Source organism: Phaenicophaeus curvirostris, chromosome Z, assembly GCF_032191515.1.
Source record: "Phaenicophaeus curvirostris isolate KB17595 chromosome Z, BPBGC_Pcur_1.0, whole genome shotgun sequence".
NCBI classification, from domain to species: Eukaryota; Metazoa; Chordata; class Aves; order Cuculiformes; family Cuculidae; genus Phaenicophaeus; species Phaenicophaeus curvirostris.
In genome coordinates, this window is record NC_091431.1 from 7,981,116 (window position 1) to 8,125,294 (window position 144,179).

Below are 144,179 nucleotides of genomic sequence, written 5' to 3' on the forward strand. Positions count from 1 at the left end.
TCCTTTTATATGGGAGGGGATCATGGGCCATGCCCTGTCTCCACAGATAAAAAATATTCCTGGCGGTAATAGAAGGGGAGTATTGCTAGACTTGGACAAATTTGTTGCTGTATAATTACACCAAATAGTAGCGTTTTTAAAGACGGGGTGGACAGGGGAAACGTCCCATACCTTGGACTGATTTTTCCCTGTATAATTAAACCTGACACAAAAATCCATTTTTACTGATCCGAGGAGTTCAATCTCCTGTGGCTCTAGGGTGGCTAGTGGGAGATGTGGAGTCCACAAGTTCCAGCAATCGGTGACATTCCTGGATCTGCTATTTTGAAAGAGGGTTCCCAGGAGATTCTTGGGTATTGGCCACTCATCTAGCGGCAATCCCACAAGACACGTAGAGAATGGATTATTAGGAGAGGCAGTGGCAAGACACAACGTATCTTGTCCTGTGAGATTTGCTAGTGTCACCCATATATTGACCTTGGGTAGTGCAGGCAGGAATGGGTAATTTTGCGTGTTCCCTGCCATAATCATGATAAAAACTACTAATCGAGGAACAACTTTTTGCCCCTTTCTAGCTTCCAAGCAAACCGTCTTTTGCATCTTTCTTTCGTTTGATTCCAGTCTTGTTTAAGGACGGCCCATATGGCGGGTACTAGGTTTGTCCTGCTACACTCTAAATTACAGATTACAGTCTCTCGTGCCCTCTTTCCCACTAGATTAGCCCAATTTATATACTCACATAGATATCGGTCATTCCTTAATGATTCATGCCCTGTAACAAGTAAAAGTTTTACCACATCAATCTCCTTTTCTAAACAGTCTTCACACCATCGCCTGGCAAGAGTTGCTCGGCGCCACCACTCCTTTTCACATGTATAACATTTGCACAAAACTCAAGGTTCACAAGATTTACATAAAGCACATTGTGATTCCAACGACAAGTGTTTCTCTGCCCTGATTCATGCAGTTTTTTCGCATTCAGTCTCTGTTATCCCGATCTTCCTTGGAAATTCATCAAGTTGTTGTCCGGGAGACTGGTCCTGAGGGTGATTGAGGTTTTCACCAGATGATTGTTGTAAGGATTCACGGAAAGGCCGCACATTCTTTGCCGGGATCCATCGGGGACCTTTCTCTGTGGAGACACAAGCATAGCCTCTGCCCCATGTAACAAGAGGATATGGTCCCATGACCTTACCTGTTTCTGGGTCGCGAACCAATACCGGGGCTTTGACTCGCGCCTCGAGTGACACAACTGTATTAAAATGTTGAACAATTGGAGGGTTGTTATCTATCAAAAAACAATTTAAAAAATTAAAAACATACAAGGCTTTCTGTAAAAACACTCATCCGGAGTGACGGTTCCTATTCCCCCTTTTTTGTTGTTGCATCAGACGTTTCAGTGATTGGTGAGAACGCTCAATCAAAGATTGACCTGTGGAGGAATGAGGGATACCAGTAATATGGGTTATGCTCCAAGAGTCAAAGAACTCTTTCGTTGCAGTTGAGATATATGCAGGGCCATTATCCGTTTTTATCTGAGAGGGTATACCCAAAGTGGCAAAGGCAGGCATAAAATGTTTACGGACGTCACGTGCTTTTTCTCCTGTGTGACAAGAAGCAAATAAGGCGCCGGAAAAGGTGTCTATAAAAGAGTGAAAATATTTCAGTTTGCCAAACTCCGGAAAGTGAGTTACATCCGTTTGCCATAACTGTAAGCTTTGTAGTCCTCTGGGATTAACTCCTCCTGCTATTGATGGAAAAGAATGTTTTTGGCAGTCAGGGCATTCAGCAATAATATTAGATGCTTGCTGAGAGGTGAGGCCAAAGTGTCGTTTGAGACCTCCAGCATTCTGGTGAAAAAAGGAATGGCTAAGTCTAGCCTGTGCTATGCGATCAGGCAATACCTGTACTGGTAATGTCAATAAATCGGCCCGTCGATTTCCTTCTGCAATAAAGCCAGGTACAGAAGTGTGTGACCTAACACGCATAACAAAAATAGGGGCGCGGGCAAGAGTCCAAAAGAGAAATAAGCTCCTGTAACAAGGAGTCAGCTAGTGCCATAACAAAGCCATTGAAATATCAGGGCATGAAGCTGTCGAGCGGGATTTAAAATGATCAGGTAAAAAGGTAACTCGGGAGCCCACTGATGTGCTTGTTTAAAGCTGATTGCCGTAGCAACCTTTTGTAAGGAGTTAATGGCCTTAAGGCCAAGACTGCGGTGGGAACATAAGTCAGTATCTCCCTTGAGCAGTTTGAATAAGGGGCCTAAATTCGTGTTAAAAATTCCCAACAGCGGCCAGACCCAATTGATTGTGCCTAACAGTTTCTGTACATCATGTAAATTTTTTACGTCTATTCGTATCTGTAAAGGTTGCGGAATTATGGATTGAGCCCTTATATGCCAGCCCAAATATTTCCATGGTGGTGTCTTCTGAATTTTTTTTTCCCGGCGCAATACAAATGCCTCCCGAATCGACGGTGGTCATGACAAGGGCTACGGCTTCCTCCATGACTTCGTGGTGTTGTGCAGCCACTAGGATATCATCCATATAATGATACAGTAAAGCATTGGGCACAGCGGCCCTGACAGGGCTGAGCACTTTAGCCACATACCACTGACAGATTGTAGGATTATTTTTCATACCTTGTAGTAGCACAACCCACTGATATCTTTGCAACGGAGCTTGCATATTAATGCTAGGAACAGAAAAAGCAAATTTAGGAGCATCACTTGGATGCAGGGAGATATTGAAAAAACAATCTTTGAGATTGGTAACAGTCAAATGCCAATCCCGGAGTATCATAGTAGGGGATGGAAGGCCAGGTTGTAGGGCCCCCATGTCTTCCATAGCGTCATTAATTTTTCTAAGATCATGGAGCAAGCGCCATTTGCCAGACTGGTTTTTAATAACAAAAATAGGTAAATTCCAAGGACTGATAGAAGGCACAATTTGATTATCTACTATTAATAGCAAAAAAAAACCAAACAAATTCATTACATACTGCTTCATTGATCCTTGGTGTCTCTCCTGATTTCTGTTTTGCTAACAATGTTTTTATTACTTGAGGGGTACGTTCAATAATGCCATGACTTGGTAAATGGATGTCAATACTTTCTGGATAATCTATTAGATCTACTTATAAATTCAAAATATTTACCATGCGCCACTTAGCACATTCTTTTGTCATTGGGATATAAATGATTGTCGAGTCTTGGCCTAATAACTAAACACTTCTTTTTTCTTCCCTCGGCGATTATCATTGTAATCATTTCAAATTTAGTGAGTATGGTTTTTGGGGTTAGTGTGGCAAAATATCCACTCAGTAATTTGTAATGAAGCTTTTGAATTTTTCTCTATTATTGTCTCAATTATCCCTCAAGGTTGTCTGCACTAGGACCCAGCAATTGCTGAGGAGCAACATTGGAATGTAGAGTGTTCTCACAACATTCTCCTAGAGAGATAACACCGTTAACTCCTTTAGACTGCTGCAAAGCTGAAAGAAAGAAAAAACTTAGAAAGGAAGGAGAAAAAGGAGGGGGGGGGGTGTGCACTCACACACATACAGTTGCATGTTTTGGTAGGTATTTTAAAACTTTTTGTTCTGAAGCCTTTCATTCCAAAGATCCCCAGGTAAATTTACCTGTTTGCCGGCTTAGTGGACATTTGAGATTGAAAGGTCCCAGTGATATATTTTCAAGGTTAATCAAAGCCAATTTTTAAGTCTTACAAACGTTTGAAGCACTTCAAACACACACACACACAACCACTCATTTCTCAGCTAGCTGAATACATTCATACATGTTGTCACAGTTGGATCCACAATTTTTCATGTTACAAATATTTAAACTACACACGGTAACGGGAACATACAACACTTAAAATACTTATCTATGCATTATCTAATAAGGCTTATATCGATTGTCTAACAAATATTTCATTTATGGTAGAGTCTTCTTTTTCTTTTTTTTTTTTTTTTTTTTCGAGACAGCCTCTGTCTCCCCATATGCCCATATGCCTATTCCCAACCAAATTATTGATAATCACTCTAATTACAACTTAGTAAAGCCACCCTCCAATGGTCCTTTTACGTTCCATGGTATTGTGTGAAGTGCAGACGATTGCAGCACTACTGCGATGGTGGTAATCACGTCTATCTCGGTGCTGCCTCTGGTTCTTGCTCTGAGGTGAGAGCTGCTGCTTGCTGCGGAGGCGTCTGTGTTGGTATGTGCCCCTGAACCATGCTTTGCTCCTGGTTTTCTGACAATACTGTCCCGTTCTTATCCCATTTTGATTTACACCACGGCTTGGTTCTCTTTTTACAGTTTTTTGGAATCTCCTTTATCGCTTCATCACTAATTAGTTCCCAGCATGGACCGCCGTGCCATGCACAGATCAAAGCTTGAAATATTTCAATTTCTCCCTGCTGCTGTGCCTCCCTCCTGACTTGCACCCGTTGGCCTGAGGGACAGTGAGGGGGGGGATCGAGCTCCTTGACGTTGTCTATCGGACCCGGATCAAAGGGATAGTCAGCCCTCCCGTCAGGGGTTGCAGAGGCAAGCGCAGCCAGTTTAGGGGGGTGAGGGGTTAGTACAGTTGTTGACGATCCTGCACTCGGCTCGAAATTATCGCTCTGCTTTTTTAAGCCGACATGCGCCTTTAACGCTTCAAAAACTTTCTGCCAGGGAGCCCCCAGCTTTTTCGCTCTTATTTTTTTCTCTGTTGTAGCATCCCACAGTTTCACCCCCACATCATCCCAGAGTTCCCATGTAAAGATAGTGGACGCAGTTATGGTGGGTATTTTCGCCTGTACCCATTTAAGTATTACTTTAAGATCACACACAGAAATATTCTTCCCATGCTTTTGAAGGAGGGCTTTCCTAAGTTCATATACGTCTCTTTCAGGGGAAGAAACCTGATTCCCTATTTTTCCCACAGCTCACCTCTATGCTCCAGAGGGATTTTTGAGCGGTCGGTTTCTGCTTCGTTTCAACAACTTATTCAATTCTGCTTCTTTTCAGCAACTTATTCAATTCTGCTTCTTTTCAGCAACTTACTCAATATTCCGTGGGATTTCACAGCATGCCACGCAGCCCTGTGGTTCTCTGACCCTTTGGTAATCTCATCCATATCACGTCGGGGTCACCAATTTGCCGCCAATAAGAGACGGGACGATAGCCTGATACAAGCAAGTGTCCAATTTATTGCGTTTAAAACACATTTTTATAGTGGTTACAAGAGGCGTGTTTCAAACCGATTGGTTTTTACCCTAAACTAGGCAATCACAGATTGGTTAATACAAATGAGCCTTTTTTAAGCATCTACTTGCTTTAGCAACAGCAACAGTTTCTCTTATCTACTTGCTTTCAGCAACTGCAGCAGCTCCTCTCATCAAGGCCACTGCCTCGCAACCGCAGACGCCCGTGCTCATCTGCACGGAGCCAGTAGTCTCTATTCCTTTCTAAACAAAAACCTTATCTTTCTCCTCCCAGGGTCTCCGTCCAACAATCCATCTGTTTTTTCAGAACATACTAATAGGATAATTTGACTGTAGGAGTGTTATAGCATGAACACTATCTAAGCACTTCAGAACTGCACATATGTAGTTGTCATTCAATAATTTTCCAAATAGATTTTGAAATCATATAGGAAATTCAGACATTTACTGTCTGTTGATTTAAAAGAATTATCCTTCACACCATTCAGCCATAGCTCAGGATATCTATGTTGATGTAAAATCTTAAATACAAGATTTCACATTCCTTTTGCTTCACTTTATTTGATTCATATATACTTTATTTAAAAAAGTATATATAACACACTTGCAAAGAAATGTTAATTCTACAAAGAGCAGTCTTGGATTTCACAGACTTCCCTAAAAGCAGGATTTCATTTACAATCCCCATCCTAAGATAAGATCACACAGTATAGAGTTCTAGTGGTAAGACAAGACTCTTCAGGATTTCCCTTTATCTTGGGTCACTGATGAAGCTAGTCTTTATTTACTGATAATGTTTAAATAAACCTGAGGTATGATACTTACATTAAAAAACCCCCAAACAAACAAAGAAAGAACTGCTGTGTAAAAAGGAGGGATATAAGGAGTAAAATCAGTTTCTGGAATTAATTAAAAGATAATATTCACAGAGGAATAGGCCAGTGACGCTAATAATTATCACTTGAGATTACGCAGTCGAAGAGGTCAATTAAGGAACAAAATATAGCTAATGAGAATTCTTAATTGATAATTTTTCATGCTTTTGGATTAATCTTGTATTTTATCCTTAGCTCATCACACATACAAAACCATTTAATCTGCTGCTTTGTGCCCACTGAACAGGAAATGTCTCACACAGGGGATGGGTTTTGAAGAGTAAAAGCACATGTTTGGCCATAGAGGAACCTTGCATTATACTTTAGCTGGTATTGCAGAGAGGATGGGGACTAAAGAAGTCTAAGAACTTGCTTCTCCTCTCAGTTACATCTGAGAATTAGGACTAAGTTCCATGACACCTATGTGGCCATTGCAATAGAAAGTAGATATCAGTGAAAAAATACAGCCCAAAGATTCCACTCATTGTGTCTGTGCATAGCATACAATTCTTTCTCATTTTTATGAGGCAAACAGATTTCAACACTAAGGAGTCTGGGACCTGATAAGATGCATCCCAGAGTCCTGAAAGAATTGGCTGATGTAGTTGCCAAGACACTGTCCATGATATTTGAAAAGTCATGGCAACTGGGAGAAGTCCCTGGTGACTAGAAGAAGGGGAACATTGTGCTTACTTTTGAAAAGGGTAGAAAAGATGACCCTGGGAACTACCAGCCTGTCAGCCTCACCTCTGTGCCTGGGAAGATCATGGAACAGATCCTCCTAGAAGACATGCTAAAGCACATGGAGGACAGGGAGGTGATTAGTGGTAGCCAGCCAGGCTTAATAAAGGGCAAGGCCTGCCTGACCAACCTAGTGACTTTCTATGATGAGGTAACCACAGCAGTGGACACGGGAAAACCAGCATATGGATGTGATCTATATGAGCTTCTGTAAAGCCTTTGATATGGTCACCTACAACATCCTTCTCTCTAAATTGGAGAAAGATGGATTTGGTGGGTTGACTGTTTGGAGGATAAGAAATTGGTTGGAGGGTCGTATTCAGAGAGTAGTGGTCAACAGATCAATGTCCAGGTGAAGATCTGTAACAAGTGATGTCCCTCAGAGGTCCATAGTGGGACCAGTGCTGTTTGCTGTTTTCATTGATGACACAGACAGTGAGATCGAGTGCAGCCTCAGCAAATTTGCAGATGACAGCAAGCTGAGTGGTGCAGTTGCCATGCTGGAAGGATGGGATGTCATTCAGAGGGACTTGGACAAGCTGTAAAATTGGGCCTGTGTGAACCTCATGAGGTTCAACAAGGCTAAGTGCAAGGTTCTACACCTGGGTTGTGGCAATCTGCAGTTTCAGTGCAGGATGAGGGATGATATGATTGAGAACAGCCCTGCAGAGAACGACTTGGGGGTGCTGTTTGATGAAAAGCTTGATATGAGCCAGCAATGCACTCTCACAGCCCAGAAGGCCAACCATATCCTGGGCTGCATCAAATAAAGCATGGCCAGCAGATCAAGGCAGATGATTCTGCCACTCTACTCCGCTCTTGTGAGAGCCCACCTGGAGCAGTTCCAGTTCTGGAATCCTCAACAAAGAAAGGATATGGAGCTGTTGGAAAGGACCCAGAGGAGGGCTACAAAGATGATCAGAAGGCTGAAGCTTGTCCCATACAAGGACAGGCTGAGAAATTTGGAGTTGTTCAGCCTGAAGAAGAGAAGGCTCTAGGAAGACCTTATAGCAACCTTCTAGTACCTGAAGGAGGCATACAAGAAAGCTTGGGAGGGACTTTTTACAAACGCATGTAGTGATCGGATGTGAGGGGGGGGGACGCACTTTATATTGGAGAGGGTAACATTTAGACTAGACACAGGGAGGAAATTCTTTACAATGAAGGTGGTGAGGCACTGGAACAGGTTGCCCCATGAAGTTGAGGATGCTCCATCCCTGGAAGTATTAAAGGACATGTCAGATGGGGCCTTTGAGCAGCCTGATCCAGTGGGACATGTCCCTGCCCAAGGCAGAGGGGTTGGAATTAGATGATCTTCAAGGTCCTTTCCAACTCAAACCATTCTATGATTCTATGACACTGGACTACTTGGCCAGTAGGGCACAGTGCTGACTCATATTCAGCCAGCTGTTAACCCTCACGTCCTCCTCTACCAGGCAGCTTTCTAGCCACACCTTCCTGAGCCTGTAGCTCTGCATGAGGTTGGTGTGTCTCAAGTGCAGGACTCAGCGTCTGATCTTATTGAACCTCATCCCATTGGCCTCAGCCCACTGATCCAGCTTGTTCAGATCCCTCTTTAGTTTCTCCCTACCCTCAAGTAGATTGACCCTTCTGCCCAGCTTAGTGTCATCTGAGAACTTAGTAAGGGTACTCTCAATCCTTTCATCCAGATCATTGATAAAGAGTTTGAACAGAACTGGAACAAACACTCAGCCCTGGGGAACACCACTTGTGACCAGCCTCCAACTGGATTTAATGCTGTTCACTGACACTCTGGGCCTGGCCATCGAGCCAGGTTTTACCCAGCATAGGGAAAACCTTTCCAGGTCAACGGAAGCCCGTTTCTCAAGCACAATAGTGTGAGAAATACTGTCAAGGGCTTTACTAAAGTCCAGGTACACTGTTTCCACAGCCCTTACCTCATCTGCTAAGCAGGTCACCTTGTCATAGAAGGTTATCAGGTCAGTTTGGCAGCACCTGCCTTTCATAAACCCATGTTGTTTGGGCCTGACCACCTGTTTGTCTTATGTGTGCTGTGTGATAGCACTCAAGATGACCTTCATGACTTCAAGATGATTCCATGACTTTCCCTGGCACCAAAGTCAGACTGACAGGCCTGTAGTTCCTTGGATCCTCCCTCTGACCCTTCTTGTAAATGGGTGTAACATTTGCCAATCTCCAGTCAACTGAACTTCCCCAGTCATCCAGGACTGCTGGTAGATGATGGAAATTAGTTTGGTGAGCACCTTCGCCAGCTCCCTTAATAATAGAATAAAAGAGTGACTTAAGGCCATCAAGGATGGATGACCTCCTGACAAAGTGGATACGAAAGTGGTAGTGGGGTTGTGCAAGGCTAAACTAAAGTAGCCTAAAATAATTAGCATGGTAAAAATCACACTCCTAGGTGGAGATCTGATGTGCTAATGTCAGACAGACTGAATAATGACGTTTTATGCAACTCATACTTAACCACCAATTGGAGCATTCACAGAAGGATATCAGTGATATCATCAAAAGGCAACCAATGAATGAGTGTTGTACAACTTTTTCTTTGTTGTAAACTGTATAAAAGCCTGTAACCTCTCTGAAGGGGTGTGCTAGCTTTGGGAACTGTCTAGCACCCCCTTCTGCACAGAACTGGATTAAAAGGTTGGAAGATGAATCTCCACTCTGTGTGCTCACTGGCTTCTGTGCATTGGCTCCTGTTAGACAACATGTGAGTTTACAGCCTCCTTTAATCCCCTCTTTCTCAACTTCTTCATTTACCCTTCTATTTTAAAAGATTTTTTCAGCTATTTTCAGTGCTGTTTCAGTTGTAATTGCATCTTTACTGCCCTCCTTTCAGAAGTGTATGTCCTCTGTGCTATTCAAGGAGCTTACACATAACCACTGATTTACAGGCCATTTTATTAATCAGGTGTTTGTCTTAGCTTTGCTATAATTCCATTGTCGTTAACTCCTCTGTGCTTCCTGCAAGAGGTATGTTTTCTATCCATTTGCTCTTAATGAAATTACTAGCCTTGATAGAGCACTATCAAGCTACACGCCCCTTAAAATAAAAAACCCAATGTTTTTGGAGAAAAATAGAAGAAATTATCTCTGATTCAGTGGACAATCCTAGTAAATGTGGCAGTAATGAGACTACTCATTAGCAAGTATTACAGCTGTGGATCTTTAAATGGAAAGTTCTATTAACTCTTCCTGGTTTTCTTTGTGGCAATCATGTAAGAGATAAAGCAGCAGTGAGAAAAATATCTAAAGTATAGCTATTTCCAGACTGCTGTATCCATGAAAATGTCTTGATTGAGAGCAGTCCTGCAGAGTACTAGGGTGTGCTGATTGATGAGAAGCTCAGCATAAGCTGGTAATGCATGCTAGTGGCCCAGGAGGCCAACCATATCCTGGGCTGCATCAAAAAAAAAAACCATGGCCAGCAGGTCGAAGGAGGTGATTCTGCCCCTCTATTCCACTCCTATGAGACCCTGCTGGAGTAGTGTGTCCTGATCTGGAATCCTCAACATAGGAAGGATGTGGAGCTGTTGGAACGGGTCCAGAGGTGGGCTACAAAATAAGCAGAGAGATGGAGCATCTCTCATATGAGGGCAGGCTGAGAGAGTTGGGGTTGTTCAGCCTGGAGAGGAGAAGGCTCTGTGAAGAGCTTATAGCAGCTTTCCAGTACCTGAAAAGGGAATGTAAAAGAAAGCTGGGGAGGGACTTTGTACAAGGGCGTGTAATGACAGGATAAGGAGGAATGGCTTTTGATTGGAAGGTGGAAGATTTAGATTACACCTTAAGAAGAAATTCTTCATAATGATGGTGGTAAGGCACTGGCACAAATCACCCAGGGAAGTTGTGGGTGCCCCCTCCCTGGAAGTGTTCAAGATCAGGTGAGTTGGGGCCTTGAGCATCCTGGGGTTAGTGGGAGGTGTCCTTGCTCATGGCAGGGGGTTTAGAACTAGATTATCTTTAAGGTCCCTTCCAACGCAAACCATTTTATGATTCTATAATTCTAACATAGGTTCCATAATGTCTAGCCACACAGACTACTCCGGTAGAAATGACAGGTGAAGGCATAAGCTTCCTGTAGCAACGATCATGAATTTGCTGTGTGAACCAAACTTATTTTACTATGTGTGCACTATCATAATACAGTATGTGCAGCTGTGGTTGCTTGCAAGTACTGTGTAGTAGGAGAGATAATATTATACTGTGAAGAGAAAAACAGAAGTTATTCTACCAAAGTAGATGTCAGTGATAACTATAAGTTATAAATTAACCCAAAGGGATGTAATTAACCTTGAATCTCAGCACAAAGGTACTAAAATAGTCAAACTGACAACAGTATGGAAGTATTTTCTAACACTGCAATGAAATAGCCAAACAATTTTATGTAACTATATGAGCAAGGTGATAATTGAAGAGGGAAATATCAATGCAGTTGCCCAGAAGAGACACCCAGGAACAAAAGTTGCCAGATAAAGGACAAGATAAGCACAGAGGACTGCGAACAGGCAGGACATCCTTCTCAACAGACAAGTATTACCAGCAAGACAAAATAAGTTAATCAGTAATGAGGCAGAGATCCCCTTTCAGGCAAGGGGCCATACCCTAAAACCATCAGGCCTCAGCAAGAAAAGCTACAGAAAAAAATGAAAACAAATGCACTCTGGCTCTGGCTTCTCTACCCCAAAGCACTCAGGCCTCACCATCATGACCTCCATGACCAAGTGCCACCATGTACCCCAGCCATTAGCCCTAACTATATGGCATCAATGCCTTGGTACTACATCCTCATAGCTCACTCAGGACATCAGCATGAAAGACTTACATCTTTGTTTACATAGTTATGATGATTACTACTGTGTCAGAATTGATTACTGCTAATTAATTAATTTAGTAAAGCATTCTTTCAGAGTTTTAAACTGATCTGATTCATCAGCCTTTTAAACATTCCATCATAACAACTAACTGATATGTATATATATCAATATAAATTCAGTTGTAACATTATCTTTCCATTTACTAGCAAAGACAAGAACTCTAGATGTTTAATGCTTGATAAACACCTTCCTTCAAGTAGGCAGCAATAACAGTTCAATTTCTATTTCTGAAAATAGAATTTAAAAGGCAGGCACTTATAAACACACATTACATGAAGCTGTTAAAAACGTGTTTGCCTTGTGAGTCCATGCAACTCACAGTTGAGTTTTGGCATCTACGTCACTTACTATTTTGTGAATAAGATAGTAGCAAACCTATATATTGGCAAGATTAACTCTCTCTTTGGAACAGCAATAGGAAAACATGGAAGCAAATTAGTTAACGTCTCACAGGGCTTTGCAGAGCTTATTAGTTAAGAAACATTTGCATGTAGTGGGCTTGCCACTCAGCACCATTTAATTAACAAGGAACAGATTATTTGTAAAAGGACGTAGTATCTGGAGCCTCCTCACCTGAAGGATTTCATTTGCTGTTGTTACTTACCAACTCTTGCTTATGGGTTTTGGTAAAGAACAGGCTGTAAACCCCACAGGTATGTAAACTACATAATGACCCTATTTGACAGGGCTCACATCAGCAGAGGCTGCTACGCTTCTGCTCCATAGTCCTCCCTATAGCTGTAGCAACAAACTGCTCCTGCTCTGGCCTCAACTATATTGAATTCCTGTTATTCTGGGGCAAAAACCAGTGCTGAGACTTCAACTGTCATGTCCTGCTTGGCCTGGGAGGGTCACAGGCTTCTCCCTGTCAAAACTCCCTATCATCCTTCAGAGAGGTATGACACCTCTTAAAACCTCTCCTGAGGTTTCAGCTGAGCATCATCTGCAGCAGCACCAGGAGCGTGCATGGGCAGCTGCAACTCAGCGTTTGATACACATTGGTCTGGAAGACAACTGCTGGCTTCCAGTATGAGTCCCCTCAGGTGCCAAGCCTATCAATACAACCTCAACAGGCATAGTAGATGCAGGCTGGATGTGACCAGGAAGAATATCCTGTGGGGCCTGTCTCTTTCCCTTGAAATCTGTGCTGCCTGTTAGGCTGGAGAGACACCTCAGCAGAAGAGACCAAGAGTTGATACCCAGGTAGCATGGGTCCCCTCATTAAAATTTGTGAAAACAAGGACTGGACAACCAGGGGAAGTGCTGGTACTCCAAAAGAGACTCCAGCATGTTTTGTGTGCTATGTATTGCTCTCCTAAAACCTGCAGGTAGGTAAAATACCCACACACAGTAATCTAATTCAGATAATTAGTGCATTTAGGAAATGCTTTGATGTCCAGAAGACCTAAGGTGACCCAGTTTCAGTGGAATGTATTTGTTTGTATGAGGAGGCCTCCAAGATAAACACAGGACCCCAAACCAGAAGTTAAGAGTTTCATGAAAATATGAAAGATAACTAAAGCAAAGGAAGTTAAAAACAAACTGAGACCCCCAAAAAACCCAACCAGAAACACATACAAAAATCCTCAAGCCAAAGAAACAGAGTTCCACTACCACCCATCAGTCACAGAAACAGTGTGGCTTTCCTTTTGCCTGACAAGGTGAAATCTCACAAACTTCCATTGATGTGCATACGCCTGCACTAGTGACCTTTGTCTCTAGCAGCCAAAGAGGAGGAAAGGAACTGTGCTGTCTCTGCATATGTGAGACATATGAGAGTCCTATATGTACGACTGCCTTTGGCAGCACCTTGTCTATATCACTCTGTGACTGGCCATGTCCGTGTCCCTTATGCATGAGTCTCTAGGCTACACGTGCAGCTTTGAGACTAGATGAACCTGCAGCCAGAAGAGCAGCAGCCATGTCCCAGAGTCAGGCTGGAGTGGCTGGAGCAGGTGGCCATACTCCTAACATGCTTTATCATCAAGCAGAGCTTTCTCAGCATTAAATTTATATAAACTTTATGTGATGCAAGGATGTGATTGATGTGGTGTCAATCCTTTGCCAAAATGTCTACAATGATAAATTTGTAACTGAACTAAGTGCTCTAATTTTTAGTATGTCCTTGTCCTTTTATACACATTCTCAGGACAGGTAGAAGCCTGTCCTTGTCAGCATACAGATGCAACAACTGTAGCAAAGAAACTGCTGTGAGAACTAGTTCCTGGGTTTACTATCCTCCTAACAGAAACAAGGGACCTGTTTCTCTGGGAAAGTTACACAGAAAACTTAGTAGCCTTATAAACAGAACCAAAGCATCACTGTGCCCATCACCCCAATGCTGTGGGGCTGTAGACAGGAAAAATCCCAATCTGAAAATCATACTCTCAAAGACCTGTGCATAGGCTGGCTTGAAACATCTGGAATTGTTACGTCTCCCATTAATGTGCCTAAGAAGCATTGTAAACAGAAAACATAGGCCATGATCTCATGAGAAATTTTGATGGCTAGACCCATGCGACTGCCTTACAGAGCACCCCTAGCTCCCGTACAGGCCAGTGTATAACTGACACATGCTGCTCTTTTAAAATTCTATCAGACATTAATGAAATGTGTATGGATTTTCAACAAACACCTGAAAGAAGCATACCAGTTAAGTTTGTCACTCCTTGAAATGAGGAGACTGCATTTACATTAACGTACACCAGTGAAAACACGCACTTCAGATGCAGGGATCTTATCAGCTAGTAGCAATTACCAATACTCCAGCGAAGTGCAAGGTGGCCTACTCAACTGGGTCCACACTCCCCTATGTAAAACTGTCACACCACTGCTGGACGCAGCATAGTTTCTCACCTGTGACAGCACAGGTGGATTATCCAGATGAACTTCCTTTGACCAAAAGTCAACAGAAGTGCAGACTAGAACCCTGCAAATAGGAGTTGATGACTCTACTGTTATCACCTGACCCTGTAAATTGTTTCTGGAAATTGTAGCTTTGTTTGCTCTGGGTTTTTTTTGCATTTAGGTTTACATTACTGGTCATACACTAACCAGTCATACACTAACCATGTTGCATGATATGGCCTTAGGGAATTAATTATGGTGGATATGTGGCTCAGGGCCAATAAGATATTAACTGTTCATTGGACTGGAACTTGTCTGTTAAGAATTTTTTTCCTGGCATCTCAATACATCCAGACAGATTCAGAAATGACACATACAACTTACCCCAATTTATCAAGCAAAGCACAAAACAATCAGCAAAATCCACTTATTTGACAAGATGGCTTCCCTCCATTTGCACAAACATTCCTCCTCTGGATAGGACAATCAGAATTATAAAGAGCTACTGTGAAAATTCTGCTGTAATAGAGGCAATGGGTAATGCTTTTTGAGCCTTACAGTTAGAGGTAAAGCAAGCATCACCTGCAAGTAACTCTGCAAAATAGAATGGGATTAGATTATGCGCTCATTGCTTAAGGAGTTATATGGGCATTAATTTACACCACCTGTGTACATATGCTGACCAAGATCAAAGAACAGAAATTAATGTACATATAGGTCATGAAGAACTTTAGATGCTACATGAAATATCTGGAGAAAAACTTTTCTGACTGGTGGGGTTGGCTCCCAGAAATGGAAGGATAGCTAGGAAAAACTGCCTAAATCACCACTGAAGTATTTGTAAGGATTATTAGCTTTGGTGGTTATATAAGTATTGGTTCAATTGATCTTGCATTGCGCTAAATTGGTATGTCAGAAGATGGAAGGAGACATGGCTCAAGCAGAGGCCAGAAAAAAAATGCTGAATGTTTTGTGGACATAGAACAAGAGAAGGAAAGAAGCACTTGGACAAATGACCATACAGGATTATAAAATTTGGAGACAAGAATGGATGATGCAACTGCACAGCCCATGTAGTGATTGATCTTGCTTTCCCAGGAGTCAAAGAGCCCTTCTGCTGTACTCCAGATATTCAAGGGAAACATGGTGTTAGACTGTAAGTCTCAAAAGGAGAAATATGAAAACAAAATAGTTAATGCCTTATAGGCCTTTGCAGTCTTCATTAGTTAAGAAACATTTGCAGCTACTGGTCTTGTCAGTCAGCATCATTTAATTAACAAAGGAGTGGATAATTTGTAAAAGGATGTACTGTCTGGAGGAATTCAACTGATGTTATTTATCACCTCCTGCTCATCTGACAGGCTTGGTGAAGAACAGGCTGTTTAGAAAGTACAGCTATACACATCCTATAGGTGCCCCATTCTGGCACAACTCACATCAGCAATAACTGTTGTGCTGCCACTTTATGACTTCTCCTATAGCAACAGGAATTAACTGCTCCTGCTCTGACCTCATCTAAACTTATTCCCATTATTTCCATGACAAATATATGTGATGCAACCAGAGCTACTAGTGCCAGCCTACTTACTGGCTTCATAGCTGTGCACTTTAACATTAACTGAATAAATTCAAATACCCTTAGTATGTGTTTTCTCTACCTCTTTTCTTCCTCAACATTTCATCTTCTCTTGATACCTACTTTCCTCTGCCTTTGTACAACAATTTAAAACCAATCTAACCTAGGGCATTAATATATAACATGAATTGATCTTGAGTTATGGGTAAAGCAAAGCATGGGGTGTGATCCTAAACATAACTAAAATATAAAAGATTCTCACACTTTCAAAAAACTATCCCTAACCTAATAGGGGTATTCTAAACATCATATAAAAGTGAGCCTCACAGAACAAGACATGTCAACATTTCTTATGATACTTATAAATAATCAGAAGACTAACATGAGTGAACTAGACATTTGGTTTTGCATGCTAAATTACAAGACAGAGATCCCTGTAATCTCCAGTACAGTGTTTGTTTCCAGTGCAAGAACCTTGTGATAAACCGGCATATGATACAGGGGAGAAGTCAGGAAGAACTTAGAGAAGGGCTTAGCTCACTAGAATTTGCAGTTTGCTAGTAAAGGCCTTGAAGACACTGGGTGTTGATATGGAAGGAGCTTGTTGACATTCACTGATAAGGGGAAGCCAGAATGCAAGAGCAGAAAGCTGACTGCATCCTCCTCTGCAGTCTTGGAGCTCAACCAGGATGAGACTGCGTCTGTGCACAGAGTTCAGGGACACTGAGACCCTCTGAGACCCTTGATTACCACCACCAGGAGACACTGAGCCTGCACCAGTATGGGAAAAGCTTCTTGAATATAATTATAATAGGAAGTGGGGAAAGGTCATGAATATGTAGTAGGTGTTTATGAATAGGCATGTGTTTACTCACTATCTGTTAGAACGTAAAGTGTGTGAGTTAGGAGGATTACCCCCTCAGACCAGCCGGCGAATAAACACATACCTACTTTGTAATCCTTAATTGAGTTATAGAGTTTGATTCCGCAAAATACTTGTGCTCAGGTGCTGCAGGAACATTGTTAAATAGCCAGAACTTTTGCAGAAAGCACACATGTTGATAGTGAAATGAAGGCACACACACTGGTGTTCAGAAAGAAACTGACCATATCTTCCAGCACTAGTAAGTGAAACTCAAAACATTGAAAAATATATTCTCTGTATTTAAAAGCTACTTGCATGCAGAGTTCAGATGTTTATAAAGATAAGCAAAAAAAAAATCTTAAGACCTTTATGAATGGGATTTTCAGTGGGACAGATCACATAAAACTTCCCCATATCCATTCCTGGTAACGATGAGTTATAAGAAGCCAGATATAATCTATGTGCAACATTGCTGCATCAGTCTGCATAACAACAAATGAGAATTCAAGCAACAAATTTCCACTGCATTTATCATATTTATTGGTATTCTCAGCAGGATAATACATACTGCTTTTCTCTCTCTACCTGAAGAGGAAACCCTCTGAATCAAGAAAAGAATAGAATGAAAAAGGTTTACATGGTGGTTGCTCATTTATCTTTACTGAGTTCGGTAACTTTAAAAGGAATCTTTTGGTGGTATTATGAACTAAATTACTAGTTAATGCCTTATTTATAATACATTAAACAAAAAAATTGTTTTGGTATAGTAACAGTACAAATGCTGATTGCTAACTGAGTTGTCCTGTTGCAAAAGAACATGCACTGCTCTGAACATCAGGTTTAGTATAAACCATTTGTTTATACTAAATAGAATAGTAGAACTTCTACTATGTGAAAGATCAAAGCACTCATTATCTGATGTCAGGAACATCTTGGACATCTGGGCACAAAGTAAACTTAATGCATTCCCACTACACATTATAACACATTAAAACAGAGCCACTAATACAGTTAGTCATTGCCTTCCTCACAGATTTTTTTAACAGATTGTTAACAGCACTGCTTTTTTTACTAAACACATCTTCCATAAACTGTTACATAATTATTCTTCCTTGAAATAAATAGCGTTTATTTCAAAATTTTCTCTGCCTCAACTCCAGCCACAGTTAATTATCTTTCCTTGATCACTTCTATGCCTGCTTTCAGTACATCTTTAATATCCATGGATCAGAAGCAGTAAAAAAAGAGTGTAAAGACTTCTTAAAACACCTCTGGTTTTCACATGTTCAGTGTTTCACAAAATCAGTCCATGATATAGAAAATGCACACAAAATCCTCCCTTCATGTTTACAGAAATATGCACAGATACCATGTACAGCGTCGGCAGACTGGAGCATCATCTTCTTTTGTTTCCATTCAAATGCTTGGTATACAAGTGTCCCAAGTTCCTTCATTAGACCTTCATTTGATTATATATTACTTTTTAAAGAAACTCATGCTATTAATTTAAAATGAAAATGACTGAAAGTCATTTTATTAATATATTTTATTAATAAATATTATCTAAATGATTTGGAAGTGGTTCAACCTTTGTTAATACTTAATTGGAATATGCCTAAGGCACTTAACCTACATTAAAATCATATTCACTGTTGTTTAATTTTACACTGGATGAAAGTAAATTGTAAATAACAGCATGCCCATGAGCAATGAGACAGGGTGGTGCACATTGAGGGTTAATGAAAATGACCTTTCAAAAAAATTATATTGTCAAACTGGACAAAGCAAAATATACCTTGTAACAGAAACAAAGAATATCTAGCAGAGTTCTTTCCCCAGTGCTGATAATTACCAGGCTTTCTGTTGACCATTCTGAGTCACTATTGTTTTCTTTTCCTATCTGGTTTGGTTTAAAGCACATATCTTAAGCAAAGTGAAGATATCAAGTTCCAGCACGCGGGAACACATCTTTAGTGAAAGAAAGTTCAGACCAAAACTACTGTTTTGTTTAAGCAAGGACATCACAATCAACTTTTTCCCTCTCCAAAGCCATACCATTGCATTTGATCCCTTACTAAAACCCGATGCCTTGTTTTTTAAGACCTCCTGAAGGCAGAGCTGCTTAGATTGCATACATTGCACCCAGCTGATCATGTAACTACACCTTCAGTGTTCCTCTAAAGTCCCTACAGTCTGCATTTAATTATGTTAAGTTCAGCATGTTTCTCTACTCACACTTTTGTTTGTATAATTTTTTATACAAACCAAAATCTTTACCCCAAATGTTAGTCTTAACATGAACAGTCATTAAGTCCCTTCTCAGTCAAAAGTTTCAGATAATTTCTTGTAAATGTAATGAAAATGATTTTTTTTTCTCCTCACTACGAAGCTGTTGCAAACACCTAATAAAGAAAAAAAGGTGAGTTCCATTAATACTTACAATAAAAAAAAAGTAAATATTTTTTACTTATCCAGTAAAGCCTACCTGCACCAAGCCACTGCTTTCACTGGATTTGTTGCATGTGAAGAGTATTACCTGAAAATTCCAGCTTGTTTTCACTATTAAGACTTTATTATAAAGTGTTTATTCTCGTTTGCAGGCCTGTCACCAGTACTGCCAGTACTGGGCCGCTGTCACAATTTTCAGATGAAGGAGCTACAATAGTAAAATAAAACACACCCAGTTTTCTCTACTTGAGCACACAGGAATAGAGCGTTCTCCCTCTACAAACACAAAGCCTCCTGGCAATCCAGCTAAGCTCCTGAGACTTAAAAATGTCGTTTTCAGATCATTATCAGCAGATCCACATCTTCCAGCAGATGTAGGTATTTTTCAGTAGATACCTATTTCAAAGTAGAGCTGCCCTTAATGATGGGCAAGTAAAAATGATGTGCTAGATCACACATTGATGAAAAAGTAAATTTCAATGATGAAAAGTAAAATGTTGTGCTAGACATTTTAGGAGTTAAGCCTAGTTAGGAGGAGAAAAACTTTCTAAAACCAGTTAAAAATGAACACAGTATACAGTCGAAAAACTTACAGCATTTCTCAGAGGAAAGTGACTTAGAGAACATGAATAATAAACTGACAGATTCTACAACCAAGACTATTTTGACATACAGATTTTTAACAATACTTTCTTTTAATTTTATGGGAACACATGCATTAGCACCATTTAAAACTGTGCTTGGTATACAGTGAAATATGAAACAGGTAACATTTTTTGTCATACAACTTCATACTTAGATGAGTTTCACTCTACACTTGATGAACAAGTCCATATGAAGAAACAAAAACATAGGCTGTTAATCTGAAGTCAGATTTGGATCTAAACAGTACTTACAAGATTTACCTAAATCACAAGAGAAAACTCTGCATTTGGATCTGCATGTCACAGATCTCATCTGTAAACTGTCAGTTCATAATATATCTTGAAAAGTAAATCAAAATCAAACATTTTTGTTCTGATTCAGTGCAACATTTTTTTTAAGGGAAAAAATACTGCAAGAATTCTGTTTGGGGTTCGCTATCATGTTTCCAAGATGCAAAATGTTTTGTTTCAGTTTCAAAAATACAATGTGAAACAGATTAACGTACCCTAAAATGAAAAATTGCCTCCCTGCTCTCCACCAATCTAACATTTCCCTGTAATTTTGAAATAACCATGTTGTTCACTCTTACTGAGCAAAGGAATCTGAATTAAATAGTTAAAACTTGTCTTCCTTGGAGTACAAATAGGCCAAGGAGAAGCTAATAAATCCATCCTTAATCAGGAAGTGTAATGTTGCTCCTTTGCTCAAGGCTATGCAGAAGAGATGCCTAGGGCATTAAAGCAATTACACTTTTACTTGATTGAGAAGGCAAGTAGCTGCTATGAGAATTTGGGGGAAGAGAACAATCTTCCAGCTGGATTTTCAAGTCAAGGAAAGACTCCTTTAATTGCACATTTAGTGTAAAGTATTCTAAGGGAGTGGCTTTTTTCATGATGACTTAATTTGAGTTACTGCATTCTAGTTAAGGCACAGGTTTTAAATCATGAAAACAGAAGGGGAGAGGGAAAAAAACCTTTTTGTCTTTTTCCTAAGAAGAAATAAAAAATAATTTTTGGCTGCACACAGCTGAACTGGGAATACTACTGCATCATTTACAGTTCAACCAAGGGATCACAGAAGCATCTAGTAAATATTTTCAGACTGAATCTTCTGGTTTCTACGCATACAATTAGAATTTAAGTAAAAATTCCTAACATTTTTCCCTCCCTTTTTGCCTCCTTAACCTCTTTCTAAAAGCTCAGTGGGACTATGAGACACAATAGATTTCTACAGTTTAAAGAAAGCAGATGGGATAGCTTCTGGATGTTTTCTCAACAATTAAGTTTTTATATATACATATACTTACATGCATATACATATATACATAGATCAGTTCAGTCCAGTGGGTGAATACATATGACCGTGTAGTCATGTACGTCTACACGGTTATAAGTATTCACCCATCAGACTAAGGTGACCTGTGGTCTTTACTGAACCTATCCCTAATGCACTGGTCTTTCCTATATTCCCAATGAGAATACATTTTTCCCTGTCAATAGCACCACGTTAAAAGATCTCTGTCCCTTTATCTGTCCCCGGTCAACTGTTCTAACCTCAGTGCTGTAGCACACTTCCAACGAGGATTTTTGAAATATTATTTTTGAATGCTGGGTGACTCAGATTGCCCTAAGTTAAAAAAAGGCAGAATAGCCTGGCAAATTGGGTAAAATTGGAAAGAACTCAAGAGGATATAAGCACACACTAAGACAAATACACATTTACACCTTGTCCTTGCAGGAAAACAATGCCCCCTTTCCACCCTTGCAATTGTACCTAACTTCACTTTATACTATGAAGAAGAAGAAGAATAGATCTTACAACACAGGATAAGGTAATCCGCGGTTTCAGTACAGGATGGGGGATGACATGATTGAGAGCAGCCCTGCAAAGAAGGACTTCGGGATGCTGATTGATGATAAGCTCAGTATGAGCCGACACTGTGTGCTCATAGCCCAGGTGGCCAACTGTATCCTGGGCTGCTTCAAAAGAAGCAAGGCCAGCAGGTCATGGGAGGCGATTCTGCCACTCTACTCTACTCTTGTAGGAACTCCCCTGGAGTATCATGTTCTGGTCTGGAACCCTCAACATAGGAAGGATATGGAGCTATTGGAATGGGTCCAGAGGAGGGCTACAAAGATGATCAGAGGGCTAAAGTACATCCCATATGAGGATAGGCTGAGAGAGTTGGGGTTGTTCACTCTGGAGACGAGAAGGCTCTGGGGAGACCTTATAGTGACTCTCCAGTACCTAAAGCTGGCTGACAAGAAAGCTGGGGGAGAACTTTTTACAAGGGCATGTAGTGACAGGATGAGGGGGAATGACTATAAATTGGATGGAGGAAGATTTAGATTAGACCTTAGGAAGAAATTCTTCACAATAGGGTGGTAAGGCACTGGAACAGATTGATCAGGGAAATTGTGTATGTCCCATCCCTGTAAATGTTCAAGATCAGGTGGGATGGGGCCTTGAGCATCCTGGGTTAGTGGGAGGTGTCCCTGCTCATGGCAGGAGGTTTGGAACTAGATGATCTTTAAGGGCCTTTTCAACCCAAACCATTCTATGATTCTATGATCTTTCTTCAGTTATTAACTTCTGTTCTGCCTTTGAAATTCTGGGATTCATCAAAGACTTCTTTCAAATTAATGAGTTACCAAAAACATATGCTAAATTGTGGAGGATAAACAATGTGGCGGAACTCAAAAGACCTCCTGTGAAATAGCTCTGCAACCTACTTCATTTCAACATCAATGAAAACAGTAATTTTCCATCATTACAAGCACCTAATTTTAATTGCTCTGTGCTGTTAACTTAAAAGTTCCAGCTCTATCATGTTAGTACCCCTTGTGGCTGAAGGAAAAAAAAAAAAGTGTGCGAACAGGAAACGGCCATTGTTTAATAAAGAAATAATAATCATTGCCACCTCCAAGTATTAAAATACTCATGTTTTAAAAAAAGTTGCATCATGCATGATGCATGTTCTGAAATGCTTTCCTTTCCATCTTAATAAAAGGTCGGATTTAGACACTGAGGCCTCTATCACGTCTACAGTAGGTGTATTTGTTCCCATGTAACTTTACCTTCGATGCTCTCAAGCTCATAGGAACATAAAAATTTATTAAAGTTTAATTTAGTAAAATGTATCAGAATTAATTAGTCTGTATTTCCCAAACACTAACATACCATCACATATACGTCCCTACACAAACAAAGCCCCTGAACAGATGCCCATGACAGCCTGGCTGATATATGCTCACCAGGGTGGCAGAGAGATGAACCTTTGCAGATCACTTGACACAAAATGCACTTGGTCTATGTACAGAATAACCAATGTCAACACTTCTTGCTCCCCGATGTGGGGATATTTCATACACCATGGAAACTTGGCCTTGAGAGGGACCTTCTCTATGGATGCCTTTCCTTGCAAAATTCCTCACCATTTGATGTCAGAGTTGACTGAATGCCCAAAACTGCAGACAGTCCTTGGCACCTGCTCTGATTCCCACCGGCTCCTCCTGGCCACATGCATGGTTTCAACAACAGCATGGCACGCCCATGGCTTCTCTCTAAATTAAAGATACTGATTTGATAGGTGGACTGTTCAGCAAAACACACCAAACCTATCCCTGTTGTGAACCTCTTATCTCAAGTGTTCTAAAGAGACAAAAAACAACAACAAAAAATCCCTAGGATTCAAAATTATGGATGAATCTCAGCATACTATAAGATAACATTATTAAAAGAGAATTAGAGGTAGGAACTATGAACAATGGAAAAAAAAAAAGGAAAGAAATTAATGTGTTAATGTATCAGTTACTAGGTACCATTATTAGAAATCACTGTACAGCAGTTCTCTGAAGGAAAGCTTGAGAACCCAGCACCCCGAACTGAGGCTGCTTATATCATGCAGCAAGATAATCACTTACACAGATCAGCAATATGCCTCCTTTCTGTCTCATATGCATTGCATTCAGTTTTTCTGCAGTGTACCAGTGTCTCAGTAAGGCAACACCATTCCATACTGGCAAAGCCAATGAGGCTCTTAAAAAGTGAGACAATGAGATTGAGTTTCTTTATAGCAAAGTCAGAAGCCACATATTGAATTAGCTCTCAAGGTTTTAAGTTGATTGTGTGAGAGTCCCATCTTCAGCTGTGTTTAGTTAAGAAAACAACAGCATCACTACATTTTGCATTGTGTCTAATGGCTGTGGAACGTTCTCCAAAACTACTACTGAACAAGCCACTCAGAATAGCTTAACACATGGGGAAACATAAAGACTTCAGATCCTATTTAGCAGGAGGCAAGGTTTAGCACAATAACAGCTTCAGTCTTTCTGAGATTACAGTGCTGCTTGGCATACAGAAAGGGAAAACTTTAAGCTCCTGATAAAGTTTTATGTATAAAGTACAGAAACGAAGCTTGAGTGATTGTAGTTTGAGAGTTAGGTGAATGCATGCCCAATAGAGAACAGGCACTAATTTACTTCTAAACACAGTACTGAGTGCAGTTGAAAAGCACTCAACATGCCAGTCCACTCCAAAGCAGAGCATTCCCCAGGGCACATCAGAATCTGCTCTAGAGATCTGTAATAGAAAAATCAAGATTGGCCTCCAGGGTGGAGGTGGTAAAGGTCTGGGTGTGGAACCAGTGAAAGGGGCAAATTCCAGAAGGGCAGTAAGGGTGGCATGTACATTACCAGGTCACAAAGACCCCCACCATACACCTTGTGCACTTTCTGAGGATGCTCAAGCCAGGAAACAACGGGAGAGTGTGCAAACCCTGATAATTTAATGGGCTGGGATGAAGCAACTGCTCACAGCCAGCTCATTAAGGGCACAAAAAAAAATATATACAAAGGCACCATGTGGTAACCAACCTAAAAACCCAGGAAAACCAGATTTTAAGATGGTAACCTTTGTCCTATGTCTCTCCCAAGTAGTCCTTGAAGGACTGTTTAGGGACCAAAAGAGTACCTATTTTGGGTGGCTAGACTGCCAGACACATGCACGTCAGTGATTACAATATTTTTCTTATGAAAGCATGAATCTGAACAAGCAAGGGTAGTTTTGTTTTAATTTTTTGGAATAAACACACCTTACTCTCCTGTAAGAGCTTGCATACAACTCTGCTACACCGTTGCAACAGAACTTCCTACTGTAGCATCTCTCCATAAGGTAACAACCAAGATCGTCTTTATTGAGCGGATGCAGACCTCATACAGTGTTTCTGTATCCAGTCAGCAGCTACCCCAGTGAATTTCCACCTGTGAGAAACTCGCAGTTACAGAGTGCAACCCACTATATACCACAGATGTGCCCCTTATCTTCATGTTTTCCATCTAATACATTCTTTTCCTATTAACTCACGGGTCTTTGTAAAGATTCCAAGGTCTCAAGAAGCTAGCAAGCATGAGAACACCTGCCGTTTGCTCTGTGCTTGCTGCTAATATCACGGGTATGCCAAGGCATCAGTCCCTGCATACACGCCACAGTGAAATCTTTCATGCCCGCATCTTACAGCAACTTGTTGAGTCTAGCATTTTTCTTAGCATCTTTTAGATGGAAATCTTAAATGCAACAAGGGCTTCTTACCCATATGGGCAGAAATCCTCACATTTGATCTTTAACCAGACATATTCAGTCTTTTTCTAGCTACTCTTACAGTCTCCCACTTGGACAAAGTGGAATCTTGCAAGCTTATCAGATTTGCCCTGCTCAGCGGCCACTAATGAGATGGCAAAATGCCCACTGAGGGCACAAAAGCATCTTTAGCTAAAAGCTGAAATGAAACACTGTGGCAGAACACAAACAAAATCATCTCTGATATGAAGATAAGGCTAGCAACCAAGCTGACTGAGACCTAAAGCCCCTTCTGTGTCCCCCTCCAGTTGTCCTCCAAGCCAGAGACTACTCAAATGCAGTCAAGAGCAGGCGACTAGCAGCTTTTCACACACCCTCCTCCAATTCCTAGTGCTTTTTTTCAGTTCTGCCATACAAGTCTCAAACACACAGGGTCAAATCTGACTTTTACACTGGTTCTGTAGCTGCTTCTTTCACAACAAACACAGGTTTCAAAAGCCAATAGGCACAACCTTCCTCTGCCAAAAGAAGAGAGCCTCCTGCGACTGCTTTTAGTAGTAAAGGCCTTATATTTAGATTTCTGAGCATCTCTGGTGCTTTTAGTGCCTTATTGAAATATTTAACTGCCATTAAAGCTACAGTTCTTACATCACTAAAACAAAACAAAACAAAAGAAAACCAGAAGAAAAGCAAAATCTTCAACAGGATTCCTCTTAAACTTCTACTTTTTTTGCATCTTACTCTTGGACTGTTAAAGTCCTTGGGAAAACATGTCAAGTACATTGCTCTAATTCTAAATGATTTTACAGCATCCACCCTGAAGCTTTTCTTCCTCATCAACGCAGCATAGAAAAACTCCCTGAAACTGTAGAAGCAAGGTAAGATTTTTGATAAATTAAAAAAAAAAAAACAAACTAAACCATCACTTCTGAATGAAAAGCAATAACAAGGTTCTAAATTATAAGTCATAAAAGCCTCATCTAGGAATGAGGCTAAGTAGAACAAGCTAAGTAGAACAATTTGACCATGAAGAACAAATTACTGAATACCCACAGAGTCATGGTTCTAACTAAGGAATAGACAACACTTTCATATTTAGTAAGGAGAAGAAACACAGATGCAGCTAATTGTTTGCAATTCACATGCAAACATACTAGCTGTTATTTCAGACCACTAACATATTAGATATACTCTATTTACACTTTGCAAGCACATCACCTCTGGGTATGCCCTGAGCTCATCAGCATCAGGCTGGGTCAGGCACTTGGAAGTTTGTGAAAGCACAGCTCCTGGATGCTGCTGGCTGATTGCAACACATTCCTCTATTATTGAATCAGTACTTCACCAGGGAGTTGAGTTGTACTAGTCTAGGTGCTAAATTACAAACAACTGCAAAGCGCATAAGGTCATTGAAAATCCCTGTAGCATTTATAAAATGGAGATGCTTGATCTTCTGGCTCTCACAAATCTTCACTTGAAATAAATTAACCATAATGAGAACCACTGCTAATAATCTCAACAGCGGCTAAGTATTGTTTGTAGAGCAGCTCTCTAAAGCTTGCCCTCACTTCAAAGACACGCCAGTGCATGACACAGTTATATTTTTCCTCATTGTTAATTTTTTACTTTATCCAAACTTTGCATTCAATATTTTTATTAATTAAAAATACATCGATAGATATGAATATAATAATTCCATTAGCTTTTGTTCAATGGTCACATCTTTCCACAGTAATTCTCTTTCATGAAATGTTTTCTTTCTTTGCACTATCCAAAAAATTTACTGTCTTCCCAGCCTTATAACACATTCCCCTCCTGTAAAGCTAGATCTAAGGCAGCCTCTTGATGCCCTCTAAATTTAATGTCTTTTATCTTCTCCTCTGCTACAACTACACAAAGGCTGCACAAAGACCCTCAATAGCATAATGGGCAAGTAAACGGCCTACAAAGTCATGAAATAATACTGGTCGGAAGCTATTTTAAAATGAGCTTTATAATCACGAGGTGTTATTATTCTTCAAATGACGGGGTGATTTATTTTGGACAGGATGTGACACTAAATTCAATTCAGATATTGTACAGAACCCTGACTGTTCCCAGGCAGTTACACCTAAACTTCCCAGTATGATAACACAGATACCAGATATCACTTCAAAATGTACAGGGAAGAGCTTGTTAATTTGTGACCACTAAAATTCCAGCTTTAAATCACCACTTCAAATCATTTGCAAGTGTGGAAAAGAAGCATTCTATACATTTTGGAAATGTATTTGCTGAACTAAAAAAAAACAAAAGGGGATACTGAACACCATGAGCTAGATGGAAAGGGAAGAGTACAGATGACTGCTTTAGTAGGAAAGTGGCTGAACTAAATTAATCTGAATGGCATTAGTTTATCAGACAAAGACATTTAATTTATTTCATTATTCTCTGTGGGCAGCTGAAGTACCCCAAGGCCTTAACATATTCAAGGAGACGAGCGCAGCGGACAAAGACTCCTTCAGAGTGCAATATTTAATGAAACTTAAATTAGGTCTCAAAAGAGCAATAGAGTGTATATTAAATATAGCACCAACACTGAACCACTCTGTTCATATGCATGTGTTTTACAGTAATTGCCATCAAATTCACATGGGGTCCCAGAAGATTTTAGTACAGCTTTAATATAGCCAGGCACATAGCTCCCATTTTAACATAAATCTCATAATAATTTCTTAATATGAGGCATAGGACAGAAGACAACTCTGCATCTAACTCCAAACACTTCCTTAAGAAACAAAAGAAAATAGCTTTTATTGTTTTAGCAAAAAAAGCTACAGGATTTTCAGTTCTGTTTATCACTAAATTTACATGAATGTGTGTATTCCAAAGAAAGTTAAGAAAATAGATATTCATGTTTTAAACACTGTAATATAACAAGGGGATCAGGATGGGTTTTATTTTGTTAAGTTTCTACGCATTTATGTGGAGGAAAAAAAACAAACCACAAAACATTCAAATGCCCAAATCCAATACTGGATTCAATCCATTTTCACTGTAAACCTTACCTAAAAACAAACTCACTCCCACACAGCACTCTGATGCACTGCAGTACAGAATACTATGCATTAAAAGTTAATTATAAGCAAAAGCATTATTAAGCAGGAAGATAATCCACCAGTCTTTAGAATTTCACCTCAGCAAGACCAAAAAGGAGGGGTTTTTTTTCAAGTAATTATGCAAATAAATAGGTACATAAAACCCAGAATCAAAAACATGAAAAAAATACATTGTTTTGAAATCCAGTTTTAAAGGTTATCAGTATACAACTGAAATGATTTTGAATAAAAAAATGAAATTATAAAGACTGAAAACGGGACAGCATAGTTGTATTTGCTGAGTATACTGCAGCAACTTTATTCTGCAATGCACTCTCTCCCAAAACCAAGGGAGCCTCATTCAGTGAGGCCAGAGGAAGTAAGGTTCGACTGGCGAGACAAGGAAATACAGAGACTCTACCGCTACGTCTGGAAAAAAACAGGACAAATACTGATCATAGGCCAGAACACAATAAAAAGAATTCAAGACAAGACTTGCGAGTAAGAAGTAAAGACTGGAACTTCAAGATTTCATTGCTTATTGGACAGAAAGTAAAACAACAGGAAATGAAACAGATCTTAACCAAAAGTAGACAAAGGTTTAAGTTCTTCATACAACTGTGGTAACTCTTCTCCCGTCACTTTAGATGTGTAGATGCTGTAATGCATCAGGCAAGTCCAAAGATACTCTGTGCTTTCTGTCAACCATCAACATGAAGGGTTCTGGCTGAACTGCAGTTTTAGGGCCAGATATGATTGTCTGCCAATGGTATCAAGCTACTTACCATTAGAACTACTCATATAGACAAATCCATACTACAATCATTAAGACATGAACAGGTATCTTCTTCAGGATACACCTGAGTTATTAACTTTTCCTGTAAGTTTTGGTATTTGTAGTTTTCTGTAGCGAAGAACCCTGCAAGTGTGTCATAAAGGAAACCCACCACCTGTAAACCATTAATTGGTGGAGGCTGCAGTGAAGTACTATTTTTGCATCGTCTAACTACAGACTTTTCCCAATTCTTGTATTTTCCTGTCTTTCGCTCTTAAAAACCAACTCACAACAAACAGATCAGATGATTGGTTAAACAGAACTCAGCCAAGTTGCAAAAGTTATGTTCACAGTTTACTGCTGTTCATCTGGAAGCAGCAACCTGAGCAAACACTTAAAATATCTTCTTTTGACACTCCACATTAATTTGAATCTTACCAAAATACCCTATCCAACCCCACCTCCTCTGTATTCTGCTATCAACAGGGTTATTTTATAATGTCTCTATCAAAATACAGAATAAAATTTAAAAGAATCCTTTCTATAAACTTGCACAGAACTTAGTACTCTTGCATAAAATCCCCCTTTTATTCAGAGTGCCCCAGAAGTTTAAATAAAAAAATCTGCACATTGTATTGGAAAAGCCCAGAATCTTTTCTGTCCAAATGAATGCTCGCTCTAACTTTAGAAAGGGATGCCTGGCACAGTAACAGATTTCCAGCATTGTAGCTTAAAATCTTATTTAGTAGTATTTTGTTTGATTCTTTGCATTGCTTGGGTATTCATACTTACTGGAAACCGCTATTAATATAAAACCAAGCTGTTAAGTCACTTACTGTACATACTGTAATTCTTGAGCATTTATCAATTTATTAACTACTGAGAATACTTTATTTATTTAAAAACAATCGAACACTGCAGCCAGACATCAACACCCACAACTTCCCATTAAGGAGAAATTAACTGCACGGTGCCAGACTATTTCTCTGTTTTGAGAATGCACTTACTCGAGGCTGCAGATCCAGAGACTTAAGAAGCACTACAGCCATTTTATGAGGTTTGTGCTAACATTGTATTAAGAAACAACTAGCAGAGATACTTAAAAAGATGTTTTTTTCCTCTTTTCACGTTACTTTCTGAGCTGAAATACAACTTGCCAATTAAGCCCTTAAGAAACCAATCTCAAAACTGAGGGCATCAGTCAGCTTTTACATTATAAAAAAGAGGGGACATTACAAAAGCAACTGTCTCAGTTATTCACAACAGGTACTTTCAAACAGTAAATTTTCTAAAGGCAGACAGGTTTGGAAAAAAACTAAGTAATTTGCTTTCGAACAGATTTTCTTAAGGAAGAAAGTTTGAAAAACAACCAATTCCTTTGGCTTTGAGAAAATGTACTGCAATGGTCTGAAGAATGTTTCCGCTGCGTCAAAAATCACACTTAAGACAGTCATTTGGTGTGTCATGTTTTTATTGTTTTATCAGCTGCAGTTTTATGTGAAAGTGCGAAACTCAAACCAATATTCATGTGGTGGTGAACAAAGTCCACCATTAAAAACACAAAATTGTTTTGCCCAAGTCCAGACAATTCAGAGGAGTCTGAACAATCACCACCTTTAACTACAGTGCTGACGAAGAAGCTTGCAAGCTTCCCCTGGTGTCTTTCCTAACATATATACAGAGACCACTAGGAACTAGTCAGAGCCACCTTTTGATAGTCCCCACGGATATCGACGTGATAGTCAGTAACTCGAAGAGAAATAAGGTGATTCGCAGCCGGTCCCCTAAGGAAGCACAGTTCAATATTAGGAGGTGACACGAGACCAACTGCTCTTTTCACCGTGGCTCTCCATGACAACAGATGCTTTGAGGCATTCCTCGCCCAGAACGCCGGCCTCTTCTAAGCCTCATTTTTACAGCTGAACCCGCTTCCCCCGACGACAATAAGCGTTTTCTGGCCACACGCCTAAGGAGGGCACTATAAAAAAAAAAAAAACAAACCCTAACTCCTCTCGCATCCTCTCTCTGGGAAGTGCTGCGAGGGGGCAGCGAGGGGGCAGCGAGGGGAGGGCTGGCCGCCCCGGGGCTACACGGGCGGCACCAGGCTCCTCTTCTCCAGCTCGGGGGGAGACGGCGGCCGCTCGTCCTCCTCCAGCAGCTCGTCCAGCTCCGAGGCCTCGGGCCCGCCGGCGGCCCGGCAGCGCCGCAGGTGCCACAGGGCGCGGCGGTGCTTCTCCTGCAGGCGGCCCAGCTGGGCTCGCAGGGCCTCCGCCTCCTCGCCGGGCTTGTCGGGGCCGGGGCCCAGCAGGGCCTGGCGGAAGAGGGAGCGGTTCTCCCGGCGCAGCCGGCGGTTCTCCTGGCGCAGCCGCGCGTTCTCCTGGCGCAGCCGCGCGTTGTGCCACTCGCGCTCCTCCCGCTGCCGCAGCGCCTCGCCGTGGCTGGCCGCCAGGTCCGCGTACCGCTCCGCCAGCTGCTGCGGCGAGCCCCGCGACTGGCCCCGCCAGGCCTCCTGGGCGCCGCCCGCCTCCTCCGCCCCGCCGCTCCGGCCGCTGCCGCCGGCGCCCGGCCCCGCCCGGCCCCTCCGCGCCGAGCCGCCGCAGCCCCAGCGCCCGTCCGCAACGCGCATGCGCCTCATCCGTGCCGTGGCCGCCGCGCGCCCGCACGCCCCGCCGCCGGCAGAGGGAGGGGCGCGGCGCCGGGCCCACCTTATGCAAATGACGGGGCGGGGATCCTGCCACGGGGGCGGGGCGGAGCAGACACAGAGTCACAGGGTCACAGAATCAGAGTCATAGAGTCACTACGTTGGAAAAGACCCACTGCATCATCGAGTCCAACCATTCCTATCAATCACTTAACCGTGCCCCTCAGCACCTCATCCACCCTCCAGGATAGGTGACTCAACCACCTCCCTGGGCAGCCTCTGCCAGTGCCCAATGACCCTTTCTGTGAAAATTTTTTTCCTAATGTTCAGCCTGAACCTCCCCTGGTGCAGCTTGAGGCCATTCCCCTCTGTGCTGTCCCCTGTTACTTGGGAGAAGAGGCCAGCTCCCTCCTCTCCACAACCTCCTTTCAGGTAGTTGTAGAGAGCAATGAGGTCTCCCCTCAGCCTCCTCTTCTCCAGGCTAAACAACCCCAGCTCTCTCAGCCGCTCCTCATAAGGCCTGTTCTCCAGCCCCCTCACCAGCTTTGTTGCTCTTCTCTGGACTCGCTCCAGAGCCTCAACATCCTTCTTGTGGTGAGGGGCCCAGAACTGAACACAGTATTCAAGGTGTGGTCTCACGAGTGCCAAGTCATATCATAGAATCATACCATCAATCATAGTGCCATGGAATCTTAGAATAATGGAACAATTTGAGTTGGAAGGGGCCTTAAAGATCATATAGTTCCAACCCCCCTGCCATGAGCAGGGTCATCCCACTAGATCAGGCTGCCCGAGGCCCCATCCAACCTGGCCTTGAACACCTTCAGGGATGGGGCAGCCACAGCTTCCCTGGGCAACCTGTGCCAGTGCCTCACCACTCTCATAGTGAAAAAGTTCCTCCTTATATCACAGAATCACAGAATCACAGAATAACCAGGTTGGAAGAGACCCACCGGATCACCGAGTCCAACCGTTCCTACCAAACACTAAACCATATCCCTCAGCACCTCGTCCACCCGTGCCTTAAACACCTCCAGGGAAGGTGACTCAACCACCTCCCTGGGCAGCCTGTTCCAGTGCCCAATGACCCTTTCTGTAAAGAATTTTTTCCTAACGTCTAGCCTAAACCTCCCCTGGTGGAGCTTGAGGCCATTCCCTCTTGTCCTGTCCCCTGTCACTTGGGAGAAGAGGCCAGCACCCTCCTGCTCTTCTCTGGACTCTCTCCAGAGCCTCAACATCCTTCTTGTGGTAGATCTGCTCCTCTTCAGTTAATAGTCATTCCCCTTAGTTCTGTTGCTACAAGACTTTGTAATCTGTCATTCCCCAGCTTTCTTGTAGCCCCTCCAAGGTACTGGAATGTCGCTATCTGAAAGACAGGGCTGTCTTGGGCAAGGCTTGTGGAGTCTGAGCTCAGAAACCTGCCAGCTTGCTTTGGATCCCGCCTCTTTCCCAGCCACCCTGTGTCCTCTCAGAACATGCTGGCGCACTTTGTGTCTGGTCTGCCTAGGTGGGGTTTCTCCAGCTGGCATGGCTGCACAGTGTTCCAGTGTTCACATGACCTTTGCTTTTATCACTTCTTAAAAGCAGTGGCTACGGCACAGAGGAAAGCTAATGTCAGCTCAGAAGTGGTTGTTAAATGAAGACCTGGCCATGTAAATCTTACTAATCCATTTCAGTGTTTCTCTGTTGTTAGGGTCTAAGATGTCAGGCTATAAGGATGCGTGGTTAGTATGCAAACAGTTCTGACAGCTTGTAGGTGATTTGGTTTAAAGTAACGTGATTATCTGATATAAACTTTCCCTTAGAAGATTTCCCAAAGAGGAGAAACAGGGTGTGGCGAGTCTATATTAACAACTGAATGGTGAAATCCATTAGTCTGCTGAAACTCTCATTGGTTCTCTCTGGCTGTACTCCTTTGCATAATCATGCAAGTGAGTATCTGCAGTTAAATAGTCCTGTTGGGGTTACCATGACTCTGCACGACATATAAGTTTGGACTTCTGCATATTTTTTGTATTTAAGGTTGTGAACTGTTTGTGGTAGGGACCATGCTTTGCTTTGTGATCCAGTGTTCAGTTAATTACCGGCTGAAACTTCAAGTGTGGATCATGTGTTTGAAGTTCAAGAAGCAATGCATTGAAGAAATTGTAATAATTATTTTCAGAACTGTTTCATTTCTAAATGATGACTTTTCACTTAAAAAGCTTAGAAAAGGAGCAGCAAATCACTGCAGAACAGAAGTAATCTTAGTATTACTGTACTTTTGCTATGACTGCTTATCAGCAAGAATGAACTTGGAACAAATATTTCCTGTACAAAGCCAGCTTCCAAGGAGAGATTGACTACAGCATTATAATAATTCCATGTAATATGTGACTAAACTGGTTTTGCACTGAAAGAAACATGTTAAAGCCTGTTCGTTAGTCGCTTCTTAATTTTGGTGCTTTTGAAATCCATATGTACACCCACTGCCAAGTTGCCCGTAAAACTACATTGAACTATTAGCCGAATCCAGTAGGGCACTGAGACTTTTCAGTCTGCGGAAGTGGACCAGGACTTTGCACTCCTGAGAAACTGTGCATAGGGTAACATAGAGCTTGAGCTTTTGATGGCCAGTAAGTTAGGTTACAGTCATCATTAGCAGCACCCTCAGCTTTGATTTGAGGCTGAATGTTCCTTGAATATTTTGGTGAGTATTGTGTTGTGGCTCTCAGTTTCATTTATTCACCTATTTTATTTTTTCATGTGCTTTTATAGTATTCTGAAAATTACATGCATGTAAATCTGAAAATTTCCAACAGCAAAGTAGAAGGGCAGAATCACCTCCCTTGATGGCCACACTTCTTTTGGTGCAGCAGCCCAGGACAGGGCTGGCTTTCTGGGCTGCAAATCCACATTGCCAGTTCATGTCCAGCTTTTCATTAACCAGTACCCTGAAGTCCTTTTCTGCTGGGCTTCTCAATCCTTTCATCCTCCAGCCTGTATTGATACCAGTAGTTGCCCTGAGCCAGATGCAGGACATTGCACTTGGCCTTGTTGAACCTCATGAGGTTCACATGGGCCCACTTCTCAAGCTTGTCCAGTCCCTCTGGATGGCATCCCATGCCTCAGGTGTGTCAGCCACACCACTCAGCTTGGTGTCACCTGCAAACTTGCTGAGGATGCAGTCAATCCTACGTCTATGTCACCGATGAAGATATTGAACAGCACTGGTCCCAATAGGGACCCCTCACGGATGCCACTGGTCACTGATCTCCACCTGCACATTGAGCCATTGATTACTACTCTCTAGCTGCAACCATCCAACCAATTCCATATCTACCAAATAGTCCATCCATCAAATCCATATCTATCCAATTTAAAGAGAAGCGGGGGAGGATGCAACGTGGGACCTGGGGGGGCCATGTCAGATGTCTTACAGAAGTCCAGATAGTTGATATCCTTACCTTTTCCCTTGTCCGCTGGTGTATTCACTTCATCTTAGAAGGCCACAAAGTTGGTTAGGCAAGGTTTGCCTTTGGTCAAGCCATGCTGGCTGTCTCGAATCACCTCCTTGTCCTCCATGTGCTTTAGTGTAGCCTTTAGGAGGATCTATTCCATGATCTTCCCAGGCACAGAGGTGAGGCTGACAGGTTGGTAGTTCCCAGGGTCCTCCTTTCTACCCTTTTAAAAAAGAGCAACACACTGGTAGCATCCCGGCCTTAGAGAAACAGCACAAGGGTAAAGGAATGTCCCATCGAGCTTCTCTTGTTCTGCATGTGCTCCCTTGAAGTGCGTGTAATTATACTTCATATGGGTTTTCCTGAAACTAAGGTAAATCGCTTTGCTGGAGTGCAACCATTCAATGTGGCTCTCAGGCTTGAACTTGATTCAAAGTCGAACCTCTGAAAAGCTTTCAAGATTCTGAGATAGAGATTTTGTGTAGTCCTAAAGGTTAGAGCATGTGTACATGTGAAGCAGTGTCATCCAAGGGACAGCAAAGCAACAAATTTAGAAATACAATACAGAATGCATTAGCTTATAAACTGAGGTGGTAAGTGCCTTCAAAAAAACATGGTTCAGTGATTTCATCTTTCCAATTGCAAGGCCCGAATGAGCCTTGGATGTTTTTATGTAGTTGTCGAAGTTTTTCAGAATCTAAATGTACATTAACAGTTTCTAGTGGTCAGGTTCTGAACTTTACAAGAGGAAGAAAATGTTAGCTGATAAAATATATTTTCTTTGTGGCTTGGACTGAAAGAAATCCTGAAAGTCTCTTACCAGCAAAAATATCCAGTCTCATTAGTTTGCACCTTGCTTCAAGCCTTCACTGATGGCATGTAAATGCTAACATTAATTGCATCACTGATTACATTTCAGTGAACAGAATGGGGCAGAGTTGTAGTAGTGGGATCTCGTAGAAATGGAGGTAGCGGAAAAAGTACAGAGGAACAAAAGGGAACAAAAATTAGAACTGATGAAAGAAAAACAGTATAGATAAGAGAATGAAACAAAGGGAGAACAAACAGAAATTATAATAACTTGTAATCTGAACAAGAGTCATAAAGACAACATGATAGTTAGTAAATGGTAACCAGAATGCATGCTTACAATACAAAGGATTTATTATGATTTGGTTTTATGCTGACATAACAGGGAGTTTCAGTGTAGGATGAGAAACATCTGGATCTATGTTTATACCCTAGCCTGTGGATCACCATTAAAAGTAAAACATGAGTTTCTACCAAGAATTAAATTTGACATCAGTAAGGAAGTAGCAAATAGAGTGCATCAGCAGTTTGCTAACACTCATGGAAATGATGTAGGAAAGCACAGGTCAGTCTGTGAAGGTTTTTGAGGTTGAAGGGAAGGAATATCTGTAGAGAGCATCTGTAGTCTGGTGCATCAAGAAATGACCATTTCCTTTCCAGATGAAGAAGATTTGGAAAGATGTCCCTTCCAGCTGATTTCAACTCCCAGCTTTAGTTTTCAGTGCAAAAGAATTAAGTGAAACATAATTTAAAGTAAAATGTCTCCTTAGAGATAAGGGACACTGCTGTTAAACTGAGGGAAAATCTAGAACAACATGATTGATACAGTTCTGATAGCCTTGCCGCTGATGCTTCTAATTGATCGTCATAAATGTTGTGTGCAACCAGAAGAAAATATAGTTAATATTCTGAGCTAATGATTACTTAATATAGATATGTACTGATAAAGCTTATAGCATCACCTGTAACACCTTTGTAAACTAGCCTGAGCAGAAGACACAGCATATCTAGTCTCAGCAGTCTGCACAGTGAATTCAGGAGTGAATAGAGAAGCTTTACTCTTACTCATTTTCACTAATGCAAAGCAGGAATGCTGTTGTCAAAGACAGTGGGATTTTACTTAACTCTACCATCAGCCTGGGGTAAGCGAGATCAGAAAGAGTCTCTGTAATCAGAGATTTGCAGTGCAGTGTTAGGAAGAGGCAAGCAGTTTGGAGGCTAATTTACTTAACATTTTGCTATCCTGCCTTAGACATTGTGTTTAAGCAGTCATCATTCCTTGACTGTTGATAATGTTGAGGAACAGATCATACTAGAAGTTGCTTTGTCATCCTTGGAAGAAGTGACATTTTGGGAATTAGATAACTCCACCCTTTTGCAAACATTGTGAGGATGGGGTGGGTGACTTGAGAGGCTTGGGAGCTGCTCAGCTGGATTGATGGTCTTTGCCTACTAAATGTAGATCTGTGGTCTGAGTTGCTGCCTTGTACTTTTCTTTAATCTTTGAGTTTATAGTTTAATACATTTAAAAGTTTTATAAAATACATATTGAGCTGCTTTTGCTGTTCCTGCTAATATTCCATCCTTGGACAGAGTTTATTACCACCAAACAGACTTGCCAGTTGGTACCAGCAGTTCTTGCTTATACTTGATGGCATAAATATGACTTTAATGAAAGAATTACTGGAGAAGTAAGAATAGGTAATACCGATGGTATTTATTTATTGTCTTGGTATGGGCAGCAATATTAAAAGCCATCAAATACCAGCATCTCTGTTTGACAGCATCATTTAATCCTGTCCATGTGTTGCCATAAGAAGAACTGAGTATAAATAAAGGAAGCCTGACTTACTAGTTTTAATTAAAATTTATATTGCTATGGGAGAAAACAGTCCCTTGAAATACTCTGTACCAAAGTAGGGAAGCTGAATTTAGAGAGGCATATATATTTGTTGAGAGGAAAGAGAATGGTGCATTAAGGATTACTAGTTCGATTAAACTATAAGAACTTCAGCATGCAACAAACTCCCCTTCAGCCTGGCTTTCTGTACAAAGCCTTGTGACCTAAAATAAAAGCACTGATTAGGTTCAGAAACAGAGTTATGGGGTTGCTTGTACTTTATAAGAAGGTCTCTGTACACGTATGTTGGGTGTACCTGTGAGGTTTTGTTTGTGGGAGTAGATGAACAAGGTATTCCATATTCTAGGGGTGAGAAGCACCATATTAATAGAAAAAGTTTATTGATATGTAGGTCAGCCCTTAATCTTTGTTTAGAGTGAAACTTCACAGTTTGGCCTTCAAGCTGGTAATAGGGTCTGTGAATGGCATAGAGATAATAAACCATAACTCAGAGAGTTGAGTTGATTCATCAGATTTGATGAGATAGCTGAGGATTATGAGTCAAAAATAAACCACCTAATTACAAGTAGTGTAAGTTGAGGTCGCAATTAAAAGAATGGGAAAACTGAGTTTGAAATTTCACTTTTAAAATTAGAGCAAGGTGTTTGGACAGCTGAAATAGCGAATAAGCTAAATAAGTGTCTTGCATTTATTCATGGCTAATAATCGATAAGCCCTGCTAGAAAAAGCTTTATGAATTAAAAATACGGAAATTATGGAAAAATATGGAAATTATCAGTGATGTTTTCATGGCCTCAGCAGAGCTGAGTACAGTGGCACAACCACTTCTGCACAATTACTTCCCGGGTTCTGTTGGCCCCACTATTTCTGAAACACGCCAACATGACACTGGCCTTCTTGGCCACCTGGACACACTGCTGACTCATATTCAGATGGCTGCCAGCCAACACCCTGAGGTCCTTCTCTGCCAGGGAGCTTTCTAGTCACTCTTCCCCAAACGTGTAGCGCTGCATGGGGTTGATATGTCCCAAGTTCAGGGCTCTGCACTTGGCCTTGTTAATCCTCGTACTGCTGGTCTCGGCCCATTGATCCAGCTTGTACAGATCCCTCTGTAGAGCCTCCTTAGCCTCAAGTAGGTCAATTGTATGCTTGTTTTGGCAGAACCAACAGTCACAGTTGAAGACCGGATTGCAAATTCATTAAAATTCTTTTAAAATTTCTCACAATATTGCCTGGTTTTCCATGAATTCTTAGCTCAGCTACCTTATGCATAGGTGTGAACTCTAATTTGTAAACATTACGTATTTTTGTATTAACCCAGGTACTGATAGCATAAAACAGTTCTCCCCAGAGTCTTCTTAAAAGGAATCACTTTGAATCCCTGAAGAAAAAAATGTTCTTCTTCCTATTTTTTTCTCTGTTTTTAAGAGTAATAAAGTGGTAGCATTGAATCTGTATTATTTTTGGCCAGTGAATTATTCCAACTTCATTGACTTGTTATGAGTGACCAGAAATCTGAATCTATGTGCTTGGATGTGTTTGGGCAAGCCAGAGACGTCGTGTGGGTATAAGCAGAGGTTGAGGGAGTAGGTCACTGTGACCTGAAGACCTCCTCAGGAAAACCTAGAAGCAAGTCAGCTGCAAGCAGAGGAGCACTAACTTGCAGAAACAGACATGTAGGTGACTTCTTTTATGCTGGAAACAAAGCAACTTCACAGACAATGAAAGCCTCAAATATTTAATAAGCCAGATCCATCTTACTATACTAATTTTTTGTGCAATTTTGTCTTCTCCAAATTGATGGCATGGGCATTGTCCACACAGGCAGTGGCACCCCAAAGTTCAGTCTGCCTGACTTCTCTAGATACCAGAAAAATCTTGACATACATGCTAGGCTAATTGCAAGTATTCTGTTTTTAAATACTAGGATCTGATTTTTTGTGTTCTTCATGCCTGAGGAAACTAAAACTGAGTGAAAGGCTTACAATGTGTGTTTATGTGTTGAGGGGGCAGGGAGAGGATTGAATCCCAAAGTGCTGGTCTTAGTTTGATTAAGGTGTTTGCTGTGCTTTCTGGTTTTAATCACTTTCAGGGAAAAAAAAAAGAATGAAGAACAGTAGAGAACAAACAGTGGAGAACAAACATGCGTTATTCCTGCTTTTCTAAAAATAAAATGTGGCAATATCATAACAACTTTGTGTTTGCTTCTTTGTTAAAGGATAAGGAGTAGAACCAGTTACATATTGCCCCAGTACTCTCTCTTTATTCTATTATTGTGTGATTTGCAGTACCTAGGGATACCTGTGTTTTTTCTGCCTATTTTTATTTTATTTTGTAAGCACTTTTTTTTCTGAGATTTCAGACCCATTGTAGGGGAAAAATAAAATATATTTGGAAGAAGGAGGAAGAAGAATAGTAAGAAAGAACCTGGATTGCATGTTACATTTTTCTGACAATAATTGTTTTCTAAGTGCCATGTCAAAGAGCATTGTAATATTAAATGCCAAAAAGAGAAACAAACAAAACCAAAACTGTACTACAGTCTTATAACTGAGCATGATGAAGTCTGGATCATGCTTCAATTTTAGAACTGTAGTGGATTTGTTAGCACACAAAGCAGTGAGGCATACTGAAATTTTGTCTCAAAGCATTGATTTAAAATAAAACTGTTAAAAAGTCTACATCTTAACTAGTGTTGTTGCTGTGAAAATCTAAAAATATAAGTAAAGCAAGGTTTATAGGGGAAGAAAATACATGCTTTATTGGACTGTTTTATGTGGAAGAGAAGTATGAGATTTGGAGCAAATAAGTTTTTGGGGTTTTAATCATACGCAACAGGAAAATATCAGTAAAGACAAACCAAATGCAGTAGGAATAATTCACAATTCACTCACGTTCTTTAGTCTGAGAACTGCCAAGAAAGAAGTAAGATGGGCAAGAGAAGAAAGTTCTGCTAAGTTAAGCAACAAGAAACCTCGTTTCAGGAAATACTTATATATAAGCCAGTTCAGAAAATTGCATAAGTGTGTGGTTAACTTTGAGGTCATGTTTGATTTTCATTAGTGGAACAAATAGTTTCATATTTGTTTGCCTAAAAATGCAACAGTTTACATCCTAAAGTATATATAAAGGCTGAACCAGGAATGAGAGCTACTTTAAAAAACTTAGGTTGCTTTCTTCATACAATAGCTGAGAGGAAACAAAAGTAGATTTGTTGCCCTTCCTGAATCCTTACACTTAAAACACAACATTAGTGACATCTTGAGAACAACAAAAAAGGGTCAATAAAATAAGCAGCCCACAGAAAATGGTTTCTCATACAATGTCCCGATGCCTGCATTTTTGTTATGAAAGAGTAGGAGAGGAATGAAAGGAAACAGTGACTCATACAGACTGGTAGGATTCAAGGGTAGGTAATCAAATAAAATCTCTTGTAGCCTCACTTTCTGTTGTACTTAAAATGAATCACCAGTTTATTTTTAAAACGGTGTGTGCAATTTCCTATAGTCCAAAGAGAATGTGACAGCAGAAAAAAGTTTCAAGAAACTTACAGATAATATTTTTCTTTCCAGAATCATCTGCCATATGTAATACAGTATGTCATTTGGACCTTATAAGTTCCTGCTGATAACAAACAGGAAACAGTTAACAATATCTGATTCAAGAACAAACAAAATTAAAGGAGCTTCTTGGAAAAGTTCTGTAACAAAATCTAGACCTTCAGTTTAGCTGTCATAAGGATAAAAACAAATCAAAAGAAGTAAAAATATATCAAAATCTAGTGTTCCTTATTCTTAATTAAACACTTGAAAAGAGACAGATCTATACTGATATGTGTGGTAATTTCTGTCCAGAAACAGCTTTTGACTTCAGGAAGCGTACTCTAGAAACTATGTGTAAGTGGGTTTCACACAGGTGACAGGGCGTCAGGAGATGCCTCTCTCTCCTTTGGCCATAAAGAATGCAACTAGACAACTTTATCTTGCAGTACTGTTATATTCTCAGATTACTGAAGTTGGGAGAGATTCATATGGTTTTGTTTGGGTTTTTTTAATGGAACAGATGTTTGATGCCTACGGTGAGGTCAGAGGGAAGGTTGGCTAGGTGGAGGCTGGTGATGGGGCTGTGTATAAAACTGTGCTGAAATAACATTAATACAGACTTCCACTGGTTGAGGCACATTTTCTTGAAACTGAGAACTAAGAGAAATTGTTGTGATAATTTGTACCAATGTTGTGTTCTTGTGTCAGTCTCCTTGAAGCAGATCAAGCTGTGGGTTGTCCTTATTTTTCATCATTAAACAATATCAAAGTACAATGGCTACACTCCTGCAGGTGATTCCACTGCTGCTAGTTTCATGAGCAAGGCCAGCAGCATATTGAGACTGAAAACTCTGAAGAAGGAAACTGTAATTTAATTTATCTAAAAAGTGCAGTTCATTTATGTGCTACTGTATGAATGAGAGTAAAACAAGCACAAGGAGTATTTGTTATTGTCTGTGGATAATGCATTAACTAACCTCGGAAAAAAATGTCATTTCAAAGGAAAAAAATGGGGAAAAAAAGGAAAAAAACCAGAGACATTAACTCTGAAAGTACTTCCTGTTCATCCTTCTAGGGACAGAAACACTAAGAGTTTTTTAATCTACTACATAAAATTAATATGCCTCTTAAAAATAAAATTACATCTAGATGTTGAAGACAACCTCATATATAAAATCGTAGAATTCCAATCTTTTAGAAGTCTGAATTTTGCTTTTTATTAAGTCTCCCTGCAGTCTCCATATATCAAGAGCTATTTTTCCTTCCCCATAAGAAGTTTCACCATCAAAAGTAGACATTAAAAAGATTACAGGTAAGTAGCAGTAATATATATGCAGGATGAAATTGTTTATGGAGAGAAGACACACACCGTGCTAGAACATGATCAGACAGATGGTGATGCAGTGCTGGCTCAACAGGAGACTCAAAGCACAGTGGGAATTACTAACAAAACCAGCCCTTAATTTTCAGGTTTGTTCTGCCCAAAATTGTTCAGTTGTGAGCTGTTATGCCACCATCATTTTCTGCATTTTCTGCTCACAGTGAAACTCCATTCATTTTCCATTCCCTCACTGTGCAGAAAAGACAGTCTGAACAGGACACTTGATTTTTCTGTATTTCTTCACTGTCCTCAAAAGTGTCTTTGTATTCCTGCTCCAGGGAGCAGAAAAAGGAGATTTTCTGTCATACAGGCCTGCGGTTAAAGGGGAGGGAGGAGAGAAGAGCGATAGTGGGAGAGAGAAAGAGATAAAGAGGAGAGGGAGAGAGACAGAGGAAAGGAGGGAGGGAAGGAAGAAGGGAAAGGAAAAAAAGAGAAAGAAAGGGGAGAGAAAAGAAGGGAAAAAGAAAGAAGAAAAGGAAGAAGAAAGTAAAAAGAAGAAAGGAGAAGAGAAAAAGAAAAAGAGAGGAAGAAAGAAAAAGAAAAAGAAAAAGAAAAAGAAAAAGAAAAAGAAAAAGAAAAAGAAAAAGAAAAAGAAAAAGAAAAAGAAAAAGAACAAGAACTTGGGAGAAGAGCCCAGCTCCCTCCTTTCCACAACCTCTTTTCAGGTAGTTGTAGAGAGCAATAAGGTTTCCTCTCAGCCTCCTCTTCTCAATGCTAAACAAGCCTAGTTCCCTCAACCACTCCTCATAAGGAGGAAGAAAGGCGTAAAGAGAAAAAAGAAGAAAGAAAGAGAAAGAAAGGAGACAAATAGAAGAAAAGAAAGGAAGAAAGAAATTAAGGAAGGAAAGAGCAGAAACAGGAAGGAAGAAAGAAATACTTCCCTACTGGATGAAAATAAGTCTCATTTAGAGACTTATAAAAATTTTCTTACCCACAGCAGCTAAACACGTAACAAAAGGTGAGGGATACCAGAGACCAATTTAGCAGCACCTTATGGGAAAACAAGTGCACAATTACACTCTTTTAGCCAAAGAAGCATACTATTTTGAGGATGAGGGATTACCCCATTTTTGTGAACCACAACAAGTAATACTGAACTTCATTAGAGTTGTCATGAGCTCAGACTGAGCAGTGCTCTCATAGCTCTGGGGTACACAATCCAATGTGAGGGCTTTGTTTGTTTTTGGAAAGAAGGACAGATACAGGATTTTACCTTGGTAATATTTTTAGGCATCCTTATTTTCATCCTTATTTTTTCATACTCCCTTTGTGATTTGCCCAGCAATTTCTTCTTTCTGTACAGCTGCTTCTTAGACATTCTTTTGAGTGTGGGGGCGGTTTCAGGCTGAAGGCAATGCTACCGCTGTGGTAAACTTTTATAAGGGAAAACTGTCATTATTGTGCATGTTTGTGTTAAGCATTGCAATAATATTCATACCACAGAGTTTTGACTAGTTACAGAACTGTGGATAGTGACAAATACTAGCCCCTTCATTCATACCAACATGCATTCAAGTGGCCCAAACTCCATGTATTGTTCCCAAAACATTTGTTGCATGCAAAAAATAATTCAAAACCAAAACAGTACAGGACAGCTGCAATTATTTGACTGAGTTATGTTTTCTTTGTAGTATCCTAATTCCATCCTAATTCCAATGGCACCACCTGTTAAACAAATAACAGTAAAGCACTCTATAACCTCTGCTGGTTTTACTCTCATTTAAGCTAATGACCTGCTCTGAGAAGGTGCTGTAGCACTGCAGCTCCTGGTGATGCCACCATGAACTGTGGTCGCTCAAAACCTCTTCATACTGGGCCATAAATCTGTATTTGTGGTGTACGCCTTAGCATGAATTTGTCAAGCTTCTTGGGACAGGAGGTTTTGACACAAGCTCTTTTCTTTTTGCTGAAAGTAAGTGCCTATTTATGCTTCACAGCCTTAGGTCATATGCTCTCCACTGCAGATTGTCTTGATTTTTGTGCCCTGCGCAATGCCAGTAATATTGTTGGCTTTGAAACAGTAAACTAGAAGGATAACCCTTTTTCAGCTTCCTACAAGCATTGCAGAACTTCTTACTCATGCCTTAGCAGCAGTGATCAGCAGAAATGCTAAACAAGCAAAAATAGTCACCAGACAAACTACTTTCCAAAACAGTTCTAAACTGGGGAGGAGACAAGGTACAGCTGGACTGAATCCAGGTTATCATCTAGTGATGCTCTTTTGGTGGAACTGGCTTACGACCCAGATGCTAGCAGTTACTCAGCTTTAATTCCGAACTCACACTTGATATAATCCCTGTAATTCTCAGCTTGGGCCTTCTCTGATAATCTACGGAAGACTTTATCTAGTTGAACAGATTCTTTTACTTGATTACTCGTGTCTTTAAATTGCACAGATGGCTTTTAGTTTTAAACACAGTCTGAAGCTAAAGACTCTCAGAGATCTGGGTGTCTGAATGCAGGAGTGGTGTTCTTCCCAAATGCTAAACCAAAGAAGACAATTCAAATATAGTGCAGCAATACAGACACAGACCACAATCTTTCAGGTGAACTGAACATAACCATTCGGAGCCAAAAGAAAACCAATTAATTTCAAAGGCTTAATGTTAAATACAGCCAAACAGGTGCACATGTTGCATTCAGACAATGATGTCTGTTCTCACCAAAAATTATAAATCTCAGTAAAATCTTCCTGAGTCTTAGTTCCCTCCTGTGTTAAGTGCAGTTGGTTCACATGCAAGAACTAAGTCCAGCATCACAGCAGAACAGAAAATACACTGTCTGCACAGTAGCAGTTGAAAATCAGTACTGCCAGCTATAAAACCAAGGTGTTCCTTAAGAACAAGACACAAAAGAAAAAGAACAACCCTCCCCCAAACAAACAAAAATCATATTCTCCCACAAAATTACAGTGAGATAAACCACTTTTAAATAATCCTGGGTCTGGACAAGAGATTGTGAACATTGTACAGTGATGAATAAACATCAGCAAAGCTTGTAGATACTAGGAAAGATGGGGAAAGAAAATCTTTTAATTCAGAGTAGAAAGAAACTGCTTCCTAAATTGCAGCAAGACTTCATGTTAAAAACAATAGTTGTAGAAAAAATAACTAGAATCATAGAATATCTCAAGTTGGAAGGGAACCATATAGATCATCAAGTCCAATTCACTGCTCCTTGCAGGACTACCTTAAACTAAACTGTATGACTAAGAACATTGTCCAGATGCTGCTTGAACTTTGTCAACTTTGGTGCTGTGAACATTTCCCTGGGGAGCCTGTTCCATTGACTGACCACCCTCTCATCAGAGAACCAGTTCAGTCTGTACTTCCCCTGACACAGCTTCCTTCCATTTCTTTCTGTCCTGTCACTGGCTACCACAGACAGGAGATCAGCACCTCCCTCTTCACTTCTTCTGTTGAGGAATCATAGAATCATAAAATCATAGAATCACCAGGTTGGAAGAGACCCACTGGATCATCGAGTCCAACAATTCCCACCAATCTCTAAACCATGCCCCTCAGTACCCCGCACCTTAAACATCTCCAGGGAAGGCGAGTCAACCACCTCCCTGGGCAGACTGTTCCATTGCCTAATGACCCTTTCAGTGAAGAATTTTTTCCTTATGTCAAGCCTGAACCTCCCCTGGTGCAGCTTGAGGCCATTCCCCCCTGTGCTGTCCCCTGTCACTTGGGAGAAGAGGCCAGCTCCCTCCTCTCCACAACCTCCCTTCAGGTAGTTGTAGAGAGCGATAAGGTCTCCCCTCAGCCTCCTCTTCTCCAGGCTAAACAACCCCAGCTCTCTCAGTTGCTCCTCGGAAGACTAGTTCTCCAGCCCCTTCACCAGCTTTGTCGCTCTTCTCTGGACACAATCCAGAGCTCTTCACTTCTTCAAGCTGAACAAACTAAATGAACTCAGCTGCTCCATGTAAGTCTTGCCCTCAAGGTCTTTCACCATCTTGGTCACCCTCCTCGTGGCACATTCTAATAGTTTGATGTCCTTCCTGTGTTGAGGCTCCCAAAACTGTACTGGAGGTTGGACTGTACCAGCAGAATGGGACAATTGCCTCCCTCAACAAGCCAGGTGTACTGTGCTTAACACACACTAGAACATAGTTGTCCCTTTTGGCTACCAGGACACCTTCCTTACTCATATTCAACCTCTCTTCAACCCAGAACCACAGATCTTTTTCTGTGGGGCTACTCTGCTGCCTTTTATCCACAAACTTGTGTGTATACCCATGTTTATTCATTCAAACACCCTCAGGTAATATTATGTGGGTGGCTAAATCCAGCACCATTCATGGCAAAAGTGTTCTTGTCTTAAGCCTACAAAATTACACCAGGTGAACCTGGAAAAGGTGTAATGTATCTCATTTCTACTAAGAGCTGATTGATGCAGCTCAGTTCTCTGCAGCAGAAGTAGGTTGCATAATAGCAGCTGATGCCATGAATAGGCTTGCTTATTCCTGCTTTCTGAGCAGATACAGCAGCAGCTATGAACTGGTTTACCCAAAGTAATGTTGATCAGACATGACTGCCCATGGAAGGCTTCTGTGTTCCTAAACTGAGCTCACTGCCCTGGGCACTCAAAACAGTTGTTCACATTTTAATGCCAGTTTCCTAATAACGCATGTTACAAAAAACAATCTGATGAAGTTTCCCACAGTGTAAACTTCTCTTTGAAAGAATTACAATGCTTTTGATATCTTGTTTTTTTCAATGTTTGCAGCACATCCCATGCAGCTTAGAATCTTAGAGTCATAGAACAGTTTGGGTTGCAAAGGACCTTAAAGATCATCTAGTTTCAACCCCTCTGCCATGGGCAGGGACACCTCCTACTAGATCAGGCTGCCCAAGGTCCCATCCAACCTGTCCTTGAACACTTCCAGGGATAGAGCATCCACAGCTTCCCTGGGCAACCTGTGCCAGTGTCTCACCACCCTCATGGTGAAGAAATTCCTCCTCATGTCCAGCCTAAATCCACCCCTCTCCAGTTTATACCCATTCCCCCTAGTCCTATGACTACAAGCCTTTGTGAACAGTCAGGTACTGGAAGGTCATTATAAGGTCTCTGGCGAGCCGTCTCTTCTCCAGGCTGAGCAACCCTAACTCTCTCAGCCTGTCCTCATATGGAAGGTGCTCCAGCTCTTTGATCATCTTTGTAGCCCTCCTCTGGACCTGTTCCAACAGTTCCATATCCTTCTCTGTTGAGGATTCCAGAACTAGACACAATGCTCCTGGTGAGGTCTCACAAGAGAGGAACAGAAGGGCAGAATCACCTCCCTTACCATTAATAATAAACAGATAAAGAAATATTAATAAAGTGGTACTGTATTTGCCAGAGAGCAATGCAAATAATCATTTTCTTAACTGAAGCAGATTTTATGATGTAAATTTATAACTTTTTATGTTCACCCCTCTGCTTAAGTTTGCAGTTTTGTTATCATCCTACTCAGCTGTAGGACAGGTTTTTGTGTTCTTTTTAAGTGGTAAACTCTGAGGCAGGTGCTGTCTTTTTTTTTCATGTATTGATGTAGCTCTTGGGACAATGGAGTCACAACCAAAGCTTGGGGCTGCCAGTGGGAGTGTCATGTGCGGTGTCCTTTTGGCTATGTAGCACGATGTTTTTCCTGGTTATTGCAGAATATCACCTCTTCAGTGCTTCACTTTCTGTTCCTTTTCACTAGCCTACCAAAGTATTTTCAGACTGCAGAGATGGCATTTGAAATGTGGTTCCAGCTTGCAGACTCCCTTGCTACCCTTTAGAGTTGAAAAGACTTCTTAATAGTTGGTCAGCTTGAGGGCAAATTACATCCAAATTATACTGGAAAGAATAGCCTGTCTAGACATTCTCCTGTTCTTTGTAAATAGTAATCTAAGGGATGAATTCTGCTTATAGTACCTGTACTCCCATTGCATACCATTAACCAAGTTTCTACCTATTGGTAAAAATTGAAGAAGGGGGATGATGCACATAATCATAAGTGTTTTTGACATTTCTGAGTTATAGAAGCCTACACTATTTCAGGCAATTCTGAGACATTACCAGATAAACCATTGTTTGTACGTTGGCCACAAATTTCAGGAAATATTTGTGAAGCTTTTTCTACTATCTGGCCTTCCTGTATTACTGTTCTAATTACATTGTTAAAAGGACAATAGATGAACCTAATCCTGTACTTTCATACCCTTCCAGGATCTGTGGAAAGAGTTCCTGCTCCTGAATTTCATGGACTAGACTCTGACTGCCAGCCCTTGGTGGAGCATTGTGTGAAGTTACCACATAGCATATGGTTAAAAGGAGCAAACTTTGGTTGGTTATATCTGGTTTTATGTCTTTTGTGCTTTGTTGCTAAGCACTGTGGAAGATCTCTCAATATCATCCTTTTTTATTTGTGGCCAAAGGAGAGCAGAGACTGTTCATGGCTTGTCAGGTTGCTTTTTCTGCCTTATCGTTCTTCAACACAGGATCTTTTCAGAGAGCATCATGGGCATCAGACAGGCATCTCCATCTTATTGACCCTTAGTTATCATGTTTTCCAACATGCTTTGTTTAGTACATCCTCACTTGACCAATACAGTCCCAGGGATGAGGGAGGTCATAGCAGGGTATTCAACATCCCTGATCCTCACAATCTGCTACCTCAAGATTTGTGGAGGTAAAATTACCACAAGAAAGGAAGACATCTGCTCAGATGTTTTCCTCTCATTTTTTGGAATTCTGTCTAAAAAATGTGGTCATGTTTTTAACAGGCATTCTTGGGGGTGAAATTTTCAGTAGTTACCATGGTTTCAGATTAAAAACACTAGTGCACAGACTACATACTTAGGAATACTTTCATTTTGGCTTCAGGTTTTCCTGTGATTTGAAGATGGGATGGGATGGCAGATGGGAAGTGAGTATATCCTTGCTGGTTTACATATTGTGCTAGCCAAGGGAGTTACATGTTAGGACAGAAAGTGCTGCTAGAAAAATAATGTAAATGAATTAACATTTCTGAGTGATAAGGTAGCTTTTTTTGCTTGCACTGTAAACGGCCATCAGCCACAAAGTTTTATACAAGCCATTGCATGCTGATAAGCAAAGGAAAAGCATAGAGATTTGACTGTCCTAAGTCAATCCTCAGGATATTGGACAATGCTGATAAATTTTGCTAATGATCATGTCATGCAGAGAATATACTACTGCTGATTTAAAGAGGAATTTTCTCATCCGAAGTCATGTTTCCCATTCTAGTCAGGCTACCTGGGTAGCAATGAGTCACCTAACATTTGAATAAATGATGGTAATATATTAGCTAAATTAAAACACAGATTACAGAATAGAGATTTATTAACTACATTTTCTACTAATAGCTAAGGATAACTCTTAGAAATCCAATAATTGTTAATATGTAATTATATCTCTAATGTTCCTATTTAATAGAATCTACCTTGGAGAAGTATTAAGGGAATTAATTAGTCAATGCTTTTGCATCACAATATGAGGTGCTATATGAATGTAAGCTATTGTTTTCACTTGGTTTATTGCAGTCACTTTTTATACATATCTGGTACTATGAACTTTTCCAAGTCAACGTTTCAGCATTCTAGGAGCAAAGTGGATAGCCACTACTTGATTTCACATGAACATGCAAAATTTCTTTTTTTGTTAGGTTTGGATTTTGGTGTTATTTGGGGTTTTTTTGTTTGGTTTGTTGTTTTTATTGTTATTTTGGGTGCTTTAGTGTCAGGCTTAGAGAGTTCTCTTCTTAAAGAGAAGGCTCCACGAAGACCTTATAACAGCCTTCCAGTACTTAAAGGAGGCATACAGGAAATCTAGGAGGGGGCTCTTTATCAGGGAGTGCAGTGATCGGACAAGGGGAAATGGTTTTAAGCTAAAAGAAGGTAGATTAAGATTAGAAATTAGGAAGAGTTTTTTACTGTGTGGGTGATGAGGCACTGGAGAAGTTTACACAGATAAGCTGTGGATGCGTAACCCCTGAGGTGTTCAAGCCCAGGCTGGATGAGGCTTTGAGCAGCATGGTCTAGTGGAAGGGGGTTGGAACCCGATGATCTTTAAGTTCCCTTCCAAACCAAACCATTCTATGATTCTGTGAAAAGATACAGGCTGCAGGTTTGTTATCTGACTTTTTATCACATCATGCTTTTTTACCAAAACTGTGGTTTGGCAGAGCTAGACATTTCCCTTGTTTTCTGTTTATTTTTATTAATACATTTCTCTGAGCTAAGAATCCTAATATTTCAAGCTAAATGATGAAATGTAGTTGCCCAGTTGTTGCAGGCTTGGCTTCTAACTTTACAGTGTCATTATATCTCAGTAGTCAATATGGAACATCAGCTTGAAATCACTGTCTCCATAGTGTTTAGTGCCTAGTCATAATTGAAGAAAGTAACAATTTAGATTATTTCCTTCATCTGTAAAATGCATTTATACTTTCTATATCAATTTGTTTCCTGCATCAGCTGAAGTGAGTTGTACAGATGTTTGCAGAAATTACATCTTCATCTCAACTTGTCTAGGCAAAGTTGTCTCATTACTAAACTTTGTACAAATGATAAAAAATAAAATTGAGTCATACTCAACAGAAATCTAATGAAGATTAAAAAGTTATATTTGACCAGTAAAATCTAGAGGTCTTTCCTTCTTCTGATGTTTTGCCAAGCCAGTCTGGAAACTTCTTTTAATCTGCCTTGCTGTTTTCAAGCAGAATCATTAGTTCCTTGCTTGGGGTTTTGGATTTGGATTTTTTTGAGGGGAGGGGAGCTATATTATGTATTGTTAACCAAACTGTCTGTCGTTGTTTCCACTGTAGATATGACCACTTGTAATGATAATTCCTGGCACAGGAAACTAAACTTTTTAGCCTTGTTTAGAGGCAATTTTTTAGGTACTTAGTTGTTTTGTCTTTGTTAGCTTTTATCAGCATACCTTATCAGTGGTAAGATTAAGAGGTAAAATTAGATAGAATAATAAACAAAATTATTCCAAGTCTTTCATTAGACAGAAGAAAATTGTATGAGTCCAATTCAATGAAAAGTTCATCTTTGTGAATGTCAGGGTAAAGATAATTTCCTGAAATTTCCAGTTCTTTTTTTCTGAGAGAGCTGATGTGTCGAATATTCAGGAATATAAAATTTTCTTACTTAACATGTCAGCCACAGAAGAGTGAATGTAGATTGAAATGGTTTTAACCTGATTCAATCACTGATTCATAGTTCTCAAACCACTATTTTGTTGTTTTGTTTAAAAATTTTTGAATCATAAAATTAATGACCTGAGTATAAAGTTCAGTGGATTCCAGGAAAAGAACTGTAACAAAAGAGAGGAAAGAAAGATACCTGAATCCTGAGTAATTTTTCACAGAAACCAGAGGGCCCTATGAAGATCATATAGCTTTCATCTCCATTTCTTTTATGTTGATTTGATGCTAGTCTACTTTAATGCAACTACTACCTTGTCATAAAACAGAGATTAAGTCCTTCCTCGCTGTCATGATTTTGGGACTCCAAGCTGGCAACAAAGAGCCACTAGCCCCAGCAGGCAACAAAGACCTGTGCAGCTGCTCACCCATTCCTCCACCTAAAGAACACCCCTCTCTTCTTACCAAGTTTAACTTTTACTCTGTAATTCTCTACCTCCACCAGGGAATGGGTTTTCAGTCACTTCATCACAAGTTGTCACTGCTACTTCTTCCTTCTCAGGAGGAAGACTCCTCACTCTCTTACTCTGCTTCAACATGTGGTCCATCCCACAGGAGACAGTCCTCCATGAACTTTGCCAATATAGGTCCTTCCCACAGGCCGCAGTCCTCCATGACCTGTTCCACCATGGGTTTCCACAGGCATCTCCTCTTGCTCCAGCATGTGATCATCCATGGGCCGCAGGTGTACATCCACCAGGAGTCCTCATGGGCTGTAAGGGGGACAGCCTGCTGGACCACAGACTTCTTCATGGCCTGCAAGGGGGATCTCTGTTCCAGCGCCTGGAGCACTTCCTCCCTCTCCTCCACTGACCTTTGTTCTGTACATTGCTACTTTTCTTGCATATTATGTAAAGTTACTTGTTCTTGCATTTGGTATCAACATAGGCATTTCTCTTGCATCTCTTTCTTCAACCACTGGACTGGAGTAGGTGACCCAGCTGTTCCACCAAGCCTTGACCACCCAGCTGCAGGCATGTAGGACCCAGCTGCAGACATGTAGGGGTGGAGGTCAGCACCTGCCCCTGCACCTCTCCTCTCCTCTCACCCGCCCCTCCACCTCTCCTCCCTCCTTCCACTGCACCTCTCCCCTCTCCTTCCTCTTCTACTCCTGCCTATCCATTCCCCCCTCTTCCTTAAATATCTTATCACAAATGCATTACCACCATCACTGATTGGCTTGGCTTGGGCCAGAGGTGTGTCCACCTTGAGCTAGCTGAGCCCTTCTTCCTGCAGCCTCTACCAGCCTCAGGCAACCTCCAGCAGAAGATGTTCCTGCAGGCCAACCTCCACTACCAAAGCCCTTGCCATGAAATCCCAATACACTCCTCTTTATTTCCTCTCCATCTAACTGTATTCTAAATACAAAAGGTAACATAAAGACATACATATGTTTTTATAATCTTTCATAAGTCTGAGGAGGCTTGTTTCTAATGAGGCTCTATTCTCAGTCCTGTGGCTAATTTGTGTTCAGAGGATAAAGTTCTGATCTGTGACGACCTGCAGGGTTATGTCAAGCATACCTACAGTAGGAAGTTTTTTTCTCAGCACGCAGCCTAGTCTATTTTTAAATAGTCTGAACTAGCCTTACTTTCTGAACTTTGTGAAAATCAGCAAAGCAATTATCTACAAAAAGAATTAAAAAAAATTAGGCTGTAGCTCCAACTACATACTGGGCCGAATTTTGCTTCTTCCATTGTTTTATAACTCAATATTTCTGGTCTCTTACCACAAACAGGTTCACAGCCTCATTAATTTCACAGAATCACAGAATCACTAGGTTGGAAAAGACCCACTGGATCAAGTCCAACCGTTCCTATTTGTGTGTGTGTGTATTTCAGATAGTGCCTTTCTGCTCTAACTAGTTATTTGTTGCCTTGCTTTCTTTTTGGTTTACTTTTTATTTATTTCTTCAAGCTTTCTGATTCTCATCTATTAGTTTGCAGTAGAAAGCTATATGCACTCTTTGTTCTATAAGCATGAATACTTGTGGAATGCAGACAATGTACAATAAAGAAAGCAGTTGTGTTTTGTTTTACAAGCTGTGGGGTTCTTGCTGTGACATTAGGATGCAGTGAGGTCATAGGTGGTGTTTAAAAGGTGTCATTGTACAAACTTTAAAGAAGATCCTTGCCCCATGCAAGGCCCTGCAGAATTGCACTAGACAAATTACAGTAGGCTAATGGCAGTAGGAATGAATATCAGGAGGAGACAGCTGATCAATGTCTTGCTCCATGGCTTGTGTCACCTGGAGAATGACGGAAGAAAATACGGGACAACACGCAACGATCAATATGATCCAAGTGAAGCCATTTTATTTAGGGTTCGTTCTGCTTTTATAAACTTGTTTAACTTTAGCCCGCCTTCAACAGTTACCTTCCTAATTTGCATAACACAACAGAGTTGTTGTAACCTTTTATAACCTTGAGGACCCTGGCTGTGGCTTCCCAGCTCCTCCCAGCCACAGTGCTTGGGCTGCTCGTTGTATGTTGCTACCCAACAGGAGAATTTTGGTTTTTTAAGTCATGTGTTGGTCTGCGGTCTTTGTGACACCAGGCCTGCTGGCAACAGACAAGGTGCACTTTTCTCAAAGTGAGAAGAACTTTGCACAAGAGTTATCAAGAATCATTGAAAGAGCTTTAAACAAGATTTGAGGAGAGGAAGGGATAAAAACTGTCTCACTAGAGTCTCACCAGTGTCAGAGGAACAATGTGCTAACGAAATCCTTCAGTGTGTCCCTTGATGTACTGAGTTCACTGGAGCACATTTGAAATGTCTCTGTACTAATACATGTAGCACTCTTACCATACCAGTGGAAGTAGGGGATGGAGATCCGTATGGCGGCAAAGACACCAAGTCTGTTTATGTGTTAGAAAATACAGAAGAACCTGAGAACATTCACATAGGAATTAGGACTTCTCCCCCTCAAAAAGGTGTCTGGGCCTAACTAGAACTTAAGCTGGCTACTGCCATAAAAAAAACCACATAAAAATACATTAATGATTATGATTCTATGAACAAACCAGATGGAATTCAGTAACTGATTAATTATTAATATTTTTGCTAAAGCGGTGGTTTCAACCACCGCTCTAGCTAATGTACTTTCTTTTCCTTGACAGTCTTTTAATCTGTTGGTCCTTACTGAAGCAAAAGTGAAACAAAGGTTACGTGTAATCGTGATGGCCCTTTGTAATGACATAGTAATGTCATTTGTTGCTGAAATGGTCCACTTTTTGCCATAACTAATTAGAAAGGTAATCAATGTTAATGCTGACTTCATTATTTACAGTAACTCACTGATGATTTTAGGGCTAATTAGTACTAATCTTATTAGAGAAAATGCTAATAACTGGCCGTTAATAAATTTCATACTTTTCAGTAGATCTAACAGCACACTAATCCAGCAGAAGCTGATCATGAAAGGGTAATAGGGTTGAAAAAAAGTTAAACTGTAACTGCTTGAAAAGCTCAGAGGGGTACAAAATGATAGGTTCATTACAATATGTTAGTAAAGGAGAGAAAGAAATTAACTTTTAATTAAATTCTATTTTTAATTAAATTTACTTGAACCATATCCTTGAATTTGTGGGAAGTGTGGATGAAGGATAAAAGTTAATATTTCAAAGCTTCCAACACGTTGTTTGAGTGAGATGGAATAACTTTACTTCCTTCAAAATATGTTGATAATGAATGTGTAGGGATAGACAACTAAATCTAGAATTGCACAATTCAGATACCAAGCCACTTAACATCACCGATACTTTTTCTTGTGTAGTACTTTTGGAGGTGCAACTGTGTAATACGTGGGCTGAATTTGTGTTTAGGGCTTCCTTGGTTGCTATGAAGGCCACAAAATTCAAGTGCAAGCTCCTGCAGACTATTTATCTGTTATTAAATCAGACTACAGGATTTCATAGAGGCTGAACCACCAAGTGGGTAGAGTGAGCAGCATAAGTATGGGTAGAAAATGTTATGGAGAACTGAGCACTGGGATGATTGCTGAGATGACTGCCTGTATGTTGCTGAGTTCCTAATTTACTGTTCCCTCAGTACCTGTGCACAGTAAAGCATGGACCCAAGACTGTATCTGTTGAGACATAGCACCCAGGAAGTTAACGGAGTGTTTCCAAGGTAGAAGGCAATTCTGAGCAGTTCTTCCAGCAATTTGCAGTTTTCCACCAATAATCCTTATCTTTGTCCTGCTGTGCAAGGTAGTAAAGAGGCTTTAATGTCGATGACGTCCTGGGAGTAAAAAGAGAAGCTTAGAAGATGTGAAACTAGGCTTTTTTAATGTTTGCTTTCACAACCAAGATTCCATTATCAGGAGCATATTTTATGCTGCACCAGTATTTTTTGAGAAAATCAGAATGTTGTTAGCAAAGTTCTTCTAATGACTGTCACCAACATACAGCTTAAACTCTCAATTATGTTTGAATGATCGTGGCAGTTGGGAGAGGTGCCTGAGGGCTGAAGGAAAGCAAATGCTACTCCTATCTTGAAAAAGGCAAACTGAGCGTAGGGAACTACAAGTCAGTCTGCCTCACCCTGATCCCTGGGAAGGCAATGGAGTAAATAATCCTGAAACAATTTCCAGGTCCCTGATGGGCAAGAAAGCAGCTGTGATTCCAGCATGACACAAAGGGGAAGGAAGTCTTACTTGGCCAAAGCTGGTTAATCTCCTACAATGAAATGACTGTCCTGGTAGATGAGGGGAGAGCAGTGGATGTTTTCCTCTTGGACTTCAAGACATTTAACACCATCTCCTATAAGATCTTCATAGAGAAACTGATGATGTATGGAACAGATGAGCTGATAGTGAAGTGAATTGAAAACTGTTTGAATGGCCAGATTCAAGAGGGTTGCAGTCAGTGACACAAAGTCTAGGTGGAGGCTAGTGGTGTTGTACACCAGGGATTAGTACTGTCCCCAATACTATTTTGCATCATAACTGATGATCTGTATGATGGGGTGGAAGGCACCCTCAGCAAATTTTCCAATAACACAGAACTTGGAGGAGTAGTTGGTATACCAGAAAGTCAAGTTGCCATTCAGAGAGATCTCGACAAGATTGAGAAATAGGTTTATGGGAACCTCTTGAAGTTCAACAAGGGGAAATGCAAAGCCCAGCACCTGAGGAAGAACAATCCCAGGCACCAATATTTGCTGGGTGCCCAGCTGGAAAGAAGTTAGGCAGAAAAGGACCTGTGGGTACTAGTGGATACCAAGTTGAACATGAGCTAGAAATGTGTCCTTGCAAGAAAGAAGGTAAATGGTATCTTGAGCTGTATTAGGAGGATTGTTGCCAGCAGGTTGAGGGGTATGATCCTTCTCCCCTTATTCAGCACTGTTGAGGCATCTTCTGGAGTACTGCATCCAGTTCTAGGCTCCTCTATATAGGAGATATATATGTATGAAACCAAGCAAAAGGTCACAAATATGACAGAAAGACTAGAATATCTTACATACAGTGAGAAGCTGAGAGAGCTGGAACTATTCATCCTGGAGAAGTCTCAGGAAGAGCTCATCAATGTATATAAACACCTGACAGCAGGGTGTGAAGATCACAAACCCAGCCTCTTTTCACTGATGCCCAGTGATGAGACAAGAGGCAATGGACACAAACTGCAATGTGCTCCATCTGAACATCAGGAAACACTTTTTCATTGTAAGGGTGACTAAGCACTGGCAGAAGTTCCCCAGAGAGTTTGTGCAGTCTCCCACTTTGGACATATTCCAAAGCTGTCTGGACATAGTGCTTTGCAACTAAATTTAGGTGACCCTTCTTGAGCAGGGGGATTGGACCAGGTGACCTCCAGAGTTCCATTCCAGCCTCAAACATTCTGTAATCCTGTGAAGCTTGGGCCAATGCCGGCTTTGAGCTAGGGAAGAAAGGTGGGACATATGTCCTGTATAGTGAATTGTGGCCAGGCTTCTGTGCAAAACCAAGGAATCTAAAGTGAATTAGAGTCTACTTATTTTTTTTTTAAAATACAAAAATGCAAACAGCTAAACAAACGAAAGAGACTTGTCAGGAATGAACAAATACATCCATCAGCTGCAGACATTTTCCTGGAACCTCCCAATAATCTCTATATTTTACATGACACAGCAATGTAATTAAAAACAAGCAAACAAACAATCTTATTTTAAGCTCTTGTAGTTGCTATTGATCCTTGGAGCAAATCTTTGATATTAATTATGTCTGCAAACACAAGGTACTGTATTATTTGCTGCTTCGCTATAAACAGTGGGGCTCCAAAACCAGAAGCTTTTCAGTAACTGGTTTTTGAGAAGTTGCAGCTTAATACAAACTATTTATGTCATAAAAGGATTACACCATTTATCTTTTTCCCATTCATAGACATTTTGCAAGGGACCAAAACTGCATCTTATAGCAGATACTACATTTTAGTAAAAAATCTTGGCATCACCCCCATTGCATTTCAATTTTCTAACAATTTTCTTATTTCTATGGAAGAAAGTTACAAATGGCTAGCTCTAAAGTATAAAATCTTACAGAGGTTAAGCAGATTTGTGCAAACTCCTAATTCTGTTAGGAAGATTTACATTTCATCATGTTTAGAGTGATGAAAGAAAAAATTACTCTCTGCCCTGCAGGTCTACAGTTTTGTAGTACAATCTATGCCCAGGCAAACTTTGTTCGGTTTGGATCTGCCTCGAAGCCTTCACACATGCAAATCCATAGCTGGTGTAAATTGCATTTCCTCTCTCACTGGAACTCAATTGATTTATGACAGCTGAGTGCCTGCCCTATAGCTCTTGAATCCTTTTGCATTTAGTTCAGAAGAGGCTAAAAAACTGTACAGGTCTCTGAAAGTCCACTAGCTTCCATGAAAGAAATATTCAGCAGTCTGTTGAGAATTCTAATGTGTGATCATCAAACACGAGACACTTCCAACTCAATTTCTGCGCTGTCCTGAAGACACCCAAACAGACTAGCTGTTCATAATTCTGTCAAAGGTAAGCTTTCCCATTTCTGCCAGTGCTGCCTTTTATCTGCATTATATGCTGAGATGAGTTTAAATTTTAACATATATAAATTTTAACATATATATATTTTGTGCAAATAGAAGGTGTGTTTTGACCATTGTCTTCCTCAGCAAATCTGAGTAGATTATATAGGGCTTCACAGGTGGGCATAAATAGTCATTCTGAATTCATAGCATATTTTTCCTGATCAACATTTCCTGCTAGTATTCTCTGAATATATTTTGGGAATCATGTTTAACTGCACAAGAAAATTAGTTAGCTGGCTAAAGTCTGTCACAATTTTTCTAGAGGCTGAGGAGGATATTGTGCTTTTCCCTACAGAAACAGAAAAAAAAATTGTTTTTCCTGATACTTGTTAGAATGTTAGATAGTTGTTAGAATGGCTAATAAGTTTAACTCCTTGAAGTGGTAGGATTTAGAGCATATAAAGAAATTGAGAGCTATATTTTCAAATAAGACATAGTGGAAGAGTAATGGAAGAGAAATACAGGATGAATTTCATTTTTTCTTTGATATTAATTATCTCTTGTGCAGCATGATATAAATTTGTCACATAAAAGCTGAAAGGAAGTAAAATTAATGACTTTTTCTGTAGCGTAGAGGATAGGTGGTGGCCCACACGATCTGTAATGGTGGCTTACAAGCAGTTTACTGTAACTTTTCTTGAAAGAAAAGTGAGAGGTTTTCAAGTGCAAACTAAACTTCACAAGACTGAGTGAGCAATAATTGACATCTGAGTTCATGCATTGTTTAGAATGTATTAAAGAACCTTGATATGCCAAGTTCTTGCTTGAGGAAGATTGAGTTTGATAATATTCCTGCCTATACAGGAAGGTGAAATGTTAAAATTTACATTCAGAGACATCTCTGTGTGTGAGCCATTCCGTAGATGATAGGTACTGGGCGATGTATTGCTGACAGATATCCTTACCTACATTTTTCTGTAATTCTCTGTAATTGTCTATACACAGTGTTTGATCAGTGGAGTATCTGAAGAAAAATAAATCAATGCTTAAACCAAGAAAATACATCTGATCAAAATGGTTTGTAGTAGGCAGCACTGCAGCATGAAATCTTACATGTTCAATTATTAACTAGTCAGCTGCTAGAGGTATAATGCAGTAAGTGACACTGTGTTTGTGTCACTTGATTATTAACAGCCATGAAAAGCACACTGAGTATGAATTGTTTTTAAAACATGGTACCACAAGATTTCACAGAGGTGGATGAAGTCACCATAGTAAATCAAATCACTCTGGAAAGTTAATTTAGAGAAATTAATACATATATGATGTCCTAAATTTTGATTTGTTCAAACCCTTGTAAGTCAAGAACTCAACTGAAACAGAGGTATTCATCTGCATCTTTAGGGCAGATATGTGGTGGGAAAAGGCAGAACGTGTATTGAAAAGAGAAGTGAAATACAGCAATTAAAATCAAAGTGGACCACAAAAAAGGAAAAATCTTCAGGCAGCAAGAACACCTTACTGGTATTACTCTGAATATTTTGTTTACTTACTGACTGATAGGGTGGCCTCCTGTCCATCTATACTCTGTCTGGCAGTTTATGATTTATTTTTGAACATTTTACCCATTACCCTTCACAGTCTATTGCAGGTGTCATTCAAATAAATTTCCATTTATGTGAAAAATAAAAGCAACTGCAAGCATTTCTTCTTTCTCTTGAGAGTCACTCTAGGAATCTGGAGACTAGGGAACTAATTTGTAACTGTTTCAGTGATGACATTTAATGCTGGGGAGTCGGTCCTTGTCCATCCATACTTTCTGAATTAACACACATCCGGCTTTTTAGTATTAGAAACGTCTAGGGTGATTTTGCTTCAGAGAAGGCTTGTCTCTGTGATGAGATCAGTTCATAATTGAAATTCTCAGAATAATGTGAAAATGGCACCTTGATGGTGTTTTGCAAAGTTTATGCTGGCTTGATGATTAGAAGTGGTTTTACTCTTTACAAACAGAAAATATCCTAGTAGTTATTTTCTCAGGAACAGAGAATGGAGCTCTGCTTCTTTTCAAAATTCTGTATTTATACCAAAAAATATTCATAGCATTAAGTTATGTCCTTCTAAGATGTTTTGAGGATGATGGACATTTGGTCTGTGTCTTTGGTAATTTTATACCTTAAGAAAACCTCTTGTTTACTCTAACAGGAAAATAAAGAAAGTAAAGACTGTGTACACACTGAATACATATTAAATTTTTTTAAAGAACAAGAAGACCACTCTCAAGCACGTTGATAAGACGAGGGCTTGCTTCTGATTTCTCTAGCTGGAGTCCCAGGAAAGGGAATGGACAGCTTCCAGGTCTGCCTGCATCATGTGCCCCCTGCTATAGCTTACTGAACAATCCTGGGTAATGTACAATTTTTTGACTGCGTGAAGCCTCCTAGGGTCTGGAAACCAGTTTAATAGGTGCCTCAAAGCAGCAGCTCTCCCATAATAATATTACTGTAATACAGCTACAATACTGCAGAGTGTTGTTGCTGTAATGATGTATTATGGAAAATGTGGTGCGGGCCAGAAAAATCACCAAGGGAACTCATAAAATGTTATTTAACCTTTTGTTAATTTAAAGGCTCTGATATTATCCAATTTTTTTATTATTTGAGGAAAGGTGCTGAATCTTATTACACATTGGACTGTGAGATCTGTACATGAGCTTCAGCTCTGCAATAGATTAGGAATATTGAAAGGCAGAGATTTAAGCTTTAAAACCTGCACCTAAAAGTTGACAAGGTATAGCATAATTTTTATTAGTGACAGATATTGATGTTCAATTAAAAAAAAATAAAATCAAATCGAAGCCGTGGTCATTCTCACTGCAAAATCTGTTTAGGAATTGTGGATCAAAGTATTTATTCTTTTATTAGTAATTCCCAGAGGAATCTACTGGGATTTTTGCATAAATAAATCTTTCTTTTTACTTTTAGAGCATTTTAAAGCAACTCACTTCAACCAGTGTAGCATTTTGCACATTATAATGGGTTATTACAGTAAGTACAAGCTGCATTTGCAAACATGAACTATTGAAATCTATCAGTCAGTTGCACTGGAGTGCTCTACAGAAGCTGAGAATCAAATTTAGAATGGCTGAAGAGAAAAGATGGTTCCTTGGGCGTGAGCAAAGATGCAGAGAAATTGTAGTGTCTCACTCTTTTGAATGAGAAGTAAGTTCCAGCATTAAATATATTGGGAACTGAGTGAATTTCAGTACTTGGCCCATGATTTCCAGGAATCATTAGTTGCTACAAAGCATTGAATGTCAAGCCCACCTATTTTGCTAACATATGAGATGTGTATGATCTTGTAGCGCAGTGAGCAAAGTTTCCTGCTGGTCAAAGTATAGTAGCATGTTTCCTTCAACAAAATGACTGAAATCAACAGAGAGTCTTTGTTTGTTTGTTTGTTTGTTTGTTTGTGTGTTTCATGGAGTGCAGGATACTTACTTCATTTCTGTGCAAGTAAGAGTTGGAATTGCACAGATCAGTTACCTGACTGGATAACTGAAACATTTTATGTCAAAATAAAACTCACACATGGTTCCATCTTTGTTGTGTTTGAAATCCTGTTTGTGCTTGCAATCAAAAGAAGAATGAGCAGCAAGCAAATGGAAAGGCAATACTGTACATAATGTCTCAATAGTCTTCAATCACCACCACTTTGAATGTATGAATTGAATACACTCCTTTTTATATGTCTTCATTGTAATTGCAACTTTAGATTAATTGCTTATGGTGAATAAGACAGAATATTTCTTAAACATCTTTTCAGACAATGTTAAGAAAGGATTGGTGTCTGAATCTGGGCTTTTGACAAGATCTGAACTTCACATGAGATCTCATTTGTATACACCCAAATCAGTCCACTGAGATTATAGGAGCTATACAGAGGCTTAAGTGAGGACAAGAACAGTCCTGTCTATGTCTATTGTGAACAGAAAGTGTGCCCAAATCTCCAGGATCAGGATATTGCTCAAATAAAAAAACCAACAAGTTCTTCCATTTTTAATATCCCATGTCAGTATCTTCTGGAGCAGTTCCAATTATACTACTAGGTTCCATTCCACATGACTACAATTGAAGGTTGTGCCAGTGAGGCAGAAGTTATAATGTGTGGTATCTTGGGCTACTATAGAGTGAAAGATTCCCTGCTCAGGTAGCTGAGAGAAGTTCCAAATTCAGGCATTGAATAGCCAAGGGAAAACCAAGGCAACTGATAACGCTGAGTCATGCAAATAATGATAACTGATGGGCTATATGTGCATGATGTATGTATGTATGTATACATTTGTCTAAACCCAGGTGTTATGTAAGCACATACTAGAGCTGCAGACAAAATCCTCCAGAGATTTTGTTTTGAAATCTAAGAGCTATCTGTCACTGGAAGGATCTGAAGCTTCATGTCTTTCTTGCTATTAATGTGCAAATTTAAACTTAAAACTTTTTTTACCTATTTCTAGGTGCGTGTTCTGTGGTGCATCCTCATTGCCATCCTTTTTCACCCCAGTCACCTGGAGTGGGAGATGTGATGGCATATATCATGACTGACTTGCTCACCACCTTCTGGAATTTCCTTCCAGGAGAAACTGTAATGAAAAACAGGAATGCTCAGTGTGCTGCACCATTGTAGCATGCGGTCTTCATGTCTAGCATCAGGGTTGGGAACTGGAAAATGTCCCTAGCCTCCACAATTTAGATCAAGCCATTGTTTTTCAAATTGAAGGATGCTGTGCACATAGCACTTGTACACAGGCAACTGTGTTTTACTAAAGATAGTAATAGTTACACTCATATTCCTTGGAACTATTGCCCTTAGCATCTAGTATGGTTAATTGGGAATTATTACGTTATATTTAACCTCATAGGCTGGCAATGATAAGGGACAGATTCTGACACCTCCATTGTGCCTAGTTAGAGGGTGTGGATTTCAAAGCAGGACCGCTTCCTTTATGTGTGCTTGTCTGACAGCTAGAATCTCAGTAAGAGTACTCTCTGCAGACCCTTGGGATTTATCACATGGCCAATATCCCCTGCACAAAAGGAGTGCAGCTAGTAAGGGCACAGTTTTATCCCACACCCACTTCCATTTCTAAGCCAGTACTGAGGATAGAATAAAGCAAACCTGTATTCCCTCAGTTCCTCGGAAAACACTCCGCCTGCTTGTGCTGTCTATAAGCAGAATTCTGTTGGGAGCTCACTGGGATATGGTGTCACTCTGAACCTCTCAGCAGTTACCAGACAGCCCTGTTAAGTTAGTGATGATTAGAGCCTTGTGTCTAGAAAGTATATTCTATGATACAATTTTATACCTTGCAGACTTCTTAGTGGCTGCACAGATGCTTCTCTGCTTCTCACTTTTCATACCCTAAAAGTATCTGTCTCCATATATTTGTACTGGTAGACATGAATTTTTCTTGGCTCAGCTGTTTCATCTTTCCAGAGGAAACACAACCACCCAATTATACACACTTACAAACTAACTTGACAGCCCACATACTGGAACTGCCATGCCTTCCTGAGCTGTTTAAATTGTTCATGAATTCTGAGTTGCTGCAAATAGAGGCCAGGAAGTAATATTGCAAGCCCCTACAGAAATTGTGCTGCTTCTTTATTTTTCAGGCTTATTGGCAACATGCTTTGTGAGGTGATAGTTACAAGCTACTCTTTCTCACTGGAGTCGTTATGCTAAAGAAGCCTCCTGTGCTCTCTCATATAAATGTATTCTCAGTAAGATAGTTGAGATCACTGGTGGATCATTCATCACGTTCACAAAAAAGAAAAAAAAGCTAAATACACAGGTCTGAAGATGTTTGAAGTTTACAGCTAAAATAGGGAGGATATTTCTTCACCCTTCCCTCCCTCACCCGCCTTGCTTTCTGTCTTCAAAAGTATGCAAAGAGGAAGATTTGGGTTAATTAGGACCACTAATTACTCCCACAAATACAATGTGTGATCTTCAGGGTCTACTGAAAGAGTGCGAGGTAATGCAGGACAGTTAGCATTTTGTCCAGATAGGGTTGCCTACAGCCTGATTCTACCCAGCTCTTTTTTTCACATCATCATATTCTGGAAAAAGAAAATAGTCTCAGAAATAGCATAGTAACAGTGTGTGTTCTCAGTTCCCAGTGTCATTAATATGCAGTATCAGTTCTCATTTTGCTGTGCTTTGTCATGTCTATGTTGATATTCTTCCTTTTAGAAGCTTATAGCTTGGATTGTGTTTGGACAATTCATTTCTGAAAGACTGAATAGATGTAGAGTGCTGCATGTCATTTCTAGCTCTGCGTACAAAGCTCATATGGGCAGTCTGAGCTTCATTTTCCTGACTTCAGTTATTGTGGCTCTGTTCTTGGTCATGCTATTACAGTTTTCTTGGTGGGGAACCTTTGGGGCAGACATGCAACTATTTGGATCGATGGTGCTTAACACAGTGTGGCACCAGGAGTAAAATGCACTAGTGCAGGTTTACTGAAGGCTGAAATCAGGGCAAGCCCTCAGGGGCTGAAAACAACTTTCTGTTTGCACCAGGAAACTTCCCAGTGTAGAATGTGCTCACAGTACAGTTTCAGATTGTTGAGTTACGTTGAACCTGTGCTCTGCAAGACAACAGTTTAATGTCACATTTTGGCTCACGGAATTGGCTCACAAACTGATGACATGGTTTGTTCATCCATGCTTGCTTGTGTACAGGTAGAATGCTTAATGCTTTCCCTTATGTAATACACAAAAAAAATTACCCCTTCACACTGCAGTCATCATCTGTTTTCTTCCCTGCATTGTATATACACTTTTTCCTAAATTTCAAAAAGAATTTTTTCAAGACCTATAAGCCTCTGCAATTTATACCATAGAGTGTTTCTGACTTTTTATATGAGCCTGATTTTTAACAGTCACAGAAATATATAGCCATTGCTTGGTGTGAATTTGCTGAGTCAACAGAACAATAAAAAAAAGGGGAGAGGGAAGCTCAGTTTTCTAACTGTGGAAGAACAGGAAAGTCGTTATTGGCTGACATTTTTACATAGCCTCTCAGCAGATAATTCTTTCATTTAGCAAAGGTGTGAATTGTGTTGAAAATGAATGAAAATGAAACCATTATTTTTTCCGTAAAAAAACCTGCTCCATAGGAAATTTCTGCTACTATGTTTCAGTCTGCCTTTGTTCGTGTGTTAACCTTTCAAGAAAATTAATGGGAATGAAACAATTTAATGCTTTCATTTTTACTTTGAAAATCTCCTTCTTAATTCTGAGGGGTGGTAAAATGACTTGAAAGAGTGTTGGCACCATATATATGAAGCTCAGACATTGGGTTTTAGAATAAAATCCAGTGCTTCACAAGTTGGTGGTCTGTAGTCTCTTTATATTGAACTCTACAGCCAATATTTCTTTGCATGTAGGTGCTGCCTTAAACCCAGATCAGACATGTTTGAGGGAAAAGGCAAAGCTGCTGTCATGCCCTCATAGTAGCAAATTTTGGATATCATGCAACTGTATGAGAAAAGCAGAAAAAAGAAATAGTGAGATAGGTGGGTAGAAAGGTAGGGAGGAAGGGAGGTAGGTAGATAAGTAGATAAATAGATAGATAGATAGATAGATAGATAGATACATACATACATACATACATACATACATACATAAGTCTGCAGTTAGAGCAGTTGCTAAGAAAATAACATAATATTGCTTTGCTTCCTGGATAGTATACAAGCTGCTTCATGATTTTCACCATGTGAGCTGTAGAATCTAGAACTTGGCTTGAGGCCTATTGTATTGCGATTATGACTTCTATTATAAGCTGTGACTTGTATTGTTTCCCTGATATCAATGATGCCTCTAAATCAGAATGATCTAAAATGTTTTCTGTTTTAGCCACTGTGCTCTTAATTTGCCTAAAAGCTTACTTTCAGACTACAGCTCCTGTGTCCTCTGGGACACTGGGAATGGCATCCCCTCTACTTATAGAGCTGAAATGTTTACGCATCCCAGTGTACTGAAACTGAGGGACCTCATCGGCTATGGATTTTCAGAGCTACATCTGTGATATTTCAGGAAGCTAAGACAATCAACAGACAATTGGAAATGCTTCAGTGGTGCTGTGGTTTTAGCAAATGCAAGTGAAGGACATGATCCCATAAATTTATGGTAGTAGCGGCTGTGCATGCAGCATTCACAAAATACTGAAACTCTCTCATCCCTGCATGGAGAAAAGTGACAATTTCTTTCAGGTTAGAAAATCAGGTCCAAAATACAAAGAATGATATATACATCATCCATTAATAAGTTGTGACAGGGAGAACTCAGTACAATGCTTTGGAACATAGTTTGTAAAACAAAGAACAAACAACATTAAATTTTGAATGTGTTTCTTTTTATTTACATTATTTGGCATGTATAATACTATATTTATTTGCTAATATGACCAACATGTCTAAGTGTATTTAGTGCAACCCTCCCTCAATATAGCACTGCTGCTAGGAGTCAGCACAACATTTCAGGAGGAAGGCTGCAAGTAGAATCTGAAATGTTTTTGTTTGGAACCTAAGTGATGCCTGAGGTAAAATTGCACAGTGCTAAAGCAAGAGTAATTGGCTCCTCCTGGCTTTCCCTGCTAAAACAAATTGAAATTCAATTGACTTTCAGTGGGAATAGTTGTGGAGGAGCAATTGTCATTGCTGTGACATTGTGTATTTCTGTATCAGGCAGTTCTCAGAAGCCAGAATAAAATGCTGTCATAAATTAGAATATGATCTAAGAATGCATTTCATGGAGGGAGGACGGCACACGTGATGAATATCATATGCTCAGTAGCAGGCTTATGCTGAAAAGTGTTGGGCAGGCTGTGCATATATAGTACAAAGGACACAGGAGAAAACTGCTTTGCCAGATGCAGTGATACTTAGATGATAGCTTCCTTTTCAAACCATAATAACAGTGTCTCCAACAGTAAATCAGAGACTGAGGCATTTATTATACTAGTAAATGGATATTTAAATGGTATTTTGAGATTTTGATGGTGTTCTGCGTTGATTTTAAATTATAGTGAGCTCATTAGCCCAAGGCAGATTGTATAATAATCTTCTTAGTCAAACTATTCCAGCTGTTACCTATCTTAAATGTTAGAAAGCTTTTCCCAGTTTCTGATCGAAATTGCTACAACGTAAGCCCATTTCATTCTCAGAAGACTGAATGAAGGAGTTATTCCCTCATTCCTTGCTGAACATTCTTCAAATATTTTTTGAATATTTTAAGCTTTTTTTTTTCCCTTTCATCTTATCTTCTATAGGCTAAAGATCCCAGTGAGTTAAATATTTCTCCATTTCATATAGCCATTCATTTCTCCAACACATCGCTAGTTTTCTTGACTTGGAGTACCCCAAAATGGACAGGGCCTAGCTTTGGTATTAGTAATACAGACCAGAGTGGGAGCTCTTGGGTATTCACTTCTCTTCCTAATAATACTCCAGTTTAAATTTCTACAGATCTGGCTCTGCATGCAAACATGTCCCACCCTCCCCCCAGGCATGTTATTCCTCCCTGCAACTTTACTGATTTTGCACATTTCCTTGTAGAATTAATCAGTATTTTTCAAAGTGTTCTTCCCATTTCTAAATGCAGCTTTGTCTTTCGGTATGTCTACCCTGACAAATTTCATGTCATTTTTCATGGTCAATGTTTATGCTTATAAAGCGACAGTGTTTCGCATGGGGTAAGGAGCAGTTGTAATGTACTTAGTAAGCCCTTGCAACATTGTGGTTTCCAACAACATCTGCTTTATAGTAGTTTTGTACAGACTATGTTACCCTAGCTTTCTTGGAAGCATTGTATAAATGGCAAAAGCTGTACTAAAGCTATGATGTATGACATATTCAGACACTTCTCTATGCACAAGGCATGTTACCATGTCATGTGAAGAAATTAATTATTCCAATGCTACATGTTCTTTATTAATTATTTTCCTACTACTTGTTTTTTTAATTATTATTTTATATATGCTTTATTATTTCTTTCAGTGTTTTCTGTCAATGAAAGTTAGGTAGATCATTTATAGCTTTGTGATTCCCCTTCCTATGTTTTCAAAGAACAGAAATAGAACTGTGATAGTGAAAACTGCTGGGCTCTCCTATTTCTACAAAAAAAGAAAAGGAAGCTGCCATTAACTCCTGCATCATCAGATTTATTTTTTTTTAGCGCCTATATTCCTCTGGGGGTTCTGCACCCTCTTTGCCATCCTACCTAACAGTATATTGTAGCTTTATTTTTCTGAGCTGCTGTGAAAATGGCAGATGCCAGCACCCTAGGAATATCTTCCTGCTGTTAAATACTGAACAGTTTAATTCAAATACAATACTTCTTACACTCACAGTGTAAGAAGTAATGTGGGCTTTTTTATACGCTGTGGTGACAAGTGAAATCTGTTGGTTATACTATACTACCAGGGGATTTTTGTGCCTCTGTGCAACCAAGGAGTCTGGATGTTTGCTTATATATCTCTAAAAAATTCTACCTGGCAGTTGTCCTGAGCTGACATTTTTTTCTTTTTGATGTCTTTCCTACTCACTAAAGCTAGGACAACTACGATCACCTTTGGGTGAATTTCACAGAGGGTGACACCAAGTTTTATAGTGTGCTTTCTCCCAGGTTTTTGGTGCAGCTTCCCTAACTAAGCAGTTAAATTCATCACAGCAGCAAAATATACCTGCAAATTTCTGTGACACACAGCCTCCTGCAGACAGTACAAAGATAAGAATAACTGTTCTTGAGACATAAACATCATGGAGGGAATTGGTTTTTCCTAATTACTCAACTGTTTCTGCTCAGATATTAACTTTACACAAAATGTAGAGCCTTCACGTGTTCACCTCTTCCCAAGATGGAGAATATTTCTCTCAAACTTGCTGACATAATGGAATATTACAGAAATTATGTTGTTTCATAGAATCATAGAATCATAGAATCACCAGGTTGGAAGAGACCCACCGGATCATCGAGTCAATCTCGTGTCCATCATCGAGTCCATCTTGAGTCCATGCCCCTCAGTACTCCATCTGGAAAAAAACATTTTCAAGTGAAGGTTTTATGTGCATTTTTCAACTATTTTTCACATTTTTGCTATGTTTCATATAGGAATTTATAAAATTCCTGAGTGGATAAGATAAACAGTTCAGTTAGCTTGCCTACACTCTTGGGAAGTAGAGTCTACAAAACCTTTCCTGGGCATATCTTCACTACAGGGAAAAAAAATTCTTCTCTGGAGCATAGTGCTTCAACCTGCAAGCAGAGGATGTCTTCAGAAACTCTTTGTTAATACTTTTTACCATTAAAGCTCTCTAACATTTGCATTACTTACATTTGTGTTACAAACTTCTAAGCTCTTGGATTTCATTAATGTCTTTTGGCAAACACTGTCAAATAAGAAGCAGAATAGTGCTCAGGCATTGTAATTTTTCCTTGCTGTTTTACTTCCTGTTTTCCTTATTCTTCCTGGAGTGCTGTAGGTCAAGAGTGGGGGAGGGGAGAATATATTTTTGCTATATATAAGGAGCTTAAGTACAAAATTTAATAGAAGGACATTTTTGGTAATTTTTTTACCCAATTCTGAACTAATGAACGGTCTCACAATATGAACTAGTTTATTTGTACAGGGTTACATCTTGCATTTCCATACAACTCCTGGTAAACCTTCAGTCAGCATTTTCTTTGGAGTGAACTTGAAACATTTGTTCTGGATTTTATATTGTGCTTGGGCTCCTTCCTGCTGCTGACAAATGGCTTGTTAACATATTGTTTCTGAAGCACAATTTGCATACCTGTGAACCAGGGATTAAGAACTGTGTGTAGATTAGGAATAATTTATGTCAAATAAATAATAGATGAGTTTTTTGTTCTACTGCTTCAAATTTTGTTTTGCATGAGAACAGTAGAGTAATCCCAGGTCATGACAAAGGAGAGCATTTCTTAAGTCCAAATAACATGAAAATATTTAAATTGGAAGCAATTTATATTTTAACCACTTGCCTACTGACCAGTAAATTAGTTCTGACCAAGTAATGGTCTTTCTCTTGGAGATGTGAATATGGTTGGGTGTTACGTTTAGGCTTCCAAGCATATGCAAAGTATTTTAGCGTAGCAAAAGAACATTGGTGTAATAAACATTTAACTATATGTAAACATTTAACTATATGTAATTTGCAGTGATAGAGTTTTTATTTAAACTTGTTAATAATGATCTGTACCTAAATGTAGTCTGTAAGAACCATGTAGTATGCATTTTAATTAAAATCAATGTGGTTTACCCTTAATTTTAATAACACATATTAAAAAAACCCAGAACTGTACAATTAGTTTGTTTTAGTTTCTAAGTTTTTAATTATGCCTTCCTTCCTTGCTTGGCAGATTTGTAACTGTAGGCAGAAATAAACCTTTGGTGATCTTTTTTGGGTGGACTGACAAAGTGCTTTGCTATAAATAATTTCAATCATTTTAATGACAACTTTAAAATCAGCGAGAATCCAAGAACAAATAATATGTATTTGATGACAGAAATTTGAAATAAATGTTCTTTCCTTCTTTAATGAAGAAATGGATTACGAAGTGGGTTAATGAGGGGAAAAAGCAGTCTGAGTCTGCTTTGCTGAAAAGAACCACTATTTACATGAGATGTTAAATGTAGGTCACTTCTGCGGATTGGTAGCATCTGTGTAGAAATTCTCCATGTCTTCATAAACCTATCTTTTCCCATTAAAGTGCCTCCTAACGTTCAGACTTTGAAACCTGTTTAAGAACATCATGGGCAAAACACAATGCCTGCTGAACTCAAGAAAATGATCCTTTTGTCTTGAGCAGGCAAGGAATTGTCAACCACACAGAATTTTTTCATTGTTCCATCATTCAAAAGTAATGAGAGTTGACACCTAAAGCCCAAGCTGTTAACAATCTCTCTCACTTACTTTATTTATCGCTATAGTAAAAAATATCTGTTGCACAAAAGAGCAACTCTGTATGATGCTAATGAAGGAGGGAGTGCCAAGAGAAAGGAAAAGATACGTGTCTGCTATTTCTGTCTCCTCTACAACTGAATCATGAAGATTGGGGCACTGAACTGAGGACAGTACACTTAAATCAGTTGTAGCCACTCCAAATGTAGTTTTCTATCAGCCAGGTGGTATGGCAGATGTGGTTTTTTGAGTCTTGGTGTGTCTGCTTGCCTCCATCCTTGCAGAGGTCTCCCATATGTCTGGGGAGACAGAGATCGTCTATAGTGTGGTCTGGAAAAGCTCTGCAGAAGTAAAGTAAAGTGGTTATGTTTAATAACGAGGAAGGAAAAAAGTAGATATTGCTGTGCAGTACTTAAGAAAACATTAAACATTTTCCATGCTTTTGGTACCATCTTATAGGATAATAATTCCTTGCTGAGTACTATATGATGTCACTAAACCCATCCTGGTCTAGCAGGCATTTAGGTCAGATGATAGCAAAGGGATATTTGATTTGTCTGAAAAATTCTCTTCATGTGATTCACCATCTTTGTTTAGTGTGGAGTAGAGCTGAAGGTTGTATTAGATTATCAAACATTTGCCCTTAGAACACAGTGCTTCAATCAACAGGGAAAACTAGATTTCCTTGTTTTCTGCCACAGTCTGCATACCTCTTTTATGTTTAAAAATGTGAAATCTATATAATACTCCACATAAAATGAACATGATTTATTAATGCTTTAAACCAGAACAAACTGAAAATTCACTTTTTTTTTACTTCCATAACATCTGCATAACTATAAAATGTTTAGATGGAGTGTAATGCATATCTGTTTTGACATTGCTGAGCTCCACTCAGTGAAATTATTCTTAAATGCATATAAATAGCTCTATTATCTCATCTTTAGAGCTTCCTTAGGAATGCAGGGCCTTTAATATTTTTATTTTTCTTCCTTCAATAACTCCCTTTTCAATGATAGATTTGGTTCTGGTAGACTGAAAGCTCATAATTAATAAAAAAATAAAATAAAGTCGACTCTTTCTTCCAGAACAGGTACCAAAAATGCTCCTGTCACCTATTTTCCAGACATGTGTGGAGCAATTTGTGGGAGTGACAGGTAATTCACTAGCTCCGTCTCATCAGTCTGACTTCTTTGGTGAAGCTTTTCAAGAAGCTGCCAGCAAGTGCAGATGCATGGACCTGTGTGGTTTTGTGCTGGGAGCATCCCTCCAGGCACAGGTCTCAGTGCATCTGCCTTCATGAGGTGCCTGAGAGGCAAGGTGATATTGCTACAGCTGTTTAGCTGAGGGTGACGAGAAGTACAGGGAGGGAAGTAGTTTGTCCAAGATTCCATGAGACAGTTGTCGTCTGCAGAGTGCGCCCCTAAAATTTGAAGTTTCAGGCTTGTTTCTTCTCCTTTGATACAACAAATCGTGGAGCTGGATGGTAGCCCTCACTTTTCATTCTAGAATTTTAGGCTTTACCAAGGCAGACTTAAAGTTTTTTCCGAATGAAATGCTCTTGTGAGACTTAAAGCATAGGGCACCTCTTTGTTATCTATTTTACTGCACTGCATATGCAATGTGCTTAACTACTATGTGGTTTTATGGACAAAATCACTAGAAGACAAATGCATAAGAAATGGGAACTGTTGGCCCTGTAGGCATGGGAGCCGTAGCAGATTTCTTCTCAAAACAACATTGAAAGAGCATAACCGTTGCATGCCTGAAATTCCTATTAAACAGAGCATAGATTGTTTTGTATGCCTTTGTAACTCTTTATTTAGAGCCAAAGGAAAAAATATATTGTGTGCTAACACATATTAAGGTTCCAGTGTGGATTTTGTTATTTGTAATAACTTGGAAATCCATGAATGTGCTCAAGGATAGCATTTCACATCTAGTAAATAATCAGTCCTAAGTGGAAAAGGATGTGAAATTCCAAAATATCAGCCCAGTTTATTCCTTTGAGTTAGGGGTTAACAGAAAACTGGAGTGATTTCTTATTTTATCTAGGTCACTTAATTCATGCCTCTCATGTATAATTCAGATGGGGATACAGCTATTGCCTGGCATTTAAAGATGTATAGAAAATTTATTAATATTGGTGAAAGAACTGGTAATTTTTACTTTACTGGCAAGTAGTCACCTGCTGTACTTTTCCATCAAAAAAACGCTCACATTCACAATCCTTAAAACTCCCTCTTGTTCTCCAAAATCTTTCTTCAAAACCTCTCTCTCTAATAATAATGCAGAAATGTGTTTATTGTTACTGACTTGAGAAGACTTCAGACTCCCTATCAGTCACATTTTTTTTAACTCTGTCTTCTTTTCCCTATCCATTTCTTACCCTATGATCCTCACCCTACCTTACTTGTGTGTTTTACTTCCTTTTTCAATCTGTATCAAGATGTCCGGCCTTCTCAGAGCTGTATTCTCAGTCTGTTATGGTGTATTGCACTGAGTGGAATAGATCCCAACTACCCTTTCCGTGTTACTGTGATATGTATACTAGATGATGTTACACTAAGAAGCACATTATTGTTTTCTGTGTGATGTTGAGGAAGCAGCAATTTTGACATTTAAACACTGATTGCAGCCCAGCTGAGAACTCTTTCTCTGTTCAGGTGGAATCAGACATTCTGTGAGACACATCAGTATCCAAACTGATTTTTTTTTCCATTAGCATTCTGAATATGTGCTCAATACCACACAAGTATTTAGCTCAAGTATCTCAAGGAGACAATCCAACTACCAAACAATAAGGAGTTTTTGTCTTCCATTGCAAAATTATAGAGTAGAAATTAAGAAATAAAGAACTCATTGAACTCATGGCACTGTGTGAGGTCTACCAAACTGTACATAGAAGTTATTAAAAATCTCTTATTATAAAGTCTTTCCCAGATGAAAAGTGAGTTTTTTAATCAACATTCATGTGATGTACATATTTTAATGTTGAGAATGGCCAGTTGTCCTTCGCACTTTGATCACTTTCCTTAACAAAACTGGAGCCAAAATTAGTTCATTCACTTGTGAATTCACTTGAATGAATGAACAAGAGCTTCAGATTGCAAGAGAAAAAAATAAAGTATTTTAAAGAAATTCTGCTAGAGAAATTAAAGAAAAAAAGGTTTAGGATTTTTTTTGTATTCTATTTTATGAATACATACATTGCCAAAATTACCATATACAGTACAGACTAGTATGTACTCAGAAATGATTTCTAGTTGTTGACAATGATTTTCACAGCAAACAGGCAACCTAGAGAAGAACTAAGTGTCTCTGTTAAAAAAGAAGTGCTACTTACTATTTACAGAATTGCACAAATAATCTAGAGTTTTTTCCTTCTCCTTGTGTTTCTAAGTAGCTGAATTTATCCTGGCAATTTACAGTGTAAGTTCTTCAATCTTGCTATCCACATTTCTTCTTAGACAAATATTCAGAGTCTTTTTGCTCTTTCAGTCTCCATCTGCATAGGGTTTGCATGGCAAGGTTTTGGTACTGGGAGGACTACAGAGGTTGCTTCTGTGAGAAGATGCCAGAAGCTTCTCCTATGTCCAACAAAAGAAATACCAGATGGCTCCAAGATGGACTCACTGCTGACCAAGGCAGAGCCCATCAGTGTCAGTGACACTTCTGGAATAACATGTTATAGCAGGGGTGAAAACTGCTGCGCAAGAGGATCTGGAGACAGGAATGAGATTAGGTGAGAGAAAACATTCTGCAGCCACTAAGGGCAACGAAGAATGAAGGGAAGGAGGTGCTCCTGGCTCCTGAGTAGAGGTTCCCCTGTATCCCATGGGGAAGTCTATGGTAAGTCAGGCTGTCCCCCTGCAGCCCATGGAGGTCCATTGTAGAGTAGATATCCACCTGTGGCCCATCAAAGAAGCTGATGGACATCTGAAGAGGACTGTGACCCCATGGAGAGCTCATGCTGCAGCAGGCTCTTGGCAGGACCTGTAGACCGCATTGAGAGAGAGCCAGATCAAACTGGAACAGATTTGCTGGCAGAACTTGTGACTCCATGTGGGACACACACACTCTGGAGCAGTTAATGACAAACTATAGTCCATGGGAAGGACTCACATTGGAGAAGTTCATGGTGGATTGTACTCTGTAGGGGGGACCCCACACTGGAGAAGGGAAGAGTGTGAGGAAGAAGGAGCAGCAGAGACAACATGTGATGAACTCACCACAACCCACATTCCCTGTCCTCTGGACAGCAGAGGTAGAGAATTTGGAAGTAAAATTAGGCACAAAAAATTTTGAGGCAATGTAGGATGTGGTGTGGAGAAAAATACAGTATAAAGTCTCAGTTCTGTGCTGTACAAATGCCATGCTTTCCAAATGCTTTTAAATATTCAAGATTGTGAAAGGAAAGAAGCCATTTTATCTGAACCAAATAAAAAGAATTAGTCTACTTTATCATAGTGATAATACATAGGTTAACATAAATACTATTTAACTAACTACTTAAATAGCTAACATAAGTAATTATTTTAAAGCCCGGCATAACATCAATTTTAAAGCAAATAAATCTAAGGTGATTGTGGTTTTAAAATTTTTGACATTCTGCTGTAAGAGTCCAGACATAGTGATTTGTTTCTCTTCTTGCCAGAAAAAAATAATTAATAGATCTCTTTTGAACTTTAAATGAAATAAATACTGCCCATGATTTTTTATGATGTCCATTGCACTACAGCATAAGTTTTCTGTGAATTCCTTAAAGGTATTCAATTCAAGATCATTTAACAAATGCATTTGTCAAAAGGAAATCATTTGTTAAAAGGAGACAAATTTAACAAATTTAACAAATTTAACAAATGCATTTGTTAAAAGGAAAAACCTGTTCTGAGGGTAGTTCGCCTTTCCACATATTTTACAGAGTATTTTAAAACATAAGTCCTCATGAACTACATGGAAATGAAGGATAAAGCCTTCTACAGAAAGATCTATGGGAAAAGTGCCTCACGGAGTGTCGTGTTACATCTTGTCTTCAAGGAGCTTGTAAGAACAACTAGATGAGAAGGCATTTAGGCATTTATTGAAACTCCAGTGCTAGTCTGTGGAATTTGCTTTTATGCTGTGAATTTTCATGAGCTCTTAGGCTGTCAAAGGAAATGTTTTTCTTTGAGATGATGGGTGTTTGGATGGTCCCCACAGCAGCTGGAGTAAGTACCTTTCAAAGGAGCTCATCTCTGGTGTTCTGAAGCTATATTCCACAGCTGTAGCACCTAGAATACTTTAAGAGAGAATGGGGACATGTTGAGGACATAGCTACGTTTCTGGATATGAAGGTACCATAATCACTAATAATTCAATAAAGGCAGAGAATTTATTTGCCAGCTTAAAATTATAGGTGTCTGATACGGACCTCAGGGCTGGGTTTTTTTGGTTGACTTTCTATAAATCTGTTCTTGGCAATGCATGGGACAAAAGAGATCAGCTGCATCTAAAATATTTATTATAAGCCTGTGACAGCAGCAAGAAGGCAGGTGAGGATCTGAAGGTACATACAGAACTGACAGCATGCGGAAAATAGTTCAAACCTTTTTGACAAATCAACCACAAAATACATTCAAATGTATGTTTCACTGGTATGTAGAGCTGCTGAAAAGTTAGGGGGTTGGAGAACTCTGTGATCAAAAGTTCAACTGTCTGATGTATAATTTCCTGTCATTTACTGTATTTTTTCATTCTCTACTTAGTTACCACTGATCCACCTACACATCAAATTAAAACTCAGGTTCCAAAATAACATTAAAAAAATCTGTAACAAGTGAATACATTTTTCTTTTTAGTGTAAAGTAATTCTGTATGAATCATGAATGCATTTTGACTGAAATGGCAGAACAGTGATATTTTTTAAATTACTCTTACTTTAACTGTATTTTGATCTTTTTTTGGTAAGAAATAATCTGGAGCCCCGAAGTTTTGTAGATGAGGCTTAACAGCCAGTGGCTCCATGGTTTAAACAAATTGTTGGAGCAAGAGCTTACTTTCAGTGTTGCGGCCAGAATTTCGTGACAGGCTCACAGACTTCCTCACATATCACAAAATTTTGGGTAATAGTATTCACCAAAACCAAAGGAACAATCTACAGAGTATGGCGTTGTTTGTAAGATTACAGTCAAGGATATAGTGTGCCAACTTCACAAACCACATAGTTTGTTCAGAACTGCTGTTAAGAAATGCGACCATGGTCCTGAGCCTGTTAGCATCTACAGGGTCTTGTTCAAAAGGAGGGAAAAACAGTACAAGCTTTCATATGATACTGCAAACCATGCAACTGGGATATAATATGACATTGTTTCTTGTGAAAGAAAACTGTCACCAGTACTGATCAGGCTGTTGAACATAGTTACAGGAAAAAGAAAGAAGAGAGCCATCACTTTGGATACCAAAAAGGTAGATTTGAAAGTGTAAAGGATATAATAGGATAAGGGGCTCTGTAACTCCTTCATGTTCACCTACGGCTCAAAAAAAAGTCCACTTTAGTTAAGGCAGAGTTTCAGATTTATTTTGATGTCTTGAATCAGGATTATAAGAATTTCTTAGAGATACAATTTTCCTGAAATGTCATCTTCTTCCAGTCACATTAAAGGAGGCACTAGTTCTGGACAATTCTGCAGTAGTTTAGAGAGCAAGTGCAGCCCTTGAAGTCTACATTTGGGGATCCTGAGAGTAGACATCAAAGTCTGTTGACTAGTCGCTCTGGTAATCTAGAATTGTCAGATTCTTTCCGTGACTTTTTGCTAAATGAGGTTGCATGGTGATACAGGTAACTTACAAAATCTATAAAATGTTAAGATATATAACAAAGTAACGTTAATATTAGTGTATGAGGCAGTTGATTGGAATAGCAATTAAATTATATTTGTGAATCTTCGACATATCTGTATGAAAGTTGTATACAGCAAGTGCCAGATATGATGACTATCATCAGCAATATCCTTCTGACTATAATTAGATGATTGAAGGGCAAGTCCTTGAACAATGCTGCAAAGGACAATCTGTTCATCACTGAATCTCTTGAAGTTTTCTTTTTATTAGCATTTTAAATTAATTAAAGGAACAGCTATGTGCTGTCTTTTCTTTCTTGCTTAGATCTTTTTTCTCTAGCATAATTGTTGTGAAATCTGCCTTGGGATTAGTTTGGTTTTTATTTGCCTGAAAATTGCTTGCTTTGAAGGAGTGTAGGTTTTTTTCTGTGAGCAGAAATAGTAATTGATGATCCCTACTTACCGCAGTCTGTCCCAACATTCTGGAGTATAAATGCAGGTAATGTTTGCATGTTTGCTGTAGTTTTACTCTGGGGACAGGCTTCCTGGTTGCATGGTGTTTCTCTAAGATTTTTTGCAGTAAATTGCAGAAGACTACAGAAGCATAAAGAAGTTTAACAGTAACACCACATATTGTCTTGACTCTCCTCACCTAGGATTTCCTGTCATCTGTCTGCACTTATGGTTCTTAAGAATTATCAATCACAGTGCTCACTCAAGTGATAAATACCTAAAAGAATAAGTTCTATTATTAGTCATGTACTCTTAAACAGGCCTTATATGTTCATTTCTTGTGATAATATTGCTCAACCTGGAGACTTAAGTCTTTTCTCTGTCTATTCATAACTGTCTACTTTGAAGAACACCAGAGGAATCACCCAGTGATAAATGAAAAGTCTTTGGTTTCAGCTTTTGAACAAAGTTCATGTTCACCTCAGAGGTTTCAGCTTGACATTAAAGATGATGAGCAGTGTATGATATACCACTGTTTGAAAAATGCATGCAGCCTCTTGGAAGGTTGTCCTTTCATGTTCTAACGTAAGATCATACATGTGTGTGCTCACATGTGACTCTGAGAAGCGACTCATCAATAGTATTGTTTTGAAAGTGAAACTCAGCATTAGACAGTGTAGAAAATATTTGTATAATAGCAGATAACAATGGTCCCCTAGAGTTATTAAGGATTTTTCCAGGATTCCAAGGTCTTAAATAAGCAGAAAGCTCTATTTTGTAATGTAGGGAGGTAGTATCAGATCAGAGCAGTTTTGGTTTTTTTTTCCTTGGTACATATTTTCTCCACTATTTTGTTTTTTACTTACAAAATGGGGACAGAATACTCAGATGATAACATGGTTACAGATTGTGTTCTTCATTCAGAAGGAAGAAATAAGAAAGTGGAACTATCAAAGGAAATCTTGATCTATCTGCTTGTGTGGTAAATCATTGAAACTGTTTATCTGTGCAGATAAAGCTGGTAAAATCTGATGTTGTCTAGAGTCCCCTTTCCACCAATCAGACTAATGCAAAGAATACCTGTTGTGCCAACGCATGTTACCTTTTCACTGTGCAGCAAAGCTTCTCTCTGGGCTCAGTGGAGTGAGCTCTGTGCTGTTTACAGAGTTGTGTGCACCTGCAGGTAAGCCATTATTTCTGCTGAAACTTACAATAAAGCTACCCTGGAAAGCTTACATCCTCTAAGTAAGAAGGGCTACAGTCCTGGCCTGGCACTGCAATAAAAGCAGAACAGGCCAAGCAAGAATATGTATGAAAATGGTGGACACAGAGCTCATGTCACCTACTCTGCCTGCTCCTAAAATACTGTGTTGCAACAACGGAGCTGCAGTTAAGTCATTTTTGCTTTCTGACACAAACTGATTCATAGTGCTAGATTTCTTGTGTAGATCATATTGCCCCTGCAGATAAGAAAAGACCTCCTGTACAAGACTTGTTTTCTTTCTCCCAAGGTAACATATGACCACTCTCTCCCTTTGCTGTATGTCCTCCAGGAATGAGCTAACTAACTCACTAATTATATCTGTTTTGGAGGTCTCCTAGTACAATTTAGACAGCTTAGTACTTTCTCTATTTGAGCACTGACCTTTTTTTTTTTTTTTTTTGTCTTATTATTAGCCTGATAGTACCTGCATGCATCTGGAAAGAGGATTATCAGGTCCTTCTCCTTCTTTCCCTTTCTTGCTGTTTGTTTCCCTGCCTCACATTGTTTGTGCATATGTAAAAAATATGCATATGTACATATAGATTCATCTTATTTTGCCTTTCTTTATTGAAGAGAAAGAGAATTTTATAGTCAAATCAATTAAGAATCTCTGTGCATGAAGTTGTTATCTGACTGACTTCAACATACAAGATATTATGGTAATGTTTCCTAAATGTATAGGTTTTTGATATGAAAGAAAATTATGCTTTTAATTAATATTTTCAGTAAATATAATCCAGAGTTACTTTCTTCCCTATCTTCTAATAGTAAAAGCTAACATGTCTCATGTTTCTAGGAGGGAGTTGAAATCAAGACTGGGCTTCTGGGCTTACTTAGCAAACAGCCAGGGTTCCTTGCCTGACAATTGTCTCAAGAATTCTTAGTGCAGTGGTGATACTTTAGATAAAATGTCTTAATTTAATTATTCAAGCACAACACATAAAAAAATGGCTTCCAAGACCCAAATACAGTTTTTCTGGCATGTGCTGTGGAAAATTTCTGAGATAGTAGACAAGTTAAGATCCTCCACAGTTCCCTGTCAAGGTACCTCAAGGCTCATCTCTAACAGAGGTAACCGGCACTGGGAGAAAAGCCTATTTTATTCTCTATATCTTTATTCATTGTCTTCTCAGCTATCCTTGCCACTGTGTATGTGAACTAGTGTAAGATATGACATGGATACTGCTGCACTGTAAGTAGAAATGGATTTCAGTCATTTCAGGCAAGCTTCTTTAATGCTGGCAATTTACATTCAATTCCTATTTCTTCAGCTGTGTCACTTTCTCTTCCTATGCTGTATAAAAATTTCCTATGCAGACCTATGTAAACTGCAAATGGTGGGTCTTCTGTTTGAGCATTACAGTCACAAAGTTTATCTGCACAAAGGTACAGATATTACATTTGTGTACTTGTTCTGCTTCTAATGTGTTGCATTATTCAAGGCTCTAGACTTGGCTACTGTTCCCCGTCTTGCCTCTTGACCACATTTTGCATTAATTCAGAGTCTGAGGTATTGAAGATAATTATTACATTCAAAAGAAATCTTCAGTCTCCAAAATATCCTCCTTAGGCAGACAAGTTCTTAAGTAGTTTTATTGATCTGTGGCTACAAAGGCTTTCATTTTCATATTGTATTCTACATTTTCAGATATATGCCCTTTGTGATAGTTAGTCATTTTTCCAACTATCAGCTGCATTTATACCTCACAATTGTTCAAGCTGTGTCCAGGCCCTTTAAACAGCTATCCAAATGAATAGATGCAATACAAAACTGACCTTAAAAATCCTAGTAGTATTAACATTTCTTACAAAATTAAAATAAAGAAAAATTTCCTTTGGCACAACTTTATTTTTTTTTCTTTTTTTGCAGAGGCATGAGGACATTTCAGAAGGATCAACTGACACTGATTTCGCATGTCTACATAGATAATTCATACGTGCTGAACTTGTCATCATCAACATGACAGTGCAAATCTATGATTTAATTTGCAAATTTCCCTTTCTTCTTTTCCCTTCAAGAATTAATGTTTAAACAGAGGAAATATGGAGGTTAGAAGGGGTCTTTATTTTAATCAGTGCTTCTATAGAAAGCAAGCCCAGAAATATTTCCCACAGCAGACATTATTTTTTGTCTCCCTTTGCTTCATTTATCTGCATTGACTTGTGGTGACATTGTGGTATTGGAGAAGGAAATTATCTTTTATGAGAGAACAAAGCAGAAAGATTACTTTATTTGATTCCTCTTCTGTGCTAATATAAAGACTTCTTTAGTAGGGCATTGGGTTCAGTAAGGAGGCTTAATCATTTAAATTCAAGAAACAATTAATACCATGTTGCAATGCCTGACATTAGTTCTGTATAGTAGATCACAGTACCTTGACATACAGAGGTGACAAAACTGACATAAGAAGAAATCTTTTGTTGACTTGGTAGGCTTGGATTCTGAGCAGTGGCTTTGCCTACTTCATAGCAGGAAATATGTTATTTTTATAACTGAGAAATATTTTATATTTGCTTCATCCATTTGGTCCGACTTTATCTAAAGAATCAAATATTCTTCTCTGATTCTGGAAATTGTCTGGGTAGAAGTCACTTTTTCATGCATGTGGTAGATGATACAGATGGATAGCAGAGCTCCATTGCATCATCCTTTATAGATTTATAGATCACTATTAACTAATTTTTCTAATCAGTCATACATTGAAGTACCTGATTCTCATATAAATTTCTCACATGTCTACAGAGAATGACGTTTTGACTCTTTGGAGTAACTTGAACCTTTTGGTTTCCGCAACAGAGAAAGTATACCTTGGCCAGCATCCAGATTTTAGAAAAATTTCTACAGCTAATTCAAGCATTGTTACTGAAGTGACCTCCTTTGAATTTATCAGGAGCTGTTTCTTTGGAGCTCCTTTATTTATTCCCTGTGTCTTCCTTGTAACCCTTGAATTGTATGAAGTTAATACAAAATAATCCAATATGGTCATATCACAACTGTCCCTTTTATCAATTTCAATGTTTTTACAGATCAGCCCAATGTTCTTAGGGACAATTCAGTGAATCCTGAACATTTCATAGTACAAAATCATGTAGTGAGGGAGAACTTAACTGTATTTTTCAATAATATTGAGATAATCGGTCACTTGCTTGGACTCACTAGGTTCATTCAGCTCCTCCTTTTAGTGACACATTTTAAAGAACCATTGAAGAAGCAGGGAGTAAATACCCAGTTTATGTATCTGTCATGAGTTTCCTTGGGTTCCCTAAAAAAAAAAAGGAAAAAAAAGACTTTTATATATTAATAGCTCTAGGAACTTATTTACCATACTTGATTGAGTTTAATTGCCATTTACAATATTATACTGCAATCTGATTACTCATGCAGGGCACAAATGGAGATTATACAAAAAAAGAATGATTCTATAGTTAATAACTATCATATTAAATATTTTTATTATTACATGCAGATTGAAGTCTTACTGTTCTGTGTGTTCTAGAAACGCATTCATAGATATGGTCCACAAATTCATTTAACAAAACAAAGTTGAAAACTATGTGCATGTCTCGTTATTTTTCCTGTTAGAGTCCTGTCTCATCATGTATCAGATCAATTCAGGCAAGGCATTCTTGTTTTAAGCGCAACTTCAGTCAAGATTTAAACTTGATAGTAATTTCTCTATCAATTCCTCATTTGTCTGTTTGGGGTTTTTTTACATATTTAAAGTATGATGGTTCCCAGTTAGAGAGAAGAAATAGCATTCCTTTTGGTGGAACTGAATAACGAGAACACGCCGCTGCATCATCCATTTAGTATGAGTGAAAAATGTCTCTTTTTAGAAATTGCAGGTTTAAGAAATTCTGTCTTGAATATAACCATGACAATTATTTAGTGAGGAATGGTTTTGAAGTCAGTGAAAGGTTTTGACTCTCATTTTATTTTTTTTCTATGGACTTCAGTGTTTTGGATGAAGCTATCTGGACTGTGGGGTCGTGTGCGTCACAGCAGAAAACTTAGCAGTGTCCTCTAAAAGGACCTGGGATTATGTTCTGCTACAGTCCCTGTGACTCTATGGGACCTTAGCATGGGTTGAGAGATATTTGTAACCAACAGTTTCAGTCAAAATAGAACCCTTAACAAAATCCATATAAAGGGCTGTTCAAGGATATGTAAGTCTTTCCTAGAAGGTATGCTTCTGTAACAACTTCGGTAGATTTAAGAACACAGTTTTAGTAGTCAAAATAACCTTTACTAGAGTATAAATTTGTAAATCTGACTTGAGTATAAATTTATCATATTTTCTATTCTAAAAAGGAGTGTAGTCTTACTTGGAGTGTACACTAACTTTTATGAGCAGAATAGAATTTTTCATCTAACTTGAAAGAAAAAAATTAATGGGTATATTTCCTGCTGTGATATTTTACCATGTCTACTGTCTATGATTTTTTAATGTAGCATGTTTCCATAATTAGACAAAAACAGTAAGAAAAATTATCCTGCAACCTAGTTTCAGGTTTTGAGCAACATTTTCTTAACACTGCCAAGAATATTTTTTGTAAATTTATGTATTTTGTGTAAATATATGTACCTTTTATCACAAAGACTTAAATTGATTAGTTCCAAAATTTCAGCAAACTTTGTTTCTTAATAAATTCTAACAAAATTTTCCACTTAATTTATTTAATACTACAAGTACCTTAGGTATTGTTCAATATCACTTTCCAAATTAAATGGGTGGAAGTACTGAAATATCTATAGTGCTCCATTCTGTAAAATAAAAATAACGTTGAATATCAGGTCAATCTTAGCTCTGCAATGCATAAGAGCTAAGAATTATAAGACATTAGTTTTGTTTGCCATCAGTAGAATTTAGGCTCAGAACATATAAATAAATTAGCTACACATTGATCCACTGATCTCAATGTCCAAATTTATATTTCAAAGGACTGCTCCTCCCTACACTTTGCCCTTGGCCAAAGTGTGTCATCTTCTTCCTTTTAATTCACTCTGTTTTGCTCTCACATGCACACAAATACCTCCTTTGAAAACAATTCAGATTCCTGCTGAAGGTGGTCTCTTGTTCTTCTAATTGCTGGTTCTGCTATGACTACTTAGTATATGGAATACGGGATACTTTGAAGTCTTCTCCTGTCTGAAACAGGGAGAACTCCACAAAAATTTCCCCAGTGTGATTAGAAGACACTCACCACTCTGATAGTGTCCTTTCTTAAGGGCTAAATTTTGTCAATCAGAATGATATACACTCACAGAAATATAATACAACATTGAGTCACTGATGTATCAAGTGATCTGTAGTCCTCTTCAAAGACAAAATGCCAGGTAGCCATCACTTCTAAGGGAGAAAACTGTGTCCATGTTGCATCACACAGGTTAACACCATTCATGACTGTCCTGGACATCAGCCACTGAGCTCAATACACTGAAGATATGAGAGGGTGCTTATTTTGCTTTTACTTCTGCACTTTATTTTTTCTGTAAGAGAAAAGTTATTTCAAATTGTAAATCTTTACATTAATTTTATACTTTCCTTACAAATTCTTCATGGATGCATTGAAATTCATCTTGAATTTTTTACAAGGTTTTATTTTGAACTATTCATTGCCAAAACTTTCATTGTTTTTCAAAATAGTTTCATCTGTTACTCATATACATCTGATTCATATTACTGCAAATGACTATTCATGCTCCGGAATAACATGAAGGATATGTAAGTTCATACAAGTATGTCTGGCATTTCATTTCCAGCAACTATGTTGCTTACTACAGAAAATGCCTTTTAATTTCAGTGTCATATACTATAAAGTTTTAATTGGTTTGGCCTACATTTCCATGAATATGTGAGAAATCAAAAGTGAATTCATAACAACATTCATCTAGTCCTACGTTCAGTGAATACCTGTTACAGAACTCCTGAACTGAATAGGGTGGAAAATCACTTTGGATAGAAAAAAAGTAATGAAGCAGTGAGAATATTTTTCAAGTTGATTTCACTAAGGTCTACTATCTGCAAACTACGTTGCACTGTAGGACCATTCCTTTATGATTGTTAATGGAAACTGGATTTTAGTTATATTTTTACATCATTAACATATCTTCTTGCGATGGTAAAAAAAAATCACTGTTGGATTCAGCTGTGCTGAGATGCTACTTAAATGGTGCTGCTCCTCCTTATGCAAGGTATGTGTAGGCAAGCAGTACCATAGCTGGCCTCCAGTATTATTTACAAGTTGAGCCAAATTCTACAACCACATGGATACACAGAAGCATGTGAGAAGTTGTCAGGGTGAAATACACTTATCTAGCTTACTTTAGCTTAAGAGATGTGTCTTACATGGAGCAATACGCCAATTTCTCTTTGTCATTTATTTTTTTGTTCCAAAGTAAACATTCTTGTCAACTCTGTTTCTGCAGTGGAACGGAAGACCAAACTTTTATGGAAACTTTCTAAAATTATTTTGTTTTGAAGCATTTTAAATAAAAAATTAATCTCACCTGAAGAAATAATTGAGGGGTTTTTAGTGTATGAATTAATTATTCTCTAGCTGAGACACACTTAAGGTTTATGTATGTAAATATAATGTATTTTTTAAAAGGAAAAATTAAAGAAGCCAGCTAGAGATATTCAATCTCTAATTTACTTTGATATTCTTTTTTAATTACAATAAATAACATGTTTCAGAGACACAAAGAATAAATTATCTCACTAGGCACTTTTCCCAACAAGTCTTAAGCAAAAAAGAGTAATTAACCATTCATATATTGCAATTTAACTTCCTACAATATGACACAATACAGAGGGTCATTTCACTCCAGAAAAACAGCACAAGCACATTTACTAGCCAGATAAATTTTCTGCTGAAGTTTGATCAGCTTATACAAATTACTAAGTACAGAGTGCTAGCTCATGACTCCAGTAAAATTCATTAATAAAGTAGATAAAAAGCAGACCTCTGAACAGACATGGAACATGTATCCAGAATAATTGTTTAATTCAGATTTGGGGAGGTTATGCATATCAATCACTGCAGTCATACCTGCTTCTTGCAATAAGTACAGGACTATCATTATATGGAAGACTAACTTTAGGAAAGAAAAAGTGAAAAGTTTTCATGCATCTTACTTCAGATAGCAGATACAAAGATCTTCAGTTTTGGCTGGACATTTATGAAAATTAGAGATGCTCCTTATAGAATCGTAGAATCACTAGCTTGGAAAAGACCTCTTGGATCATCGAGTCCAACCATTCCTACCTGCCAATAAACCATATCCCTGAGTACCTCATCCATCTGTCCTTTAAACACCTCCAGGGGATGGTGACTCAACCACCTACCCGGGCAGCCTGTTCCAGTGCCCAATGACCCTCTCTGTGAAAAATTTCTTTCTGATGTCATAGAATCATAGAATCACCAGGTTGGAAAAGACCCACCAGATCATCGAGTTCAACCATTCCTACCTAATACTAAACCATGCTGCTCAGCACCTTGTCCACCCATCCCTTAAACACCTCCAGGGAAGGTGACTCAACCACCTCCCTGCGCAGCCTCTGCCAGTGCCCAATGACCCTTTCCGTGAAAAATTGTTTCCTAATGTTCAGCCTAAACCTCCCCTGGTGGAGCTTGAGGCCATTCCCTCTCATCCTCTCTCCTGTCACTTAGGAGAAGAGGCCAGTTCCCTCCTCACCACAACCTCCTTTCAGGTAGTTGTAGAGAGCAATGAGGTCACCCCTCAGCCTCCTCTTCTCCAGGATAAACAACCCCTGTTCCCTCAGCCGCTCCTCAGAAGACCTGTTCTCTAGCCCTTCACCAGCTTTGTTGCTCTTCTCTGGACTCGTTCCAGAGCCTCAACATCCTTCTTGTGGTGAGGGGCCCAGAACTGAACACAGGATTTGAGGAGCAGTCTCACCAGTGCCGAGTACAGAGGGAGGATAACCTCCCTGGACCTGCTGGTCACACCGTTTCTGATACAAGCCAAGATGCCATTGGCCTTCTTGGCCACCTGGGCCACTGCTGGCTCATGTTCAGTCAGCTGTCAACCAACACCCCCAGGTCCATCTCCTCTGGGCAGCTTTCCAGCCAGACTTCTCCTAGTCTGTAGCACTGCATAGGGTTGTTATGCAGGATTCGGCATTTGGTCTCGTTAAACCTCATGCCACTGATCTCAGCCCAGCAGTCCAGCTTATTTAGATCCCTTTGCAGAGCCTCCCTACCCTCCAGCAGATCAACACTTCCACCCAGCTTAGTGTTGTCTGCAAACTTGCTAAGGGTGCATTCAATTCCTTCATCCACATCATTGATAAAGATGTTGAACGTGGCTGGACCCAGCACTGAGCCCTGGAGAACACCACTTGTGGCCGGCCTCCAGCTGGAGTTAATTCCATTTCCCACCACTCTCTGGACCTGGCCATCCAACCAGTTTTCCACCCAGGAGAGTGTGCGCCTGTCCAATCCAGAGGCTGACAGTTTCCTAAGGAGAATGCTGTGAGAAACCGTGTCAAAGGCTTTACTGAAGTCCAAGAAGATACATCCACAGCCCTTCCCTCATCCAGTAGGCAAGTCACTTTGTCATAGAAGGCGATCAGATTAGTTTGGCAAGAGCTGCCTTTTGTGAACCTGTGTTGACTGGTCCTGATCACCCAGTTCTCTTGCATGTGCTGTATGATAACACTCAAGATCACCTGTTCAATGACCTTCCCCAGCACTGAGGTCAGATTGACAGGCCTGTAGTTTCCTGGATCCTCCCTCTGACACTTCTTGTAGGTGGGTATGGCATCCCCCAGCCTCCATTCAAATGGAACTTCCCCAGTCAGCTAGGACTGCTGGAAGGTGATGGAAAGGGGTTTGGCAAGCATGCCCACCGGCTCCCTCAATACTTTTGGGTGGATCCCATCCGGCCCCATAGACTTGTATATGTCTAATGGGCCAAGCAAGTCTCTAACCACCTCCTCGAGGATCATGGGAGCTTTTTTCTGCTCCTCTAGCTCCTGGAGACATACACACAGGGACCAACTCTCCTTACTATTAAAGACTGAGGCAAAGAAGGCATAAAGTGCCCCAGCCTTGTCCTCATTCTTTTTCACAGTTGTTCTCTTTGCACCCAATAGGGCCTGAATATTCTCCCTAGTCCTCCTTTTACTATTGATGTATTTACAAAAAGATTTTTTATTATCTTTCACTGAATTGGCCAGTCTGAGCTTTAGCCCTCCTGATTTTTCCTCTGCATGATCTCGCTTCCTCCCTGTAATCCACCCAAGACGCTTTCCCTTCTTCCAAAGTTCATACGCATTCCTCTTCTTTTTGATATCCACCCAGATCTCCCTGCTCAACCAAGCTGCTTGGGTTTCTTTCCCCACCAGCTCATTTTCTGGCACATGGGGACAGTTTGTTCCTGAGCTGCTAGGATTTCCTTTGGAAGAGCGCCCAGCCCTTGTGGGCTCCCTTGCCCTTAAGTACTGTCTCCCATGGGACTTTGCCAACCAGCCTTCTGAACAGTCCAAAGTCTGCCCTCTGGAATTTAAATTGGCCATTCTGCTACCCCTCTTCCTCACCTCACCTAGAACTGAGAATTCTACCATCTCATGATCACTTTCCCCCAGGTGTCCACCAACTGTCACATCCCTCACAAGGCCTTCTCAGTTCACAAACAGCAGGTCCAGGAGAGCGCCTTCCCTTGTCAGCTCATTCACTAGTTGCACCTTTCTTTGGATGAGCTGTTAAAGTACAAAATCTTGTTAAGTATATTTTAGAGATGAGAAAAAAAATTATTATTATTGCTGAAAATTTTGGACTGACTTCTTTTAAAGTGCCCTGGATATATCTAAGCTGGAAGATGTTCAGGCAATAGTGTCACAATGGAAAACATTAAAGCGTCAGGATATTATCTCAAAAGAGTTCTGTTCTCTTCAGTTAAATCGAACTAACAGAAGCAGGATTTTTTACAATTTTTTTACAAATCCTGCTTGTATGAAATTGTATTAAATCAAAGATCAAATAATTCAATGTAACCTTTTGCAAATTAGTAATTTTGCTGAAGCAAATAGAAGTAATTCCCTTGGTAATGTTAAAAATAGTAATTAGGAAGTTTTAAATCTCTTCCCCAACAAGAAGTATTTCTGTACTTGATGGTGGCTGGTTTAATCCTTAAGATTTTCTCTCTACTTTTATTATGTTCAGTTCTTCAGTGGCCTATTAAGTTCTTGATTGCAGTGGTGCTCTGTGGAATGAGCGCTGCCAGCTAATTGAATGTTGCTGGGAATAAGCAATTGATTTGTTTTAAATATAGATAGTACTGTCTGGCTTCATTCAACATTTATGGTTTGTTGAATGAGGAATTGAAACAAAGCCTCCCTTTTTACACACCATTTTAATTGTTTTGAACAACTTCTACTTCCTTTCTAGATCAATTTCTGCAAAGGTCAGTTTTCTTTTCCATTTCTCTTCCTTAGAATTTTTTCTTTATCTATTTTCACATCTGTCTCTTGCTGACAGGACTTCCTAATTACTACTACATCCTTTCTGTGAAGGGGCAGCCATAACTTAAGTTGAATTGCTTAAGAGCTAAGGTGTTGCTACTTTCATAAGCCACTTAGATTAGTTAATTCCCTCTGTCACTGCTCAGAGTTTTGTGTTCTCTCATGTGATTTCCCTTGCCACTGCCCTTTTTTTTACACCACAAGCATGCTTCTGGCTAAATACACGAACGAACATATTTAATGTAACTCAGCAGTTTAACTACTAGCATTTTTTCATGATGAAAACAAATAATTATATGAACCATATGTTTGATCTTTAGTAATATTTTAAAAACTTAACTTTCAATGTTTTTTTCGGTACTATGTATAAGATCCTTTCTTATCAGGATAAGGAAGGAAAGAAAGATCCTTTCTTCCAGGCTTCTGGGAGACAATATATACTACCAGCTTACTCTTGGTTGCATTTTCCCATTGCACAGAATTCTAGAGGACAAAGATATCTTCTTCCAAAAACCTTCCTGTTTAGATGACATCTCAATTAACTGCCTGGGTCTTCGTGTTTCAGCATAATTTTTTGTGCTTTGTCTCTTCCTTCCCTCTCCCATCCAATATATTTCTATCGATATGGGTATACATATATAGCCTGTGTGGGAACACTATCCTGTGAGGGTTAGGGTCTGCCTGTATATATAAAAGAGTGTTGAAGGGTTCTAGGTGCAACCACACCAATGTCAAAGGGCTTCTTTTGGCCCTGTTTCAGCAGCACAGAATACAGTCCTCATACTGTGTCCAAACACACTCTACAATGAAAAACATAAGTGTTTCCTGTTTAATCAGTATGATCTTCTTTATCTCTCCCCAACCCTGTGGAGTTCTTCAGTCATCTGTGAGGTGTTGCACGGTTCAGTCTGTGCTACTGTGCTCAGATATATTCCCTAAAGGAAAGGAGTTTTTGAGAATTCAAGTGAGGTGAGGAGCTCCTTTCTTTTTATTTGTGTTGTGATAGGTGTAATTCATTTTGGAATAAATCAGTTCTCACACCTTTCTTCTTGGCTGCCTGAATCATATGTATGTGTCTAGAAATGCTTTATGTATTCAATTAAAATAATGGAGGGTAATGTGCACTTTATTTCTAGTACTCAGAGAACTGGACCATTAAAATCCTTGTCAATGCACTTTATTTGAGATACTGCATAAAGGGTGCTACTTGGCATTCTTTTCGTTATTCTAGAAAACAAGGGACCTTTACTGTAAATGTAATAATGTTTGCTCTTGCATCAAATAATCTGAGCTTTGAACTGCACAGAGAGAACAGGAAAATACTGAAAGCTGCAGAACTGCTGAAAAGGTGGGACTTGAGCTCTGCTGCATGCCTGGTTTTGCTAAATATTGCAGGGCTGTGACATCTTCAAGTTAACTCAGCCATGGCAGGACCCCTGTTCTGCGTATTTTCCTGTATTTCTGAGCTAGGAATCTGCACATAAAGTACCACAATGTACCTTCTTCAACCCAGTAGATGTAGCCAATGAGAAATAATTTAGTGCAGCCTTAGTGCTATGCTGCCATATGCTAAAAGCTGAATTGGCCTTTTGGCAACTGTAAAAGTAAGAAGCTAACAGGGCACCATATAGGCACTTTAGCCCCATAAATAGTCTATCCTGAGTAACCAGGATGGATTGTTTTCTTGTGACATAGAGGTGACACATATGGGATTTGCCCTGAGAGATGCTATTTTTCATTCTTTTCTCTTGAATCTTGGTCCAATGAATATCCTGCCAGTTTCTTTGTATGTATAGCCTTCTCTTCTTCTGTCTAACCTTGTGCTCAGCCACTCGGCTGAAACCATATGAAGCATGTAAGATGAAACAGTCTCTTCTGAGCCAGCTTTAAAGAGCTCTTTTACCTGTTCAGTACATTTCCAGTAAATGAGGTCATATGAAAATATTTTAAAGACATGGTTGTTCCTTTGCTTTTAAAGCTGCTCTGTTTCCTTCCTTGTATTTAAAAATTTCCTGTCATTTTAAGAGGGATAGGTTAACTGAGTATTTTTATGCAGAAATATTGATTTTCCAACATTTATGTGTCTTACACTGTATCTCCAGTGTGATGATAAAACCAAATCACTCTTTACAAACCATTATGCACAGAAGGAGTAGTTTAAATGTTATGGCTTAAAAGTTATGGCTATTGACTGTGAACATGTACTTGAAGCTATCTTCTATACTTGAAGTTTCTCTTCTTGGAGTGAGGATCCAGGAAACTACAGACCTATCAGTGTGACCTCAGTGCCAGGGAAGGTCACGGAGCAGGTCATCTTTGGTGCTATCTCAGAGCACATGCAGAACAACCAGGTGATCAAGCCCACTCAGCATGGGTTTATGAAAAGCAGGTCCTGCCAAACTAACCTGATATTCTAAGACAAGGTGATCCACTTGAAGGATGAGGGAAAGGCTGCAGATACAGTATACCTGGACTTTAGTAAAGACTTTGACACTGTGTCCCACGGTGTCCTACTTGAGACACTGGCTTCCATTGGCCTGGACAGGTGCTCCTGCTGAGTAAAAAACTCACTGAATAGCCAGGCCCAAAGAGTGGTGGTAAATGGAGATAAATCCAGCTGGAGGCCAGTCAGAATTGGTGTTCCCCAGGTCTCAGTGCTGAGTCCAGTCATGTTCAACACCTTTATCAGTGACCTGGATGAGGGGATGGAATGCATCCTAAGCAACTTTGAGGATGACACTAACCTTAGAGGAAATGTCTATCCATTAGAGGGTGGAAAGGCTTTCCAAAGGGATCCAGAGAGTCTGGATTGATTAGATGAGACAAATGGGATGAGGTTTAACGAGGCCAAGTGCTGAGTCCTGTATTTGGGACATAACAACCCCATGCAGAGCTACAGACTTGAGGAAGAGTGGCTTGAAAGCTGCCTGGCAGAGAAGGACCTGGGGGTGTTGGTTGACAGCGACTGAACATGAGCCAGCAGTGTGTTCAGGTGGCCAAGAAGGCCAACAGCATCTTGGCTTGTGCCAAAAATGGCGTGGCCAGTAGGACCAAGGAAGTGATTCTCCCTTTGTACTCTGCACTGGTGAGGCCACACCTTAAGTACTGTTTTCAGTTTTGGGCCCCTGGCTATAAGAAAGACATTGAGGCTCTGGAGTGTGTCCGTAGAAAAGCGACAAAGCTGATGAAGGACCTAGAATACAAGTCTTACGAGAAGCAGCTGGGGGAACTGGGATTGTTTAAACTAGAGAAGAGGAGGCTGAGGGGTGACCTTATCACTGTCTACAACTACATAAAAGGAGGTTGTTGAGAGGTGGGTTTTGGTCTCTTCTCTCAAGTGATAGGTGAGAGGATTAGAGGGAATGGCATCAAGCTGCATCAGGGGAAGTACAGATTAAACATTAGGAAAATGTTCTTCACAGAAAGGGTTATGAAGCACTGGAAGATACTGCCCGTGGAGGTGGTTAAGTTGGCATCCCTTTAGGTGTATAAAAAGGCAAGTAGATGAGGTGCCTGGAGACATGATTTCATAGTAGACAGGTATGGTTGGAGTTGATCTCTAAGGTCTTTTCCAACCTAATGATTCTATGATTCTATTTGCTCAGGCTCTTTTAAAATCACTTTTGTAAAGTAAAAATACTCATTTAGTATTCTGAACACTTTTAAGAGTCTACTCTCTCATCTGCAGGCGTGTTTATCTCCTTAATCTCAGTAGGACATGCTGAATTCAGGTGAAATGAGAAGACAATGACTGCCTCAAGAGTCATTTCTGTAAAAAGCAATTTCTGTAAAACGAAGCTTTCTAAGAAGTTAAATTACAGTACCTAAATTGTTTTAGATGAACGGCTTTAATATAGAGGTGGTATGGTGGTGTTTGACAAGGTCATGGCTTGTTTCACATAAGCTTTGCAAGGCAACCTTGTGTCATAGGTATAAGAGAAAAACAAGACTAACATCGCATGAAAAAGAGATCTGCCTGGAGTTAAAAAACTCTCTTCAGTCCAGTTCACAACCCTGATTAAGAGCTCAGCACTGAAGGCTAAAAAATACCTGAGCAACAGAGAACTGGAGATAGCTGAATGTGCTTGCAGCAGTCAGCACTGAATGAGGGGGTCTCTTAACTCAGGATTCCTGGAAATCACCCTTTTAAGGGAATCACAAAGCTGAAGCACCTAAAATGAGATTTCCTTCTGGAACTTGAGTTACTGATCTTTGTAACATCACACAGGAGAAAAACAAGTGCAGAGACTTAATAAGTCTTCTGAATTGGGAACGTGGTCTCCTTGAAATTGCTAGACTACGCTTTAGATATCACTATATGCCCTGTAGACAGATTTTACAGTATTGGCTCTTGATACATTTGCAAGCTAACCCATATGCACTATTTTTTGCTATTTATATTTCTTGCAAGCTATCACTGCTAGCAACATCTTTTCGTAATGCTATTATATTTATATTATTGCTAAAAGTTGAAGATTAGAAAGTAAAAAAAGAGAAAGACCAATATAAAGGCCCATAACAATCTGAACAGGAAAAAACTGTTCCATTAAAAAGGACTGGCATGAAAATTATTCTAATGTAATTAAATATGCCAAACACAGTATGAAAATCAAAATAATGTCAGGGAAAAGGCAGTATTCTTTATCAGAGATACTACAGATCAATCCCTAAAACACTGTGAAGGAGATTAAACCTATTATGAAAGTTCAGTGTTTCCATAAGCATTAATATTTTCAACAATATTGGAAGCAGTGAGGAAAATAAACTATTAAGGACACAGTCACCAACATTTCTGCAGGAATAGCGACTGTGCCATTTTGTCAGCGTTTTTAAAAGGGTAAATTTTGTCAGTAAAGTACAAAATTTATAATTCTAAATACAAGAGAGATTTAAGAATCTTTATGGAAGGCATTTTATGTGGTTATGTCACATATAAAAATACCACAGTGGTAAGACTGAAGGATATAAAACCATCATGGAAGAAAATTCAGTAAGGAGTATTATTTATGCCAAGATATATTTATTTTGGGCACATGCAAACCACAATATGATTAAATGATGTTGCTCGTTAAAATGATGGTGGTAATCAGACCCAAAGAGATGTGAACATCAACATTTTCAATATGATATAATCTACAGAAATTCGTAGCTTTTTCCTTGCTCCCTAAAGTCCTGAAATTACTCATGTTTTTTTTAAATCTTTATATGCATATAGAATTCTGTAAGTCTTGTGCATGCAGAAAGAAAAATGGAAACTAAAGAAATGAAGAAACACTGAAGGTGATGACATGTTTTCTTTTACCTCAGTTGTGGCTTCTTAAGATTGTTTCCACCCAGAACTCTCTTAACTATGTAGAGACATCCATATATGCACAGTGGAAATACCTGAAATCAATCCAATATATGAAGATCCATGGGATACTTACTCTGGGTAGATGGGCATATGTCATTTACTTCTGACATTCCTTGTTCTAAAGAACAAGAATTCTAAAAAGCAGAATCAAACAATGGGCAGGGAAGGGGAATCAAACAAAAAAAAAACCCCAAACAACTCCCCTGAAATAAAAACTCTAAATAACAAACAAGGAAAACAAATCATCATTTAATAGGATTGAAACTCAGACTCCAGCCTGTATTTCATGAGGTGTAGAAACACATGTTCTCTGAGAGAAGTTTATTCTATAGCTGCTAAACTGTATTCTCTTCAGAAATACCTGCTGGCTGGTGCTGGAAACAAGGAGAAACTGCTCCTTCTTGAGCATTACAGTAAGTTACCTGTGAGTTCCAAAAAATTTTTCACATTTCTTTAATCCTTTCACATTTCTGTTTTCCTTAGCTAGTTGGCATAAAAATAAAGTTCATATTTTGGTCCCATTTACTCCACAGCAAACTTAATGTAATGTTGTCACCGATGAAAATTACACTAAATTTATGTCAGTGCAACAGAATATAACAAAATCTGGCAGTGCAGTAAAAAAAATTGTAAGATAGAATGAGACAGGTTTCTCAGAAAGCAGTATATTTTTTATGATTTAACTGTGGTGCCAGGAGTAATATACTGTTGCATTAGATCTGTTTCTATAAGTGTATGTAGCTTTCAGAGAAAATTAATTTATTCAGTTCTGTACATTCTGTACATATAGTACATAGTATACGGTATACGATAGAGTATATGGTATAGAGCACATTGTATAGAGTGTAGAACCAGTGCTGATGAATTAAGAATATTTCAGAAAATAGTTTCAACACAGGGAGCCTTGACTGTGTCTTTGAACGTATCCAAATGTGTGGGATATTGTGCATACCCACGGTGCAGAAGTTCCTGCATTTTCCTCATGAAGGGTCAAGATTCTTTCAGAAGAAAGGCCCTTTATATATTTTTTAGTATGGAAACTATATGGTAACAAGTTTTCTTATGGTGCTTCTAGTAAGTCAAACATATGTAATTCTTCCGGTTTTACTCAGCTTTTTCAGAGAAGAGGGACCAACCCACATTACTGAAGTCACATTTTGGGGAGATGGCCAACATGTAGCTGTCAAAAAGACAAGAATGTGAGCAAGTGGTATGTATGAAGAGTACAGAATTCTAAAGAAAGGCCTAACTTGTGATTTAATTTTATAAAATATCTATAGAGCCTTTTGGAGTACAATACCCATGACTGATTTTTTAATTGTTTCAAAGTCTCACTATAAAATTTCTTGGCCATGCAATACTCCAATGGAACTAAACGCATAAAAAGTTGTTGCCTTACTTCTGAGAGACTCCTATTACTATGGAAATTGCTCAAAGATTGGTCTTCTATAGAAAATAGAATGGGATGACACACATTTTTTTTTATGATATCACAATTACGGAGTTCCTGACATGACTGAGAAGAGTGAGAAGCTGCTCCAAGGACAGGACTGAGCATCACTGCTTACTACTGGGTAGACCATGCTAGGGACTAACGAGTAGAATTCCTTGAATCTTTTCTATCCCTATTTGTCCCCAGTGTAAAGGGAATAGATGGACCAGTATGTGTTCTTCCTCAGTCACTGCCTTTATGTCCCTACAGTAGCACAGGCTGAAAATTGCAATGGTTTATTGTGCTTCATCAGGCTGAGAGCTGCGGCATCTCAGGACCTTGACACACACACTCTGTTGAAGTGGAGGAGCAGTTCCATTCAGGTGTCAGAGCTGCATCAAGCTAGGGTTTTCTCAGCCTGAGTCAGGGTTTGTAATGAGCAATGTCTTACTTGCTAAGAAGCTATATTTGTCATAAATTAGGATCTTAATCCAAATGAACAGGGAAACCATATAAGTCAAAGTAGCAAAATGTGGTGCTGAAGACTCAAAGGACTAATTTTACATTTTGTGTAAAAAAGAGAATAGATGAAAAACATTTGAATCCATGCTTAAAGAACTCAAAGTGAAATTATGCTATCTGATCAGTCGTAACTTGCATTTGAGTATTTAAAAAGACACCACTGGGAGCCTGCACTTAATCCACGGGTAAATTCAAATACTGAACATGTTCAAGGGAATCAGGATTTTTAAATAAATATTCAGTGAGCTGAAAAACATGTTAACTTCTTTCAATAAATTAATCGTTGTTACTAGCTTTTTCAGCTCTAAAGCTAAACAATCAGAAAATATTTTTGAAATCTACATCTGAAAGTCAAATCAATCACACCAAGTATAAATATTCAATCCTATAAAATTAAAAAAGCCAGCTGTACTACCATACTTATTGAGATTTATTACTGTTGAATGGGGTAAAGGTAGCTTCAAAGATAAGTTTAACCCTCTTATAACCTGTACTGGCATGGAGTGCACATGTGAACATCACTTAATTAACAGAAAAATGGTAGCAAACGGTGATGCCGTGTCTTCTATTCCCATAAAAGTTAGGTGAAAACGTCACTAATAGTGTTGCCACAGCATGTAGTGTAGTAGCAGATTTTCCAATAACATAAAAAGTTGAGTACTTAGGTTATATGCAACTTATTTATTTAAAAGGTGATTCAGCAGTGTGACACTGCACTGTAAAAAATTTTTAAGAAAAAGAAAACACAGCATAATGTTTATAGTGCAAGATACTGGCATATAACAGGTTTGTTCATGAGAAAAGAGAGACTGGACAGCATTTCTGTTAATCAGTATTGCTGCCCTGTTTTCAAATAACAGGGCAGCAAGACAGCGAGTTTCAGGTACAACTCAAACAGTGCTGGCATGGACTCTTGCTGAGTCACCAAGACCTAGCAGAGCTACCACCACAAAGTCCACTGTTCACGATGCAGGCCTAGGTTATTTTAAGTTCTCAGCAGTGTTGAAGTCCAACATGTGACTTAATGCCACAACAGTACAAAAACAAAACACACATTAATTCCTGATAGTTCAAAAATTCAAGGGTTCACACACCATTATTAAAATTTAGGTTAAAAAAAAAAGCCAAACAAACAAAAAACCTCATCATCTTTAAAACTATTCTGCTTGTCCGTGTATTGAAGATATGACATTTGGGAACATCAGCCTGAGAGGAACTTTATTCCCTAGTCCTGCCTCACAAGGTTAGTAAAAGGTTACTGCCTGTCACTTGACAAGGACCAGTCACCACTTGTTTCACTGCTAATTGCTAAATTGTCCTCTTTCTTAGTTTCATTCCATTAGAAATGCAATGCAATTACATACCCAGAATGCAACCAGAGTATAGCGTGTTTAAGAAGTAAAACAGCAAGGACAGCACAAGAGTTGGGATCTGAGCCTACTAAGGTTACTCTGCCCTTTGCTGGCCGTATGCACTGTATGTAAAATCACATCATGGCTACCTACACAGAAAAGCCAGAAAGCAACCAAATATCAAGGTGGTGGAAACTGTTTTCCATCAAGGAAGGAAGCAAGGGAGGAAGGAATGGAAAGAGCAAAAGAAATATAGTGGTTTGTCAAAATTAAGTGAAGAAGCAAAGAAAGGTGTGCATTTAAGCCCACATTGCAACTGCAATGCGGTATGGTTTCGCACAGGCTGATGCGTTAGAGTCGAAAGGAGCAAATTGGCAATTATGCAATGGCAAAGCAGAGTGCTACCAGTATTGCAGTGATGAAATATGGTGATCTTGTCTGCTAAAGGGTACAACTTCCTGCATGCTAATTACTGGTTTTCAGTCCTTCTATAGCTTCTTGTACTTTGTGTCAGCTGTACTCATGGGTAGAGATCTGGCTAGAGCAGTAAATCTATAACTGATATTTGGAAGTGCATTGACAAACAAAAGACTCAGAGCTGGCATCACTAAAAATGAAGGTTTGATTCCATAGTTTTTATTCATGATACCAAGTCTTCATGCATGTAGAGAGCATACATTTTTAAAGTACTTATTTATTATTAATTAAGAAGATTATTGAGGGGAAGGGTTTATAGAATTCTATTGCAGTAGCACGAAAGAGAAGATTCTCTAAAATGTTTGTAATATTTTATCTTAGCTTGGATTCGAAATCTGCAAAGCTGCATAACTGCAGGAGGGTAAAAATGTTATTGTAGATTAATTTGAAATGTGTTTATTTATTCCTTCTCATTCACTGTGATCCAGAGTGTAACTGCATTGTGAAACAAGCCAAACAGTACAGCAGTAACATTACTGGCTTTCTTTTAAGTTGTTGTCTTTAAATAATGTTTTGAAGCAGCAAGTAAAAAATCCATAAACATATACCTCAGTAGGTGGATTTATCCCTTTTTTGCATGTACATGTGATTCCCTTTTGAAGTTTTTTAAGCAGAGGTTCAGAAAACAGTGCAACATTTCCAGTATCCAACTGTGAACATCTTTGGTGCATAGGCACCACTATGGGGCGTTCAGAATTGAGGATTTCTTGTTTTCTAAGACTGCTGTTTGCTCATTGTACTTTACTCGATTTGTGGCTTTTTAAATGTACGCTCACTTTAAAAGTAAATCCTGCTTGTTGCTGTCATTCTCAGATGTCTGAAAAAGGACTAGGAAAGCTGTTAACCTGTCTTGACAATCGTAATTCTTACATTAAAACCTCCCATTTGTCTGGAATGGAAATATATGCATGAATCCATCACTTTCATTTGCTTAGCTAGTTCAACTCAATAGACGTAGAATCATAGAATAGTTAGGGTTGAAAGGGACTTTAAAGATCGTCTAGTTCCAAACCTCCTGCCATAGGCAGGGACATCCCCCTAGCTCAGATTACCCAAGGCCCCATCCTACCTGGCCTTAAAAACCTCCAGGAGTGGGGCATCCACAACCTCCCTTGGCAACCTGTTCCAGTGTCTTACTACTCTCATGGTGAAAAAATTCTTCCTAATGTCTAATCTAAATCTGCCTCTCTCCAGTTTATACCCATTCCCCTTTGTCCTATCACCACAAGCCTTTATGAATAGTCCCTCCCCAGCTCTCTTGCAGGCTCCTTTCAGATACTGGAAAGTCGCTATAAGATCACCTCATAGCCTTCTCTTCTCCAGGCTGAACAAGCACAACTCTTTCAGCCTGTTGACCATAAGGGATGCATTATTTTAAAGCCAAAAAATTATCAGTAGTACATGATTGTGATGGGGATGCCGATCTCCCAAGAATACGTTTTAAAAGTACACAGCATCTATCATTACACATAATCTGGGACTTCAATGAAAGAAGCTGTGTAAAAAATCAGGTTTATGATGGCATTTCTATTTCTCAGGAATTCATCCCCTAAGTTTGCATCTCATTTTCCCTGTTTGGACTACATTTTAGAGTGTTGTTATCAAAATGTTATATATAGAGGCAACGCTTGCCTTTATTAAAGGAGGTTGAAACTTCACAGTTGATAAATAAATCTGCAGAATGTCAGAACTTATCTGAGGATGTTATAGAGTTTACAAGTCCTTTATAATAGTGGGGTTTGTCTGTAGTTCATCTGTTTCCAGATGCAAAGTATCACTGAAGCAGATTGCCATCTTCTCATATTCTCTTTGAAAATATTTGTCTTTTTGTTTTGTTTTAAAAGCTTCTTCATCAAAGGCTCAGTATTATAGAGCAGTGCTTTTTAGTTGGGAGCCATTATACGTGCTACATGCTGTTGTTTTGTTTCCTGCTTAACTTATGCTATATGATATCTTCTGGAAAAAAAGGCTTGCACTGCTGAAAAGAAAAACCTTCTTTCTGCAAACATCTGTGTTACTAACATCTAGACTTTCAGACTTGAGGTATAGTTCCAACGGAACATACAAAGTGCAAGCAAATATTCAAAGAACTGCTTTCTTGCTGGGTGATCGTAAGACATCCTTTTTCTTGTTCTTAAAAGTTCATCAGGGATGAATTTTACAGCCATATCAGCTTGGTGCAGTTAAACTTTATGAAGATACAAGAAAGTAAAAGCACTAAGTCTGGCTTATTTTATTATTTTAACAATATTTATACTCCAAGTATGCAGGTGCTGGTGATATGTTACTGGATTTGGAGCTGGAACCTGCCTAGTGCAACAGCAGAGCTCCCAGAAGTCCAATTTTGCTTTGGGTTGTGATCTATTCTGGGCCTGCATTCACAAAAAAGGGGCAGGAACATTTCCAGTGAAAATGAACAAGAAGTGGAATAACACCCTGTTTGGTACTTAGAATTATATCACTACAAAATTTTGTCTGCTGTTTCTCTAAATTGGCCATGAAGTTTAACTGGTTTTAATGAATGGTAATTCAAATCAAATCAATATATATTTATGGTACATTTTTTTCCTTTCTAAGTTTGATTTGGAATCTACAGCAGCCTCAGAAAGTGTACAAAATAAAAAATAAACAAGCAAAAACCCCAGATATCAGATGCTGAAGACTGAAGAGAGGGGAAGCAAAAGATTTTATTTGTCATGTGCATTCATTCACTGCTGAGTGATGCATAGTGATTACAATTTTATTTTTTTTTAATTGGCAGGCTTCTGAGACTGCAAGGGTAATTGATGTCAAGATGATGGATCAGTTTCACCATATTGGCTTCTTGCTCCAACAAACCTAAAGTATATATTGGCATTTGTCATTCAGCTTTGGACCCCTCCAGACTCCTGCTGCTGATTAGTCCAATACTTCACCACCTTGTAATTATTGTTTAAACAGCAGAGGCTCCAAGAGGTTCTCAGGGGAACAAACTTTTGCAGCATAACTGCATTGAAGAGCTACTTAGTACCAGTTGAGTGAAAAGAAGCATATGGAAAACGGAAGAAATCAATGACACTGTTTGAACAGCTTAACCCAGTTGGCCTTCATGTGTTAATAGATTATTTATGCATCACTTACCCAGTAGGAAGAAATTAGTGTGATTAGCATTTTCTCTTTCTTGACTGCAAATCACGGATCGGAAAAATGTTTGCATGCATTTTTGTTTATTCCCTTGAAAAGCTGTGGCAGTGGCTGTGAGGCAATGACAACCCCCATCTTCTGTTTTTAATTCTTAGGTTTTACTTCCAAAGGGGTGTTTTGTTTGCTACAGGCAAATGATGCTACAGGCATCCTGTTTTATTGAGGTTAAAGGGAACTAAGTCAAGTAGAGGAGGTAAAAGAAAAATACCTTTTTTCTAACTTTGTAAAAATATGTAATAAAACAATCTTACAGTGCATTGAAAGGCATTAGGTCCTTTTGCAAAAGCTATTTCACTATTTATAATTGAGTTTTCCATGGCTGTAGCTGTGATTGTATAGGAATACACACTGATGTAGCAGAATTTGGCACATTTGTGACAGAGCTCCGGGGTGTCCTGAAAATAATGAAAAAAGAATTAAAAGTCCATGTGACCTGTAAATTGTTCAAGGGAGAAGTGTGTGAAGTTTTGTTATGTGTGAGATTATTTTTTGTGATAGGGACTGAAAGAAAATAGAAAGTAAATGTCTATTCTCCTCCAATGAAAAGGAGGCTCTTAGTCGGCAGAAATATATAGTGCAGTATACATTTCTTTAATATCCTCAAGAAGAGCCGTCATTATGTTGTCAATGATCTGAATTAGCACCATCTACTGATTTTATCACAGAAAGAGGCAAATACCAAACCTATGGAACTTAAATTTGAGGTATTGTCTTTTAGCTGGAATATAACATGAGAATCTTAGCCAACATCTAAAATATGGTTGATGGATAGTACTTCTTTAGGGAGAGTGAAAAATCAGTGGCTGTGGAAGGCTATGTTATTTGGGGGGTGAGTGTATTTCTAATTTCTCCTTTTTAAGGTACATTCCAATCTTCTTTCTGTGAGAAAGATTGCTTCATGTTATGGCCAGAGCTTTCACAGTAATACAAATTTTTAAGCCATACACAACTCTGCAGAAAGAGAAATCAAAACTGGAAAACTGAACTGTGTGAGGGCAGCTGCATGAGCAACAGAAGAAAAGAAACAAAATATTTCAGTGTGAGGGTAATTACATTCTGCGTATATCACAAAATGGGGAAGATATCATTCAGCTCCAGACAGGTTGAGCACAGCATTTTTGTAAATGTGCTGGAAAGCATCATCTGGACAGTTATTTTATAAACCCGTATCAGATGGTAATTGACAGTCACTGACTCCAAGAAGGGATAGTTGTCTTAAAGAGGAAAGATCACCAGAGACTGTGGGACCATGTAAAGAGAGGGGTGGTTATTTATTTACTTAGTATTTATTTTATTAACAACTTGTCATAGAGATCATGTATCTTTTATTCACAGATGGTATGGAGCTGGGAGAAGCTATATGTGTGCTGTAGGACAGGAACTAAATCTCAACAGTGTCTGAGCTCTAGAAAATGGGTTGGTGAGATTAGCATGGATTTCAATTAAACAAGTATATCAGATTTTGGATGGAGAAAAACTTGGGTGGAAATAACTATGCAGAAAGGAACCTGAAGGGTTACAGTAAATATCAAGCTGGACAAGATTTAATGTTTTGCAAAAACCTTCCCATTGGAAGACATAAACAAAAACAGAGCCTTTAGAAAGTGTTCTTTTAGGGAAAACTGCAGGGCCACTGCAATTCAAGAAAAATGTGGATCAGTGGCAAAGAGTCTAGATGACTCTGACAGATAAATGGAGATCTCGAAAACACGGCTGACGGGAAGACAGAGAAAAAAAGTTGGGTTCTTTAGAGAAAACTGAGGAGTAGAAGTAACATGAGATCAATTAAAGGAAGATTACCAAGATAGGCGTAAAATGCAGAAAAAAAATACAAATTGGATATTAGGAAAAAAAAATTTAATAGAAGGAACAAACAAATAGAGGGATATAATGGAGTCTCCATCGGGTGAGCTTAGAAAGCAGTCATAGTACAAAGATGACAAATTGGTCCCTCCTTCAGCCATGGTGGTATATCAGATAATCTGAGGCGGCTCTAGCCTAACTATACTGTCCTCTTAAGAAAGAGGAAATAATCTTTGTTAGCATGACAGGACTTGGAATGCTAGTAGAGAGAAAAAAATATCTTCTGTGACAGTTCCCTATCTAAATGACTGACATGTCTTCTGCTACAATAAGTAATCTTAATAAAATACAGTTATTATTCGTATATTACATATGCATATAATTTTACTTTATGATTAAAATGAAATCTAACATCATAATGAAGAATGGCCTGTGAAAAGAATAAGCTTAAAAGACCTAGCTAGAGGCATTTTGTACAGACATTCTTTCAAGAATTCAGATTTTAGAGATTTAAACTTATACAGCTTCCTTTTTCATATTCAGCTCCCTATCCTTTCAACAGGTGCTTTCACTTCTGTACACCCAGCGACATACATCTTCTTATAGTTGAGAAGAAAAAAAATTTACAGTCAATTTAGTGACCTGACCTCTTTGCCTTTCTCTTGCTTTTTTTTTTTTCCCTTGCTGCCCCACTAGTACTGTTGGAGATTTCTAGGCTTTTCATTTTTTACTTGAAATACGACAGCATTTTTGACCATATGACTGCCTTTTTCAAGCTATTCTGCCTTTTTCAAGCTATTCTGCCTCAGGGAAAGTTTGCTGTTGCTGCTGGTATCTGCTTTGACACTGATATCTCTGTGATACTATGGCAAATAGTAGTGATTTAGAAGTATTTCTAATTAGGTAGGGTGAAAAGGTGGTGCAAGTATAAAAAAAAATTCTAGTTAATAATTTTTGTTTCAATTTTTTAGTGTCTTTTTTTTCTCCTCCTTTTCTCATAGCTTCCCGTTTGGCCTCCCTCTGCCCCACTGTACCCTCAACCCTGGATCTCCTGCTGTTTTCAACGGTCAATGTGAACAAAAGACGATGAATGGAAGAAAAAAAAAAATCTTTTAATCATTTTCAAAAACCATCCCAATACTGACAAATTACTTCGGGAAAGGCTAGTTAACTAATTCCTCTATTCAGGGCATACAGCTATGTGCACAGGCACAGATTGTTCCTGGTCGTTTTCTCTGTCTTAATAAAAAGAAAAAATATTAATTATACTTTTACCTGACACAAGTCCTTTACCTTCCTCATTTAGCCTTTCTCAAAGTTCTTTCTCAGCTTGGGACACATGTTATTTCTGAAGCTAATTCATTTCCACCAGCTGGCTGCTAAATCACAAACTTCCTCCAAGCTGTGGAGAAAGATGTAGCTATTTTTTTTCCTCAGGGCCTAATTCTGCTTTCAACACATTTTCACACGTGCTACCACACAAATCTTCCTACTCTCAGGAAATTACCTCCAGAAAGGATTTGTAGTTGTGTCAGCTGTCTGAGTTCTTGAGAAGTGCAGCAAAAACCATGAAAGGAATGCATGCCAGAAATATATCCCTTTCTTTGATGCATAAATCTGTACATACACAGCATAAAAATAGTCTTTTAAGGTGAGATACATGAGTAGACCGTTAATATGATTTTGCCAAGAAACAGCTTGTTGGTGAAAACTTCATTGTACCTATGGTAACATATATCTTTATATGAAAGAATACAATAGAGAATTCAGTTTGTGAGATGCAAGTTCATTTGGACATTACTTTTGTGGTGAACATCTGCAAAGTGCAACTGAGATTTTAAAAAATAAGCATCAAAATTTAAGTGCATCTTTTCCATACATCTCAGTTCCCCAAAATTGTTTCATAAAGATAAATCGTATTCTATTCTTACCAGTATTTCTGAACCGTGTTGTGCCTCTGTAGACAACTTGATAGCTGACAAGTGACAAGAGAGGCTTTCTCGCTTTATATTGTCCTGTTCTGTGAAGTTGGACCAGAGCTACCAAAACTTATCAAATATTTGCCACACACATATGCTAAATATACATTGCAATCCAGCTTTGTTAAAATACATGAAATTGTTTGTTGTGATTATTTTGTCTGGAAGAGCATTTATGCATAAGGAACATGCATAAAAACGTAATTTTAAAAACAGATAAATGCGCTTCCCCCCCACTCCACGTGCAGCCACCGCAAGGTGGGGGAAGATGTTAGCAGTTGTCTGAGTCAAAACTCACTGAAGAATAAAGTGTTGCATAAGCTGTAACATCCTGCAATACATCTTGTGGGTATGAGTGGAATCCCTGAAAGAGTATTATCCAGAATTACTGTGTGGGGGACAAGTTACACAACATGTCTGGTATGATGAAGGTACATTTCTACTCAAGATTTTTAAGTAGCTCATATTTGCAATTCAAAGCCCTAATATAGAACTGGAGAAATGTATACTAAGGGTCTGACAGCTTGGAGGACTTAATAAAAGTCTCCCACCAATTAAAATGTGCATTAGATTAGGTCCTATTATAATTCCCATGTTTTATCTCATAAGATCTATTTTCAAGATTTGTCTTTGAGTGGGAGAAGTTAATTACAATCATACAGACGTCAGGTTTGAAGTTAGCAGTTCTTTGAAATTTCTCTTTGTGTATATCTGCTGCACAATAGTAAAATTATAGAGGCTTTGTACTATCCTGCTTTAAGAATCAAAGTGTATTGTGTTGAGAACACTGAGATCAGAAGCATTTTTCTTATTGTTGTGAATAATTTTATTAATGTTTCATATCTTAAAAAAAATATTTGAAGAGCATATGTTGGAGCAATATAAAATGGCCTTGATTCTTATAATTAAAAGAGAACAAACTTGAAGTTTTGGAAAGAAAGAAAGAAAGACAAAGACAAATAAACTTTTTCATTATTTTGGGGTTTTTTTTAAAAAAAGACACACATCATTTTAGATTGTTTATAAAAGAGCTTTATTTGTTTAATTAGATTGTTTTGGAGTCTTTGAAGGTGATCCATGAACTCTTAAGATGTTATTTAAGGAGATAAACCTGAACTGTCATGGAGCAGGTCTGATTGTGGTATTTCTGATACACAGAGCTCTTCCCAGTCCCCTAAACCCTGTTGAAATGATAAAGCTAAGCACAAGGTCTTCCTTCAGCCATCCTCTGAGCTGCATGGTCTTTCCGGTGGCAGCTTATAGTATGCAACACCTTGGCAGAGTTCAGGGCATCCATACTGCAGAGGTAAGCAGCTCTGCTCCAACGCTGCTATTTATCAGTGACAAATGCTGTTCATCACCAAAATGCAAGAGGCTGTGGCTCAGATCATGCTGCAGATGGGAATGGTCTCCAGTGACCTGCAGGAGTTGCAATAAGGGGTGCTAAGTGGGGCTTTTCTTTACAGTACCACAGACAGGCAAAAATATTTTCCTCCATATTTGCATGCTCCAGGATTCTCAATACCAGGAACTGACTAAAATTCATGAAGAAAATATTTTCAACATGGATAAATTCAGCAAGTTTTATGTCTAAGGCTCTGAGAATTTGAACCTGACCCTAAAAAGGGGACAGGAGGTCTAAAATCAATTTGGTAGGTGGAGCACTGCTCTTCTCACCTAAAATGCCATAGAGGTTCACCACTCTTGTGACCAGTTCAACATCAAGCCATACTTTGCTTCAACTCAATAATAATCAACTCAGCAATTTTCCCTGAAAAGCACAGGACTTTGAGTCCATGCAGTTTCTCAGTAGCTAAGGCTTGGAGATGCATAAGGAAACAGAAATGGTCTATTGGATAAATTGCTGCAGCTCCGCATTACGGGGTGTAAGTTGATCTGTGATTTAGGAGGTCAAAAGGATAAGCTCACAGGGAAAACAATGTGGGATCCTAGTCAATTGCCTCTGGAGTCGCAAAGTATCCCTCCATTGACATCACTGGGAATTAAGTCCAACTGTCAAACAGAAAACCAAAGAAAATAAAACTGAAAAGAACACGCAACCAGAAAAAAACAGGAAGTGTATAAACAGAGCAGATGGTGTTTGAAGTACATAATGCACTAATAAATGGCTGCATCGCTGTCTTTGCCTTTGATAGGCAATATTATCTTATATGTTATACTCAAATTATGTACTTAAATGAGTGATTATTTTCTTGATAAGAATAATTTCTGTACTCTAAAGAAACTTATGACAGTTTCTGTTAACCCTAACTAGATAGTCAAAGGTCTTCCTGAGCACACTGGCTAGTCATATCTAATTCGTAAATGTTTCAAACTAAATGCTATACAAATCCTCATTTTTCTTTTCTTTTCTTGTTTTTTTGTTGTTTAAATTAAGTACAGAATATATATGAATATAGGCTAATTGTATGATTTCTAGTTTCAAATCACATTTGGCTTTTAGTGTGTTCATAATTTTTTTTAATGAATGACCACTCTAAATTACAGGCCAACTCTTACCAAATTGTATAATTCCTTTATAAAGCTACAAAATTACTGTTGCTACAATACATAGCTTGGGATATAATGTATTGTGAACATTAATCATTAATAATTTTTCATATTCTATGAATATATATGAATTCTAAACTGTCTTAAAACAATGGCTGAATTTAAATTCAGAAGAGAAAACAGCCCTGTGCATGATGTATGACTAAATTATTATTGCCAAATTTACCTTCCAGAGCTGAAGTTGCATGAGAATTTCTTTCCCCCTTTTCTGAAGCTTTTCAACAGTAAGAAGAGGCTAGGGAAGAAGAGTGGTCAAAATAAATGAAGGAAATGTACTCTGAAGACAAATGAAATGTTTCCATGTATGCCCTAGAAGCTTCTGATTTGTATTAATAACAACAGTGCTCCTGTGTGGAAGACTGTTCAAATCTTCAAGTGGACTTACTTATACTAACACATATATTTCCAAGTTGCTATTATTTACACTTGTTTGTCTATTTTACATGTTCAAGTCTCTAAAAAGTTTTTAATTCACTGCAATATGTAAATGAGAACTGCATTCATATCTTCTATAGAAAAGAGAATCTGCAAAAAGATACAGCCATAAAAATACTCTCTTGAGAAGTTTACAAGCTTTGTGATGGGAAATATATACTCTTGCCACCATACCAAAATGAAGAGCTAACCATCATAGGCCAGCTCAAACAACAGCTATACCTGCATTTAGCTGAATAACAATGTGATGCTGTTTTGCTCCAGCACACTGCAGTTTGGAAAATCACTAAGTTTCATTGAAAAAAATCCAACAACCTCCCTTCCTAAAGTTGATTTCTTTTTTCTCAGCAGCTGTACATCTACATCAATAATATTTCATGATGGTTTTTATTACAGAAAGAAATGTGCAGTAACCTTTCCACTGTTCTGTGTGTTGCAGATCAGTAAACCAATAGATTGTTGAGAGGTACAGAAGAGATTTGCGTATTACATTTTACTCACAGAGCATAATAGTTACGCCCAATTTTCAATTATAAGTGCCTTCTAGCTGTATGCCCATAGACCATGCAAAATAATGATACAGCAATAACTTTTAGTGCAGAAAGTACCTGGGAATAGCAAATAGGTATTTTATTTCCATTACTAGTTCCTAGGTGAACACAGCTTTCCGTATAGTTATCATATACTTACCTTATTATGTGACAGAATGGGCTAAAGAGCACTTCACATGTAGGCCACAGGGTCGGTCAGTTTGGTGACTGCATGAGACTCTAAGGACATGAATATATGAAGAAATCCATAATCAAATTCAGCAAATTTATGTTCACATTGCTATCTTGTATATACTCCAGAGCCCGTTACTTCAGGAATTAAGTCTTTGTTTATAACAGATTGAAATTTTAGGTAACTCATATGAACTGTGGTAGCAGAGGCCAATTACTGAAAAAGCAGATGAAATAGTGATATAGTCTAGATCTGGTAAATAAACCCCAAAGCTACCATTCTTCTTTAAATAGAAACTGCAACATTGTGACACAGAACTACAGGAATTGCTACAGAAAACAGAGGCAGAGGCAAACCCAGTGCTAGAGAGATGGTTAATGCATCCCTTCATACAAGGCAACAGATTGTGAGAATCCCAAAGAGCTGTGTTTTTAAGCCTTACAGTTTACCACAGATGTAAGAGAAGACAACCAAGGTCAGCTATCAAAAGGTTTAGTTAATGTGTATGAAGAAATCATCAATGAGATTGTACTCTTCCCAGATTCATTTAATTATATAATTATTATTTAATCTTTTTAATAAACCCTTATTTCCAGAAAGGCATGTGAAGCAAAATACTAGATCTTAGGCTGTGTCAAGAACTCTGGTACATGCATGTGGCTTGGCCCCAAAGAATTTATTATATAAGAAGAATCTTCGTATTTCTTCTCCAGTATCATTTTATTTTTAAATGCAATCATGCTGGACTTGAAAGCAGATTTCGACACTGAATGAAGGTGAGTCCAACATCCAAATTTCTTCATCCTTTCTATACTTGAATACATGAGGCTTCTTATAAAGCTCATGGCACAACATCAAGCAAACTGAAGTGGTGCTGTAAGACTTTTCTTTGAATCCCTTGTTCTTCTCATCTGTTTTGTCTCTTTCAACTACCTCATCTAGATACCATAGTACTCTTGTCTGTACAGTGTTCATTTAATTGATGCTTTTACTTTGTGTTTTCATATCAGGAGAGATCCTTCAGAAGCTGTCATCAGGAGGAACAAACCACCAGTAAATCCCATCTTTCTAAGAACAAAAAAAAGTTGAAGCTGTTTTTATATATCATGAAGGAAGAGAGAAGGTGTGGAATCTTTCATGGAAATCCTTGCAATCCTTGCTTACAAAAAGTGCAGGTTGCTGTTGATACTCTACAAAACCCGAATTTTTAAATGATAAATTATCCTTTCAATTACAAAATGTATTTAATACTGAAAGGAATCAAAAAGGAGGAAAGTCATTGTCAAAAGAAACTACAAAGACCACCAAAGTATGACTCAGGCTTTAGCAACATCAGACTAACAATCAGCTGATTAGTCTGGTTGCTTCACTTCAGGTGAGAGGCATGAATTTTGTCCATGATGTCTGCTTCTAGTCTCTCATTGAATCTTCTGAAACCCTTTCCTGTGATAATTGAAATAAGTATTTCCAACTGACTAAGTTAAACTATACATCCTGAATTTCCCCTGCTCGCTACTCTTCTAATAGCTTGCTTTTATTCTTTGCTTTTTAACAACTTCTACTCCAAATCCATTAACCTCCTGGGGTTTTTTTCTGTTCTCCTCTTCTCAAAATCTGCCCTTCCTGATGTCAAGTTTCTGTTTCTCTTATAGGTGTTTAGTTACATTATATGCATAGAACTTCCCTATTTTGAGGTACATCTCTTGTAGATGGCAAGGTCTGCCCAAATCTGCCCAAAACTGTTCGACGTGACTAGGCAGAACTTTACACAAAGTGAAACTACCAAGTCTTCCAAGCATCCTTGCTCACTCACATAGTGCTTGAGTATGCACGGGACCTATATATTCTTTATTGATACTCAGTTCCACTCTCCTGAGGAGTAAGTAGATCTTAATAGTTCTGATTTTGAACACTTGATGAGATTAAAAGCCTTGAAAGAAAGTTACATTTCCCTGATGACCATGCTCACTTCAAGGAACAAGATTTTCCCATAGTCCTTGGAAACTCGTTACATTCCTCTGCATACCAACTGATAATAACCCTTCCTAGTTTTCACTTAAATGATACATAAAAGCATGTATTTTAGGGCCTTACTCTTCTTCCATATTAAGATACTATATGTATTCATCTCTTTAACCCTTACACACAGGGTACATATTTCTGGAAAACCACTGTAAGCTATATGTATGTAGTGCTTCCTAAATATATCACCCAGTGGTATTGAAAATCACATTTTTTCCTTTTTCATTTTGAATCTATAAAATATTAAGGAAGTCATACAGTTGAAAGAGAAGCATGTCCTTCAAAGAGAAGAAACAACACAATCCTGTTATTTCTAAGTTTATGGGGCTGAAATTTTTCTCTCCTTGGAGTCTCATAACAGTATGATTCAGTTAATTGGATTGAAAGCCAAGGATTCTCACAACTCAGACACAGAAATTAAGCACTATATTCATATACATTTTCTGAGACAGACAACAATATTTATGACCACAACTCTGTTTAAAAACTTACGCTCTGTATAGGTAGCTTAGTGATCAGTGTAGAAGAAGGTTTAAATACAGAAAAAGTAACCAACAAATAGTTACAGTTTCAGACCTTTCTGTGGGTAAAAATATGCCAGCAGTATAATTTTAAAATGTCACCTTCTCTGCATATTACAGTGCAAATTTAGTTCAGAAAAGCCATCTGACACATCCAACCACAGTTTTGTTCAGCTGCTAGAAAAGACTGTGTTTGAACAGGGATTGGCTACCTACTCCTCTCCTTGGAATCTGCTGAAAATTTAAAAGAAATCTATGAACTCAAAAATAAATTACTTCTTAAGTATTGCCAGTTTACTTTGCCAAAAATTGTTAGTTACAATATATTTAATCCATGTGCTAGTGTGAAGTTGTAATGACTCGGTTGCAGAACATATTTCAAAATTTAAAATCAAAAAGAAGAGCTATCTAAAATATCTAAAACAGAAATACTTTGCAAAAGAACAATGGAAGATCATGTGATTCTGACTATTGAACCCTAGTAGCTGCATATGTAACAAGGTAGTTGATAAGTCAAAGCTGTAAGAAAGTAAACGGGTTTCAGTTTTCTTTCTTTCAGGGTAAATGATATTTTAGGAATGTCTTATAGTTGCATGCATGTGATAAGGTGTTTTTCTTACATTTTATAATGCCGTCTGGGGTCTGCAAACACAGTGCAACAAAATGTAATCTTGCATGTATCAGAAGGCAAATAAGACTCACTACTCAATAAACAAACGTGGTGGCAATTGCCAAGAATATTTGCTGTGATATGTCCTACATTTTAGGATGCCATAAGAAATCATATGTTCACATGGGATGAAACATTCTATAATGAAGATATATTCTATGTTAGTGGAGCATTTCTACCTTCACTGCCTTTTTCTTAAGGTACTGAATAAAAAACTGCATACACACTAACAGTTAATTACCTTTTATTGTTTAAAGTACATTAACATACATTTTACTTTCTGATAGAAACTTACATCTTGCACTGTCTTTGAGGACTGATACAGAGTTGCACACACCAAAACACAAGCTGAGAGACAACTGATGTGGTGGATATAATGTTCAGTTTAGCATGATGTATCTCTCAGTTTTCTGAACGTGACACATCATGGACTTGGAGGAACAAAGTTCTCCAGAGCTACTATTCAATAATTTTTACCAATGATGTATGTGAATTGTGTCAGAAAACATTAAGATATGTTGGATAATGATTGCTTCTTAATGGTGTGGTTTGGGGAGGGTGAAGGAGATTTAGGAAAAGGAGAAATGAAGGCTCCCAAGCAATATGCTCTTGAAATCAAGAAGAGAAAGCCCACCAGTTACTCCTTTTGGGGCTTGCATGTTGTTACTCATCAGTGTTTATCTATGTGTTGTTTTAAGCTGAGATACTTTGAGGAAGACAGAAGACTTGCAGATGGCCATCAACCACTAACCTAATAACCCAGTAACTTTGCTATGATGATTTAGATAATTGTGGTTCTTGTTGGTATCTTAATATTAGAGGAATGAAAGCAAATTCGGGCTTGATTGAGAAGTAAAAACAATTGGGCAGTAATTTTGTGGGACTATTATTGGCTTTGCACTAGATAAAGCACACAAACAGTTAGCAAGTTGTCTGCAGCCACTGTAGTTTGTCTTGATGCAATCAAGTTGTAAAAGAATGAAATGTTGATCCCTCTTCATGTCATGATCTCAAGACAACCTTGTGTGACAGCTGCTGAAGGTGATTTGTATGCATATACTTTATACTTTATTGGGTTGTACACGTGCCCAGGAGGACTAAAGGATATCTGCTGTCCATAAGATTCTTCTAGCAACTGCAGAAAGAAAATGGCATTGGCAAGCTTTTGAGTTAGATTGCTGTTAAAACTACACACAAAGGTGTTTAGTGTATTAAATGGTACCTTGCTGCAGTAGTACCAAACTGTGTGCATGCTTCTTTCTGCTATATTCAATGGTGATGGGGGGATTTCTGAGATTTCTGTCTGTTGCGTAAATCTCGTATTATAATGATTTTCCAATCTCTGAGAGAAAGTCTTTTTTTATCCACCATATAATTTTCTTTTTGTCACCTTTAATTTCCCAATTTTAAATAAAATAGTAGAATATCAAACAGATTAGGTCCTTCAGTATCACGTGTCAACATGTGCAGTAGACCATGCTGAGGCAGGCTTGATTTTTAATGCATTTTTAGTTATTAAATATTTTGATTCTATAAAGCCCAAACCACAAGAGATTTCTATCAATTTATGCTTCTTTATATAAGTATTGTGCAGCATGGAGCTATTACTTTATTAAGTAAGCATTTGTACTGAGGAGGAAGATGGAAGGAGAAGGAAATCTATGTGTAATCACTTAGTACCTTTCCTTTTTTCATAAAGGGAAGGAAATTGAAAAATGATCTTAATAAAAATCATCTTACAGTGAAAACAAAGTCATAAATTACCCCCCAAAATACAGACAAATTTTAGCTTCAAATTACTTTTAAAGTCATCTAAAAGTAATTTGGTACTCAGTTCTTAATAAAATGAAACTTTCAAAATATTAAAGAAAGCACCAGATGTTGCTTTTAATATTTATTGAAAAACTGTTGTGTTGCAATGCAATCCTCTCCACTGACCTTTTTTTCCTGTCTGCTTTGTTATCCTCCATTAAAAATTCCTATCATCAACTTGTTTTCTGCAACACCTTGGGATCATAATAGCTTCCAATGACAGAAGTGTCCTGATCACAATAAAGACCCGTATCTGTTAAATGCCAAAGTAACACTTAACAGAATTACAATAAAATAAAAGAAAGCTGAATTAAAATGCAGCAAAAAAGCTGTCTTTCTCTTTTGTCCATAAATAAAACAAGGATCTTCCTTTAATGTAGTTTAAAAATAGAGCAAGCTATACTAGACTAAAATCTAGCAGTATTTCTGTGCAGTGCTTTAAAAGATCCCAGAATTTGTTCAAATTCACACCTGTTATTAGCAAGAGTTTTATCAGTTAGTTCAGTGAGGGCACAGTTAAGCTGAAACTGTACTGGTTTTGTTTTAAACACATTTTAAATAGTCTATATGAGTGTGAATTACCTGTTTTTTTGCCATCTTCGTGTATAAAGATTATAAAATAACTGAAGCCAACATACTGTCAGCAAATGTACTGACCTAATAGGTTTTAAGAAAGTGAAAACATGAGAGTGTTTGCAGTCTGCCAGGCAAATCAATGAGCACAGACTCTAGAAGATAGTTGAGACAACTATCCTGCAGCATGGAAGGCCATTTACAGAAATGAACCGTCTGGCATCTTCCTGGTGTATGTGCTGGGTATGCACCAGCTGTAACATTCAAGCTACTCTTATCTGCAGCAGAGAGATGAAATTTCAGCTATCAGGTAGCTGCTTACCAAAGTGTTCACAGCTTGACAGGTTAAGCTTTTATTTCACCCAGAAGGTTGTGGGAAGCCACTTCAGATCTGAAAGCAGTGCTGTCTTGTTCTCAGTACTGACACTATTCAGAAAAGTCTCTGCAGTGAGTAAGAGGTGCCAGGAACACCAGGTCTAAGTCCCACACACTCGAGCTGTCTAATTTTGGTGCTGCTGATGGTTTGATAATTTTGACAGGACTGATAGTGCAGAGGAAAGGATTTATTTGTCTTCTTGTGTGCGGATAGGCAGAAACATTTTTACTTTCTCCCACAGCACAAGGCAGGCTGCAGAGAGCAGAGGCAGCCCAGTGTGGATAAGTTTGTGTGAAATTCAGGTCATTGAAATGGCTTCATGTGGCTTGTGGGATTCCATGTACATAATCGAGTCTAGTAAAAGGAAAAAAAAAAAAGTGAGAAACCTGTGGCAAGTTTCTGAGGAGCAAAGAAGAGTTAATCTGGATAATAAATACTGAAACTCTTCTTTCCCCAGAGAGTTTCAAAGAATTTTTCTCATATTTATAGAAAAGCCTGAGCCAACTTAAAACTAAAATCTGTGCACAGAATTTCAAATAAACCTGCTGCTATTATCTTGAAAAACTGCATTAGGATATCTTGCCAGCATAGTCCGTTGTTTCACCTAGAAAATGAAATGAAATGACAGCACAGAATTAAAAGATTGATATTCCAAGTATATACGCCTACCCACATTTCAAGAAACCAGCACAAAACTTGAAAAAAACTTTGCTAAGATACTTCCATAATCACTGACTGTCAAGTGAAGCAGAAGTGGGCAAATGTGGATCCTCTACATGTCTACCACTGTGCAGGCCCTCATCTTGAATTCTGGTTCATGCTTGACTCTCATAAACCTAGCAAGGTCTTTTGGAAGTGGGTTGTGGTACTAGCCATCATTAAAACAGCTCTTCATGAACAGCAATAGCCTAATCTAAGCTATGTGTAAGTGCAAGGGAGGAAAGAAAAGTTCCAGCATAGCCTGAATTCCTCTAGAAACATTACATTCTTTTCTTTCTGGATCAGCAATTTCTGTCTCTCTGCACAACGCAGTAGATGAAATCATATACAATCTCTCACCTGATTTTCTTCCTCTCTTCTGGATTATTTAAAGACAGTGAATTTCTTGAACTCCAGGCAATAGAGCTAAAAATTCTTTAATGAAGCTTGTATCAAGATGATGAAGTTAGAAAATTCCTCCACAATTTAAAGGGAAAAAAAAGATTGAAACCATACACACAACCCAACTTGGCTTTTCTTATCAACAAATCCTTGGGGTTGATTCTCTGTTCCTGTCAAGCAGTGTAATGTGCTGCAAATTTCATCTAGGTGAAAACATGAGGAAGGGTAACTGTCAAGCACCTTCAATACTCCTCAGAAACAATGCCACAGGGGAAAATAAATTAATACAAGACAAACAAATCTAGACTACTTGGGAGTTGGGAGATTTCCTGAGAAACAAGATGCGTAAACCTCAAAAAATATTCTCTTTGAATTGAATCTGGATACTCATCAAGACTATTAATATTTCTCAACTCTATAATGGCAATAGTTTTCCTCATAAAAGAGACGTTTGCTTCACTTGATGTAACCGAAAAGCCTGAATGAAATCCTAGGGAAAATAGTTGGGGTTAAGAGGTAGATCCTTATCCAAGAATGAAGATCACTGAGAAGTTGCAGTGTTTAAGTCTCCATTGTTCTGAAATTTGTACAATTATTTAGTCTTGTGCAAATTGGTATGGATTCTGCAGAATGACTAAGGTCACACTACCTTTGTCACTTATGAGATTTAGTGTGTCTGTTCTATCCCCTGTTTCCTACTGTGCTCCAATTAAATCATGGCTTTTTTACCAGGAACGTTTGGGTTTTTCTTTCTTTTCTTTCTTTTCTTTCTTTTCTTTCTTTTCTTTCTTTTCTCTGCTTAACTCACTTTTCTTTTTGAGCTTACTTGGCTCACAATTGCAACATAGTCATAATTAAGACAACATCCTGGAATAGGATGTATCAGCAGTGTCGTTACAAATTTGAAGAATACATCCCTTTCTTGTTTAAGTCTAAGAACAAGTGGTAAGGGTAAGTACCCTGCAAGTCTCAGAAAAAAAGAAGAATGTTAACAGAGGACTACAGCCACTGTACTATGTCTTCATGAACTGATAGAAAAGCCCAGCAGCCCCAGATTATGACTTCTGCTATTGAGTTATTGCAGCCACTGAGCACTAGCCTTGCATACCCAAATATGGTGCATTTGTAGATTCTGCATGGTCAATATATTTCTTTCCTAATTCATATAATGCCAGCTGAACTGCATTTAAGTTATGTTCAATGGCAAAATAGCATCTTCATGATGAAGTATTTACATAATTCCTAAATTAGTGGAAAATATGGACTTGGTGATAGAAGGAAGCAAAGACCTTCTCAGGCACATGCAGCAGTTACATTCAACAGTTTTTTACCATAACAGAAACATGATAAGCATGTCAAGGAGTATGACTCACCAGTCACGTTTCAAAGGGAGTATGACTTGTGTCCTTCCCTTACTAGTATTCAAGAGCAGACAGCTTTTAGTAAATCACCTCCCACAATACGTAAATCCTAAATAATCACTGAAAATATTACTCTTTTCACAATTTAGAGATTTATCACAGCACGTAAGACCTGGCAGAGGTGTAGTTTTGTTTGCTTTGAGGAAAAGAGAAAAAACTAAATGACTTTTTGAGTTCTCATTTTTTCTTCAAAAGTGGAGTCTAAAGCTATTGTGGCACCAAAACGTTTACTGTCCTCACAAATGACATGACTTGTGCCCTCCAAGATGCCACATATCTTCTGTTCCTGGTTTGTAAAAATAGAAGGGAGCTAAGGTTGTTTTGCTGTGATCTCTGCCCCTTCAAAACTATTTTTTCTTTGTTTTCTTTGCTCCCGAGTAGTCAGTTAGGAATCACTGGGCATTCAGTATAAAACTTGCACTAAGCAAATCTTCTCATAAACAAATGAAAGGTAGTGGCAACTAAATATCTTGCATACCAATAGCTTGTTAAATAAGTGTTTAGGCAGGTTGAATTTAAATACTTTGGGTTTTTTAGCTTAGTACTATATTTTACAGTATTTTCTACTACATTTATAATTTCAAAATATTTTAGAAGATTGAGAGACAAAAGTATTCTTGCTTGCTTGAAGAGTGTTCAAATGAAAGTGACTTTTCCTGCTTTTTTAACAAATTGGAAAAGAAATATTTTGGAGGAACTGACAAGGTATTTATTCACTTTTTGTTTTTCAAAGGACCTACAACCTTGAAAATGTTCCAGAAAGCAGAGAACAGTTGTGTCTTTAAGAAGAATGGATGGTGTTGTCAGAGCATGTTCTTTCCTTCTCTTTTCTCACTGGAAAAGGTGGAACTGATGAAGGAGCCATATTTGCTGTTTGCAGGATCCTAGAAAGTACTGAAGATACCTCTTAGGTAGAAGAGTTCTGACTCCTCAATTTACTGCATAAAAAAATATTTCTTAAACAACTGGTGTCCAGAAGGACTTTGGAAAGCAAAGTGAAATACCTCAAATTATTTCAAAAGGAGAGCATGCCAAGTGATTTCATAGGCTTGGCAGAAGAAACAAGCTGCGTGCATTCCTGGTTTGTCCAATTAGATCATCAAGCACTGTTTCAGACCCTGGTAGACACAGTACCATAAAAGGATATTGATCTTTGCGACACAACAACTCTGAACATAGCTCCAGGTTACACCAGCACCCATCCAACAGCCAGTGAATGGTTTGTCACTCACTTTGGAGACAAAGAGAACCATAGGGGTTTTTTTTCATGAAAGAAGAAAATAAATGAGTGATTTCAGAAGACAGGGAAAATAGGAAGTATCTAGATAGAAAAAAAATAGATATAGAAAATGTTATATGTTCTCAGGATTATTTTACTGCAAATATACTACTACGTAAAACAAGGTGTCACGTTTATATACGGAGAACTCACTTGTCAAAGTAAGTTTTTAAAGCACTTTTTTCAAAGCTAGGAACCAAAATTCAAGCATCTGATTTCACTTTTAAACAGCTCGTGAATGGCTGAGTTAATCAGAACACTGAACTTTCAGGGCACAAATAAAGCTTTTCTGACCCTGACCAGCCCCCGCAAAGACAAGAGTTACTTAGAGCTCAACAGAGAGGAAGCTGCAATAACGGCCCATTGTAAAAAGAGCTTGACAAAACAAAGGTGGTGGTAATTATCTGACATCCTCTCCCTCATCAAGCTGACATGAATCTGTCTTTATGACAGGACAAAAAAAGCTGTAATGTATAATTTCAGGTTGATTTTCAAAATAAATTTAAGTGCTGGACTACTGTATTCCTACTGAAATACCAACATCTGTCCAGAGAATAAAACATACGTAGGCCATGGATCCTCTAAGTAATCATCTTGATAATTTTTTGATAAATAAATCTATTATGCAGCAACAAGTGGTGCTGCCTTTATGAGAGACCACCAAAGTCATTAGCTTGGTGGCTACCTAAAACACAGTGGGCCAGATTTTCTGGTGATGTCATTTCATTTGTGTTTAGTCTCAAGGTAAGTTCTTCACTTAAACTGTGTGCAAGTATGATTTATATAAATAAGGCCTCCCATCTATAAAAGAGAGACATACATACTAAAAAATAAATTTAAAAAATCATTACTGTACTTGTGAAATGCAGTTCAACTACACTTCAATTCATACTAACAAATTCTAATATATATTAAATCTAATTCTTAGAGGAAGAAAAAAAATAAACCACTGACAAAGAAGACAAGTGAATGGAATTGCTTTCATGGTCTCAGGACAATGCTTGCTGCAGACATAACACTATTACAGTAGACACCTCAAAATCGTGTGAACTTTCAGGCTGGTGCAGAGAGACTCAAAATGTTATCCATTGCCATTGAAAATGTGAATGCTATTTGAAAATGCCATATTTCTTCTACTGTAATAGACAATGCCACATATGCCCCGGACATTCCTAGGATATTAATTTAAATCATGCAAATACATGGTCAAATCTGTCACAATATTTCTTTTCAGAGACTCAATCCCATCTCAAGATTTTTATGTAGGTGTTTAGAATGAGAAAAGACCTGGTTCACTGCATATTCTCTCTCCCTACTAATACGTGCTAAAATAAATTGTTCCCAAGGAGGCAGGATCTGCTTTGGGTTCTATCAATGCCAAAGTAAGTACAGAGTTTCAAGGACAGAATGATATATAATAGGATCAGAAAGTGGCCTTGTATAATTGTCTGATTCAGTTTTCAATGACTGAAGCAATGATGATTTTTACTGCTTTTCCAAGAAAACAATTTTACATTTTGACACATCTGATTGTTTAGATTACTTTTTTTCCTGATACTTCCTCAATTTTCATTTGCTTAGTTTCATCTTGTTTCCCAACTCATGTGCTACTGGACAACACAAGACATGCTGTATGTGCAAAAGAGATAGCAACAAGCTGTGTTACTGCTAATATTTAGAGAGTAAACACAAATGCTGAAATATTCCTGTAATCTTACCTAATATATTGGATCCAGTCCAATTTTTCTTACACTGTCACAACACATCTTTTTTTTTTTACAGCATACTTCATTTTATTCATTATGCTTGTATGTGTGTGTGTATGTGTTTATGTGCCTTGTTCATTTTTTGTCTCCTCATGCACAAGTTTCACTTCATTATACCCAGGCTGCTCCTTACTGATGTGTCAACTGTGGAAACCTTTTTTTTTTTAAATGTGCTTGTCTGTCATAGGCAATACTTAAATAGCATTACATCTATGGAAATCATACATAGTTTATTTAAAAGGCCCTAAAGCTCCCTCACAGCAATCATTTAACATTGGCAGTTCTGCCAGCTAGTTCCTCTCTTGTTCATTTTTTGAATAATGCGATAAAATGCAACGGAACCTGTACTGTGCCCTTCAAACAGAGTACCTCAGAGCACTTCACACACAAGAAACATAACTATTCAAATGACTGCTCTAAACTCAGAATAGTTGAAAGGTGGGCTGAGAAGAGAGAGACTGTTACTAGGAATCTGAACTTGAAAGAAGAATCATGGGGACATATTGCGACTTAATCCTGCCTCTAATCCATGAGTTCTGTGCTGCAAAAAAATGCTACATTGATAGGAAAAGGTTTGTAGCAAGGGTTGTGGTCATTGGACTGCTCTGGAGACTGTATTTTATGTTTTATTTTTATATTATTTATTTTTCTATTCCCTGGCCATGGAAAGGGTTTGGAACTGCATGATCTTTAAGATGCCTTCCCACCCCAAACTATTCTATGATTCTATGATTCTGTTTTAATGAATGATTCTTTAATCATCTCTATGCAGTCAGCCTTCAGATTTTAAAGATAAAATAAATGTACTGCAAGCACACAAACATAGGGGGTTTTCTTAGGCTGCTTTTTTGCATAATGAAACACAATGGAAAATCAAGTCCAGCTGTTCTAGCAGATTTTCTGGAGGACTAGAGAAATCCTGTCTGTTTCCCAAGTTTTGGGAAGATACTCTGAACTTTGGCTCTGCTGCAGAGCAGGAATCCTAGATTTATCCTCACTGGAACAAGGCAAGAATATACTTAGGAATGTGGGAATGACTTGGAAACAATGAAATCTTCAGACACATACACCTTCTTTTCATAAGCCATGATTAAACTGCAGTAGACTTTTTCACCTATCCTTTAGAGAATACTGTTTTGGACATAATATGTGTTTGATTTATTTTCTCTAGGTTTCCCTTATTGCATTCCACTTTTCCTTTTTTTACTACCAAACTTTCAGCTTAGGACAATGTTGACATAGCCTTCTAAAACCAGTGATGTTATATATTCCTTTTATATATCTGGCTTTAAACAAATGCTGTGAAACATTTTGTGATTAGCCATCAACTGATTTTTACCCTTAAAAATGGAAGCGATGCCTCTACTTACATGTGTCTCCCAAAGAGCCATCAGAGAAAGCAGGAGAATCTGTAAAAAGAGATACTCTTCAGCACAATTACAGTCCTCTCTGGTTTTCTTAGAAGAAACTTTGGAAGAAGAGTCCTAGCAGAGAGGGAGATGTAAAGTTTCCTGATAGGTTTAATGGTTAGACAAGGCGATGACACGCAACAGAGGGGAGGTATGTGCTATAGGAGAGATGCAGCCATGTGGAGTCATCAGACTGGATGAAATTACTCTATCTTAGCTCTTAGCTCAAATGTCAGTCAAGGTAATACGTATAATTCACATAAACAATCAGATAGTGTTTAATATGGTAACTGATATGTGTGTATCATATACGAGACATTCTTAAGTGAGAGACTTATTTTGCCCATGGTTGTTTAAAATAGTGTCCCAAAAAGTAAGTATTCTGCAGTTCTGTTATAGGTAGAAATATCCTTCTAATAGGGAAGTTATAGCAGTAAAATCAATGGGAGTGTCTTTTAATACTGAGAGCCCTGTGACCCGTATTTGGCACAATTTAGCAGTTAATCAGGAAACTCCGTCTATGTTGAGTAATCTGAATCCATTTCACAGTCAGACTCTCTCAGATGAAGCATGTTGTGAGATAGATCAGAAATAATAGGTACTAATATTTTTTTTTAATAAGGAGAAATGGTGCCAGAAGTAAAGTCAGTGGCACTTTTGAAATCACTAACAATCAATTCTGCAACAATCTGAAGACCGTGATACCTGGCAGAATAGTCAAGATGTCAAATTTTGTACAAGTGAGTTCCCTGATGTCACAGCAGCAGCCTTTAAATGTATTTCTCTGTAAGAGTCATCATATCAGAACTGCAGAAATCAAAAAAAGGTGGTGACAAAAATGGAATGAAGTCTAGGTGGATGAAATGAAATGTGGTGGGGCTGGAGAATAAAATGAATGTGACTTTTCTGATTATGCATAGGGAAAGATTAAAATGGAAAATGTCTGATAAGGATGGGCCAAAAGTAATTATAGAAAAAGACTTGGAAAGTTGTAATATGTATGACTTTTTTTAAAATGCACAATTCATATAAAAATACATTATATAAAATCTGAGAACTTGTAAAGTGATCGTTTGAGAAAGATACATTCAGATATTTATCATTGGGGAGCACAACAGCAAAGTAGCTGCTTTATTGTTAACAGTGGAATTTTTTTAATTCTTAAAATGTTGATTAAAATAAAATGTTTCTATCTTGATTTTAAGGTTTTCTACCAAAACATCAACTCCAAAACAGGGTTTCGGTCCATAAATATTTAACAGTGACTTAAGGGGTTGTGTTAATGCCTGTCCTCAGAAATTAGATGACATCACCTGTAATACACAGCTGTATCCCCTTCCAAAAGAAGTTAAAAGCAGAGCACCCCTGAAGTCTGTGGTTACTCACATGTTGCAGGGAGAATTAGACCATAAAATGCAGAACTTACAGAAAAATAGGGATACACAGTAGCTAAACTGCCAATCCCTTAAAAATAAGTTGTTCATCTGAAACATTGTCACTACAGAGAGGCTGGGCTTTTTCAATGGAAAATCCTCTTTTCCTGAGAAACTGAACATCCTTGTAAAAAAATGCAGCTAGTTAAAAACACAGAATCCTTTTGAAAAGTTGTCATTGTAAAACTGTGAAATCAGCCCCTGTTGTTACCTGGATCTGACATCAGTGTATGGGAATGATTATTTCTAGTTCCTATTTCTGCTTTTTCCCATTTCTTCACCAGCCTCTTGAGGTAAATTACTGCCCCTGTCCAGTTCTCCTTTGTAAAATTTATGAAACAGATGTACTATTCATTATAGGTGTAATGAGACTTATCTATTGCTAGTAAAATGCTCTGGGAAGTCAAATGAAAGGTTCTATATAAAGGGGCTTATGTTTGAAGCATTGTGTTGAAAGAGGATGTTCCACACTGATGAACTTGTTCCCCCAGGATTTTGTAATCTGTGGTCTCAAAGGAGAGAGATCAGCTCAAGGTACAGTTGTAAAATCTCATAGGAAGAAGAATAATTTCTCCAGCCACTATTTCACAGTCACATGCACCAACATTTATATTTTTTTCTTACAGCTTGACACAATGCAAAATACATTCTGTAAAAGGAACAAAATAACTTTGAAAAGCTCACTACAAAGCCTACAAGCAGAGTTCAGTTGGAGGTTTTAGACCCGAACTGACGTCCATCATTCATAAAGACCCTGTGGGCTTTCTTCAAGGTCTGTCAAACTTGCTATCTCTTATGTATACAAAACATGACAAACTTCATGGCAGAGGCACTGTAAGCTACATATCTGATCATTTTACTGGACCTTTCATGGATAATAACCAAGAAAAAATCGTTCACTTCTTGCAAAGTTGAAATGCTGGTAAAAAATGTCCAGTGCACTTAACTACTGCTGTGTGCCTGGGAATGAACATTAAATGGAATATGACAAATGGGTTTTAATTAAAAAAAAAAAAGTTTTTTACCTCTTGGCTAAAATTCTTGACTCAAAGATCTTTAATTTTGAGTTTGCATTTAAGATTTCACTTTAGAAGAGAGCATGTTATACATTTCTTCTTCAGTGATGTTTGACCTCAAACTAAAGTTAGAGAAGGCAAATAAATGAATAGGGGGAACACAAAGAACCTGAGGCAATACCTCATTTGGACTGAATTGATACATGAGAGGGAGGATCCCTTGAAACAAGAACAGAGGGAGGAATGACTGAGTTAATATGCTATAGGTCTGATAAGGGATTCCAAAGCAAGAGACACAGGAGAAAAAGGAATTTTAAACACTGTAAATAGATGACATTTGTCTCGGTATAAAACATAAAAAGGGAAGTGGTCGGTGAACAGTAGTTGTGACTCCTTAATCAAAAGGGCTTTTAACCTTTGCCTTTTTTTGTTTCTGTTAATTTTTGGTAAGTGGGTAGATGTCAGAGATGGTGATAGTAAGTCTCATTTAAATTTCTATTTCTACTGTCTATCATTGTACCTTTAGTGAGCATGTAAGTTCTGGCTAGGCACCAAATAATCGTTTCGAAAAAACAAATTTTGGGGGCTGTATGTGAAGTCCATTTGCAACATGTAAAGAAAGGGTAAATTAAGAATACTGCTGTCAAAAATACACGGACCTGAGCAACTTAACAAATGAGTATCCATGGGCTAAATTGTGCTGACAAGAAAAATTTTGCTAAGCTCCCCTGTGGCAATACTCTACTTTGTAGCAGAAAATCTAGCTCTGCACATTTCCACTCCTATATTTGATTACCCTTTCCTGACTTCCTCTAGTATTCCATCTTCAAAGATTATCCAGATTGACCTGCATTTTTTTGTCTGTCAGCAGCACTACAAGTTTTATGTGATCACCAAATTTCTATGGTGCAGTCTTAGCTTTTATGACAAGGCTGCTGGTAAAATCATTCGGTAAGACCACTCCTGAGACTGAATCTTGAGGAATAATGTTTGTAATTTTCCTCATCCAAGGATGGTGATCCCTCACAAAACACACTGGTTTTCTTTCCCCTTTTGCCAGCTCTTTACCCAGTTAGTGATAATCTAAATCTTTTCTGGTTTATTTGATGATTTCCTCCTCAACATGTGACAGAAGTATTGACTGAAGATATCCTAAAGGATCAGTTATTTTACCAAAAACAAGATACCAAAATAGTTTGATATGTTGTGTGGTAAAATCATGTAGGCCTGAATCCAATTTTTTTAATTATTCTGCCTTTAAAAATTACAGTTTCTAGAACACAACCCATGTCCTTGGTATCCTACAGCAGTCAGATCAAGTGCATGAGCCTGGTGGATCAGCGTGTATCAGTGTTATGTGTAACTTTTCATTAAATAACAGCTTGAACTCCAGAGTCCAGTATGATTGTTAGGCTTTACTGGATCGCCAGCCAAGTATCACCTGGCATAGTTTTTTTCACACATGCTGCCCAGTTAATATTCAATGCAAACATTGCCTATCTTCCTTTATCAATACAATATGGATCTCCTCATTGTCATCAGAATGAGAGAGTTTCTGTCTAGTGCTGATGGCGATTTACGGAGTGATTTTAAATGGGAAAAGAGGGTCAAAATGGCACTTTCTAAATTAAATAAACATTAATTCTGTCATACCACAGAAGAAAATTGGAGAGAAGCAGCAAAACGGCCAATATCAGTTGCCCGTTAAAAAACAGAGACATTTCTGTGAGTGATTGAAAAGAGGCATGCTACATAGAACTATGATCAGAGCAGTTAGTGGTGAAAAGACTCAAGATTATTACTAATTGTTCACATTCAAAAATAAAATACAGTTTGATGTATTTCTAACACTTTCAACTGAATTTTGAACTGAATTATAAGTTACAAGTGACTATGATTGGTTTATAACTCAACAAAATTAATAAATTGCACAAAATATGGCATTGTTCATATCCCCAGATTGGAGGATTTAAGTACATAACCAACAAAGAACTGTGAATTCCACATTCCAAATAATTTTATGTATTTGGTATTGTTGCATGCAGGAATTCACAACAAACTCTGCTGGCAAAGAACTATTAATTTGAAGTTTATGTACATTTCAGAAGAGTGAATATATTAAAGATTGTACTGTTTGAGCAAGTAGAACTGAGCAGAATAAATTAAAATATTAATGAAAACTTCACACATATCTAATTATTTGCAACATTATGAGACCCAACACAAATCTGGATTGATTATGCTATATTTTGTCTGTGTGAAGTAGGTGCAATGAGAAAAAAAGACAAAGCAAAAATAAAACTGTGCCTCGTTCTTAAACTTTAGGTCTTTTTCAGACTCATGACATTAAAGTGTCATTTGGGTGCTGCTATTGTTACTAAATTGAAATAAGCAAAGCAAAGACTTCCAAAACAGCCATTGTTTTGTTATTAGTCAACAGTCTATGAAAAGAAAAATCATGCATTGTTTAAATAACTGAACAATGGATAAACAGTTAGAGTAAGAACGAAGTCTGAAATCCACATTATTTTATTATTTGATCTTGATTAATTTTCTTAAGTAGCTGTCCTCGGAACACCAAGTTTGCAGAAAACACCAAGCTGAATAGTGCAGGGACCTGGACAAGCCCAAGAAGTGAGCGCATGTGAACCTCATGAGGTTCAATAAGGCCAAGTGCAAGGTCCTGCACCTGGGTCATGTCAACCCCCACAATCAGTATAGGCTGAGGGATGAAGGAATAGAGAGCAGCCCTGCTGAGAAGGAACTGGGAGTGCATGTGAATGAAAAGCTGGACATGAGTCAGCAATGTGCACTCACAGCCCAGAAAGCCAGCCATATCCTAGGCTGCAGTTGAAGAAGTATGGCCGGGAGGTCGAGGGAGGTGATTCTCCCAGTCTACTCCACTCTAGCGAATGCAGTAGAGAGTACTCCCACCTGGAGTTCTGCATCCAGCTCTGGAGTCTGAAGCACAGGAAAGAGATGAACCTTTTGGAGCTGATCCAGAGGAGGACTACGAAAATGGTCAGAGGGATGGAACAGCTTTCCTGTGAGGAAAGGTTGTGATAATTATGGTTGTTCAGCCTAGAAAAAGAAAAGACTCCAAAAAGACCTTATTGCAGCCTTTCAGTGCTTAAAAGAGGCTTGTAAGAAAGATAGGGAAAGACTTTTAATACAGCTAGTTATAATAGGACAAGGTGTAGTGCTTTAAACTAAACCAGGCTACATTTAGACCAAATATAAGGAAGAAATTTTTTACCATGAGGGTAGTGAAACCCTGGAATAGGTTGCCCAAGGAGGAGGTATATGCCTCATCCCTGGAAACATTCAAGGCCAGGCTGGATAGGGCAGTGAGAAACCTGATCTGGTTGAAGATGTCTATGCTCATTGGAAGAGGGTTTGGATTAGATGACCTTTAAAGGTCCCTTCCATCCCAAACTGTTCTATGATTCTATAATATCCTTATCAAAATGCATTAGGAGCAAGTTATTATTTACAATGATAAGACAAAGTCAATTTCTGTCATAATCCTCATCTACTTAATTTAAATTCTAAAATATGGTGTTTGTACAACAGATTCATCCTTCTGTATAATGTCACAGAGTTTCTTGAAAAAAAAATCTGAACACTGGGAGGAAGGAGAGAGGTCTATTTTTTATTTTGGGGGATCTATCTTCCCCCTCACTTTATATGATGGACAAAAAAAGCCCTATTCTCAAATTTTTCAAAACTGTTTTTAAAGATCACAAGAATTAAGAAAACTTCAGTGAGTCATAGACATTTTCAAAGGTCTCCTAGCTCAGTCTTTCATCAAAAATAAATAGAAAATAAATTGACTCTTTAAAATAACATAAGCAAAAAAAAGGAAAGTGAACTTTGGTATTCACGACCTAATTTATTTTCCCTGCTCATTCTGGCAACTCTAGTAGTTAACAGATGGTGCAAAGGCAAATACACCTTTTGATTGTAGGAAAAGTGAAAAAAAAAAGTGATTTAGGAAATGTGCTCCATTAAGCATAAGAAATTGGGACGCGTTCACTTGTGTTACTGGTTTGTAACACGATTAAGAAACTTAGAGGAAAGTGGATGCCTAATTGCCTTTCAGGCCTCTAAAAATATATCCCAATAGCCCCAGTTCAGGAAGCAGCACTGTTTAAGAAATCATGCTGGATCCTAAACATTGCTGTCATGTCATTGACTTCATTGCCTAACTCCAAACTCTCCAACAAATTCCAACGAGGCATCATATAATGTGACATTATATAATTATTCAGGGTCAGGTAATTTTTCAGATCTCTGCTTCCTTCAATGTCTGATGTCTGCATCAGGTGCCATAAGCATAAGAAGTTTCTGACCAAAGGAGTTTCAGTGCTCACCAGCGCATCTGTAGCAACAGCTTCCCACAATTCCTGTAACAAAGACTAACAACAATCAGTATTAACAGAAGGGTAATCGTTATGAACAATCCACTGATTAAATAGCCTTTCTGGTTGGCCTGATGACTCTCTGCATTGCAAAGGAGCTAAGACAGCCTTTCTGCCAATTACTTCTGGCAGCACCAGTGATTAACTCTGAAGATTCAGATCCTTCTCGGGGAATACTTCATTTTCCACCCCTACCATACAGTGACCTTTATTTCCCATTGTAGATAAGCCTAGCATCTTTTTCAGAATAATAATGGCCATGGTCAGCATGCAAACTTTACTTCTAATTCTTTCCTTCTTTACTTTTATTTCTATTTGATCATTTATAATGCTCTGTGAACACTTGGTATAAGCTTTTAAGAATGCACAGTGGCTTCTCTGATCTGCAACTGGGGATAACTGCAGTGGATGCAAATGCAGATTTCACCCATGAAGGCAAATTATGGTTAGGTTTTTAGTTTTGGGGGCTTTTTACAAGCCCTCACCTAACTGAAAGTCATTTAAGAAGCACACATAAAATTTAATTTAAAACATAAGCCAGAACATGGAATCTTCACAGAGATATAGTAAGTACCCAAAATTATACATCGACCTTTAGCCTCCACCAGACTTCCTTTTTACACTTTTTTTAAATATGGAGCTTTTCTGTGTCTCGCTTCAAAGTGGAGTCTGTTGTTCATTATAACTTTGTAGTGAGCTTTTGAAGCTTCACTCTTCTGCAGGAGTTAAATGAAAAGTAATAAAAGCACTAATTCATTCATAACTGACTAGTATTAAGAAATAAAATTACCTTCTAAATATATTCCTGTTTTCTAGCATTTTTTGTGTACATGAAGTATAATTCTGCTTGAATCTCTCCTCAGTTGTCTCCATGTTATTAGAAAGTTGCAGTTGGAGCTTTTCACATCTCTTTTCTGCCAGTTAGAATAATTTATTTTATTTTATTTATAACTCAGATTACTCTGTTGATTGGATGTTTTTCTGTTGGTACCTCAAGAACAGTATTGTTCATCCCTGTTTGTTTCTCTCTCAAATGTTATATTATGTTATATGTAAGTATGCCTTTGTAACAGATTTTGCCATATTACTATGTATTTATACATCATAAAGGACTCTGCAATGATTCATACTGCTGCAGTCATCTGGTATTTTGACTGAGTTTGGGAACAGGAATAAAACTGTCTTACTTCTTAAAATATTGACTGTTCCAGCTTGAGAATTCCCCAGCTGGGAAATGTTTCCATCATTTTTCTGTTTCTCAAGAGAGTGTCATGATTGTCTCAAGTTTTGAGGGATTTTCTTTACTTTGTTTAATTGTTTCAGAAGGTTTGTGTTATGAAAGAAAAGCAAACACTTTTCCCACTAGAGAAGATAAAAAATATTGAGGCTGTTCAGGTTTAGAATGGTATAAGGAGTTTGTAGGATTTCATTCTTGACAGGGTCTTGTTGGTCAATGGTAGGTAAGATTTCTGGACTTATATCAAAAGTCAATATTCATATGCTAAAATTAATAGTCTCCAGTTTTTTTTCATTCTGCTATGATGTGTTCTTTTTGAATAATCCCATTGATGGTTTTTTTTGCTGTTTTCTTATTATTTTATAAAACAATCACTGCCATCTTAAAAAGTTATGCACAAAATATTATAGCCTCATTTGTTACACTGTGATTAAGGAGCAGATACATCTAACAAACTTCTTCAGCTCTTTATGGCACTCAGAAAACATTTTTCCCAACTTTAGATACAAATGTTGTACTATTCTGGAACCATATCTTGTATAAATAACACTTATAGATCTCTTGTTACTATAACAACAGAATTAAAGGAGGGAGGATGTTAATATCATAATTCACTTTTTCACTCTGTTTATTCCTTCAGCTAAAGATTATCTGGTTCACTCACAGAAGGCTTACATTAGAGTTCAGTTGGTGAAACATAAGTAGTAATTATGCAGGGCTTAATATAAGGAGTAGGGGAAAGCAGGGCTGGGTGACAGGACTCAGCATTTTAAATGAGAACAACTGATTTCTCCCTTAGGAACAGTAGTTGTTCAAAAAAATGCAATTCAGGAAACCTCATCTTCTCTCTGTCTCTGGCTTTATGATTTCTATACAAAGAAGAGTTCAGTATGAACATTTCAGCAAAAAGTCCCTTTATATCATTGAAGTAGTAAGCAGGTCTTCCATTCTTCTGAAAATGTGGACTGCAAATAAATAAATATGTCCAGTGTCACCTCAGATCTGGCATCTTCACAAAACCAGCACGTGGGAAAGAAGTCACTGTGGCATTATGCATGATAGAACTGGTGTACACTAAGAAATCTGTAAGAAACAATACATATTATAATGCTCCTACTGGAATTATTTTCAAGAGAATGAAACTATCTTGCTAAGTTTAAGTCTACTTAGGAATTCAATATAGGATGAAAACAACTCAGAAAACGCAAGACAAATGTTCTGAACACAGCACTAAATGCCATCTTCAGGATGTGCTACCCCATGTGCTACTGCTTTTATAGGAAACTTCTAACCAAATCTACAATTCTGATGAGATTATGACCCTGTAAAACATATTTGAAGTGCAAAATACATGATGTAACAATAAACCTGATCAGTCTTGTTTGTAATATCCAACACAGACTTCCATCAAGAACATTTCTTTTTTTAGAAATAATTTTGTCACAAGGTGGCTGAAAAATCTACAGAGAACTCTGAAAATTAAAAATGCAGTAGAACTGTGGGACACGTTACTCTTTTCAAGATGTGACAAAAGAAAACTGTAGGTCTTCATAAGAGACCAAAAGGACAATTTTTTACTACATTGGGAGAGAAAATGTTTTACTTAGTAATTTTTATTTCTGTTGTTCAGACTTTGTACTTTTACATAAATGATTTAAATATAAAATTAAAAAATACTTTCTTGTGGTCATTCTGCTTTGTTCTCTTCCTTGTGGCAGCAGCAGTCTGTGACAGCAGTCAGGAACTCAGGCTTGTACATCACCTCTAGTTTTCAACACTTGTTTGATGTGCATCTGTTTACACCTCTGTGCATTAGTATAAGGAACAATTCACAGCATCTTAGTTGTAGGAATCAGGGAGTTTTCTCTTTCTTATGGTCTGTAACAACACAGAGAGATGGACAATGCTGTGGTTATTCTACAAAACCCGTACAGTATGGGTCCTATAGTGGAAATAATTTGCCATTCAAGATAGGAGCCAACTGAAAATTGCTACTTCTAAGACTGCTTTTCTGAGAGAGCTACAAATGGTCTAACACTAATGAATTTGCAACTCTCAGAGATTTTCTCACTTGAACCGGAATCACCTGTAAAATTGTTGAAAAACATATTCAAAAGATTTCAAGAAGGACTTCACATCCACAAAGCAATATGATGCCCATGTCTTTGAGTTACACCACACACAAAGTATTTTTTATACTCTTCATGTACTCTGAGGGCTGAAGAAAACAAGAGGGCAATGTACTGCCACCTTCCCTGCTTTTTTTCATGCTGAGCAAATAGCAGCACTAAGCACACCAATCAGTAATCAGGGTCACATCAAAGTACTATAGTGTCTCCATATTCTAAATCCCTTCCAGTGTATTTAATTCTATATATATTCCACCCTTGTAGCCTATTTTCTTTCTCCTGTTTACAGAATAGGCTACTAAGAGTATGCTAAGTAATTTATGAGTTATAATGAGTAAAATTGTTTTGAAATCCCAAGTCATTTAAAGCTAATTCACAGATCACAGAAAGCTCAGACTGAGGAAAATAGAATATGATTAGAACTGTTGCTTAATTTATAGACAGTGAACTATGCTTTTAAATATACTTTTACATTAAATATAATAAAACTGATAATAGTTTCACTTTCTAGTAAATACCAGTTATCATTAGACTGTATAACAAAATATTACTAGGAAATAAATCAAAAAAGTAGTAAAAAGAAAAGTGCGAAGAAATTTCTATCCTGTTGTGCATAAATACTGCACAGTGTTTTATCTCTCAGTGTATAATGTCTTTCTCTCCCTTCTTTTCACATCTTTTTGCTGTGATCACTTCAACACCTCTGTGTGGTCATTTTGGTTTTATTCGTTGATCATTTAATTCAGATTATCTGAGGACATTAAAGCATTATGGTTCACTTACTAAAGAGAAATGCAAGCTGAGTCACTTTGCAATAATTTGTCTTGCTGTAGTATAATAGCCATGTCAGGGCATATTTTTTTTTTTAAGACACCAATGCATTCTGCAATCTGTGCTATTATCATATATTATATCACACCATATAATTTTTAAATTGTGGAAGTAACTGTTACAAATTAATTCTGTGTTATCTCAATAGCCTGCTGTGCCCAGAGCCTCAGCAAAGAAACGAAGGCGTAGGCCTAGATTCACAGAGTCAAACTCAGCACCACTACACCAACTTAACTCCCTCTGCAATTTTAGCAATGCTCCAGGTGGGCATAGAGTGGGCGTAACGTTGAATGTGTTACATCATCCAGCAGGAGGTAACAGTGTCCTTCCCATCTTGTGTAACCTGCTCTCTTCAGTAAGGGTAGAGGTTTATTTCCTCTACTACTGGAGTTACAAGTTGTGACTGTCCCTTTCCTGGCATATCTGTTGATCATAATCAATGTTGTCTAGTCTGGAGAAGAGGAGGCTGAGGGGAGACCTCATTGCGCTCTATAACTACCTGAAAGGAGGTTGTAGAGAGGAGGGTGCTGGCCTCTTCTCCCAGGTGACGGGACAGGACAAGAGGGAATGGCCTCAAGCTCCACCAGGGGAGGTTTAGGCTGGACATTAGGAAAAAATTCTTCACAGAAAGGGTCATTGGGCACTGGCAGAGGCTGCCCAGGGAGGTGGTTGATTCACCTTCCCTGGAGGTGTTTAAGGCACGGGTGGACAAGGTGCTAAGGGGCATGGTTTAGTGTTTGATAGGAATGGTTGGACTCGATGATCCGGTGGGTCTCTTCCAACCTGGTTATTCTATGATTCTATGATTCTATGATTCTATGATTCTATGATTCTATGATAATGTTATCTTTTACAAAAATGAAAGGGGGCATGGAGGGACTTACGTGGCAATTCCTGCTCCAATTATTAATTCATTATAAGAATGTAATTAATCACAAAGGGAATCTTTACAGGTTTTGTTTCTTATTTTTCTAATTGATTTCTAACAATAATATTGTTGCTGCTATCACTATAATTATTGCGAATAATGATAATAAATAGTATTATTATTGTATGACGGTAACTCAAATACATCAGGAGAAAGAAATATGGAGTCAACACTACACGAGCTGTTGAGAGGTTTTCTGTGGGACTGATAGTGAGCAGGTACAGGATCAACCCAGCTTTTCCACTTAATAGGACACAGGATTAGTCCTGAGGTTTCAATCTCCATCCTCACATTTCTATAGAAAAATTTTAAAAGATGGTTTACAAGAAAAATATAAGACTCTTATTTGAAGAAACAAGAAGATGCAGGGCATGATGAAACAATTACGGTGTTAGAAGAACACAGACAATGAATATAGATGATTAAACCATCATGGAAATTTCAAAGTGCCTGAGAGCCTCAGAACAGCGTGGCTGCAAAAATTTAAAGAAAAAAGAGTTGCAAGGGAACAGCACAAATATTTTAATCATCAGTAGCTTCAAGTAATGTTCCTAGAGGTCTTCCATGATACAAAAGAGATGCTGAGGAGGAAATTGTTTTGAATACCTGTTCAGAAGATTTTGTACAACACTCTTAATTTCTTTTTTTTTTTTTTTACTTTTCACACACAGAAAAGTGCAGACACACCCAGAGCTGGGGACACACCCAGAGCTGTGCACTATTGTGGGATGAGAGTGGTTCTCTACATTAGCCAGCAGAGCTGCTAAGCATTACTATTTCTATCTCAGTCATGTCTTTGGCAACCCTAGCATGCTTTACTGCAGCCTCGCTGAACTACCATGAATCCAGCTGTGTTACAGGTGGAATACAGAGCCCCTGCTCCTGTCTGTCAGAAGCTGCTGTTTGATCACTGCTGTGAGATTAACGTACAATTTATTTGTTGCTCAGACAGATCCAGGCCTTTTTTTTTTCTTTTGCCAGCACGAAAAATCACAACAAAGTATGTGTGTGCAAGGGTGGGTCAGGTGCTAAAATTATCTCATTTAGCATTGTATTCTGCACATACTTTTGTCAGGAAGGGGGAAATTTCAAAATGTCAAAACATTTTATTCTGAAAATGTGCAAGTAAAATGTTTTGACATTTTCAAAATTAAATGCTTCATTAAAGAAATGGTGAATCATTTCATTTTGAGAAACAAACCCTTCCAACTTTGTATTTCAAAACACCCTCTCCATTTAAAGCTGTCTTCATTAGAAGAATAAGGTCAGAAGGAGATTAAATAATTCAGAACTGAAACTTTTTTTTCTTTTGACTCATGCTGATATTTTAATGTTTTTGTTCTCTGTCATTGAAAACCTTAAAGAATTTCCCTAGTAATCTTTTACCTTGACTCGTTCCTGCTTGTTCTCCCATTCAACCACCAATATGAAGTACATCAGAGATCCAGTTTGAGCTTTAACTTTTTTGCCTGTCCTTACGTTTACTGTTTACCTCTTGCTTATTCTTCTCTGTTTCCTGGAATAAATGTTTCATTTTATTTAAAAGCTACTGAAATGTCATATTTTTAGTTGAATACCCACTGTACTTGCCCATTTGCTTACACACTTGACAGACAGATGAGGTTTCAGTTATGGTCTGCAATTCACACCAGGCTGCAAGTTACACAAGGAGTTTATGGCTCTGCCTGTGCCTGGAGTCAAAGTGAGCTGCAGAGGACAACTTGTTTTTTTGGTTTTTTTTTTAATTGAATCCATGTGAAATGTTTCTAAAATTTTTGTTGCCAGTATTTCTCCAGCTTTCTTCCCAGTTTTGGAACCATGGACACAGAGTTATCCCATGCTTCCTGCTTTCTCAGGCAGTGAAAAGAAAATTTCTTTCTGTCTTAAAAGTGGCCCATCAAACTTTCTGTATTTTTCTATCCTAATGAAGGACTACCAGGAATGTAAACCAGTTTTAACCAGAGTTTAATCAACTGGCACTATACTTTCTATGATTGAAGCCTGTGCTTAGCACTGTTCAGACCCTCCTAGTTACTGACAGAAAATAAATTACTTCTTGAACCTCAAGAAGTACATCCCATGATTCAGAGGCCAGCACTGGCAAGATACCATAGCAATTTTTGTTTCAGTCTTTCTATATAAATGAGCAAGATGACTCTACCTCCTGCAACTGTCAGACAGGCAGTCTCTCACCAGCACAAAACTCACTGTGGAAGATTCTTGTAGACAAAAAAACAGCCACAAGAACTGAAAGTTAAAAAAAAAAATAAAATATATGGTACAACAATGAAAATGACTTCTTTTAAAAAAATGCATGAAGACAAGTATTTTTATTACATATTTTTCATGAGATGATATGGCATCTACCTACAAAGTTCTATAAAAAAACCCCACTGATATTATCTCATCTTATTCTACTGGACATGCTGAAAAGCCATTTCTGTGATAACATTTTGAAAGATAGTTGAAATTCTGTACCCAACAGGAGGTTACATGCAGTGTTTTTAAAATCATATTTATTTTCGGTTTATTATTTTTGGTCGCAGACAGTCTGCTAACAGGTCATCGCTTATAACTGTTGTGTGTTGATGAGTCTCTATGACATGTTGCTTATTGTTTTTTTAGTATTGGTCTCCGATTATTTTAATTGTAACATAAAACCTAAATGTGGAAGGCTGCATTGCAGCTGCTTTACTGATTATATAAAGGGTTTGTTTTTAGTCCTGTGAATTTGTGCAAGGCCTAAGGAACAGCTTTTGGGCATGACTACCAGAAATGTACCAAACACAATTGTTTTTCTCCCTCTGCACACAAAACTTTACCTTAATATGTAAGTACATAAAGTCTGTCTCTCACCTCCTCCCCTTCCAAAACAGGAAACCTGCCCTTGTGTGTGAAGTAAAAGGTGAAGTCAACAGTATAAGCCACAGCTGGCAATGTTAATCTAATATAGCACATTTGCTGCACTACGATGTAGTTTGCAGGGTAATTAAACTACGGTCAAAAATGTTGACTGAGGTAAGAATATGTGCCAGTGTTGGGCTGCAGGAAGCATCTTGTGTGCATCTTTGGAGGTTCTATGTGCCAATACATGCAAAACTCATCCTTGTGGCAATTTATTTGGCTGCTGCAGTATAATGGCAGGATGAAGGTGACCTGGTATGCAAGCAGGAGAAGCTGGAATGTTTTGTTCTTTTTCCATCCCATGCAAGTACATAAGACCAGGATATAGTTTTCCTGGGAGTTACCAGCTTAAGGCATAACAGCAGCAGAATTCATTGAAACTGCAGTCTGAGCAAGGTGAAAATGGCAAGTGTCAGTCGAACCCTCTGCTACAGGGTTGTGTCACAATACTACCTCAACACAAGTCCACAGCATAGAAATTTATCAAAAGGAATGTGTTTTTCAGTGGGAAAATCCATCATTGAAAATGGATCTATTTTAGGTGATGGCTATTTACACAATGCAATCTTTTATAACCACAGTCTCTGCTGCCCAAGAACAGCAAGAGAGCTAGAGAACTGAAGTAGTTCTGCCTTTTTTCACTTTTTTTATTCATTAACAGCTTGCTTTTATTTCTCCTTACCAACAGTTAATAGCAAGTAGCAACCATTTTGCAAGTGGCATAATACTGATAGAGCTGAGGTAGTTCGACAATATTTATTTGTTTATTTATTGACTGGCTCTGTAGTTTAATAGGGAAAAATGTATTGAATTCTAGCCTTCTGTGATGAATGAATTCATTCAATTGGACATTTTTGTCATTTGTTTTCTATTCCAATATTTTGTTAAGTATTTTGTTTAAAATCACCCGTCACCTAGTTCTTACCAAAGGATTCCTCAAAAAGTGAATGGAAAAATTGTTTTGCACCAGAGTGACTCTGTTAATCAGTAGAAGAGCAAAATTATTTCCTTTTCTGATGCATTCATTCTCTGATGTCTCCAACCTCCATTTGCCTGTATTGATACTTCCTAGAAGATGAAAGTCTGCTTTTATGATGAATTGAAATTTCAATTTCAGCAGTCAGTACTGTTCCTCGGGTGCTATTGTACCTATATATGAGGAGTACATCTTCTTCTTTTGCATGTATTTTTAATTATATTCTTATTTGTTTCTCTAGATAATTTGAGTAAGAAGGAAAATAAAAAAGAAGAAATCAGAAGTCCGGTGTATTTCAAAGAAAAACTAAATATCCTTCTGAACAGTCCATGGATGTTGACACAAATTTTCAAAGATGAAAAGTCACTGTAAACAGTACAGTTTTAAAGGCAGCTTCCAAACATAGAAATCAGTATAGTGAAAGAGAAGCTTTAAAATGCCTAAAAGCTCATAGTTGTTATGTGACTTAGGTGTTTAAAAGCCTTAATCTCATTGCCAGCCAGTGGTCCTTAAATTCCTAAATCATATCTATGTTTGAAGTCTGGGCTAACAAATCACATTGAAAGCTCAAGAAATTTCACCCACTGGCACTGCAGCGTCTGATTCCTATGAAGCTATAGTTTCAAGAGTTTTGTGAGAACTCTGGGGGTTTTGTAACCTTTTAACACTTTTCTGAAAGCTTTAAGCCTGAATTCAGAATAATCCAGAAGGCAGCAATGATGTTATCTCCATCCTGCCCTCCACTTGCACTAGAGTTTCAGAAGACAGGGTCGTTGATTAGAATTTAAATATGTATTTCTAAGGGCAAAACTTTGGCCAAACACCATCTCTTTGCTTCCACATATCACCTGTGTCTGCAGTTAGAAAATGGAAATTCTCCACATCTGTTTCCAATGTAATTACTTGTATTTAAAACAGATCAAACAAAAAAACCCCCAAACTAAACAAAGAAAACCCAAACAGACCCTTTATCAGAAGTATGATGACATTAGTTTTTACATTACCTGTTACTGCAATTTATTAACCCCTGTTTAGTTTTTGATCTTTTTTTAAGCTCTTGAACTTCTTGATACCTTTCATTTTGGAAGGTCAAGCATAGCATGGGTAGAGCTGGCAGAAAACATGTTCAGAACTATCTGTAATTCTGCATGTGGTCATCACTGAGAAAATTCTCTTGGGAGAAGAGACCAGCTCGCCAGCTCCCTCCTTTCTACAACCTCCTTTCAGATAGTTGTAGAGAGCAAAATGCTCCATGCATTCTCCATGCGTAGAGATCTATCAATCAAAAGCAGTAATTTAGTGTTTCAAACACTCACATGAGTTAATAATAATAATAATAATAATTACAACAATAACAATAATAATAACAATAAGGCACATTTGGAGTAGCAAAATATACTGGAAGCAGTCAACAATAGCCTTCCTCCTTGTGCTGTAGTGCTGTGAACAGTCATCTTCCTGGAAAGACTGAGACTGAAGTTCTCTTTTGAACTGGAATTCACGTTGAAGTGTGGAGCTTATGCTCAAATTTTACCTTCCTTGGAGCCAAAATGCAGCCAAGGTGTGCACACAGAACTTGGACCTGAGAAGGACTCCACGTGTCTGCATTTCAGATATCATTTCATTTTTCAGGTAGGTATTTTGCCTCATTAGCTAGTTCAAATGAAATATCACCAAACATGATTTTTTTTAAAATATATTTTTGTTTCAGGGCCATTATATCAAAAAATATTCAGAGAGAAAGCACAGCTTCCAGTGAGAGGGTGACAGAGAACAAGAAGTGTATGGCTTTGACTCTTTTTAAAAAGGAGCATATGTAAATACAAACGTTTCTTTTACAATGTCCCAATATTTTATGTGTCCATGGTGCAAAATGTTCTCAGTCATCTGGAATACAATAGTAGCTCCACAGAAGGTTGTGTTTCAAGCACATTTGTGGCTTTCATAGGAACAGAACCCACACATACTGACACAGAGGCACATACATAGTACAGGAATGACTGAAATGTACCATTGCCTTCAAAGATATCAGGTAACATTTTTTACTGATGACCGTAACCATTATGTAGTTCTCAGTCTTTCCCAAAAGTGGCTGTTTTAAATTAAACAGAAATAATGGAGCAAATCCTGAAATGACCTTTAACAGTGTAGCCTGTAGGTATGCAGAGAATCAAGTATCACAAAGAATCACATAAAATACGAATTTGTAGTTGGGAAGAAAATCATTCAAGCTAAGGTAAAAGATTTACAGTCCTTTCATTAAATAGGTACTATCCCTTCTTAGAAGATTAAAATAAAGGCGAGGAAAAACATAGAGTTAAAATGAGAAGGAACAAAAAGGAAAGAATAAAGCAAGAGAAGTGTTTGTTTCAAGAAGACTTTTGTATGATCTAACAGTACAGATGAATTTCTTTTAAAGTAAAAAACGTTTTCAGTGACTGAAATAAGAAATCAATCCTCAAGAAAATACTAGAAGATGACTGGGAAAGAATGAAGACATTGAAATTACAGAAATTTCAGCTAAATACTCCCCATTTCTTTGTGTTTCTTTCTGCCGTATACAATGACTCCTTGCACATCTACCTCTTCCACCAGCAGGCAATTGTCTGAAGGAAAGTTTGCTCTTCTGCAGCAAATGGTAAGTGCTTCAGTCAGCTGGTAGACACAAATAAACTGTAGGCAAAGATCCATATTTTTTCTTCCTTACTTTCACTTCACTATGCTAATTTCCTCCTTTTTCAAATGGGACAAAATCTAGGTCGCAAACATTGAGGTACTATATTTTATGTGAAATAAGGCAGCTAACTGATACCTGGTATTGTCTAAACAAGGTTCCCTGAAGAGTTCCGTGCGCCTTACTGTTTATTTGCTATACTGATGCATGACCTGGGAGCATGGTGGGGTTTGTGTTTTCAGACCATAACCAAACAAGTAGGAGCATCAAGCTTTGTCCAGGGGGAGATCAGCCCACCTGCAAACACTTTACTGAGCTAGAGTAGTTTTTCCAAATGTTTTACCACTTATGTTCTCTATGAAGATATTCCACATGGAATGTTATCTCTGTTCAGCCCCTTCCCAAGCAAGCACTGCGGGTAATTTTATTGTAATGGCAGAAATACACTGTTGTAGCCCTTCTGAACCTTTTTCCTGAAGTTTCTTGACATTGTAGTTTTCCCAGAGTGCTAGTCTTTAGCCACAGTAACACTGTTTGGACTGAAAACTGGCACATCAGCAAGACAACAGATTTAACTTTCACTCCAAATACCTGTTTAAATATTGTTTTGTAAAAATATCACCATGATCTAGACAGTGCTTTGGGTCAACTGTAAAAGTAAGAGCAATTAGGGAAAAGTTAGACCTCTTTCTGCTGTGCATATGAAAATTATATAATTATCACACCATGAGAATTCGGGGGCCTGGAAAATGAGCCCATACAACCACAACTTCAATCAGATACTTTGCCTGTGTTCTTAAAGATGTAGAAGTATTTGCAACATAATCTGACCTTACTTGCTGACTCTACATGAACACACCAATATTTAAAAAGTAAATTATAAATCTGATAAGAGTAATTCAATAGTATTTTCTATTATATCAATTGCAGTGCATAGCTGATTCCAGAAAGATACTTAGCCAGCATCATATGTTATGTCCTTGTTCTTCTCACAGGCAACATGCTTCATCATGTTTTGTGTTGAAACAATCCTGATAATTCTGGCCCATTTTGTAAAGTGACTATCCCATCAATCTAAGCAGAGGGAGCCAGCAGTTTCCAAGAATAATTGCAGAATAGCCTTTTTTTCATGTTCTTTAGGCCATTTCTTACAGATTTAAAATAGGTATCCAGTCTTTTTCAGTAGCTGGCAGAAAGGTCTTTAACAGCACAAAATATAGACATACCTGTGATAGTTACAGTCACACAACTCCAGCAATTTCAGGTCAGCAGTTTCCATTGTATATGGAGAAAAGTAAGATCCTTTGCACTACTGAAAGACCAGTGCTGTTCTTTTGTAACTAAGGCTTTACAAAACTTAACAACTATGGAAGAACCGATGACATGGTTAAATTTAAAGCCATATATAATGTTTGTTGAAATAGGGAATAATAGAAAAGTAAGCTGATTTGTAAAATTTG

At 38.4% G+C, this 144,179-nt stretch overlaps 1 protein-coding gene across 1 annotated transcript; it reads right to left on the reverse strand.

The window, feature by feature from the left end:
- Positions 1-30,982: 30,982 nt before the first annotated feature.
- On the reverse strand, positions 30,983-32,189 carry TUSC1 (tumor suppressor candidate 1). The gene has a single exon (XM_069880178.1). The coding sequence runs from the start codon at positions 32,156-32,158 to the stop codon at positions 31,610-31,612; it is 549 nt and encodes a 182-aa protein (XP_069736279.1). The 5' UTR covers positions 32,159-32,189; the 3' UTR covers positions 30,983-31,609.
- Between the last annotated feature and the right edge of the window lie 111,990 nt (positions 32,190-144,179).

Coding starts and splice junctions, on each gene's coding strand:
- TUSC1 (XM_069880178.1), bottom strand. CDS start 32,158: ATGAGGCGCATGCGCGTTGCGGACGGGCGCTGGGGCTGCGGCGGCTCG.